Here is a 144179-nt window from a genome sequence, read left to right on the forward strand (position 1 = left end):
AGAAAACAGGCATCTAAAAATAATAAATAATAAGATAAAAATAAAATCAAACAAATTAGAATAGGACAAAACAAGCAAACAGAAAAAAGACACCCCCAAAAAAATAACTCAAAACACCAGGGGAACACATATAGATGCAGAGACACACACATTCCCTCGTACACACATCCCATAAAAATACAAAACAGGACTCCATGACAAATAAGCAAAAGACCTGTCCTTAGATCACATGGTCCCCAGGTAAATGAGCTCTCTCAACAGCTTACACAGTACCTTCTAGTCCTTTAAAAGCTAGCCAGGAGGGAAAAAGCTTCCTGATCAAAATTAACTTGATGTTTCCACATCCTGCGATCAAAATATGAAATGTCATCAGCAATGTCTCAAGTTCTGGTGGACATCTGAGAGCAATGGTACTATCTTGCATTGTTTTGAGGGACTCTGGGACACCCCTAACAACAACTCCATTGGAGGTAAACCACATCTGACACTGGGATTTTCACTTGACCACCTGTGGCTTCTGGGAAGAACCTTGTCCTCTATGTAGAACAACTATAATTAAATTCTTCATGTACATATATATACATGCCTCCTCAGCTCTACCCTCAGCTATCTGTTTTCTGCTATCTTGACTACTTGCCTTCTTTCAAATACAGAGTTTTCCAATATTCTGATATCCTCTTTATAAAACAACCAAGGTCCCCGCCCATATCTGCCATATCTGTTACTGAATAAACATAGAGGTAGGGTCTAAATAGTACTATAAGAAGTTAATAGCAGGGAAATAAAAATACATAGAAATAGGTATTTACAGATTCCATCAAGTTGCTCTTAGGAGAGACTGAAGTTTTCCCAGGAAAAAAGGATGGGAACCATCTGCAAAAGTGTTGGTTATTAAACTACAACTATCCAAGTGTAACGACTTTGTGTGTTATCTCATAAATACATGCCATCGATATGTTTCAAATTCTCTTCTTCCCCATGCACAGCCCGTAATTGACAGAGCTCTCCCAGCCCTGCGCAGAAGGGCTCTCAACCATGGCCACATGCTATCAGCCCTGGGCAGAATCACTGAATCTTTTATGACTATGGCAAGGAAAGGGGACTACACAAAAGCAATCTTCAAGATAAGCAAAAAAGAAAAGAAAAATACATCTCAGTAACACTTTCAAGCCCAGTAATCTCTTTCTAACGTAAAACTCATGGTTCCTACAAAGACTCTGAAGTCTAGAGTGCCAGACCCTATGCTAGGCTAAGCTGCTTTTGTCTACATGCTCTCGCTCTCACAGAGCACAATGTTTTATTTTGGGAGCTCTATATAAAACCTGCAAAATTAAATAAAAACAAACAGATATGGTGTGCTTATGAGTCATGAGAGCTCAGAAATCACCAGCACCAGCTCTGTGTGAATTTCTAAGCCTTACCTCCAGAAGCAGTACCAGGTAGACATGAAAATACTGTCGCTCTCTCAAATCATGTAATATTTCTGTTTGACTTGACATATGCAGAGAGTCTCTGTTTCAGCATAAGACATGCTAGCAGGCTTAAAAACACTGTTTCTGGCTGCTAAATCCTGAATCTACAAATGTGGGATCAATGATGCGAAAAGAGAAACTAAATGTGTGGAAGTTTATCAACTCACAGTGGACAAGAAGCAGACTACAGCAAGGTACCACACATTCAGGAAGAATCACACACACACACACACACACACACACACACACCACACACACACACACACACACACACACACACACACACACACACACACACACACACACACACAACACACACACGCCTAGATCTACAAACCATGAATGTTTATGCATCTAGATGCAAGAAAAAGGATGGAATATTACTGAGGCTCCAACAAGGTCTTAATCACCAACTTTCTTTCAGGAAGAGCTGTCTCTTTATCCAGCCTTGCTCACCCTTGCCTCACTGTGGCCTCAGAACTTCAACCAGATGAACAACCAGAGACTAAATTCCATCTTTGTCTTTGTGAAGTCACAAATAGCCAACATGGGTCTACAGGGATCATTTTAGGTGGTTCTGTAAAGTCTGCAGTCCTGAGGCAAGTCCTGATGGGAATCGAGGTCTTCTTAGACATTTGGGTTTAGTTTATACTACTTCTAGAAGTTTGTATGAGGTGATGTATTTTAAGTTTTCCATCATAACATAGATTTTTTTTAACCTGAAGGAGGAAAGGAGACTAGACTCCTCAGTGAGAACTTTTCATTACTAAATAACTTCATTCCTATTGCTCAGTATGCTGGGCATGATGAACAAGGAGTGTGAAGCATACCTAGGTCTCACAGGCTAATAAGATTCAGGACTTGGACCACGAAGCTCTAGTCTCATTCAGGCTATCCCCTTCCAAGTACTTTACCACAGTATTGGTGGGTAACCAGTCCTTCTATTTAGGACATAAAAATCTCTATCTATGCAGATCCAAAGCCTCCGAGATGAGTGCCATAAGAGAAACTCAAGTACATCAACTTAGTTTCTGTGTGATTGGCTGCAAGTAAGCTAGCAGGGTAGGACCTGCCTCTATGTCACATGCACCAAAATAAAAGCTACAGACAGCAAATTATTTGCCACCTTGCCCATAGTACAAAACTGAGATTCTCAATGGCCTTGTAACAAGATACCCTGTCCCCATACTTAATTCCAATCATACCCTATGTGCAAGAAAATGTTGGTGCTTTTAATGAATAGAATTCATGGTCATTGAAACACTGGACTAAGTTTGGTTATGGCCAAAACATAAACTCCAGTATGGAATATGCCTCATAGAAGCCTTGGAGTCAAGGAGAAGTCTGCTCTGCTTTACTAACTTAGGGACATACAAGGACAACAGCCCTGCAGCTGGAGTGGCATACACAGTCAGGACAGAGACCTAGAGAGAGCAAAGAGATCAGGAACTGGAAAAATCAATTTCTGTTTCTACTTCTTCATTTGTGTGACTGTGAGAAAGACGAGAACAAGTCAAGTTCATAAGAAAGAATGAGATCCGTATTATCCCAGAGTTGGAAATTTCATGTTTCTTTTTCTTTTTTTTTTTTTGTTTGTTTGTTTGTTTTTTTTTTTTTTTTTTGCGTTTGTCAAAGCCAGAGTGGCTTTTTTTTTTTTTTTTTTTTTTTTTTTTTTTTTTTATTAATTGAATATTTATATACATTTCGAAAGTGTTATTTCTTTCCTGCTTCGGCAAACATCCTCCCCCTCCCTTCCTTATGGGTGTTCCCTCCCCACCTCCCCCCATTGCCTCCCCCCCCAACTGTCTAGTTCACTGGGGTTCAGTCTTAGCAGGACCCAGGGCTTCCTCTTCCACTGGTGCTCTTACTAGATATTCATTGCTACCTATGAGGTCAGAGTCCAGGGTCAGTCCATGTATAGTCTTTAGGTAGTGGCTTAGTCCCTGAAGCTCTGGTTGCTTGGCATTGTTGTACATATGGGGTCTCGAGCCCTTCAAGCTCTTCCAGTTCTTTTCTCTGATTCTTCAACGGGGTCCTATTCTCAGTTCAGTGGTTTGTTGCTGACATTCGCCTGTATTTGCTGTATTCTGGCTGTGTCTCTCAGGAGCGATCTACACTTCTGCACTTTTTTGCTTCATCCATCTTATCTAATTGGGTGGCTGTATATATATGGGCCACATGTGGGGCAGGCTCTGAATGGGTGTCCTTCAGTCTCTGTTTTAATCTTTTGCCTCTCTCTTCCCTGCCAAGGGTATTCTTGTTCCCCTTTTAAAGAAGGAGTGAAGCATTCACATTTTGATCATCCGTCTTGAGTTTCATTTGTTCTAGGCATCTAGGGTAATTCAGGCATTTGGGCTAATAGCCACTTATCAATGAGTGCATACCATGTATGTCTTTCTGTGATTGGGTTAGCTCACTCAGGATGATATTTTCCAGTTCCAACCATTTGCCTACGAATTTCATAAAGTCGTTGTTTTTTATAGCTGAGTAATATTCCATTGTGTAGATGTACCACATTTTCTGTATCCATTCCTCTGTTGAAGGGCATCTGGGTTCTTTCCAGCTTCTGGCTATTATAAATAAGGCTGCTATGAACATAGTGGAGCACGTGTCTTTTTTATATGTTGGGGCATCTTTTGGGTATATGCCCAAGAGAGGTATAGCTGGATCCTCAGGCAGTTCAATGTCCAATTTTCTGAGGAACCTCCAGACTGATTTCCAGAATGGTTGTACCAGTCTGCAATCCCACCAACAATGGAGGAGTGTTCTCTTTCTCCACATCCTCGCCAGCATTTGCTGTCACCTGAGTTTTGATCTTAGCCATTCTCACTGGTGGAGGTGAAATCTCAGGGTTGTTTTGATTTGCATTTCCTGATGACTAAAGATGTTGAACATTTTTTAGGTGTTTCTCAGCCATTCGCATTCCTCAGCTGTGAATTCTTTTGTTTAGCTCTGAACCCCATTTTTTAATAGGGTTATTTGTCCCCCTGCGTCTAACTTTTGAGTTCTTTTGTATATTTTGGATATAAGCCTCTATCTGTTGTAGGATTGGTAAAGATCTTTTCCCAATCTGTTGGTTGCCGCTTTGTCCTAACCACAGTGTCCTTTGCCTTACAGAAGCTTTGCAGTTTTATGAGATCCCATTTGTCGATTCTTGATCTTAGAGCATAAGCCATTGGTGTTTTGTTCAGGAAATTTTTCCAGTGCCCATGTGTTCCAGATGCTTCCCTAGTTTTTCTTCTATTAGTTTGAGGTGTCTGGTTTGATGGGGAGGTCCTTGATCCACTTGGACTTAAGCTTTGTACAGGGTGATAAGCATGGATCGATCTGCATTCTTCTACATGTTGACCTCCAGTTGAACCAGCACCATTTGCTGAAAATGCTATCTTTTTTCCATTGGATGGATTTGGCTCCTTTGTCAAAAAATCAAGTGACCATAGGTGTGGGTTCATTTCTGGGTCTTCAATTTGTTCCATTGGTCTATCTGTCTGTCTCTGTACCAATACCATGCAGTTTTTATCACTATTGCTCTGTAATACTGCTTGAGTTCAGGGATAGTGATTCCCCCTGAAGTCCTTTTTTATTGTTGAGGATAGTTTTAGCTATCCTGGGTTTTTGTTATTCCAGATGAATTTGCAAATTGTTCTGTCTAACTCTTTGAAGAATTGGATTGGTATTTTGATGGGGATTGCATTGAATCTGTAGATCGCTTTTGGTAAAATGGCCATTTTACTATATTAATCCTGCCAATCCATGAGCATGGGAGATCTTTTCCACCTTCTGAGGTCTTCTTCAATTTCTTTCTTCAGTGTCTTGAAGTTCTTATTGTACAGATCTTTTACTTGCTTGGTTAAAGTCACACCGAGGTACTTTATATTATTTGGGTCTATTATGAAGGGTGTCGCTTTCCCTAATTTCTTTCTCGCTTGTTTCTCTTTTGTGTAGAGGAAGGCTACTGATTTATTTGAGTTAATTTTATACCCAGCCACTTTGCTGAAGTTGTTTATCAGCTTTAGTAGTTCTCTGTGGAACTTTTGGGATCACTTAAATATACTATCATATCATCTGCAAATAGTGATATTTTGACTTCTTCTTTTTCCGATCTGTATCCCTTGACCTCCTTTTGTTGTCTGATTGCTCTGGCTAGAACTTCAAGAACTATATTGAATAAGTAGGAGAGAGTGGGCAGCCTTGTCTAGTCCCTGATTTTAGTGGGATTGCTTCAAGTTTCTCTCCATTTAGTTTAATGTTAGCAACTGGTTTGCTGTATATGGCTTTTACTATGTTTAGGTATGGGCCTTGAATTCTATTCTTTCCAGGACTTTTTATCATGAAGGGGTGTTGAATTTTGTCAAATGCTTTCAGCATCTAATGAAATGATCATGTGGTTTTGTTCTTTCAGTTTGTTTATATAATGGATCACGTTGATGGTTTTCCCAGATATTAAACCATCCCTGCATGCCTGGGATGAAGCCTTCACTTGATCATGGTGGATGATTGTTTTGATGTGCTCTTGATTCGGTTTGCCAGAATTTTGTTGAGTATTTTTAAGCCGATGTTCATAAGGAAATTGGTCTGAAGTTCTCTTTCTTTGTTGGGTCTTTTTTGTGGTTTAGGTATAAGAGTAATTGTGGCTTCATAGAAGGAATTCGGTAGTGCTCCATCTGTTTCAATTTTGTGGAATAGTTTGGATAATATTGGTATGAGGTCTTCTATGAAGGTCTGATAGAATTCTGCACTAAACCCGTCTGGACCTGGGCTCTTTTTGGTTGGGAGACCTTTAATGACTGCTTCTATTTCCTTAGGAGTTATGGGGTTGTTTAACTGGTTTATCTGTTCCTGATTTAACTTCGGTACCTGGTATCTGTCTAGGAAATTATCCATTTCCTGCAGATTTTCAAGTTTTGTTGAATATAGGCTTTTATAGTAAGATCTGATGATTTTTTGAATTTCCTCTGAATCTGTAGTTATGTCTCCCTTTTCATTTCTGATTTTGTTAATTTGGACACACTCTCTGTGTCCTCTCGTTAGTCTGGCTAGGGTTTATCTATCTTGTTGATTTTCTCAAAGAACCAACTTTTGGTTCTGTTGATTCTTTCTATGGTCCTTTTTGTTTCTACTTGGTTGATTTCAGCCTGAGTTTGATTATTTCCTGCCTTCTACTCCTCCTGGGTGTATTTGCTTCTTTTGTTCTAGAGCTTTTTAGGTGTGCTGTCAAGCTGCTGAAATATGCTCTTTCCTGTTTCTTTTCTGCAGGCACTCAGCGCTATGAGTTTTCCTCTTAGCACAGCTTTCATTGTGTCCCATAAGTTTGGGTATGTTGTACCTTCATTTTCATTAAATTCTAAAAAGTTTTTAATTTTTTCTTTATTTCTTCCTTGACCAGGTTATCATTGAGTAGAGCATTGTTCAATTTCCACGTATATGTGGGCATTCTTCCCTTATTGTTATTGAAGACCAGCTTTAGGCCGGGGTCCGATAGCACGCATGGGATTATTTCTATCTTTCTGTACCTGTTGAGGCCTGTTTTTTGACCAATTATATGGTCAATTTTGGAGAAAGTACCATGAGGAGCTGAGAAGAAGGTATATCCTTTTTTGCTTTTAGGGTAGAACGTTATAAATATCCGTTAAGTCCATTTGGCTCATGACTTCTCTTAGTCTGTTCACGCTCTGTTTAATTTCTGTTTCCATGATCTGTCCATTGATGAGAGGGGTGTTGAAATCTCCTACTATTATTGTGTGAGGTGCAATGTGTGTTTTGAGCTTTAGTAAGGTTTTTTTTACGTATGTAGGTGCCCTTGTATTTGGGGCATAGATATTTAGGATTGAGAGTTCATCTTGGTGATTTTTTCCTTTGATGAATATAAAGTGTCCTTCCTTATCTTTTTTGATGACTTTTAGTTGAAAATTGATTTTATTTGATATTAGAATGGCTACTCCAGCTTGCTTCTTCTGACCATTTGCTTGGAAAGTTGTTTCCAGCCTTTCACTCTGAGGTAGTGTCTGTCTTTGTCTCTGAGGTGTGTTTCCTGTAGGCAGCAGAATGCAGGGGGTCCTCATTATGATCCAGTTTGTTAATCTATGTCTTTTTATTGGGGAGTTGAGGCCATTGATGTTGAGAGATATTAAGAATAGTGATTATTGCTTCCTGTTATATTCATATTTGATGTGAGGTTGTGTTTGTGTTCTTTTCTTCTCTTTGTTTTGTTGCCAAGACGATTAGTTTCTTGCCTCTTCTAGGGTATAGCTTGCCTCCTTATGTTGGGCTTTTTTACCATTTATTATCCTTTTGTAGTGCTGGATTTGTAGAAAGATATTGTGTAAATTTGGTTTTGTCATGGAATATCTTGGTTTCTCCATCTATGTTAATTGAGAGTTTTGCAGGATACAGTAGCCTGGGCTGGCATTTGTGTTCTCTTAGGGTCTGTATGACATCAGTCCAGGATCTTCTGGCCTTCATAGTTTCTGCTTAAAAGTCTGGTGTGATTCTGATAGGTCTGCCTTTATATGTTACTTGACCTTTTTTCCTTACTGCTTTTAATATTCTTTTCTTTATTTTGTGTTTGGTGTTTTGACTATTATGTGACGGGAGGTGTTTTTTTTCTGGTCCAATCTATTTGAGTTCTGTAGGCTTTTGTATGCCTATGGGTATCTCTTTTTTTAGGTTAGGAAGTTTTCTTCTATGATTTTGTTGAAGATATTTACTGGTCCTTTGAGCTGGGAGTCTTCACTCTCTTCTATACCTATTATCCTTAGGTTTGATCTTCTCATTGAGTCCTGGATTTCCTGTATGTTTTGGACCAGTAGCTTTTTTTTCTGCTTTTACATTATCTTTGACAGTTGAGTCAATGATTTCTATGGAATCTTCTGCTCCTGAGATTCTCTTCCATCTCTTGTATTCTGTTGGTGAAGCTTGTATCTACAGCTCCTTGTCTCTTCTTTTGGTTTTCTATATCCAGGGTTATTTCCATGTGTTCTTTCTTGATTGCTTTATTTCCATTTTTAATTCCTTCAACTGTTTGATTGTGTTTTCCTGGAATTCTTTCAGGATTTTTTGCTGATTCCTCTCTGTAGGCTTCTACTTGTTCTCTAAGGGAGTTCTTCATGTCTTTCTTGAAGTCCTCCAGCATCATGATCAAATATGATTTTGAATCTAGATCTTGCTTTTCTGGTGTGTTTGGATATTCCATGCTTGTTTTGGTGGGAGAATTGGGCTCCGATGATGCCATGTAGTCTTGGTTTCTGTTGCTTGTGTTCCTGCGCTTGCCTCTCGCCATCAGATTATCTCTAGTGTTACTTTGTTCTGCTATTTCTGACAGTGGCTAGACTGTCCTATTAGCCTGTGTGTCAGGAGTGCTGTAGACCTGTTTTCCTGTTTTCTTTCAGCCAGTTATGGGGACAGAGTGTTCTGCTTTCTGTGTGTAGTTTTGCCCTCTACAGGTCTTCAGCTGTTCCTGTGGGCCTGTGTCTTGAGTTCACCAGGCAGGTCACTTGCAGCAGAAAAGTTGGTATTACCTGTGGTCCTGAGGCTCAAGTTCGTTCCTGGGTGCTGCCCACGGGCTCTCTGCGGTGGCAGCAACCGGGAAGATCTGCGCCGCCTCTTCCGGGAGCCTCCGTGCACCAGGGTTCCAGATGGCCTCCGGTGTTTTCCCCTGGAATCAGTAATGTGTGCAGAGAGTAGTCTCTTCTGGTTTCGCAGGCGTGTCTGCCTCTCTGAAGGTTTAGCTCTCCCTCCCACGGGATTTGGGTGCAGAGAACTGTTTATCCGGTCTGTTTCCTTCAGGTTCCGGCGGTGTCTCAGGCAGGGCTCCTGCCTCTCCTGGGCCCTCTCCCACGGGAGCCCAGAGGCCTTATACAGTTTCCTCTTGGGCCAGGGATGTGGGCAGGGGTGGGCAGTGTTGGTGGTCTCTTCCGCTCTGCAGCCTCAGGAGTGCCCACCTGACCAGGCGGTGAGGTCTCTCTCCCACGGGTTTTGGGAGCAGAGAGCTGCTGCGGGCCGGGATCCGCGGGTGTGGGACTTCCCCATGTTTCTTTTTCTTAAAAAGTCGCAAATTTGTTTAAATGTTCAGGACGGGGTTTAAAAGGCACAAAGCGGTATAGTAATAGACTCAACCTTAACAGCTCTTTACCAGATCTGTTGGTTTTGAAGAGTGAGAATTCCAAGGAAGGGAGGAGAGGCCACGTAGTTCTTGAAAGCATCAGTTCACAATCAAAACAGCACAGACAAGTTTCTCCTGTGACTGTCCTCTGGGCTTCATCCAACATGAGAATGCTTAAAATCCCAGGTAGAGCCTTCCATGATGACATCATGGTGAGGTCATCTACGCCTCAGAAATTGGTTCTTTTTAATCCACTAATTTAAAGAATAATAAGGTAGGAAAAACAAGGTTTCTGTGCTCAGACAAGTTTTATGGAGAGCAGAAACATATATACACATACATGAAAGCACACAGAAACAGACTGTGCTTCTGTCCCTGGGAGCAAAAAAGAAAACTGCAAGTTGGATGCATAGGGACATAGGTTTGTAAGGGTTAGATATGGGAGAAGTTTGGGTAGTATGGGATAACATGATCAAATTATATTATAAGAATATTGAATTTAACAAATAGCTATTGTTTGATTTTTAAATGCAAAGAAGGTCTATGAATATAAAGCTCAAACTGCTCTGATTTACATTGCTTATGAATTCATTCAAGTGATAATACATTAATATTTTATATATTAAAATTTCATATACATGTAAAATTATTTATACTTTCAGACAGACAGATGATAGATAAGTAAGTAGATAGATAGATAGATATGCAAGTAGATAGATAGATAGACAGACAGACAGATAAGAATAATTCCATAGCAGACCTTCCTTTGACTCAGCCAGCATGTGCTTGCCGACTGGGCTTTGATAAATATCCAAGGCACTATGCCCCATCTTGCCCAAGGAGTAACAACACTTTTAAAAAGTCTGGCTTTCCCCTCAGCCATGCTTCCTCATGTGCACGAGAACTTCAGAGCAAAGTAGGTGTGACAGCCTGGCCTACCTTTGATTAATAGCTTGGTGCCCTTGAGAAACAACTTTGCCAGGATAGTTGATGTGTCAAGTCAGATCTAAAATGGAATCTCACACTCGAACAGGCCTCTCATAATTAGCAGGTACAGTATCAGTTGTGCTGGCCAGGAGGGTGAGGGGCTGGACTGTGCCAGGTCCCTTACACCATGCAGTGTTGTCCGGGAGGGCCTGGCTGGCCCCTTTCCAGCCTTCCTGCTGGCTCGGTGTGTTGTTTACATCTGGGTGCTTTTCCTGTCACTTGCTAAGCCACCAGAGGAGGATGAAAAATTCTAGTACTGTTGGTGCATAAGATAGTTGGCCAGAGTCCAGAGAAATGGCCAGTGGGCTGCTGTGCCACATGAATATGGAATTCTGCCTTTATTTGGGAACCAGAAAGGGTACAAGCAAGAAGAGTGCAAGCTACAAGCAGGTCTGATGAGGAGCAGTTTGGTTTGTCTCTCTGTTTGGTGCCAATGAGCAAAAAGCCTTATGAGCTTTCGGAGTCCTCGTCCATGTCCACGTTCAACAGATGTCTTTCATTATAGACATAATGCTGTACGGCATAAAGCTCATCTAATCGGTGTTCCTTAAACATGGACATATAAGGGAGTCAGATCCTGGCCAGTCTGTCCTTTCTATCAGGCCACAGACACTTGACAATTCACACTAAGATACTGAGAGGAATGTGTGTGCCCTGGTATTGCATTGTAACTGGGATATTCACTTTACAAAGGCAAGAATGAATTTTTTTTTTTGCTTCTTGAAACAGGAATATTTCCCCCTACAGCAGATTCTACAAGCATCTGGTTGTTGTTTTCCTCTGAAAACAATATAAAAATTGGGTTTCTTAACCTTCCCCTCTCACATTATCACGACTGCAACCATGACTTGGATTTCAAATGTATGCATTTCTAAGTGTGAGGGTTTATCTCTATAAAGCAAAGCTGATAAGTTGTGAGGCTATGGGAAGCAGGAATCCTACAGGGTGACAAGCCAAAAACAATTTTCCACCACAAAGATAGGAAACCTCTTCTGCCAAAATAACAGACATGTCACCTCAAGTGGATAAGGACTTAGGTGATAATCATTGTCTCTGACCAGATAACATTTTCACAGGCAATCTTTCTATTAAAGAGACATGACAGAAACAATGCAAACAGGCCTCAGGGGGCTGATACAGGGAACTGACGGGGTTATCAGATGGAAACAGACCTCCAACACCTAGTGGCCAGGCCTGCTTCCTGAGATGTGTCCAACTCCCTTATTTTTGTATCCTCTATACAGAACTCAGATGCCAAGCCAGGACAGGTAAGCCTCCAGTATCCTTACAAATAGTCTGTAACCGCCTGGCATAGTAACACACACTCCCAAGCCTCTCCCCAGGGTGTCTGCCACAACAGGGGAGACACTGTTTTTATTTTATCACAATAAATGCCTTAACTCGATTAAAACATCAGAGTGTCCTCTCGTGTGGGTTGACAGGTCTGTCTGTACAACAGGGGAGTTTAGCTGAACAATGAAAAACAGCATTTACTTTGGTGAATGATGACTCCTGGTAAATGCAGACTATGCACAGAGTAAGTATGGCCAAAGGGCCCTTCCAATCTCACAATGAGGCCAGGAGCCAGAGGCCAAGCTCCTGCCAGAGCCAGGCAAGAGTCAGGGGGGAACTGTCTTATAGCAGGTGGCACACATCGCATGGCAAACTCTTCGAATCCTCTTCTTCCTCTTTCTCCACTTTGCCCAGAGCTCCAAGGCCTTCCTTCTTACCTGATGTGGCTCAGCTGAACTAGTTTAGTTTTCATTATTCTGGGATTGAAACTAACTTTTCTCCCTGTCTTTCCAGCTCCTATGACTGGTGGGCACAGCCATTAGTTTTCAGTGCATCCATATGTAATTTTCTTTTGATGTTCTCAGACCAAGTGGGTGGTGAAAGCAACCGACTCCTTCCACTTCTGCCCCCATTTCTGTCCTATTAATACCTCTCACCAGTGAGTCAAAAATAACATTAGGAGCAGATTCCACAATTTAGATCTTAAGCATTAGAAAGCATTCATGCAAGAGACATTTTGGGTCTTCTACTGCAAATGTAAACTTTAGGCCTGTAGGCTTGTCTTTGGCTGCCATTTGCTGGTGGTCTCAATCAAAGAAATCTCTCTCCTAGAATGTATTTTAATCTATTGGGCCTTCCAAATAATCTTCTTGGGCAACCTTGTAGCACTGTTGGAAAGTATTCGATGGAAACAGTCTTCAACATCACCTAGGTAAGTGGCTTTCATTTGAAAAATAATTAAAACTTTCTAATTGAAAATATTCCCTACAGACTTGTCTAAAATCTTCACTCTTAATTAAACAAGGGTACTGATTCAAACATTCAAAATACTTACTAGATGTCACTATATTTTAATCACTCAGCTAAAGAAGGCAGTACGTGAAAAGAAAACCAGATCTATAATTGCTGTTCTGATACCTGTACTCTACAGAAAACAGGAGTTCATCCATGCCATTTAGTCACAGGCCCCAGTGGCCACACCCACCAAAAGGGTTGTACACCCACTGTGCATCTTTAAGAACCCCTGATACATTGGGAGAAGCTATAAGATACCTATGGTAGATCAGCATCCAGCATCTTACCAGGAATGACTGGGTATAGAAGACCTTTGTCTTCCTTCCTGATGCTAGTCAGGTGACTGCATTACCTGGCCACATTCTGTCCTGCACAGATCATACTTTATTGCAGAAGAATGAAATAAGATTCATGAAAGAAGGCATTTGATGTCCATAATTTTATGGAAAGAGAGAGGGGGAGAAGAAGGGAAGGAAGAGAGAGAGAGAGAGAGAGAGAGAGAGAGAGAGAGAGAGAGAGAAAGGAAGAAAGAAAGAAAGAAAGAAAGAAAGAAAGAAAGAAAGAAAGAAAGGCAGGCTTTTAAGGCTCACTTTTCCTCTTCACTTCTCACTTCAAAGGCATCCTTTTCACCTAGCCCATGGAGAAAAAGTCAACTAAATATCAGATAAGTAAACTTAGGATCAAAAGAGAAACCAAAGCAGCATCTCATTAATGACACAGGTATATCAGTCCCGAGGAACCCATCCCAGCAACAGATGAGGTCCACTCCATTACAAAGAAAAAAGGACAAAGAGAACTGACTACAGCAGAAGCTGACCTCCTTGGTACCTGCACTGCAAAGGCCTCAAAATGTTTTCAGTTAGGGAGAAAAACCCATCCCCAGTCAAAGCAGAAGTAGTAGGATGTTTCCAAGGAGAAGCAGATTCGATCTTAGGTACTGCCAAGCAGGGGAACTAATGGGGTTACAAATCCACTATGCATTCCTTGAAACCTCCTACTGCCTCTGCTGATACTGGGGATGGGCCTCTTGTGGACCAGCTCCCATACTGGGGATGGGCCTCTTGAGGACCAGCTCCCATAGTGGGGGTGGGCCTATTGTGGACCAGCTCCCACGCTCTGCTTGGAACTAGAAAGCAGGCTCAAACCTAACATTGTGAATGAGAGGAAAAAAAAAACAGCAAAGGCTGTGATGTAAATCTCAGAGAGAAGAGTGTAGAAATGGGTGGTCCCTCAAAAGCCCTGTATACATAGAAATGCATTGTCTTATTTGATTTTGCAACCTTCTGTTTTCTTTGGATTCCCCCTTATGCAGATCAAGTATGCATTCATGAGACACTCAATGCTGCCTTTTTGATAGCAGCTCCTGCAGGGTTAATTGATCATGCAGAGCCCCTTAGCTGACGTGAAAACCCCCCAGATAAACATAGACCATAATGCATATTGCTCTCCATAATTCCTTTTGCTTCTTATCTGAGCCAAATTGCGAATGTTTACAAGCACAGCGTTTGTGTTCTGCTCTCCACCAGAACATCATGTAGCCCAGTGCAGAGTCCAGATGGGAACTAAGACACATTCATAAGCCAGGTCATAAAATAAGAATGGAAATCTGCAACTAACTGGGGTGAGGAGGTGGAGGGCATCTCCAGGACGAGACAGAGACCTGGGATAAGCGAGGTGACCAAGAATCAATGGGGGTGACCTTAGCTGTGACTACTACACTAGGGGTATAGAGCCTGAAGAGGCCACCTCCTGTATGTAAGCCAGGCAGGACCCCCAGTGGAGTGATAGAGACACCAACCCACTCACAAAACTTTCAACCCCAAATGTATCCTATCTACAAGAAATTCAGGCATGAGGGGTAGAGCAGAGTCTGAGGAAAACCAGCCCGACTTGAGACCCATCCCATGAGCAAGCACCAATCCATGACATTATTAGTGATGCTCTGTTATGCTTGCAGATAGGAGTCTAGCATGGCTGACCTCTGAGAGGCTCCACCTAGGAGCTGAGTCAGACAGATACAGATACCCACAGCCAAACAGTGGATGGAGCTTGGGGAGTCTTATGGAAGAATACAGCCCTGAAGGGGATAGGAACTCCACAGGAAGACCAAGAGAATCAACTAACTGGAGTTCTCAGTGTATGAACCATCAACCAAAGTACATACACAGGCTGGACCTAGGCCCCACGCACATTTGTAGCAGATGCACAGCTTGGTCTTCATGTGGGTCCCAAACAACTGGAACGGGGACTGCCTCAAAAATCCCTTGTCTGTATCTGGGATTTGTTCTTCCAGCTGGTCTACCCTGTCTGGCCTCAGAGGGAGAGGAAGTGCCTAGCCTTGCAGAGACTTGGTGCACAAGGAAGAGGGAATACACAGGGTGGGGGTACCACTTGGAAGAGAAGGGGAAGGGGATGGGGAAGGGTTGTGAGAGGGGGTGACCAGGAAAGGGACAGTGAGCAGGATGTAAAGTGAATAAGAAAAAAATAAATAAATTTAATTTTTTAAAAAGAAAAAAAAAACCCATAAAACCATCTTGTATAAAAGCTGTGTATACTTTACCATTGTCTCACACAGTAGTGAACACAGTTAAGACTTTTATGTCACACACATCTCCAGGTCTATGTTCCCTGAAGATTTATCTCACATCTTCTGATTCATTCCTTTTGTCTCCTGAACTCAGAAGGCCATCCAATCCTGATTCTTTGTGGGCTTAGGACTTTACAAAGGCTGTGCCTAGATTCACTGGATGCTCTCCACCCCACACAACTTCACATTTCTGCCCAGTATTTTGCGTGTGATTTGTATTAAAATGTAGCCATCTAGGATGAAGCTAGCTGGATGTGTGTGCTACCAGACTTCTGAGAGGCAAATAAAGCCAAGTGGCCCTAGAATCTTAGAAAAGTAGTTCTCAATGCGTAGCCAGATGTATTCATGATACTTACTTGCACTGAGATTTTAAGTGTTAAGATTTCTTTTGCTGAGCTAATCTTTATACTTTTGATCACATAGCTGATCAATTCTTAAGGCTTGTGACCTCTGATCTACTTGTAGGAGATAAAGTCCAAGAAATAGAGGACAGGGAGATGCCATGTAAGTGTCCTTCCTATAGAGAACGCGTACGCCTTTAGGCCGGATGCTGTTTTACACTTTCAGCAGCCCATTAGTTCTCTTCCATTCTCAGAAGTGATTTTCCTTTCATACAGATCATCTTTATTTCTATCTCTAACCACAAGGCCTTATTCTTGGGACACCAGGGTCTAGAACTGGTGCCCTCTGAACGCCGATCTGCAACCAGGGCTCAGCACGTTCATCTCTTTTCAGTTAGTTACTCATTAAAACCCTAAGCTTGCCTTTTCTGCAGTTCCGGTTTTCCTCACTGTATCTCTGATCTAGGTGCCAAAGTTTAAAGCCGTGACTTCCTCTCCTTCTCCCTCCTCCTGGCATATGTCTGCATGTACAGCGTCTCTGCCTTTTTCATTTGTTTATTTTTGTTATTGTTGTTGTTTCTCAAGCAGGAATGAAACTATTGAGCCTCCTTCCTTATAGGTATGTTTATAAATCTTTTATTAGCAAAGCTAGAACTCGAAGGAGAACCCTAGTTTCCTTTTTATTAGGAAGTGGATGAGAGAGAGTGAAGAAAGGAAAAAGAAAGGAGAGAAAGAAAAATACTAAATATATTTAGGAAAACCTTTATTTTTGTTGACCACACATTTGCACACTCACAGTGTGTAATACCAGGTAGTAGAGTCAGGGTGGAGTCTGATTCAGGTTGCTGATTCCTAGACCCTCAATCTCCAAGGTCCCTGTTCACAGGAGCATAGCAGACATAGAAACTTTCAATCTTACCCACTCTCCTCCCCTATCTTTAACCAATCAACTTCACAGGCACATGTTCTCTGAATTGTTCTTTCTATACAGTAAGCCTGGTGTCTGTCTCATTTGCTGAAGAAATGAAAGAAAGACTAGAAGTGGAAGAGTCCCTTAAAGCTGCTCAAGACCCCCCGTTTGGGCTGATTTTGCTGTGTGGTCTTAACTTTTGTGAGACAAGCACACATAAGCAATTTTCAACCTCTCTTAAACACTGACACTTTTTTTTTTAACCAAGCCCAATTTAAAAGTGAAAATAGCTGAGTAAAAGCACTTGCCTGGCCAAGCCTCATTGATGGAGTTTGACCCCAGAAGGCCACATGAAGGTTAAAGGAGAAAACCAACCTCACAGACTTGTCTTCTGACCTCCACATTGACACTGTGGGCATACATACACCCACTCACAACGCACTCACATCACACACACACACACACACACGTCGTCATCATCATCATCATCACCATCACCACCATCATCATCATCATCATCACCATCATCATCACCATCACCACCACCATCATCATCATCACCATCATCACCATCATCACCATCATCATCATCATCATCATCATCATGACAATAATAAATAAAACAAAAGCCGAGTTGTTATTGATCAAGTGAGCGCTCATACAAAATCTTCATTAGGTGTGAGAACTGCTTGTTCAGTGCCTCATAACCACATCAACCAATTAAATCAAGAAACACAGGAGGATTCTGCACAAAGGCTTTTGAACACAAAAGTGCGGCCTGTAAAATTGCAGCTCCTAGCCAGGTATAGGAGTAGGCTGCATCTGTATGGACTACAAACAGAATCAGAGATAATTGGTTATTTGTTTGAGTCAAAGCAAGCTGTGTTTCCTGGAACGTATCAGCAAACACGACACTAATTATTTTAACCTGTCAGTGAATGAACCTACTGCTCAATCAGCAGCTATGACTGGGGCTGCCATCGCAAGAACAAGTCCCCAGCGTCCAGGATTTAAAAAACAAAAAAAACAAAAACAAAAAAAAAAAAAAAAAAAACACCTTTAAATGCTCCCTACAGGAATTATGTGTAGCTCTTTCTGAGCACTGACCGAGTGTGCTTACCCAGCAACACAACTAACACACACACAGGTTTGCCAGATGAAAGCAGACACACAAATTTCCAATTATGGAGAGGGCTGGAACCATGCTGCAGACTCTGTCTTTGGTACCTATCAAAGGCTGTTGGAGAAGAATCAGACTCTCACATCGAGGTGGGAAAGGCAGAGACGGTCCACAGGGTGGAAACGGTGGCTTTTTCAGGCCCTCGCCTCCTGACACCACGCATGTATGAGTCTGTTGCACACACATGTGTTTTATGTGTAATTATCAACCACTATGAGTCTGTTGCACACACATGTGTTTTATGTGTAATTATCAACCACTATGAGTCTGTTGCACACACATGTGTTTTATGTGTAATTATCAACCACTATGAGTCTGTTGCACACACATGTGTTTTATGTGTAATTATCAACCACTATGAGTCTGTTGCACACACATGTGTTTTATGTGTAATTGTCAACCACTTTTGAGCCACCAAAGCCATTACTCTGTCACTAATTTCCCACTTTAGGATCGTTTATAGTCTAAACTACAGATTCAGGGGCTTGAACAGAATGCATCCGTTTTAAGCCTTAAAAAAAATAAAAAAATATAAAAACAAGATACAGATGGAAGGAGGAAAGAAGTATGTATAGTTAATATTGTTTCAACTGAATGTAAGAATAAAGTGTATATAATACGAAATTTTCAATAGGGGGCTAGAAAAATCAAAGAATAGAGAAATGTTCCATGACCATACAGGGAAGAGCGGTGAATGGTTAAGGAGCCAAATCTCTACCATACCCAGGACAAATGATCTTTTTTTTTTAATAGTTTAGACTATTTTAAATGACCCAAAAGAGTCTTCTGCCATTAGCATACTTATGATCACCTAAACATCTTACTGAAACCAAGGTTCAGTGTGGGGAGCGGGTGTGGCGGCAGTCCCAAGATGGCGCCGGGGACTGCAGCTAAGTCTCATGACTAGCACCTGACTTCCTCACACACCTGAAACTAGCCACGCCCATTGTGAGAGCTGCGCAGGCGCACCATGACGCAAGAGCAGGCCATGTGACGTGGACCTATGAACTGAGATTATGCAGTCTGGACGGAGGAGGCGGAGTTGAGGGAGGGTATAAGGGAGTGTGCTCAGGGGCTGAGAAGGGGAGGGAAGAAAAGAAAAGAAAGATTCCTATTCGCATGTTGTAAGGTTCCTGAATAAACCGCTTTGAGAAGAACGCTGTGGTGTCGCTCCTTTCTGCGAGTTGGAGACAGAAGCAACAGTTCAGTTCACTGAGAGAGTCCAAGCCAGGCTAAGATTCCTAACCTGCTGATCCTGACAACCTCATTATCATCTCCAACATCAGGAGACCCAGATCTTCAAGAGCGTTCTGGAGAAATTAACAGCTTCTGTAGGTGAAAGAAAATCTCAGACACGTGTTGGTAGAGCTCTATTTGAAACCCATTCATTTGTTCATTCCAGCATGTTAATACTTTTTAAAAATGCATTTGTGAGAAAGAATACATGAGTGATGGCGGGGTCTGAAGAACGCATTCTTCCTGTGTAGCAAAGAGACACAGTAAATTCATATCTTTCCAAATCCTATGGCTCAGCTGAAGTTTGCTCTTCCTGGAGGAGATTGAGAAAAGGCGATCCAACAGCACTAAACAGAGCATCTCTTTCTTGTGAGCCAAGAAGAAATCTTAAATACTAATATTTATAACACTGTAAAAATAGATGGTATAAAAGATATGTAATAAAAATAATTCTAAAATGTCCACAACTTGTTTTTGAAATCCATTTATAAAGAGTGACATAAAAAATTTTATAGATTTGCTTTTTTTTTTCCAAAAAAGGAAGAGAGGATAGAAACTTTCCTGATGAAATGCTTATTTATTTTAAAAAATAAGTTACCCATGGGATCTTTAAACAACAAACATCTTTAGCACATTTAAGAATTATGTCAGCTTTAAATTCACCAGTATTCCCAGGGATGTGGATGGATAATTGCAGGCCTAGTCTCAGAGCCGACTCAGCAAAATGACTTTGTGAGGAGCGGGCCATCACTTCAGTGGAATTTCATGGATGCCAAACGTTTGGGCATCTGGCTGGTTAATTTCCTCCTTCCTGTGTGTCTGAATGTCCCTAAACTTAATAGAGTTGACACTGACATTTGATATAACAGTTTCTCACTGATGCTGTATTTTAAAAGATGAAGGAAATTATAACTACCCACTCTACATAAGGAACTGCTCTTTCACAAGTGTATTCATCATGTCAAACATGTAAAGAGCTTTCACTTCCTATACATAACAATTACCAAAAAAGCCTGGTTTAATATAAGTTATAGCTTTGGAGTGACTATAAGTTTTTTTTTTTCATTATTTTCTATCCCTCTTTGATTTCAACCTGGTGAAGAAACAAAAATTTCTTTGTGTTAGATGAAAATTATAGGAAATTTGTCTTTAGATCTAATTCAATGAAATTAGGTAAGAATAGAGTCACCAGCAGTAAGAAAGGTTGTCTACCATTTTAAGTAGAACGTATCAACTGATTTGAGCAAATCCTGTCCCTTGGAAACTGCTTTATCATCATGCTCTGATAGGAAATACCTAGAAAACTACACCAGGCAATATGAGGAGTTGCTTCTCTCTAGATATCGGCATGGCCACTGATATACTTTAGCTGTCAAGGTCTGTATCTGACGAGTCAAGCTTCACATATTCTGGATAATGCCGGGACACTTACTTTCCGCATCATGAACCTACTATTGCTTTGTAATATAAATACTGTGATTTGAAAGACTAGAAATGGTTTTTTTTTTTAATTTTAGTAATACTATATCAGTACAAAACTATAGACTTTCAGAGAAAAATGTCTGTGAAGGCTAGGATTGATTGTCAGTTTGACAAGATTTAAAATTATCTAGCAAAACAAACTGTGAGTGAGTTTCTAGATTCGCTTAACTCTGTTGGAAGGCCTACTCTAAATGTGGGTTGCGCTATTCCAGGGGATGGGCTTTTGGATTAAGAGAAAAGGGCAAGGTGAGAACCAAGATCTGTGCAAGCCCAAAGTAGAAGCTATCCCAGCATGAGGGTCTGCTACAGTCTGAATGTTTCTGTGTTCACAAAATTCCCATCAAAACCCAGTTCTCCAGGCAACCATATAGGAGGAAGGACCTTGGGAAACTAAAGCAGTCATGAGAATAACCTCATGACAGGATTCCTGTGCCTATGAAGGAGAACATGGGAAGCTGCAGACCCCTTCCACCACTGAGGAAGCCACAAAAAGGCACTTATATGTGAAAAGAAGGTACTCACCAAAATCCTGACACTATAGAATCTACTGGTGAGTTACCTTGGACTTTCCTCCCCCTTCAGATTGTGAGAAATAAATATGCTGTTAATATACCACCCTGTTTAGGATATTTTTTATAGAAGCCCAAATGGGTTGAAATAATATCTGGTTGTTCTTTTCATAAGGACTGCATAATTAATGGTGGGAAAGTGTCAGAGAAGCAATAAAGCTATGCTCAAATGTTCTTAGGATTGGAGGTAAGGGTCTCATGAGCAAAGTGTACACATGTCTAATAAACTCATAATCCTAGTATGTCTGTAGCAAAAAATGAATACCTCATATATGTCCTCTTAATTATACATGTTTGTCCCTTCAGATTGAAGCAATAGACATTACCCACACATACGTAAATTTACCCACTGGCCTAAATCCTCAGGTATGGTCTAGTCTTGTCCTGGCCACTGCTGGCCTGGACGCTGATCCAGTGAGATGAAGCTCAGTCATTATTCAGGTCATGATTGCTGTTCCTCTCATGAAAGCATGCCAACTGGGTTTGTTTAGATGCTTACTTACTTATCTATGTTTGTAAACAAGTTGCATATTCTGAAACAACATATGTTCAATGGGATTTTAAATATGCCCTTTTTGGGAAATATTGTAAGAAATGAAGGGAAAATATATACATTAATTTACTATGTGCTTTTAAGCTTTTTGGAAGTGGACTCTGGACACAAGGCCTTCCCTTATCTCACATTCAGTCATGTTTATATCAAATAACCTTCAAACTCCATGTCTTGGGTCATGCTGTATCCTTGAGAACAGCTAGAAGGTAAACTATTAAAAAGAGAGGTTACCATTGTTTATCCTGTAGTATAAAATGAGATATGTGAAGCTCAAAGCACAGCTGTAGAGAAACACCTCTATCATGAACTCTTGCTGATAGCTTCACCACAGGAGAGTTCTTCTGGAGAATTGCGAGCCCACAATTTGATGACATTACTTACATTTGCTTTATCCAGCTACTCTGGTCATCTCTGATGGGTTTGTATCAGATTAAATGATGCTTTGCTCTCTGTCTGCCTCTTTTACCCATAATTACAATTTGTTCTTTGACTTTTGTTTGATACAATAATTTATTCATTTGAAACCCGAAGTCCAGAAGTTGTAGATCATTCTCCAGACCATACAGAATATTATCAAGAATTAATAACTATCGTGGTTACTTTTACTTTTTTACTAAATTTTAGACATTTTAATAAGAAATCAACATATGTTATTGTTCCCAAACACTCTGAGGCAGTGTGTGCACTTGTCATTTTCATGTACAGCATGAAGAACTGAGGATCAAGATTCAGTGACTCATCTACAAGGAGAGGAACAAAAACTCAAGTTGTATGTGCAGTTTTTTAATTCTGGAGAGAATTGGGGAGAATCATGAAGCTTCCTGTCCTATTGACTTTCCTTTTTTCAGCTCATATTTCTACCTTGACCTCTGAGGTTCTGGGCTTGACCTTGGAAGCTTTATTCTGGAGTTTCCTCTGCCTGACTCCATGCCAATATGAATAGTTGCCAGTCATCACAGAGCACATTGAACATCTCTTTTCCTACAAGGAACAACGAAGCAGTTCAAATAAAACATCAATACTCTTATTAAAATATAGTTGTCATTCTTTACTGTGTGCTCACATATCTTCGATGTGTCTATTTCAAAATATCTTTATATTTTGATAACCCTGTTCTCACAGCACAGATGCCTGTAATTATCAATCTTGGTTGTGCATGTGATTTAATTGAAGGATGCCTAGATAATTGATATTTGGCTCTATCTGATGGTGTTGGATACTGTAAATAGAACTTAATAAAAAAAACTTTTGGTGAATACAAAGAATCAATAACGAGTTTTGGTTCTTTGAAACAATGAACCAAACAATGAACAAGATTGACAAGCCTTTGGCTAAAAGTAATCAAAAGAAAGAGAAGAACCCAATTATAAAATTAGAGATGAAAAGAGAGACATTACAACAGACACTTTGGTAAGCCATAAAATAATAAGGACAATTATTTTCTTTAAAGAAAAACCTAAAACAAATTATTGAAATCCTAAATTCATGAGAGAACTCAAAAGACCATTATCATAATAGGAATGCAGACAGGGAGGATTAGGCTGATTAGGCTCTTATGACAATGGCAATTATTGAAAGTTACCTGTGTGATATCCTGGCAAAGAATAGACTGGATTTTGTCCATATCTTGAAGGCCTGTGGAAGATTAACCTTAAAGATTATCTGATAGAAAAAATGCAAACCTTCTCAGTACTAACACTGTGACACTAATATTGATGGCTACTCTTAGCCAAATTTGTACTGATAATCAGAAAGAACAAGGAACAGAGCAGATCTTGCCTCAGTTTTATGAGAAAAGAAACACTTTTATAAGAGTTTTGTTTCTAACACCAAGGAGAATTAAGTCAAATGTTTTTCACCCATGTAGTAGGAATGACGTCAAGTGTATCTCAGGAATCAGCAAGACCTCAACCACCAGAGGCTTAGAAAGGCAGAAATTCCAAAGTCTTTAAGAGACTTTCCAGGGTAGAACCTTTTGGTAAAAGACTCAGGGTATCCTTCAGACCCATAGTGTCTAGACAGCTGTATCCAGGCAGCAGAAGCCATTGCAACTGTTGTTCAAGAGAGCCCATGTCCAGCTCATTGGCCATCAAACCTTGGTGTTACCTCCATGACACCTATTTCGCTGGCATGAAGAATACAAGAGTTGGGGTCACAGTTCCTGCTGAGATTTTAAAAAAAACCCTGAGGTTAGGCAGTGTGTGATGGGGCAGGTCTTCCTCACAGGGTGAATTGTGGAGCTGTGGGACTGAAATATAAGTTATAACAGAGGTCCCAGGAAGCTAGAGGTGCCAGAAAGGTTGGATATCTACGAAAGAAAGTTAGAGACGCAGAGTTGACTGAGAGAGGTTCTGGGGAGGGCAGAAGCACAGCCACATGGGCGCGGCCCCACCACTCTTGGGATCCCACATCTACTCAGAGAGCATTGGTTGGGGCTCATGGAGTTTGGAGATCTAATATTTAGCTTTCTGGGCGTTGGTCTTGTTTGAGGCTTGTTCCATTCTGCTCCTTGTTCTTCCCTGTTGTAGCCCTTGAACAAGGAGCGTCAGCCGATATCTGGTTGACCATGCTCAAGCAAAGGTCGCCGGCTGGACAGCGCTTGCACTCCTAGAACCTCGGTTCATTGCACAGGATTAGAGTGTCCAGCTTGAGCAGCCCATGAGGGGTGACGAGCTTAGCATCGCACAGGGAAGTTCTACCAAATACGCTCCCTGGAAGGCATGTCATATTACATGAGGGTTTCTGCCCCAGTTTTCCCTCCCTCGAAAAATGGCAGTGCGAGGGGTCGGGAGTGCCCTGGGTCCCAACAACAGCCTAAGGGTATCTCTCTTGTACAGGTTCGCCAACTTTGTACGAGGATATGACCTCTGTCTTCGCCCTCCTATATCTGGGTGTCCTGTTTGCTTAAAAAAACAGAAAAGGGGGAGATGTGAGGAGCTGTCCGAGGAGCTGTCCTCACAGATGTGAGGAGCTGTCCGAGGAGCTGTCCTCACAGATGTGAGGAGCTGTCCTTACATACTCCATTACAAGATGGCACCGGCATCCGGCAGAACGCACCTAGTAAAAAGGGCAATACGCAGGCGCCTGGTAACTTCCCTACTCAAAGGGACACGTACGTTATGGTACGTCATCTGGCATAATTGGCAGCGACCAGTCAGAGAGTGACACGTCCTAGGCGAGGATAGTTTCCTATATAAGGGACGGTTATTCCTCACTCAGCGTCTTCGCATTGTAAGCTCATGCTCTCCCTCTCAAGACGCATTGAAGCTTTTCTGCAGAAGGATCCTGTGTGTGCCGCGTCGTTCCTGCTGGCGAGACGTAGCGCGGGACAGTGCTGGGTGATTATTCTGTGCCTCTTATAACATTGTCCACCAGGGGAGGGGGATAGCTTCTTTCTTCACTGTTTCATAAGCAATTAGCTGAGTTTGTCTTGAATCTTGAAGGAAAATTAGAAATTTTACTTTTGAATGAGGTTACAGTTGTTGAGGCATCAGGGACTGAATAGGTTTTGCACTTATGAGATGGTCGTGAAACTTTGGAAACCATGGGCACACACAATTTGCTCTAATTTGGATCTTAAGCCTTCCCTAAAGGGCATGTGTTGAAGAATGGGTACCTGTCCTGCACTATTGGGAAGTGGTGGTTTCTTTGAAAGATGAAGCCTAGTGGGAAGTCTTGGGTCATTAAGTGTGTCCTTGAGAGGGACTGTGGGACACCAGAATTTTATTTTCTCTATTCTATCCCTGAGATGAGCAATTTGCTCCCTTTCATGTGTGCCCACCATGATGTGCTCCTTTTCCATCTATCCACAAGCAATGGTCTGAACTCTAAAGCTTTCTCCTTATAAGTTTATTATCCCCATTATCTGTTTTAGTAATGAAAAGCTGTGCCCAAGAAATATTTGCTTTAGTAATTATTTGTAGCTTTCAGTAAAAACACATAGCAATAATACATTTACTCATTTTTAAAAATTATGCCACTAAACTAAACACCATTGTTATATAACGAATCAAGGGCTCTATGGTTGAAAGAAGAGTTGTTGATGGAAGATACAGAAAAGCAACTTAGTGGGGCTGGAGAAATAGCTCAGTGGGTAAGAAGACTTTTGCACAAGTATGGGAACCTGATATTCAAATGCCCACAGCCTACCGTAAAGAGTTGGGCACAGACACAGATGCTTGTAATTCCAAAATGGTGAGAGGCAAAAGCAGGAGGCTCACTGGGGTTTGGTAGCTGCCAGCCTGAGTCTAGAGGTTCTGTGAGAGAGCCTGTCACAGGGAAGTATGGTAGAAAGTGATGGAGAGGACACCTGACACTCTTCTCTAACCTCCACACGCACACAGGTACATGTTCAGTCACACGCCTGTATGCATATACCACAAAGAAAAGAAAAGAGAAAAGCAATGGGCGTGTCAGGAAAACCAAACAGCAAAGGAGATGAGTGCTCTGACAGGAAAACCACAGAGCGCAAGGGGGCCCCCACCTGGCCTGCAGAGGCCACTGGGTGATCAGGGGCAAGGTGAGCCGAGGGGAATAGTCAATAAAAGCAAGAAGTGGGAAGATAAGAAAGTGTGAAAACACACAAATCTTAAAAATTAAATGAATAGGATTCTAAAGTGCATGTGGTATATATATATATGTATATGTGTGTGTGTGTGTGTGTGTGTGTGTGTGTGTGTGTGTGTGTGTGTGTGTGTATGGAATACTTATGTACGTAAATAAATGAATTGATCTTTTAAAATATCTTCTAAAGGGAAAGAAAAAGCACTAGACAAAAGAGCATGGATTCCTGAATTTTCCTCAGATTGGCTGGAGTGCAGGGTAAAGTTTATTGTTAGCAAGAAGGGCCTCCTTTCTGTCTTTAGTACACGCCTCTATCACTTCACCAATGAGAGAAGCAGCCCCTGGAGTAAAAGTAAAGCTCATGTTGTACAACCCGAGCTTTGTTTGTGCTTTGCACTCCCCTATGTTGTCTCCAAAGTGTACTGTTGCTAAATTTGGATAGGGCTTGGTAATGGCTTATTCCTGGGCTGCTTATGATTTCAGGGAAGGAAGGCCTAACGGCAAATTCCTTTTATTTGTACCGAATTTAATCCTACCTGCGGTAGAAGAGTAGCCCAAGATCTATATGCTTAACGACCAACAGCAGGCCTGACTCTTCTAAAATTCTTATCTATTTCACTCCCACTCAGGCCTATATCATGGATCCAAAGCAGACATAATGTCCCAGAAGGAAAGAAACCTGAGTAGCTATACCAGATATTCCTCTTAATAAGAGTGGGTGAGAAGCACGGTGCGTATGAGATTGTTACCACATATTGATCTGTCAGAAGAGTTAAATTATCAAAACCCAAGCCTTCAGAGTTTGATACACGGGACTATTATAACACTTCTCAGATCTCTACATGACCCTGCATCATTCTGTGTGTTACTTGTAACCAGGATATTTTGCCTTCTGCAGAGAACACACGAGATGTAAGTAAGTAGTTTGGTGTCGCTCCTGAGCACATGCAATGCTGTTGGGCTCAGATATTCCTATAGACCAGTTTTGCTGTTCAAATGTTATTTTATATCACAGACTGCTTTTTTTATGTTGAAGATTAGTGTGCACTTGCAAATGTCGGCATAGAAAGATGGCAGGTTGAAGTATTCAAAGAGCAAGACACTACGGTGTTTCAAGACTTTCTCCCCAGCTTGGTTGTGTAACACCAATAAGCAAGTGTGTCTTTCCCTCAGGCCTGCCCAACAGGGAGCATTCTCTGTTATGCTTGGTTATGGGGAAATATTGAACAAAGGCAAACTAGTCATGGTATCAAGTATCTTGGTAGAAAAGTATCTGCCCATGATACAAGAAAAAAAAAAAGGGCAAAGGACTTACAAAGTTTTTGTTTTTGTTTTTGTTTTTGTTTTTTTTCTTTTTTTCAGAGCTGGGGACCGAACCCAGGGCCTTGCGGTTGCTAGGCAAGTGCTCTACCACTGAGCCAAATCCCCAACCCTACAAAGTTTTACACATGGGGTAGAAAGACAGAATTCCGTGTAGATACCATTCCTGAATTCTTAGAGAGTTTTGTTAGAAAGATTGGCCCAGTAATGTGAAGTAATAAGAACCTCCTAAAATATTTATAGTTTCTAGTACATTCTTAGCATACTGCTTTATATTGACAGTAAAATCAACAGAATTTCTATATTTTCTTGTAGTCCATAAAGCTATTGTTTATGGAAGAGGACTGTTCATCTCTCTAATGAGATGGTTAAGTAGCTAACATACTGGTAAACAAATATGATTTTTCATCCTAGACATGCGGTTTATATTTAAGTGGTACTATATGCCACACCATGAAGAAAGAGAGAGGAAGAGAGAGTTTAAAGAAGTGATTCTCAACCTTTCTAATGCTATGACCCTTTAACACAACATGTTGTGGTGAACCCCCCAACCATAAAATAGTTTTTGTTGATACGTCATGACTGCAATTATGAATCCTAATGTAAATATCTGTGTTCACTGATGGTATGTGTGTTGGTTAAAATTTTTGTCAGCTTAATACAAGCTAGAGTTATCTAGGAAAAAGAACCTTGGTTGAGAAAAAAATGTGTCCTTCAGATTGCCTGTAGACAAGTCAATATGGTATTATCGCTTTGATCAATGATTGATGATTAATGTGGGAGGATCTAGTCCACTGGGGACAGTGCTACCCATGAGCAGGTCGTCCTGAGTTTTAAAAGAAATCAGGTGAGCAAGTCCTGTGGAGCAAGATAGTAAGCAGCATTCCTCCATGGCCTCTGCTTCATTTTCTGCCTCCCAGTGCTGAGTTCCTGCCTTGGTTTCCCTCAATTGTCTGAGACTAGGCATACAGAAGTCAAATAAACCCTTTCCTTCCCAAGTTGCTTTTGGACATAGCCTTTATCGCAGCAATAGAGAAATAAACCAGGACAAGCCAGAATATAGTTTCTTCCTATTTTTCTCTTTTTAGCTCATGAAATCCTTGGCAGTAGTAGACAGTTGCTCATTTAGTAATGAAGGGAATTACATAAACTTAATAACATTTCTCTCCCCCAAATGGATGTTAAGCTAATAGTAATGATTTCAGGTGAATTCCCTCCAGCTTTCTGTAGGCAGTTGATTGTTGTTGTTTGTGATATCACAAAATTATTTAGTTTTAGATTAGGAACAATGTCCAATCATATAGGTTGACTTTCTGTAAAGAGAATTGGAGTGACCAAGTAATATTTCAACCTACATTCAAAGTCCTTGTGAACTTGCATGTATGGTCCTGAAATCAGCCTTCACTACCAGGGAGCCTAACAGACCCGCCATTCTGGTAAGCGGAGAACTCCACAGCATCCACCTTGACAATGTCGTATAAAAGCTGAATGCACACTAATAATGAGTTCCTTCTTTCAAGTAAGTATTTAAAGTCTGGAAATGTTTATATTGTCTAGCATGAGGAATGCTTGGAGTCATTTTACCGAACAACTTTGCATTATTAAACACACACACAAATTATCTGACCTTTGTCAGACTTCATGCACCCAAACCAACCAAGCATACATTTTCTCTATTGTTGGTGCACACGCTTATCTATATAGTGCACTGAGTTAAGCACAATACAATTGGGTGATAGAGAGAGGTCCCACGAGGAATCAATTTGTCCCACAGAAGGATAATTTCACCACTAGCAAGGTTTGTTGTGTTGGTAGAATTCGAAGGGGTAGATTCCGTTCCACTGCTACTCTTTTGTTTCATTTCATCTCTAAAACTGAAGCTTTTGATTCTGCGAAGCGCTGTTTCAAACAGGTCTAGGCAAGTCTAAACTATAATCACAATAAGCTAGAAACTGTCTAAGTTTCCATTGCACTGTGATTAGTGGTGCATAGATATTCAGATACCAGAGTATGGTGATGCTGACCTGCTAAAGGGGAAAGCAGTTGGGTAGCTGGACTCCCTCTTGCCAGAACTTCATGTCCCTTTATACACGGAGAGAGAAAAGGAGGACAGGGGAAGTACCCCATCATATCTGCTTAAGATCTGTTTCTCGTGAAATCTTCCTTTGCCTTGCATGCATTTCGTCAGGAACCTATGCCTTTCAACTTTATTGAATGCAACAAAACTAAATAAACTAGAAAAAAAAAACCTAGACTAAACTAAAAGAAACGCAAATTTGAAAATCAAATTGCTTGCCTTTAAAGATAGACCCATCACCCAGGGGGTCCCATTTTAGGAGGGTCTCCCATAGCTACTGGTCCCACCCTATCAGGCACTTGATCTTTTAGGGAAACAGAACCAGTGAAGGGAGGGAGAAGGTGGTGGAGAGAGGAGACTGAGTTAGAACTCAAGAACCAACAGTGCAGAGCGGGGCTTGGCACACAGCGACCCCGTGGTCAACGCAGGTGAGCACCTGTAAGGCACTGCATCTTCGCAGCCGCCTGAACAGCTGCGGGGTAAAGATCAGGGCTTTTAATGCTTGCCTTCTCCCTTTCTGATGCTCTACTAGGAACACCTTTCCCCGATGTGATCGCAGACTTGGAGGACTTCCAGCTCCTGCCCAGAAAGCACCAATGAAATGGGAAACTGTGCAGTTGGTAATACTTATCACAAGGGGAAAAAAATCAAGCAAGTAAATTGCTGAGCCCTTGCAAATGTGCCTGGCTATTTCCAAAAGATCAAACTTTCTTAAAGATGCAGCTTGAGTGGCAAGAGCCTCGGAGCCAACCTGGCCCAGGGTCCAGCGAGGTACAGCAGTGTCGCTACTCTAAGAACCTTCGCTGACTGCTTGGGTCCCTCCAAGTGTGGGGCTTTCTGCAAGGCGCTCCTGCTTCCATCACCTTCTTCAGAAGCAGAAACCTGCCTGTGTTCAGCAGATCCCTCTTCAAATAAGTCCGGACTCTAGATGACACTCAATGTTGAGGCAATCAAGCAGCTCCTTTTAAATAGCCCAAGATCTACATTTAGACAAAAACAGATCCCAGTTCCCGGTAAAGGCGTTTCTGCTCATCCTGTCACTTGTGACAGGAACGGAGGGAAACAGACTGCCGGAGAGGGAGACAGGAGAGGCAGAGGAAGGACAAGAGAGGGGGAGACCAGACGCGGGTGGAGTCGTGAGGGAGGGGCGGAGACTGAAGACTGGGCCAGGAGGGGACAAGGGAGGGGATGAGAGAGCGAGAGGCGGAGGGGCCTGACGAATATCCGCACCCCAGAGCGGCGCTCGGTGGTTCTAATTAAAGCGGCGCTCGGAACCCGGGGGACCCGCCTGACGTCGGCGGCCGCGGGGATAAGAAGCGCCCGAGGACAGCCGGACTCGGAGCAGCAGGGTGAGCGCTGTCCCCGTAGGAGCTGTGCGTCCTGTGTCCCTGCGCTGGACTAGTGGGGCTGGAGCTCGTGAAGTAGTGTCGGGACTGAGAGACCGAGGAGCGCCGCACACGCGGGACCTCCGGCGTGAGCTCAGGTGCCCGAGGGCGACGCGGGATCCACGGCGTGGGCACAGGTGCCCGAGGGCAGTGCGGGAGCCACCGCTGGCAGGTGCCCCGATCTCTCAAGTCCAGGGCGGCCCATCTGCTCCGCGGCCCCGGACCTCAGCAGCCCCGGGCGTCACCTGTGGCCTCCCATCTCATCGAGGTGTCCAAAGACCCCGCGCGCCGACCCCGCGGTGAAAGAAAGTTCTGCGGCGGGCTCCGCCTGGACTCCGCGTGCGGGGAAACTTGGGCGCGGGCTGCTGGGGCGGCGGGTCCCAAGACCCGCGACACAGCCCACCAGGCCATGCGCGTGTCCGGGCGCCCGATGCTCCTTGCGTTACTGCTGCTACTGAGCACCGTGGGGGACCGGGGACATGCGCAGCCCAGGGGGCCTGCAGACCGGCAAACGCTGCTGAGGTTGCTAGTTGAGCTGGTCCAGGAGCTGAAGAAATTCCACATAGGAGACTCCAAAAGGCTGCAGCTCCTTGGCGAGTCCGACTTTGCCCTGGGCCGCAGAGAGGCCACGGATTATGGGGCAGACCAAGAAGAGCAGAGAGTGGGTGAGTGTTCCTCGGTGTAGACCCTGGTGGAGGGCTTAGAGTGGGTGAGAGTCCAGCAGTGTAGACCATAACATGAAACAGGGTTCTGGCAGCGAAGATTTGAAAAGCAGAAAGTAGGAGGTGAGTATCTGCCAGTGTAGACCTGTAGGGTCAGAGTGTGGAAGAGGGAGCCCTAGCAGTGTGCATCTGAGGAGCAGAACGGGGAGTGCCCCGCAGCAGTGCAGACCACGAGGTACAGAAAGTTATTAAGACTGAGCTGTTGCAAGTATGGACCAGTGGGCTGGAGAGCGGATGAGGATCCAGGCAGAGTAGACTATGAGGAACAGAAAGTGAGTATCCCAGCAGTGTAGACATGAGGGGTCCAGAATAGATGATTGGTGGGTGTCTGAAGACGCCAACCTACAAGGTAGAGAGGGAATGAGGGCCAAGGATTTGAACCACAAGGGCGGGAGGGGGTGAGGTCCTGGCAATGCAGAACTGATGGGAATGAGTCTTGGCATCTGGACCTGAGAAACCAAGGATGTGTGATTGTCCAGCAACATAGACCTAAAGAGTGAGTGGGGTCCTGCCACTGAGGGCCCTGGAAGAGTTCTAGCCTCAGTGCACCGAGGAGTAAAAGTGGGTCTTGATAGTATGGATAGCAGGGCTACCTTCTGTGACTGAAAGACTCATTATATTAGTAGTTTTTTAAGAACTGTTTTTCAGAAGCGGGTTTAAAGATAAATCAACTTTTGAAATTAACAGAGGGGGTGTGTGTGTGTGTGTGTGTGTGTGTGTGTGTGTGTGTGTGTGTGTGCCTGCATGTGTGTGCATGTGTGTTGTTTTGTTTTTGCCTGTTTCTCAGGAGAAACCTGGCAGAGACAAGAGACTATGTGAGCCTGTAAGATAGCAATCCTAATCCACTTCCAAGATGTGCTGGTGCCCAGTTCAGGACGCTCTGCTCCTTACAGGGGAGGGTTCCCAGCCCACCATTTCCAGCAGAGGCAGAAATGGCCAGAGCTTCCCTGATGGAGCCCTTCCCAGAGTGGCCCGTGGGAATTTCTCAGGGAAGCATACAAGCTTTTAATGCTTTCATGACACAATTAGGTCAAATATGATAGGGTCACTTTTGTGTAAACTGACTCAAATAAGGAGTGCACGAAGAAAGGCCTTGGGGAGTAGTCTCCATCTCCCTCCTGGAAGACTCCATGCCAGTGCCTCTCGTCAGCTATTGGGAAAGGGGAAGACAATATTTCTGGTAAAATACAATGTGACATTACACAATCATAGAGAAACTGCTTGCCTCATGTGGGTCAGAGACATAGAAAATGATTGAAGAGGCTGAGAAATGAGGCAAAGACAATATCCAAACTCAGAAAGAAAAATCAGGGAATCGTTGCTGGAGACCAGGTACCCACTGAAAGCATGATTATGAAATGGTGTGTGAAAATCTTTCTTTAATTCCCCTCCTTTGCCTTATAAACCAAGGATGGAGATATATATATATATATATATATATATATATATATATATATATAATCAGCCTATCAGAAAACCGTAAAGAAACTTGATCCTTAAATGACACACTTTGGGAGTTGAATGTTCAGGTTTTACTTCTTGAACTTTTAAATGCTGTGGAATTTGATTTCAAAGTTCTTCAAAGTAAAGTGTATACAAGCTATTCATCTACTGGAACATATAAAAAAAAAAAAGGTTTCTTTTCATCCTGTAACTTTATGGCCTGACTCTTATACCCAGAGAGAATAGACTGGTAATATTTGGAGCTTTAGGAGTAGTTAATGCTGCTTGAGAAAAAAAAAACATGTCCCGACCTAAGTGTCCACATTGTATTTTGTGCAACTACCAAGTGTTCTCCTATTTTATCCAGTGCATTGTAGTATGGATAATTCAATTCTCAGAATTTCCTCCACATTCACTGAACGACCACACTTCATAGGTGCTCTGTTCAAGTAATACGATTTCTCACCCCTCGTAGAGATTGTTCCTCGAGATCTAAGGATGAAGGACAAGTTTCTGAAACATCTCACAGGTGTGTGTCCCCTTCAGTCCTCTGCCCTCCCTGCTCCTTTGTGCCCTGAGTCTCTGTGACTTTCTTCCTCTGTGTTCCAGGTCCTCTTTATTTCAGTCCGAAGTGCAGCAAGCACTTCCACAGACTTTACCACAACACGCGGGACTGCACCATCCCTGCATGTAAGTGAGCATCCAGTAGACAAAGCTCTGCTCTTCCTTCAGTACAGGGGGGCTGCTCTGTGACAGGGGTGGGGGCCTGAGTGTCCCCACCTGACTGGATTGGGGCAGGATGCCCAGACATGGGAGCAGGTGGCTTAGATTCTGCAGCAACCAGTGCCACTCACGATGACCCATTGGGCTTAGTCAGCTCTTGCAATGGGCTGACCCCTCTCATCCGCATCCTAATTTGTTTATGAACCCTGGCCCAAAGCCCATGTCCTATTCAGTTGAACACCACACAGGTAGGGCGAGTTGCTCAGGTGTCTGCTGGTGGTCAGAGTGTTGGGGTATAACCAGCCTGGCTGGCCTGAGGCTCTTTGGTCAAACTTTTTTGGCCATCTCCATGGCTCTGGCTAGTGTGGTTTTCCTCCCATCAATCATAAACCCCTCAACACCCAAGATTTTTATTTGCACTTCCGAATGTTGTCCTTCTGGCTGTTCTTCTTCAGCTCGGTGACACGGGGCTCATGCAGTGGCCCCATTTCTCGTATCTTTCTTTCCATTAAATTTCTTTTCATTTTCAACAAGCTCCATCTATTTATCTACTGTAGTATATTCCACTTCCCCAAAATGATTCCCTGCACTCTTCATAAAACCATTTTTTAAAAATGGGATGACGACTTTTGCTTGATTTAAAACTCAAAGGAGAAAAGCCTTGCAGGCACACCGGGATCTTACTGGCAGAGGTGACAGGGGACAGAAGCCCGGTCAGCAGGCTGAAGTGGCCTTTTTGCTTGCCACAAATATACCGGTTACCTGACGTAGGAGTTTCTTTCTGTTTGGGCAGCAGCTCTCCGAATGATGCCTGTCACTTACAGACTGCTTCTGTGACAGACACCGCTCGGTGGGCTCACGCCCTCACACCTGTGGTCTTGGCCCAGCAAGGCTGCCTCAGTAGCACTTATCAGAGTCAGGCCTGGAGCTTGAGGTGAACAGACGTGCTTCCTACAGAATTGATTTTCCATTTGAACTTGCCGTATGTTCCCCTTCGGTCATTATCTCCCTGCTCTCTAGTGCACTGAGACCATCTTCTGTTTGAGAATACCTAACTTGTTTCTTGGGCACGTAGAACTTTTTTTTCTTTATTGTCTAAGTGTGTATCTATATATTTTACAATAAATATTCTCATATGATAATGATTCCAGATTCTAAATTTGAACATGACCTCCTAGCATTAAAGCCTATGTACTTAGAGATTAGAAGACAGGATTTAAATGGCTTGTCACAGAAGTATCAAGACCAGGCTCACGGCTCTTGCGCCACCCTGCAGTCCCTTCAAGCTTCCCCAGAGTTATACGTGCTCCACACTGTCGTATACTTTTGTAGTAGTATACAGACTTTTGGTCGCAGCTCAGGCTGAGTCCCGAGAGGTAGAAGGCTGATGCATTTGTGCATTGAGATTAGCCCTTTCCACCTCTTCTTCCACAAAGAACAGAGTAGTGGGCAGCTCTTTCAGGATGCTTTAGGATGTACAGAACTTCACTGAAATCCTGGGGTGCTGGAATCAATATGGTCCATAGAGCCCAGCCTTCTTTGGTAGCCATGGGAGCTTGGCGGAATGAAAACCAAGTCTCTCTTCTTCCTGATAAACAGAGTATGTTCTACCTACATGCACATTAGTGGTTACGGGGCGTTGTTTGAGACTTGGATTCAGATGGGAACACAGTATCTCCACAGGTTACAAATGCAAGTATTTACCGTTTGTTACTTACGTCACTCCTGGGCTACAATCTACTCCACCTTGGTATAAACCCTATTTAGAAAAACTGTATTCCAAAAAAGTGAGAAAGAAAATCAATAAAGTAAAAATCTAGGAGATCAATTCCAAACAAGTCAAGCTCTCTTTCCTCTTTGAACCAAAAGTAGATATGCGGTGAACATTTCGAAGTTAACGTTTTCGGAGTGTGTAACTGTCATTGTCACTCATTCAGATTCTCTTTTGAGGGTGAATACTTCCTGAGAAATAAACTGTAATAAATCATAAATTATAGAAGCTTTTCACATAATTTTGTCCTGGGGAAATTCTCCTATAGCTGCGGTAACTGAACCTTTTTACATATTTTTTGATGGAGAAGAATGAAGTGCAGAATCATAGGAAATCACAGTAAATATCAGGCTGCACTCAAAAAATATTACCTTTTTCTTTTACAGTTACACTTTTTCTTATTACACTTGAAATGTTGCTTTTTAATTTTTTTCCCCTTTACTGTTGACAATTGGTTCAAGAGCCTCCCACAAGCACTTTATCACTTAACTACCCCATCCCCGTTCCTCCTTTCTTCTTTTTGGAACATATTCTTGTCAAGTTGCTCAGGGTGGCCTCAAATTCATTCAGTAGCCCAGGCTACTGAACTTATCCTCCTGCCTCCACTTCTTGCGTGGCCTCCAATATAGGCCCCTTTGACCCGATTTCTTTCAAACATCACTGCAAAAGTTTGTATAAGGCTCATCTCAGGTGGGGACTTGGTCTGCATAGAGTCTGAAAGAGCACTCAGGGGCATGTAAAAAAGCCTATCTCACTAGAAGCAACACTCGTGGCATTTCTGTGAACCTGGCAGCCATAGTTCAAAGGACGCTGTGTCTGTCCCCTCCGTAGCCCTCATCTTATTTCACTTGGAACGCCAAGAAAGTAAGCAACTTAGAACTCATGACTGCAGCTAAGACTCTGGCTTCTAGGGACTTCGGAATACTAAAAATCCACATAGTTACAGTGCTTTGTGTACTTGCAAAACAAGCAAACAAAAGAACAACAGCAAACAGCCTGTGTTTAATTTTAGTGTTGTGCAGACAACTGACAAGGGTCCATGGTTTGTTTTCACTGCAGACTATAAAAGATGTGCCAGGTTACTTACCCGGCTGGCTGTCAGTCCCATGTGCATGGAGAGATAAGGTAAGCTCCCAGGCAATCGTGACGGCCACACAGCAGGTGTCAGGATCCCATTTAGGTCATAAAACACACATGGAATTCAGTCGTGCACTCTTTCCCCACAGTAGCCTCACCCTGAGCCAGACAGCCAACTCCAAAACACTGGCCATGAGTAGAAGGCTCCCCCTGCTGGCTATCGGCAGTGGACATGGTTACTGGAAGTCCAGACAGCACTTGGCTGATTATATAGCACAGCGTCAGGATCCATGTTTCAGCCTATTGCTGTAGAATTCCTAGTTCAACCATTACTGACAGTTATGGATGAACGCAAATGTCCTTCAAATTTTATTTAATAAACAACATAGAGAATGAGGTAGGCCAGAAACTGTGTCTCCCTGCTAGCCAACAATGCACTGCATATCAGCCCATAAAACCAAATTAAAAAACTGAAGCATAGGGGCAGGAGGGGGGGGTGCGTATAGCTCAAAGGGTTAGGGTACTTGCTATGCAAGCACGAGGCTCAAGAGTTTAAATCCCTATTGGTCATGTAAAATGCCAGACATGGCTACAGACACATGAAACCCCAGAGCTGCAGCGGCTACACAGAATTTACCTTACTGCCAGTTTCAGTGAGACCTTGTGTTGAAGGACTTAGGTGGGGTTATATACCAGAAGGCTCAACATCCTTCTCTAGCTTCTGTATGCGTACCAGGAGGCACATCTACACACAGTGTACCTACCACATGCACACACAAAGCCCTGAAACATACCTGTCGAATGTGCATTCCTTTTGCACCTTAGTAAAGTTAAAAACATTTTTCATGCTTATATATGTTCCACTGAACCAAGCATGTTCTGCTTGATTTGTTTTTGTTTTGTTTTAAGTTGATTACACTAATTATTACCACAGCCACACAAACTTGACATGTCCTGTAAAGGTTTAGAGTCTTATCATTGTAACAAAAACTTAACACAGATAACATAGACGTTTCTGAGTGTTAATGCACTATCAGGTTATAACTATACACTGGACCCCTGAGGCTCTCAGCTCATTGTGTTGGGGGAAGACAGCATTACTTTCCAACACAAACTCCGCAGTACTCAATCATTTCAGATAAGTTGACAGAACTTTAATCTAAGCAGTTCTGTGCTTTCTAACGTCGTAAGTGCACCAGGCATTAGGTGGGAATTCACACCACAGATAAGACCTACTTCCTGAATGCAAATGGTTCTTCCCAGAAAACATGCCTGCTGTCCAGAAAATAACAAAAACCAAAAGAGAAAAAAAGGTGAAAGTTACATTTTTTTAGTAGTTGCTTGTCTCATTAAAAAAAAAAAAATGTATGCGCGCAGCGGTCTTTCATATACAGGCATGCTCAGGACAAAGGCAGCACTGTGCAGAGGCAAGCTTTGGACCTGGCTGGGTCAGCAGGGCCAGTACACAGCAGCCTCACAGTGCTGGCCACATCCTCACAATCTAGACTGACTTATCAGGAGCAAGAACCACTAAAAGGAAGAGGCTCTCAGCTAGGTATGAAACGGGAAAACAGCCAGGGCTGCACACACACACACACGGCTCTCTCTGGAGGAAGTGGGTGTTCTTATGCCAAAGCCGAGAAGTGCCATGTCCTCATTCCCCTTCTTTCCAACATTTCCCATTCTCTCAAACACTGCATTTATAGCACACAGCAGTGTCTTCTCTTACACACACGCACACACACACAGGTGATGTACTTGGGGGATATCACCTCACTTCCGGTGTGTTTTTGTAGAGGTGTCACCACCTTACTAGAAGACACTTGGGAAGTATTTCCAAAGACTATCTAACTTACCCTCTGAGAACTTTCATGCCTTTGGTACCATCTAGTCTCCTGAGGGCTGGCTGCTCCTGCAGAATTCAGTTTCCCAGAGACAAACCCCCACCAGTACGCTGTACTCATGTGCCTGCTCTAACTGGTCTGTCTGCCAGGCATCAGCAGCACATCCGTGCTTGCCCAGTACAGTAGATTACAGAAAAACAGGAAGGAAAAGGCAAAGTATGTTGAGTAGATATGGCATGGAACAGCCACAGTAAGTCCCACACTAGCCCTGTTACAGCCCCTACATTAACCAGTGTGGACTTGACAGGATACTGCAGCAGTTACAAGGATAGGAAGATCTGTGTTCACACACCTCCGCACCAAAGGCCACCTGCTTCCACAGTCACGTCTGAAATGGAATAGGTTGAGTTTGGCCAAAATACGGGTGTGTATGTCAGTTCAAAACACTAGTTACTATCTCTGCCCACTATTAGTTTAAAACTTTATTTGTAAGACTTAGGTAGGCATCTCTGTAAGTACTTTGCAGACTTGGTTCCGAGCACTCGTCAGGCCTCAGTACAGGGGAGTAATCCCTAAGCACATGCTCTGCTAGTTCAGTGGCCACACCAGATCCTGCTGTATCCAGTCCTCACTTCCTATCTTCAAGACCACTGGACTGTTCCTAGCTCTAGACCAGAGCCTATGGGGCCGGTCTTACAAGTCCTATACGAAAAGTAATGAGCATGAGGTTACTGTGGGGAAACTCAGCAACCATCCTCTCACCAGAGAAAACACATTCTGAGCTGCACACAGACCTCATTACTGAAACTACAGGTCAGGCAAATAAAAGGCCTGAGCTCGGGCTGTTCTAAGAAGAGGCACGAGTAGTAACTATACAACGTATGGTTTAGCCTGAATGTGGCCTAGTAACCTTGATGGCACCTTCCCGACTAAAAGGTAAACTCTAACAAGGAATACTACTAAAGGCTTTTGACTAGTTAGTGGCTTTGTGAACACAGCAGTGTGAGGCAAGCAAACTCTTCCCCAGAGGTGACACAAACTGCACATCTGTTGACAGAATACCCAGAGTCCCATCACACTTCTAAGACCAAGCACTAAACTTGAGCAAGTGCTTATTGACAGGTGTGCCTGGTGGCTGTCATCCTTAGTTAAGGCTATCCCATGGAAACTACAGAATTGGGTTTTTTCCAGGTGGGAGCGGGGGAAGGACCTGGACTTCGAACCTAAGAGAAATACAGACTCCTTGTTTATAAATGTGTTGTTATATTGCTAAACTTGCATCATGTCCTCTAGAATTGGTCATAAGGAGTAGCTATATAAAATCAAATGTAATTGTTTTCAGCTGCAAAGGAGCGACACACCAGGAACCCTGAAAAGTGCCTTGGAAACCAACAGAGCAGAACCATCTTCATGCCCACCTCCTGTGGACAGAGATTTATTTTTGCACTCTTCCATAATTCCTTTGCATTTTCTATGTTGCTGACAGTTTACAAATACGCATTCAGCAAATCAGTGTATCTGTCAGTGAGATTTGCCACTCTTAGATTATAAGAACAGACAACACTCTACATTTGATGTATTGTTCTGTAAAATGAGGTATTTCCCTTTTAAGATTAGGTGGAAACACAAGGAATATTTCTTTAGAAACATAGGCAGAACATTAAACTGTATTTTCATAGAGTGTATAGTATGACTTGACATTTTGTATTCCACAACTAAAACCCCAAAGTATAGTTTGGAACTGCATGACAAATTTTAATGAAAACCAAAAAACCTCAGTTATTTGAAGACAGTGGCATATGTATCTGCGGATATGCCCAGGCCAGTCCCATTTGTCCTCTGTAAATGTAAACGCACATTCCAGGTCTTGTATAATATGTAAATACTGTGAATAAATACAAGGAAATAAATGAAATGTTTGGAATAATCACCAGTCTTCAGAATGACTCTTCTGTAACAATGTCACGGCTCAGAGTCTCTCTCTCTCTCTCTTTCTCTGTGTGTGTGTGTGTGTGTGTGTGTGTGTGTGTGTGTGTGTGTGTGTGTGTGTGTGTAGACGTAACTAAGCACTGAATGACATAAATTCCTGATAGCTTGGTCTCATTTAGCCATAAGTACTCCAAATATTACACATCTACCATTTCTAACTGATTGTAAGAGAATGCCAAGCCAAGAAGCACCCTGAGAACAATTTTAAATTTTAATAGCTATATTTTAAACAAACGTAATTTGACTGAATGTAAAAAGTTAAGTTTCTCTGCTTATGAGCCCTTATGGTGCTGTTTGGGACAGCCACAGAACAAAGCAGCCACCAGAACCCCACATTTCAAGGATCTGCATGTAAGATATATACATGTAAAATTTCAAGAAAACAATAGGATTGTATGACATGAAAGAGAAATCTGAGATTCTGAAGCAACTAGTTAAGTAGGACAGAGGGCTTTTGACTTAATCTATTTCCTCCTTATGGCTGACTACTTGCCCTTTCCCTTCCTAGTTTTTAACTTTGTGAAAACTCTGACCAAAACCCGACAGGAGCCAGAAACAGGCAGTTAAAGTGTCTGCCTTTGCTGGGAGGGGCATCGTGCCTTTCTGTTAGGAGGGTGTTGGGATAGCTGCTTTCTTCTGGAGTCAGGTTTAAGCTTTCCTCCTTTGACAGAGAGGACCCTGGCCACACAGATACCTGCATATTCCCAGGTCTCTGTGCTTCCTTTTCCGACATCCAGATGCTTCTTCTAACTAGAAGTTCTACACGACTGGAGCTCACCAGTTGTGACCAGAGAGCTGAGACAGGCTAAAACAGACAGTTACCACCTTTTCAGCCAGAAAGCGGGTAGGGAGCACCAGCTACATGAAGGTCCTGGAGTCTCTCAGCTGGACATCCATCGCCATCCATCACAGCAATGTGCCTATGTCCCGTCACTTTACTTTCTAATAGAGAGGCTAACTCCCCAAACTTCACACCATTCACACTAGAGCAAAGAACAGGCACACGCAGGCAATGCTTTAGGTACCTTGTCATTGTCAATAAGAAAGCAGACAGACACCGGGATTTATATTTTTAGTTGTATTTGATAACATCCCAGTTTAATTCACAATCTTTTCTGACATATATCCACATAAATTTGAGGTCCCTTTTCTGAACATACACTAAAATTACTCATGCTTGCCTGTAACTTTGTAAAATGTTGATGAGAGAACACTTACAAACGCACACCACTATTTAAGCACACTTACTTTCTCTTTAAAGAAGCAAAGTGGCTCAAATAGGAACCAAGCTCAAGAAACTACACAAAAACCAAGTGAGATTAAAGGTGTTAACTTCACCAACCTGTTGCTCCCATCTGTTAGCATTTTTATCTTTCAGACAGGGAGACATTGTACAGCCCAGGATGGCCTGCTGGAGTTCCAGGACCATCATCACATCCAGGTTCTCCTTTCTCAAATATCTGAACCCTCGGTGTGCCTGGGTTTAAACTCTCCCAGTGTTAAATGGAAGGCTGCCATGGATGGAGATATTGTCACAATAAGAGACAATATAGAATAGAGAGTGTAAGGCAAGCAAACAGCACACTGGGTGCTGGCCATGCTCGCACTCCAGTTAGACCAGACTACCCAGGCTGGCTGGGCTCAAAGGCTGATCTGGACCTTGTGGGTCATTCTTACTTTATTGGGATTTCTTTTGTTCCACAGTTGCTCGTTCCACTATTCTGTAATTATGGCGAGGCCAGAGCTTTTGTTAGTCTAAGAATACTGAGCCACACCTCAAATGTCTGCCTCAAATGTTTTTATCCTTCTGAACAAATGCCTGATTTCCACCTACAATTATTTTAAAGATATACAGTAAGTCAGCTGAAAAGAGAGGTGGGGTATGGGGCTAAGGACTGCCACCACCCTTGGGCACAGCACTGAGGAGTGGGTTGCTCAGTGGTGGTGGTTAGGACCAGCTAGTGAGTCTTCTCCAGGAAGGCCTTGCAGCACCTAAGGCATTGCTGGTACACCACCTCGAAGTCAGAGTCATTGCCCTGCAAGGACACAAAAAGAAAAACTAGCAATGGTTTATGATGACAGTGTCCTCAGAAGACACAAACCTGTCATTTAATACAACAGAATACATCCTGCTCATTTAATTCCACAGAATAAATACATCCTGCTCATCTTAACAGAGGCTGCAAACCTGAAATGTACTTACATAATAGGGATCTTCAATAATGAGCTGCTTCTGTGGATCATAGCTCCCAAGTAGCTCGATTTTAGCTTTGCAGTTTTTAACTTGATTACTTTTTCTATTCAGATCTCTGGAAAATTGAAACATGAACTTAGATTTCTGATCTATGGTTTTAAGTTAAACAGGGTACATCTGCTCAGGGTTTATGAAATATCCTATCAAAACAGTACAACCTCATTTGGAATGAAACAGAACACTCTGCAGACCTATGGGACTCCTCAGCTGTATGCCACAGCGCACTGATTCTGACACCCAAAATGTGTATCTTTAATTTATATAATAACGTTTTCCTCTGTGAAATGTATTTTGATACAATAAAAATGATGACATATCAGATACATAAAATGCCAGAAAAGAACTCAGAAGACCATGTATACCACATCCCCGGACAAAGAAACAGTTTGGACAACGTTCAGGGCAAGGAAGGCAGGGGAAGATGGACTCAGTTCAGGAGAGTTGAGTGAGGTCAGGACCAAGTGTGGTTGGGCAAATAAGTTTAGTGGAAAGCATGCAGGCCACAGTGGCAGCAGCTATGGTTTTATGCTCTCCTATACCTCACCCATCCATCCTATGAACCTAGGGAAGTAATTTAAGTTCATGGTTCCTTGATTTCTTCTTTGATAATAAAGCAAATTTATTGATGAGGGATGTGGACCTGCAGACCACATTGCTACTTAACCCTTAGCCCATCCGTTCTGGTTAGCCAAAAACCATAAACCCAGTGCGGTCTGTCTTGTCACTTACTCTACAGAGCAGCAACTACACGGAAATAGGATACACGCGCCTCCTCATCTGTGACAGGAGCAAAAGAACCAGTGACCAAGGCATCAATCACCTCCACACCTGGAGCCCCGAACCAGCTGCTCTCCCTGTCCATTCCTGTAGAGGCTGGATGGTCTCTCAGAAGACACACTTCTGTAAAGATCTGAGATAACCATACCTTGATCCTCCTGCCCTCCTGAACACTCTGTAGATTGTAATCAACCTTGTACACAAAAACTGTAAGACACTAGCAAGTCATTCTGTGGACAACTTGTTGGGCCTATAACACAACTGAGAGGAGGAAAGAAATACTGTGTAAAGTATGATTACTGCATGAACTGGACATGGCAGTGCTCACCTTTAACCTAACACTCAGGAAGCAGGGAGAAGTATACCTGAGTTCAAGGTCAGGTCTACAAAGTGAGTTACAAGGCAGACAGGGCTACACAGGGAAACCCTTTATCAAAAAACCAAAAATATATGATTACCTCAGATTGCTTTCATCCATACACAGTATATAATCGAATGTGGCAAAGTCTTCTCTTGTAATCTACAATTAAGAAGTCAAAAAACAGTGATTACATCCATACAACACTATAGCCGAAAAAACCATGTAATTACATGTTAACTCATTAACTAAATTCTATGTTCACTTATCCACTAAAATTTAAAAAAAAAAACCACAATTTAGAGTACATTTGAAGTTAAAACAAAATCATTGTATTTCCAAAACTTTATTACAAAATAGTTTTGTAAAAGGTTCTTTGAAATAATCAGAAATATAAAACATGGACGTAAAGTTTGTTGTTGTTAGTTTTGGTCCCTCTGTAAGATGTAATCTGAAATGACTCCATACGGTCACCCCACTACATCCATCATTCCACACCTGCCTTAGGCCTTGGGAACCACTCCAGATTAATTAAGGAACAGATCTTTGTTCTTGTGAGGCCATCCCTGTGAAGGAGAATAAATACTCTCAAGGAAAGCAAGAAAGAGAGAAGACACAGAGCCTCAGAACAGGGGAACTCATGGATTCTCAAAAGGTAGAAGGCCCACCAGGGACAAGGATCCGTCCGAAGCTAACAGGGAAGATCCCGCAGGTCCTCATCAATGTACTCTACTCTGGCACCACATAATCTAAGACACGTAAGCTCCCTTCAATGCAGCTGAAGAAGTTTATCTTCTAGATTTTGACTACCCAGGAAACACCTGGGTTAAAAGAACAATGACTATAACCAAACAGTAATAAAAATGGTCACTTGCTTGTCACTCTATTAAAAATGAGGAATTTTAGCTTTTAGTATGCACTTCCATATACTAATAGCATAGCATTTAAATAATCAAAGGACTGTATTGTTTTGATATCCCCAATACCCAATACTCATAACTTATTTCAAAGACATTAAACAAATACTATCATAAAATGTTATTTTTTCAAGTTATGAAGAATATCTTAGCATTAATTTTGGACTTATTATAAATAATTTATCCTAAAAAATGTACTGCTTAGTGATTTATAGAGTCAAGCCACACAGGATTTTTGTATTTTAAAATGAACTGAGAAAGAAGAGCAGCTAGAACTTATGTCATGAAAAATGCACAGTGAAGCATAGGACAAATTAATCCCATTATTCGAAAACCTACACAGAAACCAAGATTCTTCTCCAAGATTATGAGCATGCTCCTAAGAATACCTGGCTCACTAGAGCAGTGTGACAAACAGGAATATAGCCACAGATAACATCACCTCCAGTTGAGTCCCTGTGTGTGGACCTTAACTGCTGATCCCAGTGAGTACTGCTTGGACCCTCCCAGAGTTCTCTCCCAAGTCATTATACCCAAGAGCTCTTTAACCCCCGAGGTAGTCAAGTCCATTTCCAAACAGCCCATTTAGGAAGTTTTATCAATGCTAAAACTAAAACAAAATCAATTTTTTCTTAATTTAAAAAAATGCAAATCCAGGACTAGAAAAATGGCTCGGTGGTTAAAGGTATGTGTTACTATTGCAAAGGGCCCAGGTTCAGTTCCCAGCACCCACATAATGCCTCACACCTGTAACTCCTGTTTCAGAGACGGTGACACCCTCTTCTAGCCTCTGCAAGCCCTGCACAAATGTGCTATGCATACTCTCAGGTAAGATACTCACACACATAAAACAAAAACAAATGAACGCTTTAAAACTTAAAAATCCATTATAGCTATGGGTTTTCTGTTAAGATGTTTTTTGTCTCTCTCTCTCTCTCTTTCCCCTCTCTCTCTCTCTCTCTCTCTTTGTGTGTGTGGGTGTGTGTGTGTGTGTGTGTGTGTGTGTGTGTGTGTGTGTGTGTACACTCTGGTCCTATGGAAGAGGAGGAAGTAGTCTTAGACACCAAGACACTGCTCTAGCCCACAGGTGTTTTTAATTTCAGGTCAGGAAACGGCATTGTCAGACAGATTTTCTTACTTGCCTCTGCACTGGGTTATATTAGGATACACCATGTAAGGTGAAGTTATGTGCAATTTAGGAATGCTTCCAAAGGACCTGTGGATCAGTCTTAAGTATTAGTGCTTGATACTAAACCACAACCCAGTAGGCAATGGTTAGAGGTTAGCTGTAACGCACACCGAGTCCTGCACAAAGAGCCACCAGGACAGAGATGCCAATGGTGTCAAGAGCCTAGAAGCCTCCTCAAGAGCAAAGAAAGCCAGGCAAAGGCCATGGTGGAAAAGCAGGCCCTACCTGCCCTGATGCCTGGGACCATAAAGAAGCTGGGGCCAGGCATGGCGGGACAGTGAACCTTGGAAGTTCACAGGCCGAAGAAAAGAGTTAGTGTAGGCTGTCCCACTTGACCTGACCAAGTCCTCTCCTGCCCGAGCAGAAAGCTCACGAGACCAAGGAGAGTTATGTGCACTCAGTAAAGAGAAACCAAGATTCCACACTCTGAGCTGTTCCCACCCTGCAGGTAAGCAACCATGCCATCCTCAGGCCCAGCAGCAGAGGGTACTCAGAGGCACTACAAGTCTACAATCCTACTGAGATCCTGTATCTGACATCTACCAGTATCCTCACAGCAACAGCGGTAAAACTGTGAACTTTCAGGCACTGGGATTATTTACACAGCACCAAAAGGGCACCACACAGCAAAAGCAAGAAGAAAGCCAACTTGCCAAGCCTAGGTGTACAGGCCTGGAATCTCAGCTCCTACTGTGAAAGAGAAGCAGGAAAATCATGTTCACGGCTAGCCTAGGCTACAGAGTGAAACTGTCAAAATAAAAACTAAATAATGCTGGGGTACAGCTCGGTAGCAGATCACTTGCTTAAAAGCACGTACCTAGCTCCACCTAAGATGTAATTCCCCATTCCCCAAAAAGAGGAAAAGAGATCAGGCTCAGAAATGACGCAGAAAGGCAGCAGCAGACCTTACTTAAAATACTAAGAATATGTTCACTTGTGAATCCACAACGGCTTTTGTTACCTACAAACATGGAGCCCATCGGTATTCTGGCAAGAATGAGGGAGGGGTACATGAGGTCTTACCCTGAGTTGAGGGGATAACTTTTCTTCACTGGTGTAGCCAACAGTAAGTTACCTACTGTCCAGTAAACAGCCCCACATCATAGGCATGCAAACAATCCTAATTAAACTCAGTGGGATGAACGAACGGACGGACACACACACACACACACACACACACACACACACACACACACACACACACACACACACACACAAAAGCAGGAGAAAGGTATGTCCGGAAGAAGGAATCTGGGAGCAGAGGAAGGAGATAAAAGAAAACAGAGGTGAATAGGAGCAAATACATTATGCACAATTGTGAAACTGTCAAAGAATCAATTATAAATTAATAGTTAACAGTATAATGTCCAGAAAACTGTAAGAGGCTAAGTTTCACCAGAAAACTACAATTACAAAAAGATCGAGTAAAACTTAAAATAGTCTGTCAGTGAGAACTTTAGCAGAACAGAGCCTGGTCAGCAGAAAATCTCTCAGTAAGAACAGAGTAACAGGATGCAAACAGGAAAAAAGAACAAAGATTTTTTTGTCCAATACACATAAAAGCTGCCTCTCAGAAAAAAGTAAAGCCTAATTTCCCAAAAACTGGTTAAAAAGTGTCAAGTCACAGTTCAAAGAACATGGTCTCCCACAGCAAAGCCATGTAACTGTAAACCAGAAGAAAAACAAGCAGCCAGAAACAAAGATACATAATTTCAAATAAAAAACAATCTCAATCAGATCATTTTCCAAACTAAGTAGCGATACTATCAATTTTTTACATACGCACTTCCTAAATTCGAGAAGCCATGCCCCGTGCATTTGGTGAAGCATAGGTACAGACGCTGGCGCCTTCTGTGGTGCCACTGCCTACAGACTCTCACAGAAGCTGCGCACCATCCAGCAGAGGTAGAACAGTAGAACAACACAGCACTTAACCCTGACCAGTGCAACTTCTCTGACACTTGGCAGCAACATGGAAAAGACGCTGCACATGCACGGCCCCTTCCGCTATGCCAGGGACATGGTGCACACCCGGACTCCCAGCACTGGGGAGGCTGACCCATGAGGACTGCCTCAAGAGTCAGAGTAGGACCCGGACTCAGCAAAACAGAGCAAATGACCCTACTCCTATGTTAAAATGATGAGCGAAACTTTGGGGGTGACCTCTGCATGAGAAGGGAGAAACGGCCAAGTAACCTTGGTGTTAGACTCAGTCCATGGAGAAGCTGATGAAAGGACACTGAAATGGGGACACTTGAGTGGCAAGGAGTGTTCTAGTCTGCCATGCTAAAAGCTCCTATCCCAAGACACTGTTATATGAGTTCAATAGAACTGGTACCCTAACCACATACTGTTTACTAAACCTAAGTTGACAGACTAGAAAAATGTTAAGAACTGTACTATATAGTTATTTACATGAAGTGTGGCAATCAGTAAAGAGAACGAACCTACAAACATAAGGAAAAATTTGATATTGACACACGAAGAATTCTTTACTAGTGCTCTGGAACTGAAAAGTCAAAGACAATAAAAGAAAAACAACAACATAAAAGAAACAAAGATTCTACGGAAATGCTACTCCTAAAGCTAGTCATTAAAACTGCTCTGGAGGAAGTTTCTGGCTTTGGTTTTCAAGGCCTAGGAATGTAAAATATTGTATTTGCTTTTGCTATACATGAGCAGAAGAAAAAGAACCACGTCTTACAGTTTTGACTGATCACTCAAAGTAAGTCCATGTTCTCCAGACAGTGGCAAATGGACCATGTATGCAAAAGCCTGAAAGGATCTAAATGAATGAATGATATACACTCTTTCATCTTCTGCCTAATGAGATCAGCAATTAAAAAGGGTCAATGAACAACTTCAACAAGGAACTCAAAGAAATACAACAGCTGCCATTTTCTGATAATATGAATACAAAACTACCTTCATCTGTAACAGAAGAGTTTGTTTTAATTCCATAGTCTTCGGGTGGGACAAGTGCTAACACCAAAGCCCCTCTGTATGTTTAAGATACTTCCAAGTAGAAAAGACATTTCTATGTACTAACAAGCTAGGAGCATGAGCAGAAGTCAGTCTGCACATGGTAACATATGAAGACCACTGCCAGGCCTGGCTCCCAGCCACACTGCCTCACGTGGTTTATACCTGGGATCTGTACTTTAACAAGTTACCCAAGGTCCGAATCTTCCACAACTACACAGGCAGCAAGTTAGTCGACCCCTACCTAATACACTCTGCAACACACAGGGTGGTCAGACTCTCAAGTTATGAATTCTAGGTAGTAGAAATTAAACGAGATCTTTTCTACCTGTCTTGCCTTATGGGCTGTGCTAATGCCATGATTTCTTAGGCAGCTGACAGCTCTTGGGTCTGGGGGCCGGCCCACGTTCCAGTCGGAAACGGCGCTGCTGTCAATGGCCCACTGTAACACAAAACATATGTCAAGTTCCATACGGTACCTGCCGTGCAATGTGTTGCATGTGGATGCCATGTTTTTTCATGCAGTTCTGCCCTCGATAGTCAGGGGGGTTCCCCACTTCATAGGTGGATGTGGCCGCACTGTCTATCCTCCACTGCAGGAGAGAAAAGAAGTGTTCTGGCACCTTGCTGCCCAAAGGTATTCAGCCTGGACTCTTCACCCTACTGAATGGTACTCACGTTATCTGAAACGTTTTCATCAGTTACCAATTTTCTGAACACTGCTTCTGCAATGGGTGACCGGCAGATGTTACCTTAAAAAAGAGAGGAAGAAGACATACAGAGGTTGTTAGCTGTGGCAAAAAGGTAGGTACAAATTCCTGGCCCGAAGACTGGGTGGACCACTCCCAAAACGGATGCCCAGTGCCCGCATCTAAGGTTGGCAAGGCAGTACAGAATTCCCTGACAGAACAGTTAATCAAACTAGATTCATGGTCCTCACAGAATGGCTGAGGTAACTAAAGCTCAAGGAAGCAAATAAAACCCAAATCAATATTCACTAGCAATGAACCAGGAGCAAGTCTTGAAATCAATGAAGTGAGTTGCAGTCAGCTTTATTTAAAATAAAGTATAATAGAACAGACATAGGCATTTTTAAGCATACCATACATAATAAAGACTAGTAATACTTCAAAGCAAAACACAACGCAATTCAACACAGGCTTTACTGAGTAATCATATGTAAAGCCCTGTCCCAAGAAGGCTGTGGTCCCCAAGAGTTAGCCAGCTAGAGGAGCAGGGAGAGGTTTCTCTTGACTGCCTCACCTACCCCAACTTCTTATGTCAACAGACAGGTCAGGAGCCCCATACTAGTTGGCTACACATCTGCCTTCCCTCTCCGTCAGGTTTGGTGATTCCTTAGAATGACCATGGAATTCAGATAAGTAATATATTGTAACTCATTAAAAGATATAGATTGGAGATGGAAGAAGAGAAAATTTATTCTGGGGAACCAAATAAAAGTCTTCTTGTCCTTGGGGACACCTCACCCTCCTGTCATTGACTGACAATATGCTGAGAGCTCTACTGCCTAACCAGGAAGCTCAGCATAGTACTGATATCCAGAGTTCCTAGTTAAATGTGAGGGGATAATGACACAGGATCCAAATGAGTCCCCAAAAACACAAACTATGGGGCCTCCAGGTGTTAACAGATACTCCATCAAAATACCAGGGAAATCAAGGATGACTTCCTAAGAGCCCACTTGGACAAGAACCAAATTCTTACTATACCAACAAGGACAATGACACCTTAGCTTGCAAGCAGATAAACAAAGAGGCAGACTCATACACTGAGAAAACAACACAAGACACAAGACACAAGATGATGATGATGATGATGATGATGATGATGGTGGTGGTGGTGGTGGTGGTGGTGGTGGTGGTGGTGGTGGTGGTGGTGATGATGGAGGAGGAGGATGATGAAGAGGAGGGGGAGGAGGGGAAGAAGGAAGAGGAGAAGGAGGAGGAGGAGGAGAATGCTGATAAACAAGTGCCGTAATGGTATGAGACCAGAGAAACAAAGATTCCACAAAACTAAATGGGACGCCAGGGAGCCTAAGCTTGAGCTGATGTTCCTAAGATAAGAAGTTAAGCAGCACTGTGGGAGGACTTGAAGGCAGAACCTGTACTAGTCTAGACACAGAAGGCAGGGCCTGGGACGAGGAGCCCTAATCCCACGCCAAGTCGGTACTTAGTGAACCCAGGGAGAACAACCTGAAGGCCATGTGGCTACCAAACACATTTATTTTGTATGGCTGTTACTTTTTTTTATTATGGTCAGCCTGCAGATAGAAAGCTATTTAAGATACAACTTCCTCTTACGAGGTGGGGAGTTCAGAAGAGCTCAGGGTAGAAGACAGTGAGACTCTGGATGGATACATGACAAAGCCAATGGGAAATAGTCTAAGGTCTGATTCCTAGCCTCACCCACATTTAAATCACCCCAGACAATTCTGATGAGCAGGTTTATATGAGAAAAACACACGAGGTTTAATTCGTTTATCTAACATGAAAATTTTCAGATTGAAGAGGCAAAGAGCTGGAAAAATTGTCCCACTTCCCATTTGTTAAATGAAAGTTGGTATATATAGTTTTACAACTACATCTGATAAGAACTCTAACTGAACCAAGCAGCTCGTCCTAATGAAACAAATGCAGGGAGACCTGGAAGAGCCTGGTGAGGTTTGTCTGTGCCTCACGCTTTCCTCCTTGTGTGGGACTCACACTGGCACACAGGCTTTTACGGGAGAAGGGGGGTAATATTTCTAGGCTTCAGGTTTCTTACAGGAAACTAGAGAAATTATAGGTTCTATGTCCTATCTTAGAGAAGTTATGCTTGGCCTAAGGAGCAAGAGGTGGGAAGGCATGGGATAAGAGAGACTCTGAGGTGCACGGAAAAACAAAACACCATATGTGGGTGTTATCACATAAGCCCAAACATTAAGAAAAAATTAAACAAACAAGAAACTGTATGCGAGAGATCAAAAGCTCCTGGCTTCTGATGCACAACCAGACATTCTAAGATGTGATGAAATATGAATGCTCTGGTCCCTGCACCAGTTCCTGCCATGACTGTGCATCCTTCCATATCTACAAAACTAAGTACTTGGCTTCTTCCCTCCTCTCCCGCCCCTCCCCTGTGTGTGTGTGTGTGTGTGTGTGTGTGTGTGTGTGTGTGTGTGTGTGTGTGTGTGTGTGAGAGAGAGGGAGAGAGAGAGAGAGAGAGAGAGATTAAGAGCAATAATAGTCTTATTAATCATTAAAGCTAAGATAGGAATTCATTTTAAATGTCCTCCATATGCTAGTCCTGGTTATGAAGGTTTCCCTTTCTACATTCTAATTTTTGTTTGGTTTTTCTATGTGTACATGTGGGTGCAAGAATGCAAGCGTGCAGGTGCAGATGGAGAATGGGGGACAATATTGGGCGGTATTCCTCAGAGGTTGCCCACCTTTATTTTTGAGAGAGTTTCTTACTAGTTTAAGTAACCTTAGTAGGACAGGCTGGCTGGACAGGAGGCTCAGGGACCCAACAACCTCTATCTACCTAGTGCAGGGATTATAAAAGTATGTTACGGGTTGGGGATTTAGCTCAGTGGTAGAGCCCTTGCCTAGGAAGCACAAGGCCCTGGGTTCGTCCCCAGCTCAAAAAAGAACCAAAAAAAAAAAAAAAAAAAAAAAAAAGTATGTTACCATGTACAATTCTTGTTGTTGTTAGTGTTGTTTTGTTTTTCTTTTATTTAAACATAGGTTCTTGGAGTAAAACCCACATCCCTGATGTCTACAAGGCAAGAACTTTACCAATGAAGATCTCCCTAGTCCTGATGTGTTTCATAAGGGCCACCCTCCGCACTGTTCTACTCTTGTTTATAGTTTTTGCACATCACCACATATCCAGACAAAAGAGGTAACAGTGGTGGGCAGTTTAGGACAAGCACCATTATTCTAGAAGTTTAGAAGTAACTGAAATGTAGTATCTTAGTGTGTAAAAGTAAAATGCAAGACGTCTGTATAAGAAAACTTATCATTAACTATGAAGTAACAGTCTTGTTTCTTTTAGGATGTAAAAACTCGGGACAAATCATCATTTTAGCATATTCACCCATGCCCCACCCCCAGATAGCCATATGTAAAGTAAGGTGTGTAAGTATAGATTCAAAGTATCCTATCTCTGGAGACTACAAATCCTACAACGCACAAGATCAATAGAAGGGAACTCTGCCTCTAGCTTACCAATTTGTTATTAAAATTAATGTTATTAAAGATAGACAGCTGAGGTTAGACCTCTGAGCCCATCAAAAATGAAAATAAAAGCATACACCCATTAATAAGAGTGAGTACACTGGCCATGAGAAAAGCACAGAACCTCAGGTTTTGACTCCCACAAGTCCCTGAAACTTAAACATAGCCTCGTTTCTCTTACAACCACTATGACTAAAGCTGAGATCACACCTGCCTTTGTGGAGTCCCTTCCAGCTACACAGAGCAAAATGCTCCTTTCTTCATCTTGCTAAAACAACTTCAATCTTAAATAGTTCGAAAAAAGGTTCTGAAGGAATAAAACATGTGCATTTCAAACACAACAGCTTTTACTGTCCTCCAAAGGGTCTCTTGGTAGAACGCATCTATACCATCTTCAAAGTTTCCTGGACTAGCAACTGACTACAACACATCTTACTTCAAATGATATCCCTGCTTCTCCCAGGGCCTCCTGCAGCCTAATCTCCACACTGCAGATGGAACAAATTATGTCCCTCTCATTTCTGTTCTGGACCTCCCAAGGCTTATCTCATGCAGAGTAAACCCAATCCTCATACAGCCTCCTATGATATTTAGACTCCAAATAGGGTCCAGAAATGACCACTCCTGGACTACCACATCCACATGATGTCTAAAGGGTTAACCAAATTTTTAGTTTTAGCTCATTAAAAATAATGCAAATGCAGAAAACCTTGTGACATGTGAAAACTGCATCAAGTCCCAATGCTGGCATCCAGGAACGAGTTCTACTGAACAGAGCCAAGCTATGGCTACACTAAGTTATCACCACATGAAGTTTAAGGATTCATCCCAGCTCTTTACAGAGGATGCAGATCCCTGCCCTACAGTATCTGCTGTATATAAGGACCCAATTTCTCCCCAGGTATTTAGAATGAAACAAGTTTGGTACCCACAGGCAAAGAAATCTTGGTTCAGAAAGCTGCCTGATCTCCAAAATAGTGATTTCTCTGATTACAACTTTTACCTGAAATCCTCATGCTCTGCCTTCTGAGCCCAGACAGACAGGTCTCCTGCCACCTTTGTCTCTGCTCACCTTCAAGAGAGTCCTGACTACAAACTACACCCAGCTCCCACTCTGTTTTGGCTGCACACTTCACCCACTGGACGAGGCCACTGGCGTTCCTTGACTGATGGAGACCGGCAGAGAACCGGCTTCACAACAGTTGGACTTTACCTGCGGTGTTCACCACCACATACATCTCCACTGGCAAAGACAAAATGCTGAATTGTATTGAAGTCAAACATAAGCAAGCATGTACTTCCCTTTAGAAGTCACGTGGGTGCAATATGCCAGCACAGATAACATGAAATAAGGCCACAGTTTTACTTTTCTCTTCATAGAAATTACCTAGTACAGATACCTTGCAAACACCACACTACATTGTACTGAAAGTGGAAAAATAAAGGAAAAAAAAAAGCAATTGCCCACAAGAAAGATAGCTCTTCTTAAGAACTCAACAGGCTGTCAATTAAAAATGCAATTTATGCGATAAAATATCTCTATAGGGGGATAAAAGGAAGTGACTAACAGTCTGGGGATGAAAACTCCTTACTTTTTTTTTCTTTATTTTGACTTTATAAAATATACGGCTTTTCAAGAAAAACCTAACATGGTACCCAGTAAAATTAACCACACATAAGGCAAAGGACAGCAACAGTTTCTTGAGGGCGGTCCCCACAGGTGGGTGGGAAAGATAAAGTGAGGTGGACAGAAAGTCTTGGCAGACTTCTAGCCTAAAGAGGAGGAGCGCTACTCTGTAGGAAAAGCAAAGGCCAAAAGACTTGCCAATGACTGCTGAACTGAGGCAATGAGGCAAGAACTCTGAAAAAAGAAAGAATTACATATTACGTAAAGGAGAATCAATGTTGAAATTCTAAGAATGAAAATTCTGTGTTAGAAGTACTTGAAAGACTATTCATCTTATAAAAAGAAAAACTATTTTTCATGTAGCAAAACTGAGTAATTGTCCCAGGGACTGAAAACAACCAAGTTCTCAGAGAGAACTAAAGAATGCTCACAGCCAACCATTTGTCTGAGAACAGGGTCCCCAATGGAGGAGTTAGAGAAAGGACCGAGGTGGCTGAGGGGGTTTGCAACCCTATAGGAACAACAACAATATCAACTAACCAGATATCACACACACCCCACACCCCAGAGCTCCCAGGAACTAAACCACCAACCAAAGAGTACACATGGTGGGACCTATAGCTCCAGCTGCATATGTAGAAGAGGATGGCCTTGTCAGGCATCAATGGGAGGGGAGGCACTTGGTTCTGTGAAGGCTGGATGCCCCAGTGTAGGAAAATTCCAGGGCAGAAGGCAGGAAGAAGTGGGTGGGTATATGGATGGGGGAGCACCCTTATAGAGGCAGGGGATGGGGGGATTGGATGGAGGGTTTCTGGTGGGATAAACTGAGAAGGGGATAGCATTTGAAATGTGGATAAATATCCAATAAAAAAAAATGAAAGAACAAAAAAAGAACAACTTAAAAAAAAAAAAATAGAGACTGGCTGAGAACCACAGCAACTGTGACCCAAAGATGACATCGAACAAACCTGTTTGGGAAGCTGCTGTCACAGAATGGTCTTCCTGTAACTGAGGCTCACCTTGGCAGAATGAGAGAGGTGTGGAGTGGGGTTCTGGGGAAGGCAAGAACTCCAGCTATTCTAATAGAAGGGGTCAGCTTAGAGAGTCATACTACAGATATGAAGCCACCTGGGCCAGTTAGCAGGTGAGACGGTTCAGAATAAGAAAAGCACGTTGGTGAGGGACAAGAGCTTGAGGAATGACAGGGATGATGATTTATCTTCATTGTGACCTTGACTGGTTAGAAAAAACAACTTTCAGGACGTCGGTAAAGGCATAGCCTGAGAGGATTTGATCGTAAGGACTCTGACCTAGTCAATGGTTTACTCCATCAGATTCGAAATACAACGAAACTACTGGGAGGTGATGAAAAAACACAAGTGGGGCTACACAGAAGAAAATAAATACACCACGATGCTTGCTCTTGGAGCTAACGTTTGTCTTGCTCTCTACCTCCATGTCTCCCCTTCCGTGATTCTGGTCCACAAGGAGCAGGTAGCCTGACTCATGCTCTGGACGCCCTGATGACCGTGATGCCTCACCACAAGCCCAGAGTCTGCAATCATTCAAAAGTAGACTGAACCCTCCGAAACTGAATCAAAACAAATCTGTTCTCCCTAAAGTTGTTTTGGTTAGACAGTGTTAGCACAGAGATATAAAAGTAACTACCACAGCAGGTGATGGGCGACTCTCAGACTTAGGAGAAGCAAGTGAGAAGGGCCTACAGGCTTGGGAGAGAGACGCGAGTAGGACAAAGATTTGTGGTGGAAGGGCACTTGGGAGGGTGACACGTGCTTCGGAAGGGCAGGAAGGAGACAGGGGCATAATCTGGGACAAAACTACACAGACCTTAGGTTCAGGGGAGTACCAGAAAATGGGGGATGCGTATGAAAAAGCCAGGCAAATGAATGTTTTTAGGCGCGGGCCCAGCCAAGGCCTTCTGCTCTTCTTCCCTCCGCCCAGGGCTCTTGTTTAGAAGCTTAACACGGAGAGCACTTCGGGGTCCCAAAGAAAAAGACCCTTAAGGCGGCGAGTCCTTACCGAGACACACGAACAGCACTGACTTGGACCCAACCTCTGCCATGTTTCGGTGCAGACCCTGGCGCCCAGAAACCGCGTAGAGACGTGGCGCATGCGCACTGCCAGGGTTCTGCCCGTGGACATGCGCAGTCCGCCGCCCCACGTTCGCACTCCGCCAAAGGCGGGGCCAGAAGCTGCCTAGAGGGCTGGGCTGGGGAGTTGGGGTTGGCAACCGGGTCTAGCGTTCACTCGGGGCTCTGCTTTGATCCCACCGCTAAAGTGCGAGGGCAGGGTGAACGCGGGGCGACCCCCAGAGCAGGGTGGGTGGCGCAGTGTTAAGCAGAACGTGCCAGGGCTGCCAATGAGCTCAAAGAGAGCGGCTTGCAGACCCTCCTAGGGGGGCTCCTCCGATCGGAGCTACCCGCCCTTCCAAGCTAAGTTACCCCGTTGGACCACCGACCCTAGGCCGCGCCACGGTACTAGCGGTGGGTTTCCCGATTAAGAAGAGGGGGTGATTTACAAGGTTCCAAAGGAATGAGGCGGGTGGACGCAGTTGAGCTATGTTCTGAGCAAGGGTATAGGACCAGTGATCTCATTGGTAAAAACAGGGCACACACCTATTCCCTCACCTGGGTCAGGTGTGCGCCCTCTGGGCGGGTCCGGTCGGGGAGGCGGACCAAGGAGAACACCGTCCTCTTCCTGGACTGGAGTGAGGAGCTTGGGCACGGAGCGGAGCCGCTGGCACCAGTGAGTAAGGGTCTGAGCGGCCGGGGCGTGTCGGTACCCTGGCAACTCTTCCTCTTGCGATGGGCGTTGTGAAAGAGGAGAGAAATAGTGAAGTTCCTGGGTTTGTCTGGGCGCATCTACCAAGATCATACTGCACGGATCCTCTTTTGCAAATCCTCAGAACTCAAGATTAGTTTCTACACTCCTGATCATAAATGTTTTGGTTGGTTGTTAACCACAGTCGTTCCAGTTCAGTGCAGGAAAAAAAAAATTCCTCATGCCTTTCCAGTTTTGACTGACACTCATTTTGTTCTTTTTTCCTAATATCTGACGTTTTGCTATCTTCTGGTTTCACCTTGTTTTGAGACTTGGCATCCTGTGTGTTTGACGCAGTTGAGGGAGATGTAGAGCTGGGGTTTGTGTAGGACCTTTGTGGGAATGTGATCTCTGGGAACAGAGAATCCCCTAGGGGAGGGGCTCACATGGGTTTAGGGCTTCTAGGGGAAGAGGTGTCAGGTCTTTGACACAGTGTCTTTGGTCCTGCAATACCTTACAAAAAAGGAGTGGCGTGGAGGATGATTTGATTGCTGCGTCTCTAGGCTATAGTACCTGTAGGTTCCTTGGAACAAAAGGAATCGGTAACAATAGGAAGCAGGTTTCTCCCGTGGTAAAATATGCTGTTTTCCTTTCAACAAATGTTACCACTACCCTGCCAAGGCAGAACAGTGAAGAAAGATTTAAAGGAACCACCTCCATCTGGAGGAATGCCCTGCCCTGGGGCAGAAGCCTTGCCCTGTTCCGTGTTTACCAAGTGAACAGGTTCTGTAGTCCTGCTGGCCCAGCTACTTACTTGAGATATGAGGAAATGTTTCGATTACTAATGAGTTAGTAAACCTGTAAACGAAGTTTAGAGAATAACAGGGCTGGTTTGAAGGTGCTGTTTTACTCTGCTCTGCGGCCTGTTATTGAAGTACCATAGCAGCATCTGGTTGTTTGCAAATTGCTATGTTGGAGGTTAAAATAGACAAAGTGATAACATTCATCCTGTTTATTGCGTCTTAACTAAGGAGAACTGGTTATTGGCTCACTGTATTCAATGTCTGTGAAATAAGTCAATATTACCTTTTCTCTTTTTTTACCTTTCAAAATAATTTTTTAAAGATCCGCTGGTACGTTTACTCTTTTTTTCCCCCTTTTTTATTGATGTATTATGACTACTCAGAGTTCTTGTCTGTCCACTCATTTGGAAGTGGTGTTGTGAAATGACAGGACTCTTTACCATTTAAGGCTTAGCACTTTCATTTAATCCCCCACCCCTTTTAAATGGCATGTACAAAGCATGAATCTTTGACCCTCACATGCTGATAATTTCAATCATGCCAACAGACAGGTTGTCCAGACAAAAACTAGACAAAAATATTGGAGCTAACAGACTTTATAAACAAATGGACCTAACAGATATGTACATAACATTTCACCCAAACACAAAAAAATATACCTTCTTAGAACCTCATCATAAACTCCACAAACTCAGAAACAAAGCAAGATTCAGTGGATACAGGAAAAGTTAAATAACACCCTGTATCCTCTCAGACCACCACAGAAACTAATGAAAGTTTACAAACTCATGGAAACTGAACACTACTGACTGAAAAGTGGGTCAAGACAGAAATGAAAGACTTTCTAGAATTGAGTGAAAATGAATATATGACATACCTAAATTCTTGGAACACACTAAGAGGAAAGCTTATAGTACTGAGTGCCTACATAAAATAATTGGAGCAATCTTATACTAGCAAATTAACAGAACACCTGAAAGCTCTAGAACAAAAAAAGAAACCACACCCAAAGGGAATAAACAGCAGGAATAATCAAATTCAGTGTGAAATCAATAAAATAGAAACAAGGAGGCCAATACAAAGAATCAATGAAGAGAAGAGTTTGTTGTTTGAGAAAATTAAAAGATTACAAACCCTTATTTAACTAAAGGGTGGAGAATGAATACCCAAATTAACAAAATTAGGAATGAAAAGTAGGACATAACAGGCACCAAGGAAATTCAGAATACCATAATGACATACTTTAAAAAAAAAAAAAGCCTATACTCCACTAAATTGGAAAGCCTAAAAAAAAAAAGATATAATTTTTGACACATACCACATTTGAAAGTTAAATCATGATTAGATAAGCAGTTTAAACAAACCTATAACCCACAGTGATATAAATAAAAGTAGTCATTAAAAGTCTCCCAACCAGACCAACCAAATAATAACAGCAAACAAACAAACAGGCCCAGGCACTTGTTTTCGTGCAGAATTCTACCAGACATTCAAAGACTAATTAATCCCAATACTCCTCAAATTAGTCTATAAAATAGAAATAAAAGGAACATTGGCTAATTCATCTTATGAGTCCATAGTTATCCTATAAAGACCCAACAAAGAGAATTACAGACCAATTTCCATATAAAATAGATGTAAAAATCCTCAGTAAAACATTTGCAAAACAAATTAAAAAACACATCAATCATGATCAAGTAGGTTTCATCCCAGAGATGCAGGGATGCTTTAGAATGCATAAATTGATAAAATAATTAACCATTTTAAGTGTAATTTCACAAACTGAAAGAAAAAAACTACATGATCGTCTCATTAGGTGCAGAAAAAGACTTTGGTAAATCCAACACCCTTCATGATAAAAGTCCTGGAGAGAATTAGGAATACAATTACCTCAGTGTAATAAAAGGAGTTTATAGTAAGCCTATGGCCAACAACAATTAAAATGGAGAGAAATTTAGGTACAAGACAAGATTTTCCACTCTCTACATCTCTATTCAGTGTGGTATTTGAGGTCTTAGCTAGAACAATGAGAGAACTAACTGATGGAGATCAAGGGGTACAGATTGGAAAGGAAGAAGTCAAAATATCTATATTTACCAGGACATTCCTACAGTTGATAACCACTTTTGGCAAAGTAGCTGGATAGCAAATTAACACATAAAAATCAGCAACCCTCCTGTATAAATGATAATCAGAGTGAAAGCAACAGCTTTCACAACAGCCCCCAGATAATATAAAATATTGTGGGTTATGTATGATAAAAAAGTTTGAAGAAATAAATTGAAGATGACATTAGAAGATGGAAAGATCAACCATGCTCATGGTATGAAGAAGCCAGGAATACACACTGGAAAAATGGCAGCATCTTCTACAAAGTATGAGGGCCAAACTGGATGTCTAAATGAAGAATGCAAACAGATCTATACTTATCCTGCACAAAACTCAACTCAAAATGGATTTAAGACCTCAGCAGAAAACCAGATACACTGTGCCTGATAGAAGAGAAAGTGGGAAATAGCCTTTATCTCATTGGCACAGGAAATGACTTTCTGAACAGAATACTCATACCACAGGCCCTGATATCAACAATTAGTAAATGGAACCTCATGAAACTGAGACACTTCCATACAGCAAAGAACACTGTCTCTTGCATAAAGTGGCAGCTTACAGATTGGAGATTTGTTTTTTTAACCAACTCTACATCCTATAAAGTGCATAAAGAACTCAAACATTAAATATCAAGAAAACAAATAATCCAATTAAAAATGGAGTGCAGCTCTAAACAGAATTCTCAATAGAGGAAACTCAAATGGCTGAGAAACACTTAAAGAAATGTTCAACATCCTTAGCCATCAGGGGAATGCAAATCAAATCTCCTTTGAGATTTCATCTTTAACCCACCAGAACAGCTAAAATCAATAAAAACAAGTGACAGTTCATGCTGATGTCTGTGTGGAGTAAAGGGAATGTGCATTCACTGCCGGTGGCAGTACAAACTTGTATAGCCTCTACGATATCATGAAATTAGCAGCTAAATTGATGGAACTAGAAAAGGGTCATCTGAGATATCCCAGACCCAGAAAGACAAGTAGTCTCTCATATGTAGATGTTAGTTATTATATCAACAATAAGCAAACTACAATCCGGAGAAGCACAAAGGGTAAGTATATAATAAGGTCTTGACAATACAGGTAGATATCATTAGAAACAGAGAGTAAAATACAGTTATGGATGGAGACAGGGCTTAAACAGGACTAGGTAGGGATGGAGAAGGGAGAGCGGGTGATGGAGGGAGTATGGGGAAAGACAGCTAAAATTAAGAGCCATTTGAGGGGTAGTATGGAAACCTAATGCAGCAGAAACTTCCTAAAATGTATACCTATATGAAGGTGATCGAAATGCAATCTACTATTAATGGGGGAAACAGAATCACATCTGGCCATCTCTTGTCACCAAGTGAAGTTTCCAGTACTAAGATTCGGTTATGATCTAATTGAGTTGTTGACCAAAGATTCCCACAGGAATCCCAAGCTGTTGCCAAAATAATAGTTTGCTCTCCACAAACTGACAGCAAGGTCCCATTGTTGAAGACAATACTTAATGCAACTCATTGAACATAGAATAGTTGAGCTTTTGCTCCCATGTTCCAACATCTTTGGTACAAGAAGGTATCCTGTGCTCCCAAAATGAAACAAACGCCAAGCCAGCCACAAACTCTTATCTACAATGGTGTCCTGCCTTCAAGGTACGCTAGGGCAATGGTGGCACAAAGCTTCTGAGATGGCACAAAGCTTCTGGGGTGACCAAACAATATCTGATTTGACTGAAGGCCCACTCCACAAGATAGAGCTCATACCTGACACTGCCTTCGTGACCAAGAACCAGAAACTAGAAAGTAGAAGTGATATTCTGCTATACTCAAAGATCAGTGCCTTGCCCATCCATCATCAGAGAAAATTCCTCCTGCAGCATGTGGGAACAAATACAGAGACCTACAGACACACATTATGTAGATACTGAAAGTCCTTGAACACTCAGTCCCATTGATGTCTCCATCAAACCACTGTACTCAGGGATTAGAGAAACCCAAGGAAGCGGAAAGAGAAAGACTTTTAGTGCTGAAGGGATGGCGGACACCAAGAAAATGAGGCCCTTTAAATCAACATGCTCAAAGCACTAGGAACTCACGGAGACCAAGGCAGCATGCAGAGGACCTGTATGGATCTGCACTAGGTCCTCTGTGCACACATTAAAGCTTCCAGTTTAGTGACATGGGATTCCTGAGCATATGATCGAATCTCTGTTTCTTGTGTCTTCTCTTGGGCTCTTTTCCTTCAGTTTGTCTTCTCCAACTCCAAATGCGATGATTTTATCTTATATTTTATTTTGTTATACTTTATTATTATTGACTAGAAACTTTTTTTTTCTGAGAGACAGAAAGGGGTGGATATGGATGGAAGAGGGATGAGGAGGAACTGTGAGGGGAAGAGTGAGGGGAAACTTTAATCAAGATATATTATGTGGGTAAAGACTATTTTCAGTTTGGGGGGTGGTGGAAAGAAATAGAAATAAGCAACGCAAAGTTTGCAACTTTGCCAGGAATGTGAGAAGTCTGCACTGTAGTGCTACGCGAGCGACATTTAGTAGACTGTCTATACCATGCACTTGTTGAAGATGTGGAGTCGCTATCTATGTCAGGAATTTTTAGTAGAAGAATAAAATACCACTTCAGATGACTCTTTAGAAACATATAATTAACCATACACTTACTATTATGAACTAGCAATTTCTATTATTGATGTTTATCAAAAAGAAAAAAAACATTTGTGCACAAGCGACCACGGTGGGAATATTTATAGCAGTTTAGTTTGGAATGGCTCCAAACTGGAAACAACGTAACCGTTTATTTAAAAGATTAAAATAAAAAGGAGATGGAGGACTAAATTGTGATGTTCCCACACATAAGACTACAGCCTGGCAAGAAAGAAAAGGATGGGCTTCTGATCTCTGCCCGACATAGTTGACTCCCACTAATTTTATGGTGTATCAATAAGGTAGTTAGAAAAAGGTAAAATCTTTTTTCTCTCACATGAAATTCAAACAGATAAAACTGATATAGAATAACAAATCTTGCTGGTGCTGTAGATGGGTTAGAGAAACTAGAATTGTTTAAAGGAGGTGGGGCTATTGTACAAACATCATCAGCTAGACAGGTAGATTTGAGAACCAGCATTTAAATATTCTGTAGTAAAATTGAGTTTAAAAATGCGCACTGCCATACATAGTGTTAGGAAACTGGTAAGTTTACAAGGAATACCATACATTGCGTATACATTTCATTTGGCTTTTTACAAACTGGAAATGCATCCCTCTACCTAAAAGGTGCCATTGATGTACTTTCCCATAGCTTTATTCTTACTAATGATCTTGTGTTGGGCCACCAACAGCCAAACTGTTATCTAATAAGGAAAACAAACAAGACTCTGCCATGACTCTATTTCAGTTTCTACTTCTAAAATAAATACATATTTCAGACATACCAGCTGCCAACGTGCATCTGTACTGTGTTCTTAGATAGCTCTAATTTGTAGGGTTGTGGGTCCGTCATCCGCTCTTCCACAAGACATGGACACTTGGGGAGTTTGACTGTGCTTATCACATGCTGCCCCTGGGGCGGGTGTGCTGGGCTGGAGGGGAGCACTGAGGCACCACAAGGGGTGGGAAAGTACAGTCAGACGTGTGGAAAGCTGGAGCTGGTTTGGGGGTCCCAGGCCTGCGATGAGGCAGGGCCCACAGAATGGCCCACGGAATGGGTCTAGCTTGGGGCCAAATGTGTGGCAGGGAGCTCTAGCTGGAGATTGTCCTTGGCTTGGCAGGCTTGGCAGCAGTTGTGGCTGGTAGTACAGAGAGGCCTGCTACGGGAGATTAGACAGCTGCTCTGTAGGCAGACACCTGCTCCATGGTTCCCTACAGCAGATCCCGATGAAAAGAAACAGCCTGTGGTTCCAAACCATTTATTGTCATGGTTGAAAGTAGATGAGTAACCTCCCCACCCCCTTTTCTAGGGTGGGCCTGAGTTTAAACACCTTTTGCAAGGAGGAATGTCAGGAAGAGAATCTTATTGGCAACACCCTGCAGGCCTCTAGGTACCTCATTAGCTTGGAGATCTCTGTCTTGAGCCTACGTGATCATAGGTCTGAGATGTTAGGGATCCCTCATCTATATGTGGAAGGGCTTGGGACATTGCCCTTATGTGACTGATGGCCACAAATCTATGGAGGGCTGCAGTCAACAGGGTCCTGGTGCTGGGAAGCAGGCGAAGCTCCTACTGTACCTTCAAGGTCTCCAGGGCTTCAAAGCCATTAGGTCAACCAACGACCAGGCTATCTCTCATGGTCCACTACCCCACATATGCTTTGCTAAGTAAAAAGGTTTCTCCCATACTACTTGGTTATTCCTGCTGTCACATTACCGGGCGAAGTGGTGGCATGAGTGTCACGGACAGTTTCCATGGGAAACACTTGACCACAGACAATCAGATGAGGACCACAGCTGCTGGACTCACCTGGACTTATGTTTGCTCATCCCCAGACAGGAGAGCGGTGCTCCTTCTCCAGCATGCTGTGGAGTTCAAGAGTTGCATGTCTTCCATTGTAACAATGAAACACATTTACACTGGGAATGTAAAGCGTTCTATAAGAGCCAGCATATGTTACTGGGCAAATTAACCCAGTTTCTGAGCATCCCAGAATTTTGCTTGTGACAGCCAGCCATTTTCAAAATATCTGATGAGAAAAGCCAACTGTATCAAATATTATATCTACTAAAAGCAATTATAAAGTATATGTTTTGTTAATCTTCAAATTGAATCTTATATCAATACAGTAGTAAATTAATTATGGGAAAGGATGCTTAGTGAGGAGAGAAGGCCAACCAGCTTTTGCCTAGGATCCCAGGACCCCATGTTTTCATAAATGGTGAGAGTTTGAGTGTTTAGTGTTAACTGTCTGCAAGATTTCACAGCTTGAGGACACAGACATGAGATGTCAGTGAGTGAGAACCAGAAGCCATTCCCTTTGGTAGACTTTGACTTTAAATGCTTAATTGTGTGAGAGAAAAGTGAAACTGAAATATATTCTGAAACTCGATTCTTTTTCCCCACTGCAGTATGTCTTTTACTCTTTCAGTGAATAACCCGATACCTTCTAATCTGAAATCAGAAGCAAAGAAGGCTGCCAAAATATTAAGAGAATTCACAGAAATAACTTCCAGAAATGGGCCTGATAAGATCATTCCTGGTAGGTAAATTCCTGCATATGTTTGTTTTCTGTGCTGCTTTCTGTGCTGCTTAGCGTTTCTGTAGAGGTGCCCTGTGGAGACAAGTAAGCACTTAGACTATCCTAGTTTCAGACCTCAGAGGGCGGCACTTGGAGGACAGTTCTCCAGCCAATCAGCAGAGGACTCTCCTCAGAGGGGCAGCACTTGGCAGGCAGCCCTCCAGCCAATCAGCAAAGGACTTCAGTGGGGCAGTACTTGGTGGGCCAATCAGCAGAGGAATCTCAGAGGGGCAGCACTTGGCAAGTAGCCCTCCAACCAATCAGCAGAGGATCTCAGAGGGGCAGCACTTGACGAGCAGTCCTCCAACCAATCAGCAGAGGAATCTCTTCACTTTGCTTTCCTCCACTTAGAAGTACCAACCTAACACCTTGAGTCCTTGCTCCGTTTACCTTTTTAAACTCCGTTAAAATCAGTTTTGGGGGAATTTGCAGACAGATTTTTCAAAACTTCCTGGCTAATCTCTCAGATAATTTTTTTTTTGATGTAAGCTTTCTAAAGTACTTGATGGTGTTTCTAAAAAATAAGGGAATTGTATTTACAAGTAACATTTCATGTAAACAAAAGGTACCAAAGAGAATTTGGTACCATAATTCTGATGAACGCCATAACTGGCTTGCTGTTCTTCTACACTGTCACTTTCCACCCAAAGCTTTCGTCAACAATACCAAATCCAGTAGCCCCTAAAATGATTTATAACAAGTGCTGACACTGTGGCTTTAATCCTGTGTTCACACACAGGCTAATGAATCAAACCCAAATCTTCCCTTGCAATTAAACAGGGTAAATATATAATATTATCTTTTCCACAGCAAGATTTTTATTTTTAGTACCAAAGCAAAGTCAAGCGTGTTGACCAATAAATTTTAATTTGTGGGTTTTTTTTTTTCTTTCTATAGAAAATACTCAATTTCTATGATTTTTTTTTTTAAAGAAGACACTGGTCAGTAATTCCCAGTACAGTTTTGTATTAGTATCTCCTTGCTTATCAATCCCAGTCCTGAATCCCATTCCTCTGTAGCAAATTACACTCAGAGCGATAAAGAAGTGCTTGCTCTAATGTGTTCCTCACACGGCTTTTGAGTGGTCAGACTAACTACTTGCAAACTGACCCAGAGGTGAACCGCGGGAACCATAACCAGTTGGTTACTATAAGCAGAGTCCAGTTATTTCCAAGAATGTTTCAGGGAATGCTCATTTTATACCAAAAATATTCGTATTGGACAGTGTTATAAAATTCATTCTCCTAATTAAAGTGTGTGACTGCCCATCAGTCAAGAAACACTCAATCTTTTTTCTAAGCAGATGCCTTGAAATTGCATGCTAGAGATAGAAACATTGTTAGGACACTGTTACAGTAACTGTTAGCAGGAGTTACAGTCACCTCAGCAGTATCCTCCATCTGGAGAGAACGTGCTGTTGAGAGTGGGGTCTGACCCCGCTGCTGAGCAACCCGGTAAGTTTTGGAAGCACGCTCAGGAACATGCACTTCACTTCCCACACGGTCTCCAGTGAACTGCACCCACACACCCAGTTCAGAGGCACTGCTTTTAAGCTTGAGGACGATTCGAGAAGAGAATCTGAACTTTGAGTAGACGCGTCCTGCAGGGAAGGTGGAAAGCAGCTCTGTTGCCGCGCCTGATGCTAAAGGCTGAGGTATAAACAGTTAGGAAGCAAACCTGCATTAGCATGTTCCGTGTTGCAAATGAAGAGACAGTTGCAAATTAGTTTGAAATTACTCGTGTTTTACTGTCTCTGAATCTGAGTGGATAATGTATGAGAAATGGCAGTTGACATGTGAAGTATGCTAACTTTCCAAAGTGTCCCGTTATGGTTAATGTCTTCAAATTAGTAACTTTAGAAGCATTGATACCAGAATGACATTGATACCTGAATGACATGGTACCAACATGGGGCAATAATATAAAGAAATAATAAATATGCTCGATTGTATATATGTGTTATAATTTCCAATCTATGACAGCATTTACTGCTCCTTGAAAATACAAAAGTAAGGTATTTGACTAGAGAGCTGACTCAGCAGCTAAGAGCACTGGCTGCTTTTACAGAGGACTCGGGTTTGGTTCTCGGGATCCCCGTGGCAGCCTACACCCATCTAACTCCAGTTTTAGGGGACTCAACATTCTTCTCACCTCATCAGATATGCGATACGCATACATAACACACATACATCCACATCCACATTACATAAAAACAAAAAATAGACCTTCAAAGGAGGGGTGTCCTCAATTTCTGGTGCCCAGGAAAGTACCCTTGTTCTTTGCCTCCCACAGAGGAAGGTTCCCCAAGTTATGTGCGCTTACCTTGCTATGCTCTGGAGACATGATTTGCATGGTTTCCAGAAGGCCTTTATTGTTGTAAAATTATAAATTCCGCATTTTGTAGAGAATTTATCAATCATTTTTGTATACGTATGGTTTTTCTTTTGGTGGGGGGATTGGCTGGTTGTTTTGTTTTGGAGACAGAGCCCCACTAGCCCTGGTTAGCTTGGAATTCACTTTGTAGACCAGGCTAGTCTCGATATCTTTTTGCTTCTACCTTCCAAGTACTAGAATTAAAGGTGTGTACTCCCATACCAGGGCTTAAACTGCCTTCCAGTGATATCTTTGAAAGGTTGAAGCATATATTCAAAAATAAGCTATTATGTAAGCAAATTCCCATTGTAGTGAGGTTGTACCTTTCATGGACACATTTACTTGTAACTCTCAGTTTATGTCATGAACTCTGAAGTATGAATAAACAAGTTTTATACATAAAATTAGAATTTCAGTATAAAATGGTAGTTCAAACAGATTGAGTTTTAGGAACCTTTTGAAATGGCAAATCGCTTAATTTTCATAGTAATAAATAATGAATTCAGCTGTGTATCTTTAAAAATCAAAACTCTGTCACAAGCTGTCTTTGAGTCATTGCTATTTTGTTTGTTTGCAGCCCATGTGATTGCAAAAGCAAAAGGTCTTGCAGTTTTGTCTGTGATTAAAGCCGGGTTTCTGGTCACAGCCAGGGGAGGCAGCGGGATCGTCCTGGCACGTCTTCCGGATGGAAGTAAGTTAATCTTTGTAGAAACCTTACATCTTCCGGGCTTGGCATCTGTCTTGGTCTCATACAGAATGTGGCCAGTGAGAATGCCCTGTGTGTGTCTTCTAAATCATGTAGTGTGTGTCAGAGACAGTGGGAAAGCTGGCCTTAGATTATTACCAGGTTATTACGCGAGGAGTGTCCAACCGTTCTATTACGGTTTGCAGGCCTTCCACAGAACACTTTCTTGAACATACTACATGTTTTTATTAAATATGAGTTCTTACTCCTCAGTTCCATGGAAAAACAAGTCCCTTCTGTTTATGAATGTTATCTGCAAAAGTCTTGCTTCTTTCTCTATAAAGACCTCCTGCCTCCTCCCAGCAGGATCACGTTCAGAGCATTGTAACTTTTTTTGGACTAAAAACTGTAATTTGATTTTTCTGAGACAAATTCAAAATGCATTTGTTAGGACTCTCAAGAGCTTTATACTAGTATTTAAAACTTAGTCGCCTGTCAGAACCAACCAAGTGCCTTTTCAGCTTGACTCGTGTTGTTCTTCATGTGAGAGGACTCCTCGCTCTGTCAATAACTACTTTAATGGAAATCATTTATACTTCCAGATCATGAGCATGGGTATTGATAAACACGTCCTTTATCCCTCAGTTAGATTCATCCTTTCCTGCAGATGTCCCCAGAGCCAGTAGGGTTACCTTCCCACAGTTGTGCGTCTTCTTTCCACAGTTCAGGGTTGCTGTTGGTATTGGCATGCACCACAGCTCCAGGGCTGTGTGCACCAGACACTTTCCTTCTATGGGCCCTTTAATAAAAACCCTTGCCATGTAATCATTTCAGTTAATTTTTTTTAAATTGCCACGTTTTAAAATAATGAAAATCCTAAATCTTTAGAGTTAGAAAATACGAAGCTCTTTCTATGACATATTGCCCAAATACTCACGGGCAGAAGTCTCAGCAGTGACACAAACACAGAGGATGGCTGGGCTCTGCCAGAAGGCCCTACAGATCCACCTGCTGTCCACTGACAGACACTTGTTGTTTACACATAAGGGTCCGTCTCTACCAACCTCTCCATCCCTGCTCTCAACCGCACTGCATTTTTCTATTGTTTTCAAAGGCTGAGTTTCTTTGCCCCATCTTCCAGAAAAAGCAGCTATCCACCTGCTGAAATTAACAGAAAGGCTGGCCCAAATCAGGTAAGGCGAGTTTCTGATCCCAGAGAACAGGCCTGTAAGGTAGACATTGCCAAGCACAGGCATGAGAAGCAGCTCTGGGATTATTAGGCTCTGATTCCTGTAATACAAGCTCTTCCAAGACTGGCAGGTTAATTCTAGATGTATCCATCAGTAATACCTAGCTAGGATGAGTTCCCCAGCAAAGGGAAGTTAGCATAGAAGTGTCCTTTAGAGATAAACACTCTATCAACACCAAGCTAAAAACAGTTTTTCTTTATATATTTCTATACAGAAAAAATAAACACACATCAATTTTAAAACTCCAAATAAAAATACTGTGCTTAAATTACAAATATAAAGGAAGCTTCTTTTGCACAAGAGGTGCCAAAACAATATATGACAGCAACAATTTAGGATTATGTTAACCACCACCACCCACCATCCCCAACTCCTGGGAGTCATTAAAACACTCTTGAATCTCGATCTCTAATGACTGACACCATTGTGACCCAAACCTAGACAGGTAAGTTTTAAAAATATTGATAGTTGAAATTCTCACCATTGAATATTTTAAGTGGATAATGAGATCACAGTTCAGGTGTATGTGGGCCATTAGGGAAAGCAGGACTTGTATGAGTTTGTGAGTATGACACTCTTAGTGAATACTTAATATATTTTTAAAACATTTATCTTTGAAAATACTTACAGTATAAGATTCATGAATCTTTTTAAAAAATAAGTATTCTCTTAATTAATGTTCATATGATGCATTTTATATATTAAAATGTTGTTGTTTTGTCAGAATGGTCTGCTCCTTCAGCCATTGGGATAGCTGGGCTCGGTGGAGGATTTGAAATAGGAATAGAGGTAAGTGGGCTGTCTAAGCCGTTGTCACAATCCCTGAAGGTAGCCAGGCTCAGCATGAAGAATGGAGGCTCCTTAGTGCCCTTATTGCTTCTTACACTGTTCAGAGCAGTCTCCTCCGGCTTCCTCTCTTCTCCACCCCTCTCCTCTTCCCTCCTCCCTTCCCTTTCTGTGAACTCGTCTGTCTTTCGCCTTCTGTATTAACTTGCATATATTCAAGACAGCATAAACACAAAACGTTTCAGTTCTGCTTCTCCAAGTTTCATCAGCATTGAATACAGTAGAAGCCACTTCAGAACCTTGGAAATGCTACTCCAATGCCTTACCCTGGTAGTTTCCTTTCCACAGATAAGCTACCCACACTTCCAGTTCTGATGTCCCTCCCCAGCCCTCTTCTCTTAACCCCACCGCTTATTTCCGGTCTCCGTCTCCTCTTCCCCAACTCCCAGTTGTCTTTCTACACTGTACCATTTCTATAGTCCCTGTGTCCTCTCCTTGCCCCAACTCCCTGTGAGCCTGCTTTGAGCATCAGGTCAAGTGGCACTTGTTTTGAACATTTTGAGAGATTAAGTAGTAATCGGTAGCTTAAATTTCAGAAAAACTAGAGACCAAAACAAGATCATTCTTTAGAAATTAAGGATTCTTTTCCAGCTTAGTAGCCTTGAAAAAGAAATGAAACATGAGGATGTTAGACAAACATCTTATTAAATGCTATACTTTATTGTTTTCAAAGCACATGGGTTTCTAGGTGAACTACACTATGTGGGAGGGTGGCACTGGCTCAAATTGTAGCCAGAGCCACCTGCCTGCTGTGTGATGTTGAAAGTCACCTTTCCTTTCTGGATCCTGCTCTCTTCATCTACAACATAGAGATAAAAATGGCCCTCCCTTAGCTTATAGTAATGCTCAAATAGCCTGACATGCATTCAAAGCTCTTGGAATGGTGTTATAATTTTTAAACTTTTGTCATTTACAAAGTCTGGATCACGAAGCTTATATTTATGGTGGTGTAAAATTAGTTCTGGAATTTATTTCATTAACATGCAAGAGAGGTAATTATTAATTTTTAAATGTGGTTTTGAATTATTATCTAGAGTTACTTAATGCATCTCAAATACTGTCTCTAGTATTTTTAGTGCTTCTTTTAAAGTGTTTTTGAGACAGATGCCCTAAAAGATAGATGCTAAATAATGAGCACTTCCCCAGGAACCCCATGCAGAGTAAGGGAAAGCCTGTTCCTATTGCCGTGGGTGGGAAATCCCTGGGAGTAGCTTTCTCAAGAGAAGGAGAATGGAAGTCCAACGTCAAGGTCATGCATGGCCATGAGCCAGGATGCAGATACCATGCCCTTCAGCCAGCAGGACTAAGGACAGTGTCACTCTGTTTACAGTATCCATATGTGCGTCTGGGAGATGCTGAGTGTAAACAATTGCTCATTGTTATTTTCCTCTCCATGGCTTCTTCAAACCCTATACAATATATTCAGATCTGCTGCGACTGAGCTTTGAACTTCGATGATGTATCCCCATCTTTATTAATACAATTTATTCTATGTTCAGAGATATAACCTCAGATTTGTATCTTTTGTAACTTTTTTTGGTTGTCTCCCTGATCCTGAGAAAGTAAGTTTACATCTCAGTAAGAGCTTTAGAGATATCAATGACCTTGAGTGGGTGAGCATTATTTGTTTAAAAAAAAAAGAGAGAGAGAGATCAAATAAGACAAAACCACTCAGCGAGCTAACATCTGCTGTTGTAGATTGAGATGACCAGCCATATTTTTCTTCCGAGTCATAAAAACATGCAGCCATCTTAACCTTTACATATAAATACCCTTGATTAGACAATTAAAAAACCAAATACTAGGAGCCTTACCAATAACACACAAATATACAATTTGCCGTAAGAATTTATTTTCCTGGGCAAGGGGAGTGAAGTGGTAGATACCTATTCTCAATGGAGTCTTTACCTAGTGTGTATAACAGATGGACATGGCCCCCCAACACGGCCCCTTATTCTTAGTTTTCCTAACCTGTACAACCTAGTTCTCGGAAAAACCCTGAGGCCTTATGGAATTATGGCCCAATTGCCTACAACTATTGAGAGGAGGGACTGGATACCAGTGTGAGGGTCCAAGCCCCTCGTCTGTCTCCTCCTTTCCTGGAGGAATAGGAATTTCTCAAGAAGCCCAGCTGTGATTGCTTCAAGCAGGTGGTTATTAAGCACAAAAGACATTGCACAGCATCACATTAATAAAAAAAAAAAAGTTGAGTATAAATTACACACATGGAGTAATGTAATAAATCGATATTACTGTGTACATAAACCATCAGGCCTTGTAAGTTTCCAAGTCATAAACCTTGAAGAAAATACAAGATAGTTTTTATGGTTTATACAGCATGCAGGATAAATGGATGTTTATAGCATTCAAGAGAATTTAGCTGACTGTGATGCTGGAATTACGTTTGAAAGATTTTAGACAGAGAATCCTTTTTAGCCTCTCCGTGTATGAGCATCCCATTCTTATAAGCACCGTTATACAAATAGTTAATCTCTTAGATGTTCTGAAGCACATGGTGCCTTTTTCTTGGGCTGTTCTGTTCTCTTCCCTATCACAGAGTCAGTGAGCCAACTGACCCAGAACAGAGACTTTGTAGGACATTTGATATAAACATGCTTCGGTCTGAACTGGGCGAGTCAAATCCTATCTCCAGAGCCAACTTTTCAGTGAGCTAAAACAGCATATGAGATTTTTTCAGTCTTCCCCATACCCAAAAGACACCCACAAGCCTGAAGCTAGTGCTCCATCTATCCATAGCGAGTTTGCATGTGTCTGCAGATGGGGACAGACAGCCTGAAACTTTAGTGCATGTTTTTCCTCCTATAAAGGCATCAAGTAACAGGATAATAGTTCTATGAGGCATGGAGATCTTGGTTCCTTTGCCAGTAAAACCTCTAATCTATGTTTCCCTTCGGCCCTTTTAAAACTTATAGTATCTGCTAAAACGTTAAATATAAAACCCAGGCATCTAAAGGAATTTGGGAAAGTTGGGTTTTTCCCTTAGTTTGACGTGTCTTTATAATTAAAAATTAAGAACAATGGTAAGCTCGTCCATGTTTGCTGGGGCATAAACAAAGGCAGACCACAGTAATAGGGCAAAGGAGTCCCAGGTAAGAAAATATCTTATCTCAAAAGAAGCGACCTTGGAAAATGCCCATAGAAAGAGCAGGCATTAGGACCCAGCACAGCTTTTACCTCTAGTCTCTGGTCTAGCCCTGCAGCTTTGAGACTCTCCCTGTGGCCACTCTGAGGTGGGGCCCCCAACCTCACTAGCTGTCAAGTCTTCCTGGGGTCTGCTGGATGTAGGGGAGGACCTACAGAAGGAAGAAGCTTTCTACTCCTACACGCACTGTAGCTCCTGTTGTGCTGGCCAAGGCTGGAGTCTTTGTGCTCCTGCCCTGCACCAAAGGCCATCCTCCACAGGCCTGGACTTTTATTTACATTTCAAATGCTATCCCCTTTCCTGGTTCCCCTCCAGAAATCCCCATCCCATCACCCCTCCCCCTGCTTCTATGAGGATGCTCCCCCTCCTACATTCCTCTACACTGAGGCATCCATCCTTCACAGGACCAAGAACCTCTCCCCACATTGATGCCAGACAAGGCCATCCTCTGCTATATTTGCTGCTGGAGCCATGGGTCCCTCCATGTGAACTCTTTGGTTGGTGGTTTAGTCTCTGGGAGTTCTGGGGTGGAGGGGTCTGGTTGGCTAATATTGGGTTGCAAACCCCCTCAGCTACCTCAGTCCTTTCCCTTAACTCCTCCATTGAGGACCCTGTTTTCAGTTCAATGGTTGGCTGTGAACATTTGCCTCTATATTTGTCAGGCTCTGGCAGAGCCTCTCAGGAGACAGCTATATCAGGCTCCTGTCAGCAAGCACCTCTTGGCATCAGCAATAGTGTCTAGGTTTGGTGACTATATATGATTAAGATATAAAACTATTGCTTCTGTATGGAAAAATATCCCAGATTAATTGGACCTTTCGTGGCAAGGAAAGAGACCTGTGGAGCAGCCTCCCAACAAAGCACAGATTGGGCAGGCTTCAGTGGTGAAAGTAAGTTTATATCTAATTCATCCTGTCGTATCCAGCTGAACAGGCAGGCTTGTGTCCTCCAAGAAAGTTCCTCCTGAACACTGTAGACAGATAGAGAGTTCTGCAGGTAAAACAAACAAATGGACAAACAAAACCTACAACAGGTAGCACATTCAGCAGGTAAAACAAACAAATGGACAAACAAAACCTACAACAGGTAGCACATTCTTCCACACATTTATTCAAAGATTATAACATTCACTCCCATTGTTTTCTTAATGGGCAATTCGACTCTGAGAAATGCAGTTTTGAAAGCCAGTAGAATAAGAATATAATGACAGGGTATGTGTTGAATACACTTAACAGCTTCTTTATAGGAAAATGGCAGTAAAGTCCAAAGCACAGAAAACAGCACTGCTTTTAGCCTATCCTAGAATAAGCAGATTGACAGTTCACAATAGACATTGAATTTCTATCACTGGTATTTGGTAGGGGTTGGAGCACCAACCAACCTCAGCCTTTTATAGAGAGAATATATATAAGCTTTGTCAGAGATGAGAGTTTGTTTAGTCTTTGACCCTCCAAGGACCAAGCTGAGTGAGGACTAGGAGATGTTGGGAGGCAACCACTAAATCTGGTTTGTGTGGTGAGACTAGCTGCTGCCTCAGAGTTAGAGATGTGAGCCCCTGTAACAAGATCAGCAGGAAAACTGCATAGCTTCCAGAGTCAACAAGGGTTGGGAGAATGGAGAGAAGGCAAGCCTGACCTCTGTGGAGTATGAGTAAGAAAATGCAATACTCATCTACTCACTGCAGATAGGGAACCCACAACAGACCAAAGTCCCAACCGAGTGAACCAGTGAGTTTTATTGGGCTTACTTATAGTAATATGGGTTGGGTAAGGGGTTGTTATAGGAGCAAAAATGACTCAAAGACAAGCTGCACCAATAAAGGCTTACTCAGTTCTAGGCAGTTCTTCTAGTTTCTTCTTCTTCTAGGCAGCTGATCTTAGAGTCATCTTTGCATTGTTAATCCCACAGGATAAGAGTAATATGACTACCACAATATTTGAGCCAAATTTGAAGAAAGCTTTATTAAATACTGTTAAGAAGATGAACACTGGCCAGAACCACCCCCAGGATTCCCAGAGAATGCCACTGAATTACATTAGACAGAGACTTATAAAGGCAAAACCTACAAGTTTATATACTTTGTGCCTTCATCCAATCAGGGACAAGCATACATCCTGACATACTTCCTGTCTACATACTTCCTACCTACATGTGATCCAGCATCCTTTGTTGTTGGGACAGCCAACCTTGTTTACTGAAGTGAAAACACATGGGCTGTTATTTTACATGAATGGCCCCAGTGTTCCAAGAAGTTACCTGTTTACAGAAAAGTGGAGCTTACATGTTAGAAGCATTTTTGTTTTATAGATCTCTTAAGCACAGTAATTAAAACTTAACCTTACCCCTCACACAAACTGTAAGAGTCTTTGCAGCTCAGCTTCCTTCCACCTAAGGAGAACTTTCAGCTTTTATTGTTTACTCTGAAGTAGACCCACAACAAGGAGGAACTAGTGAATTTAGTCAGTTTCAGGAGCTTCCTGAAGCTATTTTGAGTTGTTTACCTCCCTGCTTAAGAAGCATCCTACAGGAAGGAATGTTTCAATGACATACAGCAGGATGTAAAAGAACAGTACACCAGGCTTCTTATTAGTGCTCAGAGACAGGCTGATGACTAGCAGCCAAATGTCAGTGTTACTTCTGAGCCATATCTGAATTTATGTGAAGACCTCATTAGTGACTCAGGAATGTGACACAAATCTCGAGTAGCTTCCAGACAATATCTCAGAGAAAAGTCTCCTGAGAGCATTTCCCTCAGATGTTTTTGGAGCTGGCATTATTAGCTCTCATGTTTAAGAGTGTATTTAATTGAAAAATGTGTACCTTTTAAATTAAATTTTGATACAGAGTATTCAAACTTTTATCAGATTCTCCAGTGTTATACTATCTCAGTGTTGCTCCACTGCCCTGCCTTCATCAGGAAGACTTTTCTGCTTCTGCTATAGAAATCTCGCCCTTTGGCTGTTAAGCTTTTTCACTAGTAGCATCACCAGGGGAAAAACAAAAACAAACAAACAAAAATTAGGATCATCTTACTCTTATTTCAGAGAAACCAAATACAGAGCAAAGAGCAAATAGAAAATTAGAAGCCTGACTTTTCCTAAGTGGCCTCTCAGGGTTTCTTTTTATTACTTTACTGTTCTGAGTGGTTGAAAGTGTAGGGCAAAAAGTTTGAACTTACTTCCAAGTTTGAAAGCCCACCAAAACCCACCAATTCCTGAGCTCAAAAACCTACCAATCCCAGAGCTAAAAGTCCCAATTCCTGGGCTTGCCCCAAATTTAGGATTTGAAATCCCATCAACCCTACCTTCACCCTAGAAAACTCCTCCCCCAAGAAACCCTGTGTCCTGCTCAGTTCCCTCTGACCTCTTTCCTTAGCAGAGGCAACCACTTCTGTGTCTTTGCCAGTACATCTCTTGTGTGAGGTTCGTTGTGCAGTGTGAGTGTGTGGTGTTCCTTGGCTCCAGACTGCCAGAATGCTTTTCTACTTAGAGCTGCAACACTTGGAAACCCTTCCCCTCAAAGCTTACACTAAACAGTATGCAGCAAGGAGTGCAGCATTTCTGGAGAGAAATTTACCTCTTTTGAGTGTGAATGAACCAAACAATACAAGGTTGTTTTGTTATCTCCAGGTGCCTAAGAGACGTGATTATCTAATCACAACATGGAGTGCTTAAATGGGCAGGCAGAATGCTCTCAGGTGTAGTGTAATCCAGCATTCAGTAGACCAAGACAGGAAGACTGTAACTTCAAGGCCAGCATTGGCTGCAGAATGAGAGACTGTAGAAAGCAAACAAACAACAATAAAGAGATGCTAAACTATCCTGTCATTCAACACTGCAATCTTCAGAAGTTTGTCTGTATGTCCGTTGGTATAAGTGATGATGCAGGCCAGTCCCTGGGCAGAGTTACTGGGTATCAGACAGCCTGGGCTGTCTTGGAGCAGGGGATGAGGTAGGGGAGGGCAATTAAGAAAATGGTAGGAAGCACGGGGCAGTCAGCAGGGTGGGGACCTAGGCTGATAATGACTATCTAGATTGACTAGGTGCCCTTGCCCAAGGTTGTTGACCTTTGGGGGAGGTTAAGGGTGGTTTCTGGCAAATAGGACTGGGCCTTAGGAGATCTGCTTCTCTGGTAAACAGAAACCCTACCTTTAGGCTTTAGTCATCCATTTACCTGGCCAAAGTCCTTTTTAGGATAGTGTCACTCGAACTGCCATGGGGGAGGGGGAGTTTGCACTGGACAGTTGGCAAGAGTTGAGGAGACTTCTGCACTCACCCAGAGCCATTTATATGAGGGATGTTTTTAATGACAGGAATTTTCTGTACGTCAAATGAAACACTGCTCAGAAAACACTTAGAAAATGTCACAGAACTATACACATTAAGGCATCTTTTAGGATCTGCTTGGCCTTCATTAACTTCTTTTCCTCACACAGAGGAGGGTGGCCATGTGAGCATGCCTCAGCCACCATTACAAAGAAGGAGCCAGGCTTTGAGAGTTTACAGACATTTCCCCCAAGGTGACACAACAATTGAGACTCAGTGGCATTCACACCCAATTATCTTCTAAGTAACCCCAGTTGGGGGGGGGGGGGTCAGCACTGCCATCTCCATAATGCCTCCCACATGATAGGTGATACTCCTTTTCTTCTCTAACTTTGCACCTCCTATGGCCATTGTGAATTTGAGAAACAAACTATGTTGTATTGATGTAAGCATTCTCTTGAGTCTCCTTAGACATTACTAACGGAAGCCAACGAATACCATTTAAATACCTAAAATGCAGCGCCAGGGCGTTAAGTGTACAGCCACTTACAGGGTTAGCGTAGAAGTCGCCTCAGACCTGAAGCCAGCTGTGAAGTCTCAGCTCCGCGTTCTGTGAGACTAGATTTTGTAGTTTATTTCGAGAGCAGAGGCCATTTGGTCTTTGCCTTTTTTGATCCGTTCTGGTTATCAGTGTGACAATCTGCAGGCTCATTGGTAAATGGTTAGCTGCACTGCCAGTGGTTGGGGGATAAAGGCGAGCACTGAAGGCTAGATGGCTCACAGGTATTTGCCATAATTACCTGTACAAGGCTGGCTTCCAGCCCTATCTACTCAAAGTACTGGCATCCCATCCATACCTGGCTTCCTACGTACATTCAAAGGTTTCATTATATACGGTATAGCTGAGTTTAAGTCACGTGTATTTTATGCAATCTGTAGGAATGGCTGATTTGTTTCTGCTTTTGCTCTGGGGAGGGGGCGTGGTTTGTCTGTCGAGTCAGTAGACTAGCTAGCAGCTTGGGATTTGATATGTAGACCAGGACAGCCTTGACCACACACATCTGTGTAGAGATACTCTTGCCTGTGCCTCCCGAGTGCTCGGCATAAGTGTGTACACCTGTACATCTGGGAGCACGGCTATTTATAAATGAGTGGGTTTCTACATTTCAGGTGTCAGATTTGGTGATAATTCTGAATTATGACAGAGCTGTAGAAGCCTTTGCAAAGGGCGGAAACCTGACCCTCGGAGGGAATTTTACTGTGGCAGTTGGGCCCCTAGGCAGGTGAGTAAAATATTCTAAACTATAAAGGCAAAGAAGTCATAGTTTTTCACATTCAAAATGAATTAAGGTAAATTGAACAAATGACTAATAAATGTTTTAATAAGCACAAGAAGCTATGCTTCCTGTTGAATTGATGTAGCATTTTCTATAAGCTTAGTCAAGTTTTATTAAGTGATAAAGTGTTCTGGAATAACGGGTTTTCTTAAAGTAAAGTATTAGAATAGAATGTGAAATGGTTGAATCTCATTGAGTAGCATTTATAGCACTGATCTTTTTTCCTTCCCTTGTAATGAGACAGTATTCTTGCATTAGTAGCCATGCTAGGGAGTTACGATTGCTCCTATTTATGGAAGTTAAGCAGTAAGCCATCTGAAATGCTGTGCGTCAGAAGAATCCGTACTCAGCACCCCTCTCTGGTTGAGAGGACTAGCTCCCAGATCTTTCTCTCCAGTGTTATCCCACCAGACCATCAGCCCTTCCACAGCACTTTCATGTGATGTCTTCCCACAGCTGCCTTCTCTGTCAAGCCACATTAAAACTCTAGCTCAGCCAAAGAAAGCCACAGCTTAGGAAGACAGGTCTTAAGGCCAAGTGCCAGTGATAAGCAGACATTTTGGTTCTGACATCTTTTGTAGGAACCTGGAAGGCAACGTGTCCCTGAGGAGCTCTGCGGCCGTCTTCACGTACTGCAAATCCCGGGGCCTCTTTGCTGGTATTTCCCTAGAAGGAAGCTGTCTGATTGAAAGGAAAGAAACTAATCGGAAGTAAGTTTTATACAGAGTGACTTTGATTGATTTTTTTTTTTTTTGAAGTGCATGATGAGAGGATAATACTTCAAAAGTTGTCATGGTTTAAGAGTTTGTAAGTATATTTATTATCATTTAACTACAGCAAGGTCTATATGTAAACGTGTAAGATGAGATTAGTGTGGCTTGGTGCTGGGAGAGCGGTGAAGAGCACGTGTTGCTCTTACAGAGGACCTAGGTTTGTTTCCCAACACCCACATGGTGGCTTACAACCGCCAGCCATAATTCTAATCCCAGAGGGATAAGACACTTTCTTCTTACCTTTGAGGGCACCAGACAAGCATGCTCTCCACATAAATATACCCAGGCCAAACACAATATAATAAAAAATAATTAAAAATTTTGAAAAGTAGTATATGCTTATGAAAGTAAAACAGACAAAATAAACAAAGCATGTTACATTTTTCAACTACCTCCACTTTCTCCTCAGTCTTCTTTTGCCAAATAAGATTACACTCGTGGCATATATTCAATTGCAGGTGCATTGTTTTTCTGCTTGGGCTTGTAGTAAGTACAACCATAAGTTGTTGGCCACACATTGTTTACTTGGTAACAATGTGATGTCTCGTGCCTGATAGTGAGCACAGCAAATAATCCTGTGGGTCAGTCAGAAGTACCTCACTAGGAAAGATTTCCTATCACCACAGGCTGGATTGTCTTCTATACCAAATAGAGACCGATTTTGATTCAAAACACAAGTTGATTTTTAAAATATTTGTTGCTATTCCAGAGCTTCTTTAATCTTGTGTCTGGTCAGTTTTTCCTCAAACTACAGTTTTTCCTTGTAGTCTTAGAGCTCAAACCCAGCAGACTACAGAGTCACAAGCCCAAGGGTACCAGTCTGAATGACAGAGGACCCTGCCAATACGGACAGACACTCCACTGCGTTTGGAGTAAATGCCCCAACCAACCAGGCTCACAGCAGTTTTCCCAAGGGTACAACACCATACGGCTACCTCGATATAAACCAGAACTAGTCTGGATGAGGGAAATGAAGGTTTGCAAGTGAAAGCCTTCATCTTATAGAAGAGTGATGTGTCTGTCCACTTCTGCTTTCATGAGGTTGAGAATGGCTTTAGAAACCCCTAACTCTAGCAGTCTTCTTCCTAAAGCTCAGCTAAATCCTAGATGAACTACAATAAATAATCCCTTAATTAACTACGAATCCTCCAGCTAAAATAAACATTTTAAAGAAATCACAAAGCTATGTATAGGACTTCTTTTCTAGAAAAGCATAAAGATAAAGCTTATGAAATATGTGTACCTTATATGCTTATGTATTTCTATATAATTTGTGTTTGTGTGTATATGTGATAAGATTTTTGTATGAAAGAAAAGTACATATCAGTATTTATGTTTATTAACTTAGGTGAACGTGGGGCGGGTCTAAGAATGAGACATGGGGTAAGACTTGTGGTAGACGATGTATTTCCTGAGAATATTTACGCTTGCGTGTGAATGTGCTAATTTACCTCCAAAGCAGCTCTGGATGCTACAAAATGCTCTTCATTTTGTACTTGCTAGATTTTACTGTCAGGACATCCGCGCTTATGACATCTTATTTGGGGATGTCCCACAGCCGGCTCAAGCAGAAGACCTGTATGAAATCCTTAATTCCTTCACGGAAAAGTATGAAACTGAAGGGCAGCGCATCAATCTGAAGAAAGTGGCGCGGGAGCAGAGGAAGGTGCTGCGGCTGGGCTCCTTGCTTCGCTCAGTGAGCCAGCAGTCCTGTCTTAGCACACCCTGTCTCTGCTAGGAGCTCCCAGTGATATGCTGGACTTCCTTTATGATTCGCTTATGTAAAGGCTTCAGGCATGTCCTCGAGTGCTGACATCGTAGAGATTTTAAGAAGAGACTATCTCCTATAACTGTATGTCTCTTAGGATGAAATCTGGTAATGTCAGAGGACCAGTTCTAGCTGTGACTTTCTTTGGTCCCTCCTTTGTGCCTGTTGTACAGAGTGAAATTGAAGTATAGAGTTTAAGTTACCACCGCCTTTCTCTGCTGACTGTTCCTGTGACTATATCACTGGACCTACAGTCCCTATAGAACACATGCAGTTGTCAGGGGGGAGCAGCTCGAGTGCCAGAGTGTACTAGACCACACTCTCATACACACACACACACACACACACACACACACACACACACACACACACGTCAGAGGGGAGCTCTCTCTCTCGGTTCAAGTGCCAGAGTGTACTAGACCACACACACACACACACACACACACACACACACACACACACCAGAGGGGAGAGGTTCAAGTGCCAGGGTGTATTGGTTCAGCCCACGTTAGAGTGTCACATCCAGCTCTGCACCATACACATGAGTTTCTGGGAGCCCGGTTAATGAATACAAAGACAGAAACCCGATAAATAGTCAGGTTGGAGGCAAAATCATCCTATTCTTATAAGAGTAGATTTTTAAATTTTGTGTGTTTATTCCTGTGCCTCCCAGGCCAAAGAACTACCTCCAAAACCATCATCAAAACCATCACGCCCACCTGTGCAGCTGAATGCCGGCTCCCAGGGTAAGTGCTTCTGTTGTAGTTTAAATATAACAGTATTCAAGTAAGTATTAAGTATTAAGAAAACAGGTAACCTTTGTTATATTTCTCTATCAAATAGAAGAACATTTAAGAGAAAAATGGAAGGTTCAGCATCTTCTAAGCCATGGCATAGGCTTTCATACACAAGTCTTCACTGTTGTAATTTGTGAAGACATCTCTCATTCATAAAGTATTTTCATAAATCTACAATAAGATTTATATTTCATTGTTATCATATGGGGCTTGAGAACTTGCTCAACTTTTAACAACACTCGGTGTTCCTGCAGAGGGGCCTGCCTCTATTCCTATCACCCACGTGGCACCTCAAACACTTCTGTAATTCCATTTCCAGGAGACTGGACACCCTCTTCAAGTCTCTGTGGGCAGTGCACGTGTGTGGTTCACATATACACAGGCAAAACCTTCATATAGATAAAATAAAAATAGAAGAATCTTTAAAAATTCAGTTTATTTTGCTGTATATTCTTAGAAGTACTACATAGTCTCCATGAAGCGAACTAGGTATAGCTAGGTATACAACTGAGGGCCAGCCTCAGTTCTTCAGGGTTCTGCAGAGTGGGCGGATTAGATCAGCATGAACTCAAGACCTCAGGCAATGATGAAGGCGCAAGCTGACAGGCGACTCCCTGCTGTTCTGAAGCTGTGCTTGAGACAACTTGCAGTCTCTCTCCCTCTCCCTCTCCCTCTCCCTCTCCCTCTCCCTCCCCTCTCCCTCTCCCTCCCCTCTCCCTCTCCCCCTCTCCCTCTCCTCCCTCTCTCCCTCTCCCCCTTTTTTGTTTCTTTTTGAGTTGACCTCAGGCTTTTATTGGTGACACACTTCTTATTACACAGTAATACATAATCAAAACCCTTGTGGTTATTTTCCTCAAGCCCATCCATTAGCTTCCTGAAAAAGCCCATCCCTCTGCAACTATTCCACCGGAAAGCACACTGCACACACAAAGTCATGGTTCAGTGTGTGCGGAAGTGAGTTATAATTTACCTTTTAACTCTCAGGTCATCTGGGCATAAACTCGTAGTTGCAGTGTTAGCATGAGAAGAGAAAGCTGCTAAACAGGACAGGGTAATGTCAGGATTTTTAGCTTGATTATGCTCTCCCAGATACCTATTTCCACAGTACTCTTCAAACTTTTTTATATGCAGTATTAATTCCTCTTGCAGCTTCCGCAGGGCTCCTTCACAGACCCAAATTCCATCTCTTAGAACTTGTACCCTAGTTTCCTTAGGCAGAGAGTGTTGGGGCAAGGGGGAGGGGGAGTCACATCAGCATGTTCCAATCTCTCCAGGGAGGAATCTCTCCGGGGAGGAATCTCTCCAGGAAGGTCAGTCCACTAGTGCAGCAGATGCAGCTATTTCTTCCTCTGCCTTGCCCTTGTATTTTCAGTGGCCATCCCTGTCCTCAGTGACCCTTAGTGACCCAGGTCTGGTGTTTCTTTTCCTTAGGGGTCTTCAATTCTCCTAACTACTAAAACTTGAGGTTTCTCAAAAGCATTTCCCACTTCAAGTATCTGCTGGTACAACTCTGTCATCATGGGTTGCTAAGATTTCCCAGAGAACTGTTAGGGCAGTCAGCCTGCACATCCAGAACCCCTGGTCCCATTATGCCTGGGTTGACTGCTTGAATGGCCAGGGCCAGGGCAGTTTACTGCTATGGACACCAGAGCCATTTCTTCTCTACTAATGCTTTCAATCCCCTTCCCAGAAAACTTTACCAAAGTTGTATTTGAAGACAAATATGATATAAAAGCCAGCACAACAGGCAAGCATACAAGAAAGAGCGACTCCATTTGTATCCTAGAAAGCCAGAGAGATGTGCTATGCAAGGTGATGGCTCCTGCAGCCGAAACTGTGTCGTGCAGCCGCATTGGCAACTATGTCATACCTGACATAACTAGGTTTTATGAACACTCAGGTTTCTTCTTGTCATCATACCTGTTTTATTTGTTGACATTTCAAATGTTGTCCTCCTTCTTGATCCCCCTGTATCAGGCCCCCACTGCATCCCACATCCCCCTTGCCTCTAAGAGGGTACTCCCCCACTCATCCACCCACTCCCACCTCACTCCACTAGCATCCCCCTTCTCTAGGGTATCAGACTCTACAGGACCAAGCGCATCCCCTCCCACCGAGGCCAGATAAGGCAGTCCTCTGCTACATATGCAATGGGGGTTGTGGACCAGCTCGTACATGCTGTTTGGTTGGTGGCTTAGTCCCTGGGAGTCTGAGGGGTCTGGTTAGTTGTCACCATTTTCCTTCCTATGCAATCCCCTTCAGCTCCTTCAGTCTGTTCCCTAACTCTTCCATAGGGGTCCTTGTCTTAGTTAAGGTTTTACTGCTGTAAACAGACACCATGAACAAGACAAGCCTCATAAAGGACAACATTTAATTGGGGTGACTTAAAGGTCCAGAGGTTCAGTCTATCATCATCAAGGCAGGAGCAGGATAGCATCTAGGCAGATATGATACAGGCAAAGCTGAGAGTTCTACATCTTCATCTGAAGGCTGCAAGTAGGAGACTGACTTCCAGGCAGCTAGGATGAAGGTCTCATAGCCCACACCCACAGTGACACACCTACTCCAACAAGGCCACACCTACTGCAACAAGGCTACACCTTCTAAAAGTGCCACTCCCTGGGCACCTTTTACAAACCATCACAGTCCTGGACTTCAATCCAATGGCTGGCTGTAGGTATCTGCATATGTCTCAGTCAGGTGCTGGGAGCCTCAGAAGACAGCCATGCCAGACTCCTGTCTGCCAGCACATCTTGGCATCAGCAATAGTGTCAGGGCTTAGTGTCTGTGCATGGGATGGATCCCACTTTGGGGCGGTCTCTGAATGGCCTTTCCTTCAATCTCTGCTCCATTTTTTGTCCATGCATTTCCTTTAGACAGGAACAATTCTGGGTCAAAAATTTTGAGAGGGGTGGGTGGCCCCATCCTAAACCTGGGGGCCATGTCTATCTCCTGGAGGTGTTCTCCTCAGGTTCCATATCTCCACTGTTAGGCATTTTGGCTAAGGTCATTCCCATGAGTCCTGGGAGCCTTTCGCATTCCTGGAGTCTGGGATTCTCTAGTAGTTCCCCTTCCCTGTCCCCTGCCCACACTACTACATGTTTCTATTCATTCTATGGCCCTCTCCTGTCTCCCCCCATAATCCTGCCCCTGTTTTTTCCCTCTTCTTCCCCTCTCCCACCCAGGTTCCTCCCTCCTGTCCGCCATGATTATTTTATTCCCCCTTCTAAATGAGATTGAAGTATCCCCACTTGAGCCTTCCTTCTCGTTAAGCTTAATGTGATCTGTGAGTTATATAGTGGATATTCTGAACTTTTTGGCTAATATCCACTTATCAGTGAGTGCATACCATGTGCGGTTCTCTCTCTCTCTCTCTCTCTCTCTCTCTCTCTCTCTCTCTCTCTCTCTCTCTCTAGGTGTGCATGTGTGTGTGTGTGTGTGTGTGTGTGTGTGTGTGTGTGTGTGTGTGTGTTACCTCACTCCAGGATATTTTCTAGTTCTATCCATTTGCCTGCAAAATTCATGATGTCCTTGTTTTTAATAGCTTAGTACTTCTCCATTGTGTAAATGTACCCCACTTTCTATATCCATTCTTTGGTTGAGGGACATCTGGGTTGTTTCAAGCTTCTGACTGCTATGAGCGTAGTGGGCTTGTGATATGATGGGGCATCTTTAGGGAGTATGCCCAAGAGTGGTATAGCTGGGTCCTCAGGTAGAAGTATGTCCAATTTTCTGATGAATCGCCAGATTGATTTCCAGAGTGATTGTACCAGTTTGCAATCCCACCAGCAACGGAGGAGTGTTCCTCTTTCTCCACTTCCTAGCCAGAATATGCTGTCACCTGAGTTTTTTGTCTTAGCCATTCTGATTGGAGTGAGGTGAAATCACAGGGTCATTTTTATTTATATTTTCCTAGTAACTATGGTTGTTAAACATTTCTTTAGTTGCTTCTTGGCCATTCAAGATTCCTCAGTCAAGAATTCTCTGTTTAGTTCTGTAGCCCATTTTTTAATTGGGTTATTTGGTTTTCTGGAGTCTAACTTCTTGAGTTCTTTATATATTTTGGATATTAACCCTCTATCAGATGTAGGATTGGTAAAGGTCTTTTCCCAATCTGTTGGTGCTGTTTCTTGCTATTGACAGTGTCCTTTGCCTTACAGAAGCTTTTCAGTTTCATGAGGTACCATTTGTCAATTGTTGATCTTAGAGCCTGAGCCATTGGTGTTCTGTTTAGGAAATTTTCCCCTGTGCCGATGTGCTTGAGGCTATTTCCTACTTTCTCTTCCATTAGTGTCAGTATCTGGTTTTATGTGGAGGTCCTTGATCCACTTGTACTTGAGTTTTGTACAAAGAGATAAATATGGATCAATTTGCATTCTTCTCAATGCAGACTGCCAGTTAGACCAGCCCCATTTGTAGAAAATGCTTTTCTTTTTCCACTGTGTAGTTTTGGCTTCTTTGTCAAAAATCAAGTGTGCATAGGTATATGGGTTTATTTATGGGTCTATTCCATTGATCAACCTGTCTGTCTGTGTTCCAATACCATTTGGTTTTTTTATCACTATTGTTCTGTAGTACAGCTTGAGGTCAGGAATTGTTGAGAAGTTCTTATTGTTGAGAATAGTTTTCACTATCCTGGGCTTTTTGTTATTCCATATTTATTCAATATAGTACTCAAAGTTCTTGCTAGAGCAATTAGACAACAAAAGAAGTCAAAGGGATACAAATGGAAAGGAAGAAGTCATTGTATCACTATTTGCAGATGATATGATAGTATACATATGCCACCCAAAAAATTCTACCGGAGAACTCCTACAGCTGATAAACAACTTCAGCAAAGTGGCTGTATATAAAATTAACTCAAAACAAATCAGTAGCCCTCCTCTATATAAAGGATAAATGGGCTAAGAAAGAAACAACACCCTATAGTCACTATAAAATATCTTATTGTGACTCTAACTAATCAAGTAAGAGATCTGTATGACAAGAACTTCAAGTCCCTAAGGAAAAAAATCTAAGAAGACTTCAGAAGATGGCAAGATCTTCCATGAAATGGCCATCTTACCAAAAACAGTCTACAGGTGCAGTACAATCCCCATCAAAATCCAAACTCAGTTCTTCACAGAGATAGAAAAAACAATTCTCTAATTAAGGCTTTCATACATGAGTACTGTCTTTACATCATTTACACCCCCTTCTTTCTCTCCTCTAATTCCTCCTGTTTTCCCAATTTATTTTCAAATTCACAACCTCTTCCTCTTTATTTTTATCAAATATATATATGTGTTTGTGTGTATATATGCATATATATGTATTATATATATTTATATATGTATAATCTTTACATCCGTTCCATTCTTTCCTGTTGTGTATATATAGAATCTTTTCATCCCTTCTTCCATGATGTTCCCAGTGCCTTGTTTGCAGGGCACTAGGATTGTATTGTATTGTATTGTATTGTATTGTATTGTATTGTATTGTATTGTATTGTATTGTAGATATGTCACCTAGGATTAAGTCCCCCACAGTCAGTCATTGTCTATATTCTGACCAGTAGTGACTGCCTTTATAATGATTTCCATCTGCTACAAAAATCAGCTTTGATGACTAACTATACTTACCTCTGGACATAAAGATAAGTACTTATAATGCAGTTAAAAATTATACTGGTTTAGAAAAGTAGAAACAGTAGGTTCTTCTGTAAGGTCTGTGACCTCTCTAGCTATGGGTACTCAACTGGGTTTCCAGTACCAGGCATGAATTCCCTGCTATTGAGCAAGGCTTGTCCAATCAGATGGCTGTTGGTTGCCACTGTCTGTAAGAGCCACTGTTGCACCACTGGGGACTCTTACCAGGGTGGTCATTGTTTTAGTCCATAGACCTTACATTTAGGCAGGGCTTGCTTTCCTCCCTAGATTGCTTTCCTCCCTTGGTAGCTTACCTTCAGTACTGCAGGGGTATTCCTCAGGGAGGAGGCTACTAGGTTTACTCCAGCTCCATTCCTCCAAGCCCTGTGTCCAAAGTGTGGAGTAAGTCTCCACACTGACCTGCACAGTGGCTGTACCAGCTTGCAGTTCCCAACAGAGAGCAAGGGTCCCTTCTCCACATCCCCTCTAGCTGTTGCTGGTAGTTTTCTTGATCTTGACCATTCGTCCTGGGGTTAGATGAAATATCAAATTAGTTTTGTGTTTTCCTAATTAAGAATGTGGAAGGCCAGGGTTGGGGATTTAGCTCAGTGGTAGAGCGCTTGCCTAGCGAGCGCAAGGCCCTGGGTTCGGGCCCCAGCTCCGAAAAAAAGAAAAAAAAAAAAAAAAAAAAGAATGTGGAAGGCCTAAAGATATTTCTTGACCATTATTTTTATTTTTTTCTTTTAAGAACTTTTTGTTCTGATCCTTAGCCCATTTTTTTTTATTATTATTAACTTGAGTATTTCTTATATACATTTCGAGTGTTATTCCCTTTCCCGGTTTCCGGGCAAACATCCCCCTCCCCCCTCCCCTTCCTTATGTCCTTAGCCCATTTTTAATTGAGCAGTTTGTTATCTTTATTCTTTTTTTTTTAATCATTTGTTTATTCTAGACATTGTCTGTAGGATGTTTAGGTAATATTCTCTCCACTCTTGATTGTAGGCTTTCTCTTGGTTGTTACTTTGTTGTACAGATACTCTTTTAGTTTCATGAAGATCAGAGTTGTCAACTGATGACCTTAATTTCTGGGCAAACTGTAGTCCTAATCAAGACCTCCTTGCACAGACGTCTTTCGTAGGCTCTGCCTGTGTTTTCTTCTAGCAGCTTCAGCTCTTCACATAGAGCAGTTTCACATTGAGATCTTTGATGCATTCAAAGTTCCTTTTTGTGCAGTGTGGTTGATATGAGTGTAATCAATACTTCCAAACGTGGACATCCAGTTTTTACAATATTTGTTGAAGAAGCTGTCTTTTTTCCAGTGTGTATTTGTGGTATCTTTGTCAACTATGAGTAGGCATGATCGCATGCACATACAGTCAGGTCTTTATTCAGCTCAGTTGACTTACATGTCAGTCCTTGTTCTGGTACCATGCTGTGTTTATTTCTGCAGCTCCCGACTATGGCTCGAAGTCTGGTATGGTTACTCCTTCAGCCTCTCTGATCAGGATTGCTTTGGCTCTCTAGGGTGGTTTGGCTCTGTATGATGTAGGACATTTTCTAATTTCTATGAAGAATGTAATATGGATTTTGATTGCTTTGAATCAAAGGTAATTTGTAAATTATTTGATAGGATGGTCATTTTTTTCGGTATTAATTCTACCAGTCCGTGAACGTGGAGGTCTTCCAGCTTCTGACGTCTGCATCTATCTCCTTCTCTAGAGATCTAAAGTTCTCACTGTAGGGGGTCTTTTACCTTCCTCACTAGGTTTATTCCCAGATACTTTTGTTTATTTTAATTGTTTCATCCTACCTTATGTGTATTGGTGTCTTATCTGCATGTATGTGTGTGTGTGACACATGTGGACAGTGCCCACGGAGACCGGAAGAGGGTGTCAGACTCCTGGGAATGGAGTGAACAGGCAGTCGTGAGCTGCCATGTGCAAATTGGGAGTCAAACTCAGATCTTCTGCACTACCTGGCACTTTTAACCTCTCAACCATCTCTCCATCCTCTTTTCTTTCTTTCTTTCTTCTTTTTTTGGGGGAGGGGGTATTAGGGGTGGGCAATGAATTGAGTGGCAGGTTTTATAGTTGTTGTTTGGTTTTTATTTGGTTTTGCTTTCCCCACCCCACCCCCACCCCGAGGCTAATGTGAACAGGAGTGTTTCCATCTCTCTCAGGATGTTTGTGTCTAGTATCTAGAAAGGCCACTAATTTCCGTTAGGCAATTTTGTATCTTAACACTTCATTGGAAGTGTTGATTATTTCTAGAAGTTTTCTGGTGGGATTTCTTAATGTGTAATATCAAATCACCTTTAAGTAGGGGTAATTTGACTTATTTTTCTATTCATATCCCTTTAATTTCCTTCTCTTATTTTATTACTCTAGCTAGGTTCCAAGTGCTATACTGAAAAGAAGTGGGGATAGTGGACAAACCTGGTTCAGTCCTATTTTAATGAGGTTGCTTCAAGTTTTCTGCATTTGGATGGTGTTGGCTATAGGTTGGTCATATATAACCTTGATTAGGTTCAGGTATGTACCATCCTCCTGCTCTACTATTTTTTAGGACTTTTGTTACCAAGGCATGTCGGTTTTTGTCAAGTTCTTATGTTTGAGATGGTCATGTGATTTTTGTCTTTAAGTTCATTTATTTGATTTATTACATTTATTGACTTAAATATACTGAACTATATTTAGGGGGTAAGGCCAACTTGATTGTTCTGGATGACATTTTTATATATAATCCTGTAATTTTTTTTTGCAAATATTTTATTTAGTATTTTTGTGTCTGCGTTCATCAGGAATTGGCCTGTCATCTTCTTTTGTGTTACATCTTTATTTAGTTTGGGAATTATAGTAGTATGTGCTTTGTAGACGGAGTTTGAAAGTGTTCCTTCTGTCTCTATTGTTTTGAATAATTTAAGAAATATTAGTTGTAGATCTTCTTTGAAAGTCTGGTAGACTTTTGTGGTGAATCCATCTGGCCTGGGCTTTTTGTTGTTGTTGTTGTTGTTGTTGTTGTTGTTGTTGTTGTTGTTGTTCTTTAATCCAGAAGACTTTTCTTTACTGTTTTAATCCTTTTTGGTTATGTATTTGTTTAGGCTGTTTGCCTCTTCTTGGTTTAATTTAGATGGTTTGGATAAATCTAGAAATCTGTCCATTTGTAGATTTTTCTAACGTAATAGACTATGGATTTTTAAAGTATTTCCATATAATCTGAATTGACATCTGTCGTAATATTTCCCTGTTCATCTCTGATTTGTTGATCTGGGTTATCACTTTCTTTCTTTTGAATAACTGGGTTTGTTAGTGGTATTTATCTTCTTAAAAACCAGCTCTTAGATGTATTGATTCTTTGTATTATTTTATTTGTTTCTATTTCATTAATTTATACTCTGGTTTTGGGTTTTTGTTTATTTGGTTTGTTGGTTGGTTTGGTTTGGCTTTCGATTTTCAAGACATAGTTTCTCTGTGTAGCCTTGGCACTACACTTTGTAGACTAGGCTAGCATTCAACTCTAAGATCAGCCTGCCTCTGCCTGCCAAGTACTGGTTTAAAGGAATAGGCCCCTGCTGCCTGGCTTATGCTCTGGTTTTCAATATTTCGTGTCATCTATTGGACTTGAGTTAATTTATTCTTGCTTTTCCAAATTCTTGAGTTGCATCATTACATCAGCTATTGTATTTTTCTGATACTTAATGTAGGAACTTAGAGCTATAAATTTCTCTTAGGACTGCTTTTCTTTTTTATTGTCTTTCAAATTAATTAAAATATAATCACATTACCCCTCTGCTTCATTTCTTCCTTGCCCTCCACTCCCTTTCAAATGTATAGGCTCTTAATCTTTTGTCATTGTTATATATGCAAATAAATATGGAAATGCAGCCTGCCAAAGTTAGTACCTGAGAAAGTTAGGTACTAAAATCACCTACTATTAATGAGTTAGAAATAATCTGTGTCTTTAATTCCAATTTTACTCTTTTTCTGAGATTGGATATTCCAGAGTTTCACACACACACACACACACACACACACACACACACACACACACACACAGGTGGTAATGTCTTCTGAATTAATCATGCCCATGACAAAAATGAAATATTCTTCATTTTCTCTTCAGATTAATTCACTCAAAGTCTATTTTATCAAGTATTAGAATAGTGACCCCTCAAATTGTTTTCTAGTCCCATATGTCTGGCATATTTTTTTCAGTCCTATTCCCTTAAGATAGTGCCCATCTTTGAAGGTAAGATGAGTTTCTTGTATACAACAGATAAATGGATTTTCTTTCTTAGTCTGTTCAACTAGCCTGTGTCTTTTGATTAGGAAGTTGAAGTCATTAGTGTTTAAAGTTAGTGGTGAAAGATGTATCTTGCTTGCTGTCATTTTGTTGTTGTTGGTTTTTTTCCCTGTTTGTATTCTTAGTGATATTTTGTATTTCAATAATTTTAGCTTTATTTGTTTTCTTTCTGTAGTGTCTTGGCTATATTCATATCTCTCTTCAGTCCAAATTATTACTTCCAGTATTCTCTGTCAGGCTAATTTTGTGCACAGTAATTCTTTAAGTGTGTTTGTGTCATGGAATGTTTTTCCTTCTCCTTTTAACTATGGTAGATAGTTTTGCTGGGTATAGTAGTCTAGGTTGGCATCCGTGGTCTACTGGAACCTGAAGTGTATTTCTCCAGTTTCTTCTGACTTTTAAAGTTTCCATTGAAAAATCTGCTGTTACTCTGATGGGTTTTCCTGTATATATGATTTTTGGTTTGTCTCTTGCATTCAGTGCCCTCTTTTCTGTATACTTAGTGTTCAGCTATAATATTCTGTGGGGCATTTTTTTTCTGACACCACCTACTTTGTGTTCCCTCTGCTGCTTATTATCTGTATGAGTACATCTCCCCTTAATTAGCAGCTTTCTTCTATGATCCTGTTGAGGATTTGGTATATGTCATTGACCTGGCATTCTCCTTCTTTTAGGCCTATAATTTAAAGAATTGGTCATGTGTGTGGTGTCCCAAAGTTCCTGCATACCCCTTTTCTATATTCTTTTTAATATTTCATATTCTTTGCTTGAGTGGTCCATTCACTTTATCTTCTCCTGCTTATATTCCATCTTCTACTTGACTCATTCTACTTGTAAGGCTTTCCCCTGCGCTTTCTAACTGTGTTGTTGAATTTTTCATTCCCATAGTTATTTCAGCTTTAGTTCTCCCCAGGATTTCTATCACATTACTGAATTTGATTTTCAATTTTTGAATTGTCTTTGTTTAATTTATTTATCTATTTGTGTTTTCTTGGATATTGTTCGGGTGTTTATTGCTATACTCTTTAACTTCCTTGTGCTATTTGTTCATATTTTCTTCATAGTCTTTGAATTCTTTGATGAAGTTTATGATTCTTCTTTCAAATTTCTATGTTCTAGAGTTCATCTAAGCAATTCAGAGACCATTTCTATAGGACTGGTGGGTTTATGGGCACAGATCATACTGTATTGGCCCATTGTTATGTGAAGTTTTTGCACTGTGACTCTTCTGTCGTCTGATGTGCCATGCTAGCCTGCCCCAGGCTGGACTGGTGCAGGAACTGGAAGAGCTAAGCCTGCAATAAATGGTGTGGTAGAGCTTAGAACTGGGGAAATTGACCAAAGAAAGGTTGTGCAGGAGCTATGTGGCCAGAGATAGGCCTGGGAATGGTGTTAGCAGGCAAGGAAGGGTCCATGTTCTAGTCAGGTTTGATCAACTTGAAACAAATCTAGACATATCTGAGAAAGGAGAATATTAATTGGCCTGTGGCATGACTATGGGGGTATTTTCTCGGTTGATTATCAACAAGGTACAGCCCACCCCACTGTAGCCACCCACCCCTGGCAGGTAGACTGACCTGGGAGGATAAGAAAAGCAACTGAATGTGAGCCTAAGAATAGACAAGTAAGCAGCTTTCCTCCATGGTTCCTGTCCATACTTCTGTATGCTTCCTGGCTTTCCCTCCCTTATGTGACCAAGGGTACATAAGCCAAATAAACCCTCTCCTTCCTAAGTCTGGTTATTGTTTATCACAAAAGTAGAAGTTGAACTAGTATAGTCTTATCACCACTTTCATGACACTTATTATTAGAATTGTGTTTTGCATGTATCTAGTCTATTAACAAATAGATTATATTAAATGTATACTACCATGTGTGATATTTCATAGAATGGAGCACAAAGTTGGCTGTACCTGGGATCTTGCCCTTCAAGAACATTTGGTATAGGAAGAACATTATATGTTAAAGTGCAACCATTAGTGGAAGAAGGGCTGGAATAAATAATAATGTTCTTCATGATGATAACAGGCTTTTCCCAGTCCCACCTTTATGTTCCAAATTCATTTTCTTAGCCCAGATTCTTCACCCATATTGCTCTTGTACATTTCTCACCATAAACATTACCATCTTCATTTCCCACCACAAAAGTTCCCCACCATGTTTACTTCCACCCAGATATGTTCCTTGGCATGTAATGCACCCCCTCAAATACATACCCACATGGTACCATCTATCACAGCCTCTCTCAGCTCATGCATGCCTCACCTGTTTGTGTTGGAACATCTTGATGTGTTTCTTGGGCAAGGATGACATATTTCCTTGTTACCAGGATCATGTTCATCCCCATATGTTAGTGAATTAAATCTCTTAATATATGTTCTGGTGTTTTACTCTTTAGTGAAAAGCTCTTCATTTTATTGGTCAGTGTTTTTCCTATTGGGATATTTATTTTCTTGCTTAAATTATGAAAAAAATTGTATTATTGGGGCTTTGTCATTGGATTTGGTATATTCTACATTTATTCTAGGTATATGTTCATTATTTTACCAGGCCCTGGCTGTCCTGGAACTCTCTCTGTAGGCTAGACTGCCCTTGAACTCACAGAGATCTGCCTCTCTGCCCTTTGGAGTCCTAAGGTTAAAAGTGCGTTCTTTCATGCCCAGCAAAAAAATTAATTGTTATGTGAAATATATCCACTTTCTACTTTTTATAAATTCATTGTTTTTTAAAACCATGACTAAAGAGGTCTTTCTACCTTCTATTGAAATATTGTATTCGATTCTTCAGAGATTCTTCTGATAATGTTAATGTCTGATTCAGGGATACTTATTTTTTAGCTACTTTGAGATCATTTTATCAGTTTTTTCCTTCCTTTCACAATGTATAAGTTAAAACAATGTTAAATATCCTTATTTGCTCTATAAAATTTGGATTTTCATTTATTATCTTGTTTGTATATTAACTTCACTACATCATATTCTGGTCTTGCTATGTTTTCTCTTGGTAGAGATGTTTATTTTATGACTTTCAGTAAAAATTTTAGTTTCTCTGGTTGGCGTTTTGTTTGTCTTGGGTGTTTGTTTGTTTGTTTGTTTGTTTTGTTTGTTTCTAGATTTCTTTCCTGCTGGAGTACACTCATGGCTCCTGTTTCCATTTCAGAGTTGAGTTGTGTATCTGTCTAACATCTAGTAATCTAACCAAAGTTATCTCTATTCAGTTTCTTCAAGTAGGTTCTTTTATTTTTCCCTCATGTGCTAACAGTGTTATCTGTGTTTTTCTATTCATGAACTCCATGGTGTGTTTGTGTCCTCAGAGTGCATGAGGCTGCCAGGGCATATGGAGAGGAGGCCATTTCCATGAACCTCTAGTTCATGGAGGAGTTCCTCAGAGCCAGTTGAGAGTGTGAGAATATGGTTTGAAGGTTGAAGGGGATGCTGTGCATTCCTTCTGCTGGGAAGGGCCTGTTGATCTTCTTTTGTCAGCCATCGTGAGATTCAGATCACTGTGGTTTTCAGTCTCTAATTCAAAAGGAGAAACGTGATGTGCCTTAGGACTGTTTAGATTCATCCTGAACTTCAGGTGTCTATCAGAGGCTGTACAGCGGCTCATCCATGTGCAGTGTGAACGTTTGGAGCTCCCGTGTGGGACTGTAACCTTTCGTGATAAGGTTCTGGAAGAGATGTGCATAGACCGTGGACAGTATCAGGCACTTCAGCTGCTTTGCCTTGTTCATGTGCTTTTGTACAGTTTTGGGCATCTCTCAGTTTACAGCCTGGCCCAATAGTGTAAACCTTTAATAAGGTCAGGATTTGATGCGTTTGTATATTTTATATACAATAATAAGCTTTTAAATCCCCCCATTCTATTTTTACTTTAACAGGTAATAGAAATGAATATAAGCTATATCCTGAGCTTTCTAGCTATTATGAGAAAACTGGTAAGTAAAAACTTATTACTTAAAAATTACATATAACCACTCTACAATAACATAATTTCCAGTTAATTTGATGGGTTGTGAAAATCTCTGGGAAGGTGTTCATAACTCTATGAGATTTTTTAAGTGAGTTTAATTATGAATATTCTTTAGTGACAGAGGGCATGCTTTTGGTCTCTGATAAGCCTTGAGAGGCCAGTAGAGACTGTGTAGGACCAGGCATTACCATCAACAGCCCATGATTTTCTAGTAAAAGTATTTCTCCACTTGTCTTACCTAAATATTCCTTAGAAATTTATCTTGAAAGAATTAAGCACTTTTTTTTAAGTGTTGAACACACGCTGAGGCCAAAGAATAAACAGCTATTAATTTAATGTTCTAAATTTGCCACTAAAGTCATTAAATTATATGCTACTGAATTTATAAACTATTGAGGAATTAGCCATCTTGCATAAATATAAATAATATTGTCAAGAAAACGGATAATTAAAGTTGTAAATATTATCATGTAGATAAAAATATTTTAAATGTCTTTCCTGGTGAACCTGAGCTTTTGGCTTTTCCTGGCTCAGCTGGGCCCTGCTGTTCTTGGTTTTCATGTTTCCTGCTGTGATCCATGGCTCTGGTCCCATTGTAAAACGGTGTACACAAAATGTAGCATTTGTGGGGGGCAAAAGACAACTTGTAGGTTCCTCCCCCTGTCATGTGGATCCCAGGATCTGGCTCGGGTCCTTTGTCTTCCAAAGGGAGAGAATTCTAAGGTTCATGTTGTGAACATTGAGAGGCCGTACAGTGTGGGTTCTGACACTCTGCAGGAGCCAAAATTTACACCCTAACTGATCAGTTTCTATCTTACCAACTCATACTTCAACTTCTTTCCTAAACTATTAATAATTTGATTATATTTTCTTGTTTTAGGCAGTTTGAGTCAGCCAATAGAAGTGACAGCATTATACTCTTTTGAAGGGCAACAGCCCGGGGACTTGAATTTTCAAGCAGGAGACAGAATCATAGTTATATCAAAGACCGACTCAAATTTTGATTGGTGGGAAGGAAAACTTCGAGGTCAAACTGGAATTTTCCCAGCCAACTATGTAACAATGAATTAAAGATCAGACTATTTTGTTATTTGATAATTACACAAAAACATTTCTACACAGACAGGATTCACTATTTACATCAGATTGTTTAAACACACCCTTGCTCTGCAAATGTTTTTATCCAGTTGTAAAATATTTTCTCTGCATATAAATAAATGGTTAAATCAGCATGTGGCTAAGCACTTTGTGTTAACTTAATCAGATAAGCTGTTCTGCAGTTGCCATCGACAGATTTTACAGACGTGATTCTTTGGTGTTCATCAGACCCCCCTGCTGACCCTTGACTCTGACTGCTTTCTGCCTGTTTTGGTATAAACAGGGCTGTCAGGGGAGGAGTACTGCTCGCTTTTGTATGTACGTGGCTCAACTTCTGAGCATCTGGGTGCAGTTTGTTCTTTTCACTTAACAAGGTTTGGGTGATTAAATGAGCCCAGGACAGGAAGAATAGGAGGCTCGCACAGAGGACAGGGACCTGAGTGTTCAGCAGGGAGCTCTGGGCCTGGCCTTTCCCACCTGCTGTGCCCTGCTATCTATCCTCCCTCAAACCACAGAAGCTAGAGTTTGTCTTCCCCTAGGAGCTGTCATAGAAACTAGAGCCTCTTTTTCTCAAAACAAATCTTCATGCCTAGAAATAGCAGCCTTCCCCCATTCCTCCACCTTTCCATCTTGGAACTAACCATAAAGAAATTCTCTGATGTGCTCTGTCTGACAAATCCTAAGAGCCAGGCACAGGCAGGGAATATCAGGTAGTGGCCGTTTGCCAGTTGCAGTTCTGCATAGCTGTCCATTCGCCATGGGACTTAAGTATAAATCAGTCTGGAGGCTCCCATAAAAGACGTCCCACAAAATAATGACCAAGTAGATTTTTTTTTTTACTTCTCCCCTGTTAACTCGTCATTTGGGAACAGGTGTCATCATGACGTTACAGAGCTGGCCAAAAGTGGGCTACCTCCTTTCCTCCTCTGAAGTGAACAAGATCAAATCATCTTACACAGCACAGTGAGTCCCTGCTCTGTACAAGAGTGTGCATGTTTTGGTTAATTTGTAAACCTCAGACCAGCCTTCATGACTGATCTTGAGCAATCTACCCAATCCCTATGCCTCAGTTCCCCCACTGCTGATGAGTGTATAAAATGCTTAGAACAGTGCTGAGCACATTAAGAAGTTATTAAACATTAGCAACTAGTGTTACATTTCCTTACGTGACAAAGAACCCTGCCTTTCCTAGTGACCACCGTAAGTAAGACACAGAGAAGGCGAGCGTTTCCTGTGTTAGGTGCTGAGGTAGCTCTCTTGTGGACACAGGCAGCACAGTGTTCAGGATGCCTTCCCATGCTAATTCTGCCACACCCGTCCTCCTAGAGTTCATTCTCTGACACCTTCTTTTCAGATACCTGCCTAACCCGGCAAGGTGCAGAGTGTTAGAGCACTGTTTCCCGTGCTGCGCCCTGTCTTGGAATCTCAATCCCACAGGCCTTGTGTTGTCTGGAGGAAGTGTCTCAGAGCTACAGGGGTGTTTGTACTCTAACAGGTCAAGTGAAGATAGGGACAGGTAAGCGTGTGGGTTGGTCCATGGGTGCTTTCAGAGCACATGTTTTGTTGGGGAAAGAAAACTGAATGAGGTTCACCTAACAAAGAGGGAGAACAATAAAAACTAAATCAAAAGAGACTGCAGTAGGTTTAGACACCGATAAATACAATAAAGAATATTATTGCTAGCACATGGAAGTAGGATATGGCTCCATCAAAGATGGCCAGGGAGACCCTCCATGGAGTATGTGACATAAATATACCCTGAGTAAGAGCACTGCTTAGGGAAGCATGGATTTCTTGTACACTGTGGTGATTGTACTGGGTGATCTTGGGCCTCTGTGCCAGAGGTTTTCCACAGAGATCTCTGGTCTGGCTAGGTTCACTGATCCAGGAGAAAGGAAAAGAACTTGGGCAGATGTTGTTCCGCCTCCGTTCAGGCTGGGTTTAGCCAGCAGGAGACTGACTAGCCAGCGAGGGGTGCAGGAGGGCTTCTGGCGGTGATTTTGGGAGAGCAGATCTCTTCCTCAAGCGGCAGTGTGTCAACAGCTCTTATGACAGAAGCTCTTAGATGACAGAGTGATTCTTGCACACCTTTAATTCTGAACACGACCCTTAAATACAGTTTTTTGGATAAGTCACTGTCTGACAGCAGGTACTTCCTATTGGTTTGGCCTGAGAGTTTGGGAAGACCTCATCTACATATTCAGGTACGTGGTCCTGTCTCTACGACTGATCTGTCTTGAGCCTATGTCAGGTCACATCCTCACCTGTGGAGGAGGGGCTTGGGGCATTGCTCTATGTAACTTGACCTGGCTCAAACCTCTCTACAGGGATTTGTGGGGGCTGCAGCTAGTGAGACCCTGATCTGGGAGGTTGGGAATGCACCTGCCATTCCTATTAGGGTTTCCAGGGATTCAACCCGTCTCGACCAGGAATCAGGGTACCTTTCACAACTCGCTGCCCCACGGGTTGACATGTCTAATTCTTAAAAATCACTAAGGCATAGATTTTAGGTATTTTCACCCCTAAAATGGGAATGTGAAGTTAGCTATACTCTAAAGTAGATTTAATTACTCCACAATGTTGACATAGTACAAAATATTTTCTCATCCATGATAAAGACATCCATTTTACCTTTCAATTAAAATAGATGTTTAGAAAGAATCTCCATGTAGAATCCAATGGATCTATGAAAAGATTTTATAAGTAGAAGAAACAATGAGTATTGAACCTAGAGAGGTCATGAAGGCAGAAGGCCAGCATGTAGCACCTAGGATTGCAGAGAGCCACGGAGGAGGTTTTCATTCTGTGTGTCTGCAGGGACTGGCCTTGCAGAACCATAGATAGGCACCGAGAAGCAAACACTATGAACCTGACCCAGTTAGAGGTCTTAGAGGGTCGTACTGTTAATATAACAGTTTCCAGATAAAGAAAGGCTATCAATACGTTGGCCGTGAGCATGAGCAGATGAAATAAAGAAAATAAACTATGGAGAAGTAGAATAGGCTTGGTAAAGACAGACAAAGGGCAAAAGATGTGGTCATCCTTTTTCACCATGTTAATTTTAGGGATCCCACCAGACACATCCAAGTGGGTTTGTAATAACATGGAAAGATCTGAAGTCAATATTAAAATAATGGAAACATTTGCTGTGATTAAAACATTTGTTTGTGATTAAAATGGGAGAGGGTCTGTTTTGAGGGAGCAGAGCTACACCTGTGCACAGTTCCAGTCAGAAACAGGACTAGAAGAAATTCCTTATGCAGGGGAAAAAAGATGTCTATGTAGGCTCAAGAGTTCTGAACTCACAGGGAAATGAGCAGGGCCTTCACGTGGGCGCTACAGCAGTTCCCCGAGTCACCACGGCCATCACAAGTAGAGCCCCAGTGGGCGAGCGCCAGCGTTCGCACTGGTGGAAGCTCTGAGGCAGGTACAGAGTCTGGGGCCAACTTTCATGCTTATACTCATGGGAAGGAATGCATAAATTTTCAGGGTAAATCCTGCTGGCAAACTCGGTAAGTACAACTATGCAACTCTGAAAGCCTTTGCTGTAATCTCACAAAAGCTTGTTTGATTTTTATGCTTAGTATTTGAAACGCGTGAACAAACTCTAATTGGTCTAAAACTTCAGGAACTGTGCAGACGATTCATCTTAGTGCCAAAGGTATTCGTCACCCAACTGTATGCAACAATAAATTTTAAAATAGCTTATATTACATTTGAAAACTGTTGACTTTATATTAGACAGTCTGGAAATAAAACTGTTTCTTCCGAGGATTAGCTGATGAACTCAGTCCAGACAGACTTTCCGAAGCTCGAATCAGTAGCTCTGGGAGCTGCCTTAGGACCCTGGTTATTAAATGAGCTTAGAGAGGTCGATACAGTCTTTGGCTTGGTAATAACCACACCAAAGTGTATCCGTTAAGTTTGGGGATTCATGAATAACTTGCAAAAATATATTACTGAAAATAAAAACTGAGTATAAAATCACGTGTCATTTAATTACACTTTTAAAGTACATGTTTGTAGGGAGCCTCTCCTGTGAACTGTATGGAAGCATCATCTGTCAATAAAAAGATGTTTGGCCAATGAACTGAGGCAGGAAATAGGAGGTGGGAGTTCCAGTAGAGAGAGAGGATCCTGAGATTCACTCTGAACTCTGAGGAGACCGACACACAAAACTGAGCAGAGATAACCAGGCACGTGGCACTCACAGAATAGAATAGATGGGTTAATTAAGTTATGAGCTAGTTGGGGAACAGGCCGAAGCATTTGGCTAGACATTTACTCATATATAATTACATCTCAGAGTCCTTATTTCAGCAACTGGGGTGTGGGTGGAAAAACCTGCAGTTACATATGTTAAAAAGAAAACCATATATTCAAACTGATAACAGGGCTGATTCTGCCAGTCTGTCCAAGAGACGTCATTTGTTAATAAGAAAGTTCTTTAAACATAGAGGTCTGTTTGATAGGTCCTAGTGAACAAACCTAGACCTATTGTTACTGCTGTGATCCAGGAAGGGGGATGGATGGAGGCAGAGTCACTGTCCTGGGAGCATCAACCTCACTGGCTACATAGAGAGCCAAGGGTGGTGGGCAGTGTGGTGCCCATTGCTTTGCTACTGAGGGCAAAGACCAGACCACCAGAGAGTGGCAACAGCATCTAACTGAATGTAGTTCTGTCAACCCACAGGCTATGGCTCTACCACACTGAGGAGGTGCATAGGTCCTTCCTTAGATCTGCAGGCCCTGAGTTGCTGCTGTTTAGAGGGGCCCTGCTCTGCAGAAATAGTTATACCTCAGCCTCTAAGGTGCTGCTGCTTCTCCCAGAAGGCCCAGGTGAAAGCAGAGGCCACGATCAGGACCCAGGGCTGAGCTCCCAGGTCACCGGGGCATCACCCATTACATGTTCTACAAGCATTCCTGCCATGGAGGCCAATCTAAATAGCTGCTTTTCTGTGCAGAACATAAACACGTGCTGGTGGCCTCGTGTAAAAGTGTCAGGATGGTTATCACTGGAACGAAGCCTGGACTACAAGATTAGAATTCTGGAGGCTTTGGGTTCCTCAGGGAAAGGTCCTGGCTTCAGACCCTAAAGCCTCATAGTCTGGGAGTTATCTTGTTAATTTCCACTTCAGAAGAGGTTATATTGTTAGCTGTAATGCTCAAAAGGACGCACAGAAAATAGAATTGTTTGCGAGTGAAATAAGAAGATAAATGGTAAGTTGAAGATCCTGGTACAATGACTCTGGAAATCAATCTGGAGATGCCTCAGAAAATTGGAAATAGATCTACCTGAAGATCCAGCTATACCACTGTTGGGAATATACCCAAAAGATGCCCCACCAGGCCACAGGGTCACATGTTTCCACTATGTTCATAGCAGCCTTATTTGTGATAGTCAGAAGCTGGAAACAACCCAGAGGTCCCACGACAGAAGAATGGATACAGAAAATGTGGAATACTACTCAGCTATTAAGAACGAGGACATCCTGGGTTTTGCAGGCAAATGGATGGAACTAGAAAGTATCATCCATCCTGAGTGACTCAGACCCAAAAGGACATGCATGGTGTGTACTCACTAGTAAGTGGATATTAGCTAAAAAGAGTGCAGAATACCCAAGGTACAGACCACAGAACTCAAAAATGTTAACAAGCCGAAGGGCCCAAGTGAAGATGCCTCAATCCCACTTGGGAGGGAGAAGAAAGCAATCCTGGAAGGGGCAGCAGGGAGGGACCTGGGTGGGAAAGGAGACAGGGAGGGGGAGAGGGACACATGATCAGATATTGGGAGGGGGGAAAGGACTGAAGCCCTGAGGGCCAGCAGAAAGAATGGAAACAGGTGACCTTGGTATGGGAGGTGGGGGGGTGGGCTCCAGAACGTACCAGAGACCTGGAGGTGAGAGACTCTCAGGACTCAAAGGGAGGACCTTAGATGAAATGCCCTACAGTGGGGAGAGGGAACTTGTAGAGCCCACCTCCAGCAGAAAGACAGGGCATCAAGTGAAAGAGAGTTGCCATCCCACAATGTATTCCTATCTGAAAGAATTGCAGAAACAAAAGTGGAGAAGAGCCTGAAGAAAAGAAGGTCCAGCAACAGGCCCAAAGTGGGATCCAGCTCAAGGGGAGGCCTGACACTATTACCGAGGCTATGGGGTGTTCATAAAAAGGGACCTACCATGGTCTCCAAAAGACCCAACAAGCAACTGCAAGAGATGCAGATATTTACACCCGACCAGTCCCCTGTGGTTGAATTAGGGAAAAACTGGAAGAAGCTGAGGAAGAGGGTGACCCTGTAGGAGGACCAGCAATCTCAACTAACCTGGACCCCCAAGGTCTCTCAGACATTGGAGCACCAACCAGGCAGCTGATAGGAGGCCCCCGTCTACAGCAGAGGACTGCCAGGTCTGGGTTCAGTCAGAGAAGATGCACCTAACCCTCAAGAGTCTGGAGGCCCCAGGGAGTGCAGAGGTCTGATGAGGTGGGGGTTGAGGGTGGGGACATCCTCGTGGAGATGGGGGAAGGAGGTATGGGATGTGGAACAATCAGAGGTTGGACTGGGAAGGGGATAAAATCTGGAGTGCAAAAAAAGATTAAATAAAATTTTTTTAAAAAGATATTTAAAGACAGAATGAGAAAATAGGCAATGAAAATAGCCTTTTATAACATGAAAGAGACCGCCACTAGTGCACATTGACACCTAAATAGTAGAATGAATGGGAGCTCCTCCTAAGAGAGGGTTGATGTTGTTAAATATAAAAAGAATCAGGCAAATAAAACACTATTAGCCCACTGGACTATCACAATCGTGAGCATTGTACATAAAATTCACTTAGTGTTCAGAACTGGAAATGTTTAACTGGAAATGGGTTAAACACACAGATTTAAGAGTTTCCCCTTCAGATGCCAAGAGCAGGAGTAGTCTTCTTCCAGAGGGTGGCCCATAATCGGCTCAACAATACCAAGTGTCCATTCCTGAAATTATGTACATGCAAGCAAAACTGAATGGATTCATTGGGTTGTATTTATATACTTATATACACCTATATAAGAAAGAAGATGAGGCCAGGAATTTGAGAAGAAGTTGTGATGAGGGCTGGAATGTGAGGAGTTGGAGGAAGGAAATGATCTAATTATATTTTCATTAAAAAAAAGAATCTCCCTCATATATATAATTGTAAGAAAAAAATAGATTCTATCTTAGTATTGGTGTGAAGGGAGAACATGACCAAGACGGCTCTTATGAAGGAAAGCATTTGATTGTGGGCTTGCTTACAGATTCAGAGGGCCAGACCATTATCATCATAGCAGACAGCATAGTGGCAGGCAGGCAGGCAGGCAGGCAGGCAGGCATGGTGCTAGAGAAGTAGCCAAGAGCTTTACATCCTGAGTGCAGGCAGGCAGAAAGAGAAAGACTGGGCCTGGAGTGGGCTTTTGAAACCTCAAAGCATAGTGACACTCTGCCTCCTACAAGGCCATGTCACCTCCAACAAGGTCACCCCTCCTCATTTTTCTTGAGCTGTTCCACTAACTGGGGACCTGGCATTCAAACATATGACCCTACGGGGACCATTCTAATTCAAACTATCACAGACTTCTTATGCTACCCTAGTTTCTTATCAGAGTCAATTTTGTCAACAAGTTGACATTGATAAGCAGTTGAAAATTACCTACCATCCTATCAGAGTGACTGACCAGTAATACCCTGGAAAGTTTCCAACCAGTACTCTTAGGGTACCCGATCGTACCTTCCTTCCCAAGACTTCTGACTTCTGCTTGTCTAGGATTTCTGACCGTTACCTTCCAAAGGTACCTGACCAGTGCTCTCCCAATAATACCAAGCTATCCGTAATACTCTCCAAGGTAATCAAGTATATCATCCCTAGTTTCCCAGCCAGTACCCTCCCCAGGATTTCCACTCGCGCCCCTTAAGGTCCTCCACTGTACCCTCTCATGGTACCCAGCTAGCATCAGCCAAAGGAATCCAACCTGATGAGTTGCCCTTCGCACCTTGAGGTCTGTCTCATGGCATACCAGAGTAATCTTTGGCTGGCTGGGCCACCGCCACTGTGGCATTTGGCCCTTTCACATATTTTTATATTTATATTTACATTAGTCTATAAAAATGTTCCAATTACCCCAGTCTGTCTTCAGTTTAAACTGAGACTCACAGCTCAACAGAGGGCAGAAAGGGGAAAAGAGGGAAGGGGACTGGAAGGGGGTATGTATGGCTGGCCTTGAGGGGTCTTTGTAATCTTTACACTTGTATGCTTTGGTGTTGAACGTTTCTCCCTGGATAGCCTCCCATACTTTAATACACACTGTAAACAAGAAGAAACCCATCTTCAGTGGCCTTTCACTCTGGGTAGCCAACGCCATCGTGTGCACACACTACTCCATGATCAGAATTTCTGCCAGCCTTGATCCCAGATTTTATCTGCATTCTAGTTTGGACATGAAATGCCCCACCCTCAAAGGCTTTTGCACCTGAATACTTTGTCCCCAGTGTTCTACTTGGGAAAATTATGGACCTCTGAGGAGGTGGAGAATAGGCCTCTTCCTGCCTTTACTGCCTGTTGCCATGTCTTTCCCTCCATGATGGACTCAGTGCAGATGGACTGTGGGCCGAACGAATCCTTTCCCCCAAACTTCCTTTCATCAGAGTATCTTATAACAGCAAAGAAACTAGGACAATCTGGTTCACTGTATAAAAATCTGACATTTATTTTTATTCAGATAATTCCCGACCTAGATCAATGTCTAATACACTGACCTTAGGTGTGGGTACCGATTACAGAGTAAACTGGCATGGTTTACTAAGCTGCACATATCATATTAAGAAAGATGTGATTAAATAATTCATTTGAAACCAACAACAAAACAATTTAAATTTTACAGAACTGTCTTATAATTTTAAATGGTGAGGATTTTTTGATATGTAAAAAAATTAAATATTGTTTTATTTAAACCATAAAGTATGGCCCATGCATTTCAGTACTCCATATTTTCTAGGTACTTTCCATTTAGCCATTCCCCCACTGAATCCTCATGGCTGACCCGGGATAAGACAGCTGTGCAGATATCAGCAGTGAGGAAGCATGGCTGTGATACTACAGCGCTGGGCAGGGATGGAGCAAGCCTGTCACCTGGGTCCCACCCACAAGGAGCTCCACTCAGCCCAAGATGGTTCTTACTCACTATTCACTAATATCTTTATAACCCATCTCTGATCTCGAATTAAGTTATACATTGTTACACATAACGTTTGTTTCAAGCTGAATAGCATTAATGGACCGGCACAATGAGGAGTCAAAGTCAGTTATGGAGCTTGGCCAGAATGCAGCATTTCTCTGTGGCTGTTGCCTGACAGAAACGTGGTTCCTGCCCCCAGGTTCTTTGTTTGGCTATCCTTGGTGATGGGCCACACATAACCTGTAAGATTAAATAAACCCTTCTCTCCCCAAGTTCTTTTTTAATCATCTTTAGTCATCTGTGATAAACAGCAACAGAAAAGCAAACAAACATAAGTAGGAATATTTTTTGTTGTTTATTTTTGTTGTTGTTGATGATGTTTGGTAGGGTTTTAGTCTGGTTTACTGTGGGGTTTTTTGTTTTTTGTTTATTATTATTATTATTATTATTATTATTATTATTATTATTATTATTATACTCACTTGCATCCCCATTGCTGTCCCTCCTCCCTGTTCTCCCTTCCCACAGTCTCTATCCCATAGTCCCTCCCCTTCTCCTCTGAGAGATGAGAACCCCCTACTCTGCCACATCATCAAGTCTCTGCAGGGCTAGGAGCTTCTTCTCCCACTGAGGCCAGACAAGACTCCTGGATTAAGGGAACAGATTCCACAAACAGCCAAACAGTCAAGCTACATATGTGAGGAGGGGCCTTAGGTCCAGTCCATGTATGCTCTTTGGTTGATGGTTCAGTCTCTGAGAGTTCCCACTGGTCCAGGTTAGTTGACTCTGCTGGTTCCTGTCCCCTTTGAGACACTCAATCTCCCCCCACTCCCCTGCCCCAACTCCTCCATAAGAGTCCCCAACCTCCATCCCATGTTTGGCTGTAGGTCTCTGTTGTATCTGTCTGAGTCATCTGCTAAATGGAGCCTCTCAGAGGACAGGAATGCCAAGCTCCTGTCTGCAAGCATAACAGTATCATTAATAGTGTCAGGGCCTGGTGCTTGCCCATGGAATGGGTCTCTAGCTGGTCCAGTTATTGCTTGGCCATATCTCCTCAGTTTCTGCTCCTTCCCTGATTCCTGAATTCCTGTAGGCAGGATGAATTTGGGGTCAAAAGTTTTGTGGGCAGGTTGGTGTCCCTTTCACTCCACTTGGGCTCTTGGTGAACACGCCCGTGCTTCCCTTGTAGAGAACATGAAATTGAGTCGTATGCCGACTTCGATCCCTGCAGCTATAGTCTGTCTTTGAAAGCTGTTTCAGTGCTACGGGCCCTTGTATAACAGGGTAAGGTCCATCCTGGGCATGGAGTTCAGCTACTCTCGCCATCACTGCTAATGATGCCACACATGTGGGACCAGTCCAGAGGCTCTTGGCATGGCCGCTCCTCTTCTGAGTCCAGGGTTCAGTGATAAATCTCCCTAGGGAGATTCCTTTGTTTGGGAGTTTCATCTGAGCATTTCATCTTCGTGTCCAAGGAAACCACGTCAGCTGCCTCTTCCCGCTGCTCCTTTAGGTTCCGACACTTCTCCAAAGAAAGATTGCCCTTCAGGCCCAGTGATTCCCGCTCAGCCCTGAGGACACTCAAGCGCTCCTTGTGGGAGCGACAGGAACCCAACAGCTTCTTGTAGTTTCAGTGGGCACCACAAGCCTGAAGATAACGCCTTAGCCTAACCACAGCTGTGTGGTCCTCTCCACAGTAACCAGAGCCAGCCTTCTGGCCTGTGGGCTCTGGACTGGCATCTGATGAGGGAAGGGGAACGTTATGCCTTGCCGTTCTTAGAGCGGCTCTTTCTCTCCTCTTTGGTGTTCTGTCCTGCCTGGGAGTCACTCACTTCCCTCTGCGTGCCACTTCACCATTACTGCTGCCCAGGCTGCCTGTCTTAGTGCCTGGAGCGGCTGCTTGCACTTGCGTGCTGTTACCATCATCCTCGCTGCTTGTGCTCTGCCTTCTCTCACTCTCAGTCTGGATCCTGTCCTTGCTCTTTCTCCTCGTTAAGTGCTCCTCCTCCTCCTCCTCCTCCTCCTCCTCCTCCTCCTGTCCCCCACTACTTGCTGCCTCTCCTTCTCTTCTTGCTGTCTCCCAAACCTTCCGTTAGCCTCCCAGTCCTGATTTTTCTGCTCACAGCTCTTTCTCTTCCAGGCTGCCCTCTCCCCTTTGTTGCTTCTCCATCTGGGCTCCCTGTGCTTTCTTCTCTTCTCGGTCTTTACTTTCCTCCTGGCGTTTAGCGCCTGTGGTTCTCTCCACCTTTGCTCTGCTCTGTGCAGCCTCTCCCTCACTGCTTCCACTCTCTTCCTTAGCCTGCTTCCTATCTGCCTTGTATGGTGCTTGCTTGTTCTTGGACCCAACTTTCTTGGCCCCAGCTTTCTTTCAAGCCCCACCATTCTGTTGTTTTTTTCACATCACCATCTTCCTCAGTGCCCTCTAGACCTCACCTGAGCCGCTAGAGCCTTCTGCTTCCTCCTCACTGCTCTCCTCCAATCCCATCTCGGCAACCAGGTCTTTAGCTGTTCATCTGTGCTCTTAACTACGTCCTTAAAGGCTCTCCTTGGCGGTGCCTTCTTGGTTGTGCTGTCCTCTGTTGGGGGTCCTGAGCAGTCTGGACTGGATGATGTAAAGCTGGATGCTGAATTGAAGCAGAACCTTTTCCTCTCTGGGTCACTGCCGGGAGCAGGAGACCTCCTCGCTTTGATAAAGTCTAGCTTTCCGTCCCTGGAACCAGCATCCGCCTGCGACTTCAGCAGCTCTTCCTCTGCCAGCTGCTTCAACGCCTGCTCCTCCTCAGGTTCAAGATGACCCTGACCCACGTGAGTCAAAAATGCCTGTGGCACGAGGGAGTGGGGAAAACACAGAAATGTTTTCATAAGGCAGAGAATAGCAAAATAAATAAAATTATTCTGAGTTATTCTATAATGGCTTTACTGGGTTTATCTTTATCTGTAGATAGCGCACAGTTGCATGTGTCAGACATGCATGTAGTGGATACACAGGCTACGGATGCTGTTCACACATCCACCATGTACCTCTCCAGAGGACTTGCTGTCTCTTTCCAGCTCCTCCTGTCCCCTCATCCATTAGTGACCTCCTGAGGCTCTGACATGACAGGAACAGACTGTCCTGTGCCATCCACTAGGTCCTTCTCCCCAACACCAGCACAGCCCATGCAGATATCCACTGGGTCGGTCAATAGACGCCATTTCTCTCTTGCTGTCTAGCTATCAGCTAGAAAGGAATGAAGAATCTTCCAGATTGTTTTAAATCGGCTCCTCCCTTCAGCTCATGGATATTATTGTTTATGGGGAAAATGTCTGTACAGGCAGGAGAAGGGCCAAGACCATATAAAACTAAAGTTTTTTTTAAATCTAAAATAAACATCTCTGCATACCCCAAAGCTAGAAAACATTAGAAGTCAGATGTTCTGGGGGGAGGGGGGAGTCCCCAAGAAGAATTTATAATTCTGAATAGCATAACTTTGGTTATATGTCCTATTTATAGTTGCTCTGAGCCTGGAGGGAGGAGTGAGAAAGACTGAAGGAGCGGCTAGGGGTCTTGAGCACCAGTGTACCCATCATGGCTCTGTGGAATCTGACACCAAGCACAAAGCACTGGGGTGCGGGGGACGGGTCCTTCAGCACAGCTCTCAAAATAGCAGAGAAGGAGACTCACAGGACACACTGGAACAAAAAGATATAGAGAAGCAGATCTCACTAAAAGGGTCCATGCCCACTCTCCAGAAAATCAAATTTTTATAGCTACCTTCCCAGACACCAAGAAAAGACCCCAAACTTCACTAGAGCACAGGAAGACCCCACTAAATCAGCAGACATCTCAATGACTGACCATTAGAAAATGCGTCTCAAGCATCCTGCTACTCCGTACAGAGGTCTTCAGCTACTCGGTGAAAATGGAGAAGGCCTGAGAGTGTGCAAACAGCTAGAGGCCCTGGTGTGATCCGGTGGGAAAAAAGCCCAAAGGCACCACATTAGGTCTCTGATGTAGCAAATGCCTAGGTTCTGTAGTGGAGGACAAAACTGAATAAAGCGATGCATGGGGAAATCCACAGTAGGTGTTCAGTAAACGCTCCTTCCTTCTAGGGCAGTGGGGCTACTGGGTCAAACAAGGCCATATTCTTTTTCCTTGCCGTGCCATTACAATTACAGCCAAACGCGGGTCCCCTTCGGCTCAGGACTCTGGTTCCTTTGCTAACCTCAGATGCGTTGTCCGCTAGACCAGCACCTTCCAGCTCATAAACCTTTTTCTGGAAATAGCCTGCTGCCACCCTCCCTGTGGTGGACTCGCTGTCTGGAACGGAGATGAGACATCAGTTACACTATAGTTGTTACGAGTTGACACTCTCGAGCCTTTGCTAGTCTAGGTATGCATTATCATTCCGTAAGCTCTTGCCGTTTTAGGGTTCTGTGTGAGCTTTTTTTTAAACTGCATTTAGAATCATGTAACATGGCATTTATCTTCTTGGGCCCTACTTTTCCATCCATAGTGAAGACATTTTAATTACATTTCATTATTATACCCAGATTTCAAGAGCTCCCCTTTTTGACTGGATCTTCATCCCTCAGCACTAAAATGTTAGCCTCATTAAACGCTGTTATTTTTCTCCTTATTTCCAGTTCTTTTCAACAACTCTTCCACTCGTCATTTTCTCACTTTTGGCTACTTACGAGTCTTCATATCAAGTCCTATGTAGTTTCTGTCATTTGTGACTAGACTAGCTCACCTCACTTACGCCCTGCAGGAGGGGCGGCATCCGCCATTTTGCAGATTAGTCTCCTTATTTCTGATTGCCCAATATTCTAGTTTGTCGTCTTCTCTTCCCCATCCATCTCTGCCCACTTGAATCGCTTGCATCTGTTGGCTTTTGTGAATGTAGATATGCAAATACCTCCTTAAGATCTGGAATTATAGGATCCTGTGGTAGTGTTAGCTTAATTGGCGGGGAGGTTGGATTTCCAGTTTTATGTAGCAGCTGTACCATTGAAATTTCCACCTGCGGTGAGGATGGCTGTAATTTTCCTACATTTTTATACTTGTTTTCTATTTCCTTGAAACTGGCCATTCTAATGCTTTTGAAATGGTCCTGACCAGTGTTTCTCAAAATAAAAAAAAAAAAATAAAAAAAAAAAAGCAAAAGCAATCAACCAAACAAAACCTTCAACACTGACTCTAAGGGAAATGTTGATACATTAGAGAGATGCTTCAAAATCTTATCAGCAAGTGATTAGAAGGTCACATGCAGGTGCCATTTGTTAGCAAACAACAAACTTAGTATTATTTCAATAATATTTGACATGTGGACTGTACTCAAGAATATAAAAACAAAATATCTCCCTAGACCACGTCTATTCTTTTTTTTTTTTTCTTTTTTCTTTTTTTCAGAGCTGGGGACCAAACCCAGGGCCTTGCACTTGCTAGGCAAGCGCTCTACCACTTAGCTAAATCCCCAACCCCACGTATAAATATTCTTAAAAAATAAAGTTTATGCAATTTTTTTTAATTTTGACAATGAAAACAAAAATCTTCCCTGACGCTTATTACAGCAAATGAAATTTGTACCCTTTTAAAAAACAATTTTAGCATAAATCACATTTTTAATATCTTAATTACTAAAGAAAAGGACAGATAAGCCATACCTACTTGTCTAACCAGGAAATGAAGTATTGTATATTATTTGTTGTCTACTCTTAGTATATACATGTTTGTAATATGTTCAATGGCTGAACTGGAAATGTATACCTGTATAGAAAACCTGCTTATTCTTCAAGTCTTTTTCTTTTACTATGTGATTGGTCCCACTGGGTTGCCATCCTGTTTCTTTTTAAACAGCAGGACATTTTCACGTTTTAAAGGTTTCCCTCTCCAAGTACTAAATCACTTCAGGTTGTACCTCTGTCCCCTCCCACCCTTTGTATATGGGCCACTGTCATCTGCCTGTCTGTCCTTACGTCTTCCTCAAAGCACTGTTTACCACAGGAAGTCTCTGACAGACACGTTAAGTCGAAACTGTATATACCTTCTTATACAAATATCGCCAAATTGTTTCTTTACCAATTTGAGCAAAGTTCAACACCGGTAGGAGCAAATATTCTCCACATGACATGTATCCAAAAGATCACAGAGTCAGATTCCTTTTGGAATTAGAGTCATCCTCTGCACCTCCAGGCACTAGGCACCTCAGATTTCAGCGCTCTCAGATATTCCAGTCCCTGTTGGGAGACAGAAGAGGCCTTTATGCAGAGCTATGCACATCTTCCAACAATTTAATCTCTGTTTTCTTAACTGCTCTCAGGATGCTATAAGCAGTTCCAATGCATGTAGGGAAGAAGTATAACATGAAAATATCTGTCCACTCCATACAGGTGCATTTCTATATAAACACTGTGGATCTTTAGTGGATAAGGAGCCATGGATAGGGAAGACGCTGTGAGGGTCTGGGTCTGGAGGACTGAGAATGCTCACCTATTGGCTCACAGAGCTGTTTGTCAGAAGGAAGCAAGTACAAAGGCCTCCCCTTCAAACCCCAAGGAACTTTCAGATTTTTCTAATTAAAATTGCTAGGTGAACTTAGTAAAATGGTGTTGTTCAATGCTTTAGTCTATATGATTTTGTGTAATGTAAGCAGGTCTCTTGATGGTTATTACTACACAGGGATAGATGATGGTGGGAGATTCCCAACCCTGCGTCTTGGGTCTGTTCCAAAACTCAGCATGTGGTCACATGATCACATTTGATCAAGGAAAAAAAGTTCCTGTTTTGTACGTTTCTGGCTTTATATATACTTATTGATCTCAATTTTACCAGCTTTAAACATTCCCCTTTCAATTTGTCCTTTTCCTTGACTTTATAACCCTCAATCATTATGCAAACTTAAATACTTTCTCAGACAACTCGGACAGCCGCTCCTTTCTACTGGTGACTTAAACGTCATTCTTTGTCTCTGCATTTTTGTGGGTACACATTATTTCTCCTGAGTCATTAAAGAATCTACTGAAAACACAGGTCACCTCCCCCTTGGTACTAAGTAGACAGTCTTTAAAAGTAAGAGCCCAGGGCAGAAGCATTCATTCTTTTCCTAATGAGACACAGAGACGTACCCTGAGGCTTAGTCAGTGGGAACAAAGTCTCCGACTTTGGAAACCCAGGTAGAGCTCAGCTGTGAGCTCTGACCTCAAGACAAAGCTGCCATTGAATTCTTTCCAGGGCTGTTTTCTGAAGATTCTTTCAAAGTTCCCTAGCCTGGCAGGAGGCAGGACACAGTCGCTGAAGAACCGCACCTTTAGGGCTCCTCTGTGGGCAACAAGACATCTGCCTCAGTTAAATAAGCAGGCAGGAACAAGCACGGGCTGTTTGCGACTTCATTCTGCAGACAACCACTCTCGCCATGTTAAACTTGCTATCAGTAAGCCCTAGTGCAGCTTCCTTTCTTAGAAAGGAAACCTTTCAGGAGTGGGAGCTCACTGGCAGCTGATAGACTCGGTGGGCCAGCCGCCCTCTTTAGAGGATGGTGAGTAAGCATCTTACGGCCATAGTCCATCCTCTCAAATTGGATTATGTGAGCTTTATGTCATAAAATGTGACAAAACACATAATATTTTCATGTATTTATGATCGAGACACATTTCTTTTTTAACTTAATTTTTATTTTTAAGTGTGTGTGTGTGTGTGTGTGTGTGTGTGTGTGTGTGTGTGTGTTATCAATATCTATAGTTCCAGGAAACTGAGGCAAGAGGACCTGGAGATTGATACCTGGAGCACACCTCCATTTGAAACTTCCAGCAAGCTAATGGCGAGAATACAGATTCTTTAAAGGTTCCCTCCCTGTTTCAGAGACTCCATCAAGACAGCCCTTCTGCTACTTCCCTCATCACAGGAATGTATGCTTTGGTCAGACCTAAATGCCTAGGTAAAGGGGGTGTCTGTGTCCTCGGCTATGCTGCTGGGAGCTTATGTCTCCGTGAGGTGTACTCCAGCTGGCCCCTGAGCTCTCGGGCCAGCGGCTTTGTTTGTTCAGTATGGAGCTGACAAGATTTAGCTTGTCAGAGAGCACAACTCCAAACGACAACCTTAGCATTTTGGAGAACTTTATTTACATGACATTAAGCTACAAATGACCTTTAATTCTAAATAGACGTAACATGTGCAGTTTGTGTAAGAGACTTGTTTTTAGAGAAAATAAATGATGTGACAAGTTTAATTGTGTATGTGTGTGTGTTACAGATCAGGCTAGTGAACACTTCACTCAACATTTAAGAATCCTTAATTAAAACCTTTCAGTGTATGATGCTCACATAACAGAATCTAGCAAAGGATCTACAAAATCTAAACATGGTTTTAAGAGAGTGGTGCTGTAGAGATTTGCAGGCTTGACCTTCCGGGTGGTCATGCCTATAGGCAAGTTCCTTGTCCCTGTTTTCTCAAAGAACTTGAGAACAGAAATTTGGGAGCAGCCTGGGCTGTGTGGCATTGGCTGAAGTCTGCTTAGCGTGAAGTGTAGATAAAGCCAAGGTCATGGCACCTCATAGTAGCAACTCTCATCCCTGGTACCTGGATTGCTACAGCTTTCAGGTGCTGGCCAGTGTGTTCTCTTGTCTGTTCTTCTCCCTCCCCAGTTCTGACCATGCAGAAAGGCTTGGACCTTCTCCCCAGACTGGGGCTCGGGGAATAGGGAGCTCTGGCTTAGCTCAGTGGTGGAGTCCAGAGTGCAGAGGGACCTTCTGTGGGAGACTTAGATGGCACAGCTCTGAGGCGAAGGCTTCCTCCGTTGAGCCTCCATCAAAGGCAGGTCTTGAGAGAGAGAGACAGTCCTGGTTCCAAACTGTTTACTGATTGTTCATCATGGAAAATGGGTGCATACCACCTCCTCAGGCTTGACCAGAAATTAAATATCTTTTGCAGGAAGAAAAATGTCCTGGAGGGGAAGCTTATTGGCCAAACCCTCAGGGCCTCTAGATACCTCGTTAGCACGGAGAACTCTGTTCTGGTAAATATGACCACAGGTCAAGTTTCTATGTCGAGAGTGCAGTCACGTGAAAGGGACCGTGTCGGAAGCAGGAAAAGCTTCTACCATCTTCTCAGAAGTTCCATCTCAGAGGTTCTAGGGCTTCCAACCCACTCAGCCTTACCAAGTTTCCTGGGATGGTCCCCTGCCCCGCAGTCATGGTTCTCCCATTCACTTATTTGATGAGTGGAGCATTATAGGGTAGGCAACATGGGACATGAGGATGGAGTAGCCAATCAGAGGATTGTGACGCATCCTTCTGTCTCAAGTCGAGTCCTTGGTGTACAATGCTGGGCTGCATTTTTATAGGTTTCGGGAAGTCCCTCAATGTTGTATGAACACCAAGTCACCTTCCACGTCTGCCAATCATACACCTACCAGTGGCCGTGAACTAGACAGGCTGTTGGGAAGGGAAAGAGATGCCTTAAGTGAAACTTTGGACTTTTCACTTTGACTTGGAGGACTTTGTTTCTTTTTTATCGTGGTTTGTTTATGACCGGAAGTAGAGTCACCATCTTAAACATTTAAAAATAAATAGTAATCCAAACGTCGGGGATCATTTAACTGTCACAATACTGGGATCATTATCATAATAATGATCATTATTGTTTGATGGTCTGGGAAAGGAACTAGGGCCTCGTATGCGCTAAGTAAACCCTAAACATTGGGCCAAAGCAGTTCTGTCTAAGTTCCTCAAGGCACCAGAACCCCAGGTTTTCTGCAGTGACGGAAGAAAATCTAGCTTCTCCTTGTTTCAAACATATTTTTTGTTATTTTATGCCACTTTGTGGCATTTCTATGTTATTTTTCACACTAAAAAAGTGTAAGATCATGTTTTATTATTATGTGTTATTTTATTTGTGGACATAGAATCTATCCACAAGGGCCCACAGACCGCGCTAGTCCTGTTTCCCTAAGTCTCCTGGCGCCCTCTCGTGGCAGAATCTCAAGCTGCTTCTTAGGCAAACGCACTCAGACGAAAGGCAGAAAATTAATGAATTAGCCATCCATGCTTTATACCTCTGAGGTTATTGAGCCAGGAGTTTACAATATGATTTGGGGCAATTACAGTACAGATGTAATATATGGATGGCTGTGGTCTTTTTCCTCTCTTGGATACATTTCTTTCAGTCTCTTACTATGATAAAACGTTCTTTTATCTCTTATTTAATGGTCTCTAAAATCATTAGTTGTGACTTGATATTAGTAGATAAGAATATTTAATCCTTTCTGTAGGCATATTTGGATCTGAAAAAAGCCCAGAAGATCACAGAAGCTACCCTCACATTTAGTGCAGAACATTGTGTGGTGAGTGGACTCCCTTTCTGTCACTATTTAAAATATCTTATTAATTCTTTCATACATTGTACTTTGACTTTATTCTATATGTTTCTGTGATGGCTACATTAACTTGATACAAGCTAAAGTTGTGCCTACGTAAAATTGAGCTGTAGGCAAGCCTGCGGGCAATTTTCCTAGTGATTGATAGAGAGGGTTTCTCCTGCATGATGCACTCAGAATTGGATGATACTGTATTTTATGTCTTGTTAGCATCAAAAAACTGCTCAAGGAGACCTAGGTAGTAGGCATGTTGCAATTACATCTCCAACTTGCTACATTTGTGCTAGTACATAACAAAATGTTACAATTGGAAAATATTCTATTGTTTGGTCTCTGAACTGCAAACTAACTTTTCATTCTGAGATATCGAGGTCCTGCTCTTTAAGGGTTTTTCTGGTAGGGAGACCATTAGGAAACTTCTCTTGGGATCTCTACCTTGTGATGGTGTCATCAGCTGGGAGGCAGTATCAGGGCTGTTGTGTGACTCTTATGTCACAAAACATGGAACTTACTCACTAACATGTATCTAAAGCTTCCTGAGATCTTGCAGGAGTTCACCAAACTAAACTTTGTGCCTGCTGTACCATCCATAAAGGATCTTGGTCTCAAGAGCAGCTCCTCTCATTCCAGTGAGTCATCACATGTACTTGAAGACAACCCCTCTCCAACAGGAACCCATGAACTTGATCCTCGACTATAGGAGTCTCAGACAATATGTTCACATGGCTTTTTCTTATGAATGTAGCTTGAGTCTTTAATGGTTGCCTGTCTCCAAACCAAGAACTGTGGTTGCCATACGATTCTGAAACGTTAAATACCCAACTATGCAACTGAGCCTCCCTTGGGAGGGAGTACAGCAAACGTAGATTTAAAGCATTGGCTTAGAAGTTTAGCTTTATGATGTGTAGCTCTTTCCAACTGTTTACTGTGGTGGTCATCATTATCAGCCACATTTATTGGGACAGAATGTTAAATATTTTTAAAACCTACTTGTTTTAAATGTGTAAAAATTTTGTAATTCCTTTTGCACGTGCTGGTAAGATGAGGATTTCCAAGGCAGCAAAGGAAACACAGTCAATTCCAAAATCTTTCTTTGCATATAGCATAGAAAAATCAGTTTGATGTCCTAGCACAAGTCAAAACTGGACTTGCTTTCTTTGGTGCCCACGGAGTCTGACTAGTAAATCCCATTGGAGAAACTGAGGGATGTTCTCCAGTTCCCCAGTCCTATCTGTTAAAGGGTTTTGGAGAGCCAAAATACCAAAGACAACAGCAGATTTATACACCACAGGGATTTTATTTTATCGGAATACTCACATACATACCAAAAATATAGGTGGGGGTGCGTGTGTGAGGAGGAGGAGGAGGAGGAGGAGAAAATTATGCAGTTAGTACTTTTACATTTTTTTATTGATCATTCCATTCGTTTACATCTCAAGTAATATCCCACTTCCTGGCTACCTCCACCCATCCACCCATCCCACATCTGCCCTCCCCCATCCACTTTGTCTATATGAGGGTGCTCCCCCACCCACCCATACTCTCCTGCCCCACCTCTCCAGCATCACCTTACTCTGGGGCATCAAACCTCCCCGGGACCAAGGGCCTCTTTTTTCACTGCTGTCAGGCAAGGCCATCCTCTGCTACATATGTATCTGGAGCCATGGATCCCTCCATGTACACTCATTGGTTGGAGGTCTAGACTCTGGGAGAACTGGGTGGTCAGGCTAGACTATGTTTTTCCAATAGGGTTGCAATCCCCCCCCCCCGTTCTTGTAGTCCTTCCGCCAGCTCCCCTACCAGGTTTGCTGAGCTCAGTCTGATGGTTGACTCCAAGCATCGGCATCTGCATTGGTCAGTTGCTGACCAGACCTCCTCAGGAATCTCCACAGTAGGCTCCTGTCAGCCAGCGACTCTTGACCATGGCAACAGGGTTGGGTTTGGTGTCTGCAGACATGATATAACCTCAGGTGTGGCCGTCCCTGGTTGGCCCTTCCTTACATCTCTGTTCCATTTTTGTCCCTTATTCTTCCTTTGGACAGAACATTTCTGGGTTAAAAAAAAAAACTTTATGGGGCCATGCCTATCTACTGGTAGTGCTCTCCACAAGTTCTATCTCCCCCTTCTCTGTGCGCTACTGCTAAAGTCAATCCTGTTGGGTCCAGGGAGCCTCAAGTTTCTCTGGTATCTCGGACCCTCCAGTGGCTATCCCCAGTTCCTCATCCTCCCTGCTACCTTTTTGTTGTTGTTATTGTTGTTGTTATTGTAGTTGTTTGGTTTCCTGACCTCTGTACCTCTCTCACTTCTCCTCCAGTTCCTGATGCTGCCATCCTCCCCCTCCTTTCTTCCTCCCCGTCCCCCTCTCCCTCCACCTCTCTCAATCACCCACTGCTTTTTCTCTCTACTGTAGGTTTTTGTCTTTAGAGTGGGAATTTATGGCCACAGTTTTGGGCCCAAGAAGGGGTGAGAAAAATAAATGAGAAAAGGACAGCAAGGGTGGGGTGCATGCTAATCCTCCTGAGCTGAAGTAGAGAGCAGCACCAGGACAAGAAGGGTGTAAGGGCTCACAGTCATTAACAATGCGTGTAGTGATTGGTTACCAGTGGATTTCCCTCCCGTCCCCACCCCCAGAAACCTCACAAAGTACAAGAATGAGTGAATATCTACCAGTCAGAGTCCAGAAAGACACAAGTAAATAACTCAGGATACCAAGAACAGGGAAACTGAAGTAAAGTGGGCCAGTGCCCATTTGCCTCACTGACTCTCCGGGAAGAAGATAGTCAGTGGAAACTCCAAGAAACACAGTAGGAGGAAGGGTCAAATGTTCTCTGTGAGCGATGGGGTCTGGTCAACAGACAGGAGGGCTTAGTATGGTATGAAGACGCTGTGACTTAGACTGGATCCACAGTCACCCGAGGTGCCCATCCGTGGAAGTTACAGGCAGATGTTTCTGTTGCCTTTAAAAAAAATATGTTTTTTTTCCTTTTATTTTTATTAACTTGAGTATTTCTTATTTACATTTCGAATGTTATTCCCTTTCCTGGTTTCCGGGCAAACATCCCCTTCCCCCCTTCCCTTCCTTATGGGTGTTCCCCTCCCAACCCTCCCCCCTTTGCCGCCCTCCCCCCAACAGTCTAGTTCACTGGGGGTTCAGTCTTAGCAGGACCCAGGGCTTCCCCTTCCACTGGTGCTCTTACTAGGATATTCATTGCTACCTATGAGGTCAGAGTCCAGGGTCAGTCCATGTATAGTCTTTAGGTAGTGGCTTAGTCCCTGGAAGCTCTGGTTGCTTGGCATTTGCTGTGGGTGCAGCAGCCATGAGCAACTGTGCTTTCTCTAGAAACCAGAATGTCTTCAGCCACGTTTGCAAGTGGTTATCACCAAGCAACAGGCTATAAACACAACAGCCGGAACCTATAGACTTGTCAGGACCCCATCCTACGTCCTGGCCTCAGTAAGAGTGCAGAATGGCCATAAGGTTCTGTCTTAGACACTCCCTGAGTCTCCCAACTCAGCTACATGTCAGAGGCCAAGTCCAGGGTGAAGTGATGGGAGAGACAAGTGGGGAACGGATGTGTAGGCCACAACCTTCTTCACAGCAGTGAGGAAGTTTTGCCAAAATGCTCCCATGGGAAGAACCCTGAATAAAGCCATGGCTTTGCAATCACGTGGTTTTGTCCTCTTTCTAGGGAAGGGCTCATCATGGGGGGTCAAAAGAGATATTCTCTCCGCTTTCTTTATGCCTGGCTAATTTGGCAAGCGTTTTTGAAATATCCATGTGCTCTGTCACAGGTGCATCTCACAGGTATACGTGTTGGAAGCTGTGACTGTTGACAGTGATGTCTGGTACTAGCAACACACAGCCACATCTTCTTGGTAGTCCTTCGGTCCCTGGAATGCGACTTTGATTTAAAAAGTGTAGTTCCACATCTGGCCACATGATGGCAGAATAGAGCCAAGAAGCCATCCAGATAATCAGAAGTTTATTTGATCTAATATCCTCTCCATGTATTCATGTATTCATGAGGCTTCCTGCACTGAACCCCAAAAGATAAAGCGCAAGAATACTAATCTTACTTCACAGGAAATTCTGTATTTTATGTTCTAAATTGCAACACTCTGGACCATTGAGAGCCATCATCCCAGTGTGACTTCATAAAAAATTTCGCTTGTCGTGGCTTAGTCTTATTACCTGTTCAGAGCCAGGGAAGAGGGCCAAGAATGGGAGGATCCAGGTATCTTTGGGGGTCTTCAGAGCCCTTATATTACCGGGAAAGGAAAATAACATCGTTCACTAAATCCTAGATATTCAGGAATTCCAAAACTTAGGATGTTAAGGCTTAGAACAATGTGGCATTGCTGTGGCCACCAGGAGCATCTCTGGCCACCCAGTAGTCACGTGCTGTCATCAAGCAATATTATGGCAGTTTCCTCCGTGTCTCACATAATCGGGGTCTCCATGGATATCCTAGACTTAGCTCAGGGGTTCGTGTAAATAATAATAAACAGTAAACAATAATAATACACTTTTGGGCTGCTTCTGGAATTACTCAACCCTTTACAAGTGTAATATCACACATAATTTGCTATATGATTTTCAATGCAATGCAGAACTGGCAGGATGGCTCAGTGAGTAGACCCTGCTATTCATCTCCAGGCTCTACAAGTCGGAAGGAGGGAACCATTTCCAAAAAGCTGTTCTTGACCACCATACATATGCTGTGGTGTGGATGCATGTATACCCATGTGTGCTGGTGCATGCAAGCACTATAAAATGTAATAGAAAAAATTTAAGGGTTGGGGATTTAGCTCAGTGGTAGAGCGCTTGCCTAGCAAGCACAAGGCCCTGGGTTCAGTCCCCAGCTCTGAAAAAAAAAAAAAGAAAAAAAGGAAAAAATTTAAAACTATTATTTTCTGTGCATTACTTTACGTTAGTGCATTTATTGGTGGCATGAAGACGTCATTCCAGAGTCAACTGGGTTAGTAATAATTCCGTCACTTTACCGTGGTGCTCCTCACTGTCCTGGTGCATGCCCTAGAAGTAGAGCCTTGGCTCCCACAGGTCACATCTTACCAGACTTCTGTTTTTCCTTTGGATGTTCTCATCCTGTTAACAACAACCAAGCCAAAATCTGTTGACAGAGTTGCCGTCCGTCGTATTAATGTTCCAGAGTGAAACTGTAGAGCTTCATTTCTGTGGCTGTGATTAAAATCGCAACATCAACACAGAGGAAAGGGGAATTATTTTATCTCACAACTCGAGGTTTAGGTCCACTGTAGCAGGGAAGTTGAGGTAGCAAGACCTTAACATTAGCAGTCGAGTCACCTCCACAGTTAAGAGCAGAAAGGAAGGAGTGTGTTCACACTCACCTGCTTGCCTGCCTTTGCCCAGCTCAATTTATCCCTCCCTTTCCCCATACTCTTCCCACATCCACTACCTTCATTAAAACGCCTCCCCCCCTTGCAAACATGCCCATGGGCTAACCCCATGCAGAAAATCCCAGACTCTCTTCCCAAGTGTCTCAAATGCCTTTCTGTGTCTCTTGCTGACAGGAGCCAATGGTAAGAGTGATAGGGGGAGGCCTTGAGCAGTCTCTAAAACATCCACCAATGGCCAAAGGACTTTGGCATCTCACAGTAGAAAGCAGGGTTTCAATTATGTCTGCTGCCTGGAACAGCATTGGGACCTAACAGTCATGCTCACATGTAACACATGTAGAGGCTGACCAAGAAGCATTGTATCTAGAATAAACTAACGATGTATGTAAGTTAATATCACAGAGTACAGGTGATACTGAGGAACTCAGAAGTCTCTCCTGAGTTTTTTTTAGTCTTACTAATAAAAGAATTTAAGAACAAATAATTTTTTAAATTTATTTTTATTGGATATTTTTATTTACATTTCAAATGTTATTCCCTTTCCCAGGTTCCCGGACATAAGCCCCCTATCCCATCCCCCTCCCCTTCTTCGATAAGGGTGTTCCTCCTCCCCAATCAACCCCTTTTCCTGCCTCCCACCCTGACATTCCCCTACACTGGGGGATCCAGCTTTGGCAGGACCAAGGGTTTCTCCTTCCATTGGTGCCCAACAAAGCCATCCTCTGCTACATATGCAGCTAGAGCCATGGGTCTGTCCATGTGTAGTCTTTGGGTAGTGGTTTAGTCCTGGGGAGCTCTGATTGGTTGATATTGTTCTTATGGGGCTGGAAACCCCTTCAGCTCCTTCAATCCTTTCTCTAACTCCTCCAATGGGAACCCTGTGCTCAGTCCAATGGTTGGCTACGAGCATCTGCCTCTTATTTGTCATGCTCTGATTGAGCCTCTCAGGAGACATCTATATCAGGCTCCTGTCAGCATGCACTTCTCGGCTTCATCAATATTGTCTGGGTTTGGTGGCTGTATATATATGGGCTGGATCCCCAAGTGGAGCAGGCTCTGAATGGCCATTCCTTAAGTCTCTGCTCCAAACTTTAAGAACAAATAATTTTAACCACAAGCTTGGAGATTTTTTTTTTTTTTTTTTTTTTTTTAGACTTTAAAAGAAAAAACAAACCCAGGACAGACCAGTTCTAAATCTATCAGCCGCTGGGAGGAAGAAAGAGGGAAGGATGGAAAGCCGTGGAAAGCCATACGGTTTGAATAAGTGAGCATGGAGTTCAGCCACATGGTGGGGAGGGTACCTGTAGAGAAAGAGTAAGGACTAAGGGAAGCGGACTAAGGGAAGCGGATTTAGACTGTGGTCACCGTCTTTTGAAAAGCAGACAGAAGAGAAGGGAAAGAAGTCCATTCAGAAAAGTGGGCAGAGGTAGACAAAACCCTCATAGCACTGCTTAGAGACTGTGCCAGAGAGATGGGGATTCTGGGAAAACTACGCTATCTTAATGTAAGCCTGCCTTCCTGAGCTTTGTCCTGCTCAGCTAGGTTAACTCTCACCAGAGGATGCATCTCCCATCAGCAGAAATGAATTCCTTTCTTTACTATCACACAAGTGGGAGATTGCAGGGGCAGTGCGGCTGCTGCAAAAGCTTCGTTCAGTCTGGCGTCCCCAGAACCACAAGGTGACGAGCAAAGATAGTGAAGTGAGCAAGGGGTCCAAGGGCAGGCATCTCCAGGGGCTACCTGCCGCTTCCTTTGTCCCTCAGGTGTCTGCTGGGTCCCCGCGGCCCAGGAGTGTCCTGTACTACTTCTCTCTGAATTGAAGCTTTCTTGCCCGGAGAAAGGAAGGATGCTCATTAGACTCAGGGAGCTTGGGGACCTCCCATGTGCTTTTGTGGAGCCTCCTACTTGTTATACAGGGGCCTCTGGGGATGCAGTTTCCTGCGCCGTCACGCATCCTGGCACGGACTTTGTTGTTACTTAGAGCAGCAGTTGGTTCACCTTCCGCGTAACTGTATTTATTATGTGGGTATCCTGTAAATGTCACCCCACTGTACCTGGGTATTTGGATTTTAGATCTCTTCTTTTCAGGCTGTTGCCTTAAGCATCTGTGCAATACGATGAGGCTCGTTCCTACGGGTGGACATCCTTGATCGATTGCAGGATGTGGCCGCTATGTTTAATCATTCCTCTCCTGTACCAAACTTCTTTAAAGTCAAAGGCCATTCGGTTTTCGTCTTTCAGAGATTCCTTTATGGATCTTTCTGTTCACATTTGCCCTTGTCTTGACTTATCGTGACTTTACATGTCTTCTAACCATAGTTGGTTCCGTGGTTTTGATAATTTCAAGGGTTTAGAGACAGAGACAGTTATGCAAGTGAGTTGTGTCTTCCCTTTTACAATCAGAGTCCCCCACTTTAGACATCAGCCAAAGTGAGGAGGAAGTGGATTTCCCTCATGCTGGGTGCTTCGGCTCAGTTTTTCAGTGAAGCAAGGACAAGCTACAATGGGGGCTCACACCATTCTTCTTTAACACCAGTAAGTGCCATTGTTTGATTTAATTTACTTTCAGAGATAAAACTATCATTACTTCTTCTCAAAAGGTTCAGAGCTTATTTTTAGTTCATATGAATTTAACTATTTTAAGATGCAAAAATAGAAAACAGTAATCGCACCATATTGTAGTATCTAAAACGTTAGGTCCGGCCATCACCTCCCACGCTGTCCAGCTGAATCCTGCCTGCTTGCTCCTGGCACCTGTTATGACTAGAGTCTGAAGCATCTAGTACAAGCCCTGGTCATTTTTTCTTGGCCTTTGACCAGTAATGCTATTTGGTAAGTTTGGGAACCCTTTGGAGCTGGGGCCTGACGAGAAGCCTGTACAAACTCAGCTGAGGGAAGGTTACACGCCCTTGACTCAGGTTACTCTTATGAAGCAAGAGTAAGTAGAGACTTGGATGATTCGAGCAAATACTTTAGATTGTGGACAAACAACACTCGGACAAGTTACTCATTACATCGGTGATGAATAGACCGGTTGTTCTCAAATAGGTTGTGCACCAGAATCATTCTAGAGTTCAAAAAAAAAAAAAAAAAGCATCTTTTCTCAGACAGTTACTTTAGTGTTTAAAAGATCTCCCAAAGTAAGCCATGATTTGAAACCTGGCACCAACAGTTACAGTAAAACGAGACTTCAGAATTAGAGTTTATAGTGTTTAGACAGATATGAGGGGAAAAAAAACTCCACAGCATCTTGCTAAATATCCAGATTGTTCTGTGGAGCCCTCAGACAGCTGTGCCAAGGAATTCAGGAGGATTTATTACTGTGGTGCTAAAGAAGAGTAATTGACACAGTCCAGATGCTCCCTCCCCTTCCCAGACCCACAATGCACCTGTGTCTCCCTAGGACTCCCTAAGAGTCCTCCCTAGTCTTCTTCTGAAGATAAAAGATCCCGTGAATCCAAAATGATTTCTCAATCATCCAAAAACAGCACTGTAATCTGTGCTTCTAAACTTGTATTTATAGCCGCCAAGAGTACAAAAATGTCTTCTGCCTCAGCAATTTGATTTCCTGTATTACAATGTCACGCTAAGAAATTTACAGCGTCCTTCATGGCTTACATCTTTAAAGTAGGACAGACTATTTTCCCTCCTATGTTTTCACATCGCCTGGATCTAGGGTCCTGCTGACTACTGTCTAAATCCCTGACAGTTTCCTTGCTGTCTTCTTCCTCTTTCAAACTGAAGTTTATTTTACCGTAATTATAGTATCCGTATAATTTAAACTGTCTTCGGTATTTTTCAGGAATCTACAATGTAGTTGCAGCTCCTTAAAATCCCCATGCCCCTCTAGTCTATGTAAGCTTCTCATAAATTTTCTGTGGCCCAACCCCAAAGACCGAATTTAGGACCTTGTGTATGCAGGACAAGTGACCAACATTGAGCTGTGTCTCCAGCCTTGTTTTTTGTATTTTTTAGTACCACACAAAAGCCCAGCAAAGAAAGAGAACTTCAAACCAATTTTGCTTATGAACATTAATGCAAAAGTACTCAATAAAATTCTCAAAAACCAATCCAAGAACACATCAAAATCATCATTCACCAAAATCAAGTAGGCTTCATTCTAGAGATGCAAGGGTAGTTTTCTATATAAAAATCCATCAATGTAATCCACTATATAAGCAAAATCAAAAAATAAATCACTTGATCATCCCATTAGATGCTGAAAAAGCCTTCAACAAAATGCAACACTCCTTCATGTTGACAGTCTTGCAGAGACCAGCAACTCAAGGCACATACCTAAACATAACCAACATCTAATTTTTGTCTTTTTTTTTTTTTTTTTTTTTTTTTTGGAGCTGAGGACCGAACCCAGGGCCTTGTGCTTGCTAGGCAAGTGCCCTACCACTGAGCTAAATCCCCAACCCCAACCAACATCCAATTAAACTTGAAGCAATCCTACTAAAATTAGGGACAAGACAAGGCTGCCCAACTCTCTCCTTATCTATTCAATATAGTATTTGAAGTTCTAGCTAGAGCAATAAGACCACAAAAGGAGATCAAGGGGATACAAATTGAAAAAGAAGTAGTCAAGGTATCACTATTGGCCACTCTTTGCAAAGTGATGGCTAAGGCCCTGTTGCTGAAGACAACATCTGCATAACATAAAATATGGAGAAGTTGGACTGGTCAATAGAATGCTCAGCCCCGTGCCCTGATCCTAAGTGTATCTCCTCTCATCATTCCATGTGTCAGCAGACCAGGAAATCTGCCTGCTTGCAGAACATCCTGCCAGGTCAGCTAACCCTTTTGATCCTACCTTGCGGGCAAACTTTTATAAGAGCAGGCAAAATGGCTCCCAACACTGGTGCCTAAGTAGAGAGTCTTGACGCTTACTGACTAGTGTTCATGCTACTGGAAGGTACTCTGCATGTTACCAGAGTAGAAAGGTAGCAATCAACCCAGCTACATACCCTGCAATCTACAATCCCTACGCCATGAGATGGAACCTATGCCTAATCTAAGATTAGATGGGCCATAATCTTAGAGGAAAACCAAATTCTATTATTATTAACAGAGCAAAAAATGACTCCTAATGACATTCTGTTATACCCACAGATCAGTGTCACACTCAGCCATCAGAGAGGCTTCCTTTTGCTGTAAAAGGGAACTGACTTAGTCACTGTTCTATTGCTGTGAAGAGACACCATGACCATGGCAACTCTTATAAAGGAAAACATATCATTGGGGCTGGCTTAGAGTTCAGAGATTTAGTCTACTAATCATCATGGTGCTGGAGAAGGAGCTGAAAGTTTTACATCTTGGTCCATAAGCAGCAGGAAAAGACCTAAGCCAGTAGGCACTGAGCTTTGGAGACCTCAAAGACCACCTCCTAGTGTTACACTTCCTCCAACAAAGCCATACCTACTCTAACAGGTCCACCACTCCTAATAGTGCTACTCCCTATGGACTTATGGGGGCCATTCTATTCAAAGCACCACAGGCATTGTTAATACACAGACCCACAACTGGACAATGTGCAGAGAGTAAGAGACTTTGGAACACTTAAATATGTCTTAAATATATCTTCATCAAATCCCTCTCCTTAGGGCTCAGGGAACTATGCAGAAGAGGAGGCAGTAAAAGTCTTAGAGCCAGAGGGGATGGATGACAAAGAGGTATCTTCTAGACTCAACAGCACTGGCATACAGATGGATTCACAGAGACTATGGCAACATGCACAGCGCCTGCACATGTCCAAGTTAGGTGGAGTCCAAGTGCTGGGGAGTCAGGCATGGGGGGGTAGACACAAGCTTCCATTCCTAACCAATAAGCTATCTCTAATTGACAACTGCTTGCAAAGGAAAATAAGTCTTTTCCAATGGACTCTAATCAGATATATTAAACCACACCTAAGAGCAGGCCCCATGCCTGGATGGACAACACAAAAACAAGCACAGCTGTATTTTTGTCAACTTTTTGTCTCATATTGCTTTGTTTTGACATTTTTTCTTATTGGTCTTTTGCTTCTATATTACGGTTTCCAATTCTCTTTCTTTAAGGGGTGTGTGTGTGTGTGTGTGTGTGAGAGAGAGAGAGAGAGAGAGAGAGAGAGAGTTTCTTGTGCTTTCTTTTCATTTTTAAATTTCTTGTCTGTTTTCTAAAAGGGAATAGAAACAATATTTGAAGTTGGATGGCTTGAAGTGGTGGAGAGGACCCAGAAGGGGATGAAGGAGGTGAAACCTTGATCAGAATTTATTGTATATGGAAAAAACATCCATTTCCATTTGAAGGGGGAAAAGATGTAGTTCCAAGTTAGTTTTGCTGAAGAGTGAGTTTTAACAGGCTGGTCTTCAGGAATGACCTGCTCTGAAATGACATGAAAATATTGGCATTAGATATTTTGGATAAAAAGAAGAACATAAGAATAGGAATGCTAACTCAAAAGCTGCACAACACTGAAATTCATTAATTAGGTGGAGAACTCTGTGGTATCAGAAGGTCACACAGGAATACTTTCCTCTCCCCAGCATGAAAAGTGCTGTACCATTCAGAGATACCAGGGATCAGCAAGGCCAGCATCCCGATATAGAACCACCTACTCCCAACATTCCTTTGAGTTGGTCTCACACATTTTAGTGAATATTTCCCTAAAACTCTCAACTCAGGCAATTCCAGACAGTTAAGGATGGCAAAGACTGTGAATTAACCTGATTCCAATCTCTCTAATCAGAAATCATGGCCGGAGATTCCTCACCCAATGGCTGCACAGTTGAGCAATTGTTTAACAAAAATATCTTTTCCCTTTATTTTTAGTGCTAAGTGATGAATGCCACTGACTAAAAGTCGGTAAAAGCAACTTTGTACTGAAGGAATGAAGAGTAAAAGGGAAATATCTCTTGTTGATAGGGTTATCACAGGCAACAAAACATATTTTTCAATTAAGAGCTATCTTTAGTATGTAAAATCATATCAGATGCAAAGAAACACTACAATTTCTTTCTTTCCTGTTTGTGTCACCCTTATCTCCTTCATTTGTCTTACCAAAGACTGTCTCAGCTAAAACTTCAAGTATTACATTGAACAGGAATGGAGACAGTGGACACCATTTCCTGGTTTGCGTCTGGGTTGTATAAGTTATCTGAGCAACCCGTGATGGGCAAGCCAGTAGCATCACACCTCCAGGGCCTCTGCATCAGCTCCTGCCTCCCAGTTCCTACCCTGTTCGAGTTTCTGCCCTGACTTGCTTCAGTGATAGACTGTGATATGGAAGTGTAAACCAAATAAATCCTTTCTTCCACAACTTTTCCTTGGTCATTGCTCATTGTGCTTTAACATAGTGATACTAACTCTAGGACAAACATGAAATAGAGTTATTTATATCAAATAATTTGTGTCAAGTGCATGATACCTCCCAAAGGACTCAATGATATAATTTTGATCATGAGGTAATTGAAAGAGAAGACTGTGGCAAAAAGAATACAGCACCATTCCCAGATTCTAAAAGCCCACAACTATGCATGGAGTGTGAGTGATTAAAGCGCTTATGGGAGGATATTGTTCCTTTTCCTGGCTTACCAATGCAGGTGCTGCCTTAGAGTCAACAAAGAGTCCTCACTCCTTACATGAATTGAGGCCACTAAATGTCCCTGCACGGGCCTCATTTCCATGTTCTAATTCTGTGATGTCTTTTAAAAATGGTCTAAATAGCTTAGAAAGTCCAGGAAACATGCCAACAGAAACTGTTCAAACTGGTCAAGTGACACGCTTTTAAAGGAAAAAATTAAGGCATGGAACTTATATGCTGTTGCTGTAAAATTATAAAAAATTAATGCTGTCTTTTACCCCACACTAGGTCCCAAGTGCCCCAAGATATCTTCATCTTCATCTCAGTCAGCAAAGCCTCTCACCTGCTTTGCTCCATCCCATATCACACTGCCAATGGCTTCTCTGAGCCTGACAACAATCTCTCTACCCTTCTAGTTCCCAAGGCAGGTTGCCACCATGCCAGAAATATACATCCCAATTCTGTGGTGTCCTAGTGTCCCCAGTCACCATATACTCTCTTGAACTTAAATGAAAGAACACACAACACAATATCCTCTGATCCAATTGATAATATATAATTTGCTCATCTAGACACACAAAGCCCTGTACACATCCATCCCTTAAGAATATTCATAGCAACCTGTAAAGGTGCAGAGAGGAATCTTAACATCCACCTCCATGGTCTCTCTGCTGCTTCTCCAGTCTCCTCTTCTCTCTAAAACGTTTCTCCCGCCCATCCTTCCTTCTCGTCCAATGACAAGCCTCGTTCTATCTTGTACCTGCCTACACCTGCGTGATGACATCATCCTACATATGCAATTTTTGCTCATGGTACACTGTAGTTGAGGGTGTTAGCCAACAAGTCTTGGTGTTGCTGGTCTCTGAAGGTTCATTACTAGAACTCATTTAAACATGTTTTTTTTCCTCTGTTTGATTAAAGTTGAACCACAATCTCTCTCTCTCTCTCTCTCTCTCTCTCTCTCTCTCTCTCTCTCTCTCTCTCTCTCTCTCTCTCTCTCTCTCTCCCCTCCCACAAACACGTGCTTGCATACACACACACACACACACACACACACACACACACACACATACACACAAGGATACACATGCAGACAGATGGGAGAGAGGGAGGGAGAGAGAGAGACAGAGACAGAGACAGAGCAGAGACAGAGACAGAGAAACAGGACAGTTCCAAATTTTGCCAGTAAAGAAAAACAAATTAGGACATCTGGTTTACAGCAAATTGGGAAAATCTCAGTTATAAATTTCAGGTGCTGTCTGATGACATTGTTAGCTTTTGAGTTGTTGAAGCTAATGGTCAGCTAAGTTAATGCAATCTAAAAATCTGTTAGTCATGGGATGTTATCTCTAACCCAGAGACGGGCAAGGAATGACTAGGGGGCTAAAGGTAGGCCAACATAAATTATAATTAAGCTCTTGACTTGCAACATTCTAACCTCCCCCATCACTGTAATTATGATCAGTCAATCTGCCTTCATAGATACAACTTCTTTTCAGAAATCCTCATGTTCATGATGAAAATATCCTATGACTCAGAGGATCAGGAAATGGGGAAAACTTGTCTTTAATGTCTATTGCTATAAAGTGCTGAGTGTCATGAGGGACAGCCTAAGGACTGGTAACAACAGGATGTAAGAGGACTACAGTTTCATTGACAAACCTATAGTTTTAAAACATATGGTAAGAATGAACTGGCCTTTTAAAGGAGAGAATAAGGCATATTCAGTGGGTTTAGGAATATCAGCTTTTAGAAATTTGGAAAGAGGGATTTGTGAGGTCCCTTAAGAGACTTAGGTATCAACAGGTATTGGTTCTTTCATTGGAGATGGTCTCGTGGAAATGGGCACAGTGTGAGAGGACTTGCATGGGGTTGATGTGTTCTACAGAGAAGGAAACCAAACCTGGATAGTCAGTGAAGAAGGAGTACTAGAATAAGAGAGGTAGAGCATTGGGAGGGGGCAGTGGCTAAAAAAAATAAATCAATAGGTTGAAGTGCTTCAGGATACAGATGTAACCTAGTTCCTAATTTAGACAAGAGCTCTCTTGAAAAGGGCTAGGTTAGAAGAGCAAAGTCAGATAGGGAGGACTAAAGACTTGATCTTCTAGACTAATAGACAGGGAGCTGTCATTGGTTGTGAAAGAATGGTATCTTTTGCAACAATGGAGATTTCAGAAGGAGAAGGGAACCTCAAAATCCAGGCAGAATAAGAGAACCTAGTTTCTATAGCAAAAGTCATATTCTTATCTGCCACAGAGAGAGTTTTAGGGGTTCAATCATTTGGATAATATGAGATGGAGTCTGTTCCACTTTGGGGGGGTGTTAAACTTCTGAAGGGGGCCAAAAATGTATACCACTGAAGAGGAGAATCATTTTTGTCCATTAGGGTTGGGTTTGAGAAATGTCGCCCTTCTCTTTTGGAAGAGGGATTATTCTTCTTCCAATGACCAACTGTCTGAGCACAGTTTTGGAGAAAGGTACCTTTAATTGGGCAACTTTTGATCCAGTGGCCAGTATGATGGCATCTAAAACAAACTGCTAGGCATTTTTGTATTGACGAAAGAGTGGCTCTTGGTGCCAAGGGTGGCTCTGTCCTTGGAGTGTTTTGATAATGACTAAGGCAGGAAGTTGGTAGGACTATTATCTTCTTATGGTCTTTCTGTTTTCCCCCACCCAGCTTATGCACCTTTATTATTAAAATCTTTAAAGGCTAACTCCAAAGCTCATTATGTGAACCCTCAAGGCCTGTGTAGTTCTCCTTGCTCTCGATGAGGAGGCTGGGAGACGAAGTGCATGACCAGGATGGATTTACATCAGAGGAGTCCTGTGCATTTCTGAAAAATCTCTAATAGAAGGTTTTCTTTGAGTCTCCAAGTGATTTACCTGGTTTTACCTTATTTAATAGCTTTGGAAACAGTCCTTTCATTCCTTCTATGAGACAAAACAATATATAATACTTTTAGTTCAGTCAGGGAAGGGTAGCTGGCAGTTCCATGGCAGATCTACTTCAGAGATAGCAGTGTCCTCAGTATCCTAACATGCTCATTGCCGGAGAGAGTGAATAAATCTTTGACCATACAGGTGAAAAAAAATCTTCTTGCCAATACTCTATGCCTTAAGCCATACATACAATATTGTATTGCCTTAATGACCATTCGTTTGGAGGAAACCAGACTGGAAACAGGTCACGAATATGTATTCAAGTTGTCGAGAAAACGTTAGAAATTAATTTTTGTAATGTGTGAGCTTTGCCTCAGGGATTCCAATTTTGGTTCAGTTTGAGGTAAGGAATGCAATATGGACAATGTTCTCTATTCCAGCCATTATTAGAGAGGCTGCTGACTAACAGAACCCGTTGCCTGGAAAGGGCTTCCAGAGTGGATACGTGTGTGGGAGGGGCTTGGCTCAAGTGGCTGAGGAGATAGAGTGGAGAGTGGACACGGAAGAGGCTGAAGAAGGTGGTCAAGCATGGAATGGCGGGGAGCCACTTGGTCAGCACTTTCAGAGTTGGGGCCGGATACAGCTGAAGGGGGAAGAGGACAAGTTGAATGGAATGCATGAAGCATGTCTAAGTGGCAGATGCGTTTAAAAGAAACCCAAACACAAGGCACTTTAGAACCTTTGCCAAGACCTAGAGATAAAGATCAAGTTTGGGGAGACTATTGTGAATGAGAGTCATTTTTCAAGCCAAACTACCTATTTGTCTTATTTATGTAAGGACTGGGCCATGTTGCCATAGAATATCAGGTGTGTGGGCCAAACATCTCTCTCTAATAAGACAGATTCGAGGTTGTTTAGGAGACATCACAGAGGGAAGCCCTTGGGAGGTGCCAAGAGACTGAGTGTTGCCCAGGATACCACTGATAAGAACAAGAACGTTCTGAGGAAAGAAAAGACCTGGAGGAAATAATTAAAGGACAGAACATTTTCTCTAGCTTGCAAAAGAAAGACGTGAGTCACGGCTGGTGATAAAAGACCAAGGAGGTCTGTCCCCTCTCTTTGGTAAATCTGGAAGGAGGAGAGGGTGCAAAAACTCTAACCACAAGGGGGTTTTGGCGAGCATAATTCAGTCCATTGAGGAGACAGGAAACTTTAGCTCTAGAATTTTTGCCAAATGGAAAGGTAAACAGAAATTGTCTGAGACCAAGAGCTTTCTGCTCCCTGCAGCAGACACCCCCAGTTGCTGTAGTTGACTTTAACTTACCATTCTCCCTGGCATAGACCATGGGCTCCAGTGAGGTGGGGTGATGATATGGACCACAAAAAATGTTAGAAACTTAGTCCAGAGTCATGCGGAGCAAATATTTTCACCAGTATGGCAAAAGACTTATTCACTCCTTCTGGACAAAGCCAAGCACTGAGATAGCAGCAGCCTACTCTTGGGAAGGACTAGGCATGGAAATTGTAAGTCTGCGAGGGAAGGGTTTGTGCAAGGCTGGCAGTGGAATAGGGGTTTGCTATTTCTGTTCCATAATGTTGTTGTTTGTGTCTGGTCATTATTTATTTGTATTAGTTCTCAGTTAAGCAACTCTGGACTGGATAGCACCGAGTGGCCATGGTCCTTTTCTTCCAGCTAGGACTCCTGTAAACAGGCTAATGACAAGAGGTTAGCCATTTTTACTCAGACATCTCTTTGTTCGGGTCCTTTAAACCAACAGCATCTAGTAAGGATTTAGTAAGAGGAGTGTCAATTGCCGCTGATGCTGGCTTACTTTAGCTACGCTATTCTGTTTAGTGCCTATGATATCTCCGTTATCTAAAATGGCATCTCGGGTTGATTTTGTTCTCACTACCTCAAAGGTATACATGACTTCCTGTTGCCGTAGCTAATTAATCTGCTCTGCCTTCCCAGCGGCACCTGGGCGTGTTCCTCACTGTCCGCTGCAACGCTCTGGATTCTCGAATGAGAGAGACACGCTCAGACACTCGGCCTTATTTTTAATACACCTTAAACAGTTCAATGGCTGGACCTTTCCAAACCTCCCCAGAGCTAACACATTCTCCCCTCCGAATTATTACTTACTAAAACCTACATTCCGTCTTGGCTGCCCCAGGCCCGTGCCTGCAACCCGCTTGGGCCACAGTCCTTCACTCTTACATGTTGGCAGTCTCTCTGTCCTACACTTCTCAGGCCTGGACCTCCTCCTTCCTCAACATGGTACCTTCTCCCCACCCTGTGTTGCTTGCCCGAATCCTAAAGGTCCTGCCTCTGTCACTTTACCCAGCCACTGGCCGCCAGAAGCTTTATTTACCAACCAAACGCAACTGTGGGTAGGGACCTTCAACGTCCTACATACAAACATGAGAATTTCCGTGCAATTTCGGGAACCCAATTAACATAATACAAGCCATAAATCAAATCCACAACAAACTCCAATTATTTGCACATTGTCAAGATGAAAACATGATGAGCTTAAAAGAAAATAGTCATTGGGCCAAATTAGAGTAATTTACATAAAATAATGTGTGATATTTCGCTCAGAGGGATTAATATTACATGTTGATTTATAAAAAGAAATAAGCAAGAGAACAAGGCACTGGCATCTCCAGAGGACATCCATGTTGAGCACAGAGCAGATATGTAGTGGTCTTCATTAAAAATAATCAGCACTTAAGATTTCCAAACTGGGAATGAATTTGATTCCCCTTATGTTAAAGATATGTAAAATATCATCCAATATAAAAATGTGCAAAGTTAAGATATCCAATAAAAAAAGAATGCAGATAAGAAAAAAAAGAAAGAAAGAAACGTACAAAGTACCATTATAAGCCCATGCACTCCCATTTCCTGAAGTATTTGTTCCAAATTTCTTGGATAAATTGATGATGTAATGATTCCGTGCTTTATATATTGTGTATTTGACTCATCACTGTACTATAAACATGTTTTAAAAACAAAATCAGAATTTTCCAAATGTTGGCATTAACTACAATTTATATCTACTCCTTCATTATAAAGCAGCATGTCTTTGATCAATATCTCTCCCATAAACATGCATTGTAGTCCTATGCTTAACAAAATGCTATTTATTAAACATGAGCTGAAAATATTTCAAAATTATATATTCAGATGTTTTGTCCCTATAAACTATAGCAGTTAACAATTCTAAAATGTTTATAATTAGATTAATTGATTTTTAATTATTTATTTTTATGTTGAACCCTGCTGGGTTTTTAACATAAAAATGAAAAATGACTGGGCCCAGCATACTAGGTAGTGATGGTTTGTAGCATATTAGATTTGCTTTCAAGGAATAATAAAAATGATAAATTTTGTGTCTTTCTTAACAATTCCAAACTAATCCTGAAGTCAGGATGAATTGAGATGGAAAGCCTTGATATTTAGGGAAGTCAGAGGTCAGTGTGTAGGTCATTACCTCAAAGTGTGTGTCACTCATCTGTGTGGAGAAGCAGCTTTCAAACAAACATAGCCTCTACCCTGTTCCAGAATTGTAAGAGCTCTTGTCAGTGTTTGATCTCGGCACAGCTGACTTTAGGTTTTGTCAGCTCATAAGTAACCTTCATTGCAATAAGTTTATACAATCCTTCTGTGAGCACTCGTCAAGAGTAAGGAAAACAAAACCTAAATGTCATATGACCTATCGTGTAACCAAGCACAGAGCTCAGGGGTGTTCTAGAAATTAGAGCCAGATGGCTGAGATCACTAACTTTATAAGACCATAAAAATGTCAGCACCATGAAAATGCTTTGCAAAGAAAATTAAACAATATGCGGCTTATGCAAGTACACAGACCTCCAGCTTGTACTACAAACTGCGCTAACAGAAAACAACAGACAAGTATGACAGAAATATGTTTCCAGAAGTAAGATGTTACATTGATCAAATTAATTATTTCTTACCTCTCTCTTCTTTCCCTCCTGTTCTTTCCCCTTCCTCTCGTTCATTCTTTCGTCGATTTATCTCTTTTGTATCAATATTTATTTAAATTACTAGTTATTGATGAGAAGTAGCAAGAGCCCAAACACAGATTAAACGAGATGAACAGTTTTCATTAAAATTTCCTACAGTGGCCAAAAACGACCAAATGGCAAACGTGGATTTGATGCTTTAACTTTTCGAGGCACTTTATTTTCAATACTGAGATGTAATCTTACATTTTATGTAAGATAGTGTTCCCTTGTCTACTTTTATTTATTAAAGAGGGATTTAACTAGGTAAAAGATTAAAATCAACACAAAAGCATAACTCATTTCAATGGCTAGAGCTTATCTGGTGCACACAGAACCAGGAATTCCTTTGGAAATCCTATTGCTCTGGTGATAATATTACCCCAGCATCTCAAACACAAATTTGAGGAGGAAAATAGAGGTTGGGGAATCTATAGACATAGGACACTTACCTGGAATACACAAAAATCCGGTTTCCATCTCTGGCATCACGTAATCTCTGTGGAGGCAGGGGGACCAGATGTTCATCTTTGCCTACATAATGAATTTGAGACTAGCTTGGGATACTCTGTCTCAAAAAGGAAAGACAGAAAGAAAAAAAGGAAGAAAGGAAGGAGGGAAGAAGGAAGGAAAAGAAACCGAGGAGGGGGCTGCGCACAAATGGCTGACCTAGGACTCAGACCCACGTGCCTGAGGCCAGAGAACAACATGACCTATAAGCACCCAGAGCTGTGTGTGTATCAAGCAATGCTTCCTTACATGCAGCCCTACATTTTCTCTGTTTAGCCTTCTTCAAGAGAAGGATTAAAGAAAGCTACGTTGTTACCACCTGTAAAACTGCAACCCATAGCATTCGTTTTGGAGCATCCGAACTCCCTTCTAAAACGGGACAGTGATTTCCAGTATAGATGGAGTCAGGGCAGGAAAGCAATGGACACCGTCAGGTCATCAATCCCATGGAATCTAAACTTCACAGAAAATGTCTGTCTAAACTTTTCAAATTAAAATAGTTGCTAAACTGGGAAATGGTAAAAAAAAAAAAAATGGTGAAAGGGACCTTTAACTAAGGGGTGACAATACAGAAAGAGGAAGGAAGGAAGATGAGTAAACAAACACTAAAGTTATTTGAGCAAGACTCCAGTAATTATATCATTTTATTTATCTTAAATTACATATAATACTTATAACTAATTATATATATACATATATATCATACTCATGCTCATACACACATATACATGTGTATATACATATGTGTGTGGTATGTTTTCAGGCCATTTTACATAATCTATTTTACATACAAAACCAACCAAATCTGTCAAACATTCTTAAAGAATAAATAATACGAAGGAGTTAAGTCTTATCACAATTTCTAGTTGTGTATACACTTGTGTGTGTACCATGTTCTAATGTGTGTGTGTGGATATGCCACTTGAAATACTTTCATTGAGTTCTTATGCCTCTACCTCCTTTCAAGTCCTTATTCCACCTAATCCTTTCCAATCCACCCCCCAGTACTAGGTAGGAGAGAAAGATGGTTAGAGGGGAAAAGAGGCATAGACCTCTATAGGCTACTTTCTGCTGATAATGGGCATTGGCAATTCAAATCTTTGTCATCAGAATATCCAGCAGTCCAGTAAATCATCAAACCAGCAATCCAGCAATAGCAAACACAACAGCAGATACAGCAACAGCAGAAGCAGCAATGGCAGCCAGCAATGGGCAGGGGCAGGGGCAGGGGCAGGGCAGGGGCAGGGGCAGGGGCAGCGCAGGGCAGGGGCAGGGCAGGGCAGCGGCAGGGGCAGGGGCAGGGGCAGGGCAGCAGCAGGCACCACAGGCCCTCTCAGGGCTCTCCCATTTACACCCTCTCCAGAGTCCCCAGAGATAAACTATCTGCAGATGGCAAAATTCACACCCCTGCTACTGCATGAGACAAATCACAATCACCTGCTCTGAAGCAACTCACTTCATTTATTGGAACTTTAGGGTCTCCATCACAAAAAAAAATCCTTAGTTGTTGGATTGGCATGGAAATGAATGTCTATCATGAGATTGTAAGGTTAAGTGACTCATCCATAACTACTTCTAGATATGCCTATGAAAACTACTGTTCATTCTCCTGAAATTTCATAATAACGAAACAGGGAAAATGAATGAGTCTATTGCAAACAATTCTGTCATCTAATAAGTGGACATGAGCAGCCAACTCAGTGGAAGCCATGGCTAATGTGTGACTGAATAGCAAAGGCATTGCTACTATTTTCCGGCCCAGTTTGTATTTGCTGCTTAAGAGTGATATCTGGATCACCACCACATCAGTCACACTGCTTTGTTTGTGCCCCGAGCTACCTTAAAGTGTACGGATACTTTCATTCCTTTTTTTTTTTTTTTATTAACTTGAGTATTTCTTATATACATTTCGAGTGTTATTCCTTTCCCGGTTTCTGGGCAAACATCCCCTCCCCCTCCCCTTCCTTATGGGTGTTCCCTCCCAACTCTCCGCCCATTGCCGTCCTCCCCCCAACAGTCTAGTTCACTGGGGGTTCAGTCTTAACAGGACCCAGGGCTTCCCTCCACTGGTGCTCTTACTAGGATATTCATTGCTACCTATGAGGTCAGAGTCCAGGGTCAGTCCATGTATAGTCTTTAGGTAGTGGCTTAGTCCCTGGAAGCTCTGGTTGCTTGGCATTGTTGTACATATGGGGTCTTTGAGCCCTTCAAGCTCTTCCAGTTCTTTTCTCTGATTCCTTCAACGGGGTCCTATTCTCAGTTCAGTGGTTTGCTGCTGGCATTCGCCTCTGTATTTGCTGTGTTCTGGCTGTGTCTCTCAGGAGCGATCTACATCCAGCTCCTGTCGGTCTGCACTTCTTTGCTTCATCCATCTTGTCTAATTGGGTGGCTGTATATGTATGGGCCACATGTGGGGCAGGCTCTGAATGGGTGTTCCTTCAGTCTCTGTTTTAATCTTTGCCTCTCTCTTCCCTGCCAAGGGTATTCTTGTTCCCTTTTTAAAGAAGGAGTGAAGCATTCACATTTTGATCATCCGTCTTGAGTTTCATTTGTTCTAGGCATCTAGAGTAATTCAAGCATTTGGGCTAATAGCCACTTATCAATGAGTGCATACCATGTATGTCTTTCTGTGATTGGGTTAGCTCACTCAGGATGATATTTTCCAGTTCCAACCATTTGCCTACGATTTCATAAAGTCGTTGTTTTTGATAGCTGAGTAATATTCCATTGTGTAGATGTACCACATTTTCTGTATCCATTCCTCTGTTGAAGGGCATCTGGTTCTTTCCAGCTTCTGGCTATTATAAATAAGGCTACATGAACATAGTGGAGCACGTGTCTTTTTATATGTTGGGGCATCTTTTTGGGTATATGCCCAAGAGAGGTATAGCTGGATCCTCAGGCAGTTCAATGTCCAATTTTCTGAGGAACCTCCAGACTGATTTCCAGAATGGTTGTACCAGTCTGCAATCCCACCAACAATGGAGGAGTGTTCCTCTTTCTCCGCATCCTCGCCAGCATCTGCTGTCACCTGAGTTTTTGATCTTAGCCATTCTCACTGGTGTGAGGTGAAATATCAGGGTTGTTTTGATTTGCATTTCCCTTATGACTAAAGATGTTGAACATTTCTTTAGGTGTTTCTCAGCCATTCGGCATTCCTCAGCTGTGAATTCTTTTATTTAGCTCTGAACCCCATTTTTCAATAGGGTTATTTGTCTCCCTGCGGTCTAACTTTTTGAGTTCTTTGTATATTTTGGATATAAGGCCTCTATCTGTTGTAGGATTGGTAAAGATCTTTTCCCAATCTGTTGGTTGCCGTTTTGTCCCAACCACAGTGTCCTTTGCCTTACAGAAGCTTTGCAGTTTTATGAGATCCCATTTGTCGATTCTTGATCTTAGAGCATAAGCCATTGGTGTTTTGTTCAGGAAATATTTTCCAGTGCCCATGTGTTCCAGATGCTGCCCTAGTTTTTCTTCTATTAGTTTGAGTATGGTTTGATGTGGAGGTCCTTGATCCACTTGGACTTAGGCTTTGTACAGGGTGATAAGCATGGATCGACCTGCATTCTTCTACATGTTGACCTCCAGTTGAACCAGCACCATTTGCTGAAAATGCTATCTTTTTTCCATTGGATGGTTTTGGCTCCTTTGTCAAAAATCAAGTGACCATAGGTGTGTGGGTTCATTTCTGGGTCTTCAATTCTATTCCATTGGTCTATCTGTCTGTCTCTGTACCAATACCATGCAGTTTTTATCACTATTGCTCTGTAATACTGCTTGAGTTCAGGGATAGTGATTCCCTGAAGTCCTTTTATTGTTGAGGATAGTTTTAGCTATCCTGGGTTTTTTGCTATGCCAGATGAATTTGCAAATTGTTCTGTCTAACTCTTTGAAGAATTGGATTGGTATTTTGATGGGGATTGCATTGAATCTGTAGATCGCTTTTGGTAAAATGGCCATTTTTACTATATTAATCCTGCCAATCCATGAGCATGGGAGATCTTTCCAGCTTCTGACGTCTTCTTCAATTTCTTTCTTCAGTGTCTTGAAGTTCTTATTGTACAGAGCTTTTACTTGCTTGGTTAAAGTCACACCGAGGTACTTTATATTATTTGGGTCTATTATGAAGGGTGTCGTTTCCCTAATTTCTTTCTCGGCTTGTTTCTCTTTTGTGTAGAGGAAGGCTACTGATTTATTTGAGTTAATTTTATACCCAGCCACTTTGCTGAAGTTGTTTATCAGCTTTAGTAGTTCTCTGGTGGAACTTTTGGGATCACTTAAATAAACTATCATATCATCTGCAAATAGTGATATTTTGACTTCTTCTTTCCGATCTGTATCCCCTTGACCTCCTTTTGTTGTCTGATTGCTCTGGCTAGAACTTCAAGAACTATATTGAATAAGTAGGAGAGTGGGCAGCCTTGTCTAGTCCCTGATTTTAGTGGGATTGCTTCAAGTTTCTCTCCATTTAGTTTAATGTTAGCTACTGGTTTGCTGTATATGGCTTTTTACTATGTTTAGGTATGGGCCTTGAATTCCTATTCTTTCCAGGACTTTTGTCATGAAGGGGTGTTGAATTTTGTCAAATGCTTTCTCAGCATCTAATGAAATTATCATGTGGTTTTGTTCTTTCAGTTTGTTTATATAATGGATCACGTTGATGGTTTTCCCAGATATTAAACCATCCCTGCATGCCTGGGATGAAGCCTACTTGATCATGGTGGATGATTGTTTTGATGTGCTCTTGGATTCGGTTTGCCAGAATTTTATTGAGTATTTTGGGTCGATATTCATAAGGGAAATTGGTCTGAAGTTCTCTTTCTTTGTTGGGTCTTTGTGTGGTTTAGGTATAAGAGTAATTGTGGCTTCATAGAAGGAATTCGGTAGTGCTCCATCTGTTTCAATTTTGTGGAATAGTTTGGATAATATTGGTATGAGGTCTTCTATGAAGGTCTGATAGAATTCTGCACTAAACCCGTCTGGACCTGGGCTCTTTTTGGTTGGGAGACCTTTAATGACTGCTTCTATTTCCTTAGGAGTTATGGGGTTGTTTAACTGGTTTATCTGTTCCTGATTTAACTTCGGTACCTGGTATCTGTCTAGGAAATTGTCCATTTCCTGTAGATTTTCAAGTTTTGTTGAATATAGGATTTTGTAGTAAGATCTGATGATTTTTTGAATTTCCTCTGAATCTGTAGTTATGTCTCCCTTTTCATTTCTGATTTTGTTAATTTGGACACACTCTCCGTGTCCTCTCGTTAGTCTGGCTAAGGGTTTATCTATCTTGTTGATTTTCTCAAAGAACCAACTTTTGGTTCTGTTGATTCTTTCTATGGTCCTTTTTGTTTCTACTTGGTTGATTTCAGCTCTGAGTTTGATTATTTCCTGCCTTCTACTCTTCCTGGGTGTATTTGCTTCTTTTTGTTCTAGAGCTTTTAGGTGTGCTGTCAAGCTGCTGACATATGCTCTTTCCTGTTTCTTTCTGCAGGCACTCAGTGCTATGAGTTTTCCTCTTAGCACAGCTTTCATCGTGTCCCATAAGTTTGGGTATGTTGTACCTTCATTTTCATTAAATTCTAAAAAGTTTTTAATTTCTTTCTTTATTTCTTCCTTGACCAGGTTATCATTGAGTAGAGCATTGTTCAATTTCCACGTATATGTGGGCATTCTTCCCTTATTGTTATTGAAGACCAGTTTTAGGCCGTGGTGGTCTGATAGCACGCATGGGATTATTTCTATCTTTCTGTACCTGTTGAGGCCCGTTTTTTGACCAATTATATGGTCAATTTTGGAGAAAGTACCATGAGGAGCTGAGAAGAAGGTATATCCTTTTGCTTTAGGATAGAATGTTCTATAAATATCCGTTAAGTCCATTTGGCTCATGACTTCTCTTAGTCTTTCTACGTCTCTGTTTAATTTCTGTTTCCATGATCTGTCCATTGATGAGAGTGGGGTGTTGAAATCTCCTACTATTATTGTGTGAGGTGTAATGTGTGTTTTGAGCTTTAGTAAGGTTTCTTTTATGTATGTAGGTGCCCTTGTATTTGGGGCATAGATATTTAGGATTGAGAGTTCATCTTGGTGGATTTTTCCTTTGATGAATATGAAGTGTCCT

The 144179-nt window shown here is 42.3% G+C and overlaps 3 protein-coding genes and 1 pseudogene across 5 annotated transcripts; 2 read left to right on the forward strand and 2 right to left on the reverse strand.

Moving 5' to 3' along the window:
• Positions 1-30906: 30906 nt before the first annotated feature.
• Positions 30907-40580, forward strand: Alkal2 (ALK and LTK ligand 2). 2 transcript variants are annotated; one of them, XM_032907585.1, is made up of 5 exons: positions 30908-31735; positions 33711-33764; positions 33845-33925; positions 36789-36854; positions 39993-40580. In XM_032907585.1, the coding sequence occupies exons 1-4, from the start codon at positions 31480-31482 to the stop codon at positions 36851-36853; spliced, it is 456 nt and encodes a 151-aa protein (XP_032763476.1). In that variant the 5' UTR covers positions 30908-31479; the 3' UTR covers position 36854; positions 39993-40580. The 2 variants fall into 2 exon arrangements, with proteins under 2 accessions (XP_032763477.1, XP_032763476.1); XM_032907586.1 differs by lacking the exon at positions 33711-33764 and having other exon boundaries at positions 30907-31735; positions 39993-40577.
• A 1116-nt stretch (positions 40581-41696) lies between these two features.
• Positions 41697-57135, reverse strand: Acp1 (acid phosphatase 1). 2 transcript variants are annotated; one of them, XM_032907588.1, is made up of 6 exons: positions 57022-57135; positions 49795-49868; positions 49445-49558; positions 44129-44190; positions 42843-42948; positions 41697-42675 (listed from the first exon to the last, which is right to left on the reverse strand). In XM_032907588.1, the coding sequence occupies exons 1-6, from the start codon at positions 57062-57064 to the stop codon at positions 42598-42600; spliced, it is 477 nt and encodes a 158-aa protein (XP_032763479.1). In that variant the 5' UTR covers positions 57065-57135; the 3' UTR covers positions 41697-42597. The 2 variants fall into 2 exon arrangements, with proteins under 2 accessions (XP_032763479.1, XP_032763478.1); XM_032907587.1 differs by lacking the exon at positions 49445-49558 and adding an exon at positions 49596-49709.
• A 73-nt stretch (positions 57136-57208) lies between these two features.
• Positions 57209-98290, forward strand: Sh3yl1 (SH3 and SYLF domain containing 1). The gene is made up of 10 exons (XM_032907589.1): positions 57209-57747; positions 65753-65863; positions 68853-68966; positions 70935-70999; positions 79655-79767; positions 80403-80531; positions 82098-82260; positions 83036-83108; positions 96969-97025; positions 97941-98290. Coding segments are annotated over exons 1-10 (1017 nt in total). The 5' UTR covers positions 57209-57746; the 3' UTR covers positions 98132-98290.
• A 10369-nt stretch (positions 98291-108659) lies between these two features.
• On the reverse strand, positions 108660-110212 carry LOC116906042 (annotated as a pseudogene).
• Between the last annotated feature and the right edge of the window lie 33967 nt (positions 110213-144179).

This window comes from Rattus rattus, chromosome 7 (genome assembly GCF_011064425.1).
Source record: "Rattus rattus isolate New Zealand chromosome 7, Rrattus_CSIRO_v1, whole genome shotgun sequence".
Lineage (NCBI taxonomy): Eukaryota > Metazoa > Chordata > Mammalia > Rodentia > Muridae > Rattus > Rattus rattus.

What these genes read in the sequence shown, in the direction of transcription:
- Alkal2 (XM_032907585.1), top strand. Translation starts at nt 31,480, where the DNA reads ATGCGCGTGTCCGGGCGCCCGATGCTCCTTGCGTTACTGCTGCTACTG. An exon ending in CCAAGAAGAGCAGAGAGTGG is followed by an intron (nt 31,736 to 33,710) that starts GTGAGTGTTCCT and finishes CACCCCTCGTAG; the next exon opens with AGATTGTTCCTCGAGATCTA. An exon ending in GTTTCTGAAACATCTCACAG is followed by an intron (nt 33,765 to 33,844) that starts GTGTGTGTCCCC and finishes TCTGTGTTCCAG; the next exon opens with GTCCTCTTTATTTCAGTCCG.
- Acp1 (XM_032907588.1), bottom strand. Translation starts at nt 57,064, where the DNA reads ATGGCAGAGGTTGGGTCCAAGTCAGTGCTGTTCGTGTGTCTCG. An exon ending in CAGCCCATAAGGCAAGACAG is followed by an intron (nt 44,191 to 49,444) that starts GTAGAAAAGATC and finishes TCTTAATTGTAG; the next exon opens with ATTACAAGAGAAGACTTTGC. An exon ending in ATGGATGAAAGCAATCTGAG is followed by an intron (nt 42,949 to 44,128) that starts GTAATCATATAT and finishes TCAATTTTCCAG; the next exon opens with AGATCTGAATAGAAAAAGTA.
- Sh3yl1 (XM_032907589.1), top strand. An exon ending in TGGCGCGGGAGCAGAGGAAG is followed by an intron (nt 82,261 to 83,035) that starts GTGCTGCGGCTG and finishes TGTGCCTCCCAG; the next exon opens with GCCAAAGAACTACCTCCAAA. An exon ending in GCTGAATGCCGGCTCCCAGG is followed by an intron (nt 83,109 to 96,968) that starts GTAAGTGCTTCT and finishes TTACTTTAACAG; the next exon opens with GTAATAGAAATGAATATAAG.